Source organism: Malus domestica, chromosome 11 (genome assembly GCF_042453785.1).
Source record: "Malus domestica chromosome 11, GDT2T_hap1".
NCBI classification, from domain to species: domain Eukaryota; kingdom Viridiplantae; phylum Streptophyta; class Magnoliopsida; order Rosales; family Rosaceae; genus Malus; species Malus domestica.
Window position 1 is genome coordinate 40,869,684 of NC_091671.1, and position 103,495 is coordinate 40,973,178.

The window sequence follows — 103,495 nt, forward strand, 5'->3', positions numbered from 1 at the left end:
ATAATATCGATATTTTAGACCATCACCTCACTCCCTCTCTCGCTCTGACTCTCACCTCAATCCCTCTCTCTCGTTCTGACTCTCACCTCACTCCCTCTCTCGCCCAATGTTTCGCTCTGCCGGTAGCGTGTCTCATATCTTTAAAAAACTCAAGTCTACTGTAAGAGGCGTAGGCGGAGGCGGTGCCTAAACACCGAATGTTAAGGTAGAGCTTAACATTTCGGTGTCCCACCCGAAAAATGTCGTTCGAGTCACCTCCCACCCCGACAACTAGGAGATGGCGATGAGACTCGCAGCTGCTGCTCACCCTGTGAGGGTAGACTTCTTTGACCAGCTAGCCCAGTTCAATTTGATGGTTGCAACGGGAGAGTTTGCCATGAAAGTCAACCGAGTATTTGTCAAAGTTAAATAGAGTGGCCTGAACGAAGCTGTGAAAGGCGTTGTGAAAGGTGATGTGTGCTCTTTCAAGACGAATGCCTGTCTGGATTACTTGCTTACGGAATCCCAAACACACTTTCTCGAGATGAAATACATCACAGAAATGATCGAGCGTGTTGCAAAGTATTTCGGGTGTCCTCCTCCTCCCCGTCCTCCAGCATCGTCGTCAAAGGAGGAAGCCAAGTGCAATGGTGGCGGAGCAAAAGTCAATGGTGTCGGAACAAACGAAGACGGAGCAAAAGGCAATGGTGGCGGAGACAGAGGGATCCCCCGGAACCTGTTGATTTTTTTTTACTAAGTATTGACTGTCATTACCCTTACTTGTCCTGTGCTAAAAACCAAAAAAGTTGTTAGACTTGATCGTGGGCGGAGCATAGAGAGAATGACACCAACTGTCATTTTTGGGAAATTTGAATTTATGATGATCTTTTTTTTTTGTATTTATTCTGATCAAGGTAAAATAACTGCAACTATAATAAGACAAATCCACCAACTCACTTTTGATTTCCTTATGCTACAAGAATAGAAATCACAATTTGACAAATAAAAAGTTCATTAAAATTTTGAAGAAGAAGAAAAAAAAACAAAAAAAAAAAAATCTTCCTCGGAATCGCTTTAGGTACAGTAACGTATTCGACATGAATCACCATCACATCTATTTTTCTCATTCCACCAAGCTCGATCGTGAGACACTAAACATTGTAGTTTGGAGAGTGAACAAAAATGTTTACTAATCCACCGCAATCATAATCAAAACAAGGAGTTGGTATTTGTAGACATACTATAACTATTCATGTACACACTAACTATAAAAAAGACGAAACGCGACTGGAGCCCATACAAACTAATAAATTGATCTGTTAATTTTGGGTTTGAAGGAGCGGGTATTCTGACTCAGAAACATCAAACACGCCATTAAGAATTAATTATGACCTTGCTCGATTTCTCTAACTCTTTTGCCCATTGTGCACGTACATTTTCTATGGCTGTAGGATCTTAATGGCAAGGCTGAAAATGAGTGGTCGGATGAGCTCCCATTGAATCCCGAAAACAACATTTGGGACACTGGAGTGATGAATAGGGGAATCTAAGGGTACAACAAAGTGCATCAAAGAATGTAATATTTGATGTAACAGAAAACGTTATAGTGCGAATACAAATTGGTACATATAATTAGCATGGGTATATTTAGCAAAATAAAAAATTGGTACATATAAATAAAAATAAATATAGGTACAAATACAAATTAAACTTTATAAAATATAGGCACAAAAAGAAATTAATATATGGGTACAAATTAAAACTGAAAAGAAAATTAATACGGGTACAAACTAAAAATAAAATATATGATAAAAAATTTAGGTATAAATATAAATATACTAATTGTAACATTTTTAACATTAAATGAATATATTTACAAAATAAAAATATTTTATTATTGAAATAATTAATGATGTTATTAATATAAAGGACCTTGATCAAAAATTAAAAATGAATAAGATTTTAATAAATGAAATAGCAAAAGGAAGGATAGACCTAATTTCTCATAAAAACAATTGTTCTTAAAAAAATAAACATCTTTCTCTCACTAAAGGTCACATCTTTCTCTATTTTTCTCTTTAAAGGTCACATCTTTTCCTGGCTGACTCTCACCCAAGGTTTAAAATATCGATGATATCGAAAATATCGGTAGTCCAAAAATACGGAAATTTCGATGAAAATATCGAGATATTATCGATGTCGATAAAAATTGAATAAAAACCACGAAAATTGTAAGAAAAAGTTGGAAATTTTTATTAAAACTTTGCAGGATGTTTATTTAGTCAATTATCTATCAGTTTATCACAAAAACTTAGAAGGAAATGAATTGCATGATGGATTTAACTAATTTAAGTTGATTATACAACGAGCTGTCAAACATTTTGAGTGTAGAAAATATGTAGTAATTAATGAAAGAAGTATAAACACACCATAATCATTTATATATAATGAATTAGGACAATATTTTACACTTTATACATTGCATGGTAAGATACATGAGTGACTTAGTACCACATAAAGTTCTATCAAGGTCTAAAATATCGATGATATCGGAAATATCAGTAGTTCAAAAACACGGAAATTTCGATGGAAATATCGGGATAATATCGATATTTTAGACCTTGTTCTCACCCAAGTTCTAAAATATCGATGATATCGGAAATATCAGTAGTTCAAAAATACGAAAATTTCGATGGAAATATCGGGATATTATCGATGTCGATAAAAATTGAATAAAAACCACGGAAATTGTAAGAAAAACTTGGAAATTTTTATTGAAACTTTGCAGGATGTTTATTTAGTCAATTATCTATTAGTTTATCACAAAATATTGGAAGGAAATGCATTGCATGATGGATTTAACTGATTTAAGTTGATTATATAACGAGCTGGCAAACATTGTGAGTGTAGAAAATATGTAGTAATTAATGAAAGAAGTTTAAACACACCATAATCATTTCTATATAATGAATTAGTACAATAGTTTACACTTTATACATTGCATGGTAAGATACATGAGTGACTTAGTACCACATAAAGTTCCTATGAAGGTCTAAAATATCGATGATATCAGAAATATCGGTAGTCAAAAAACACATAAATTTTGATGGAAATATTAAGATAATATCCATATTTTAGACCTTGTCTCACCCAAGGTCTAAAATATCGATGATATCGGAAATATCGATAGTCCAAAAATACGGAAATTTCGATGGAAATATCGGGATATTATCGATGTCGATAAAAATTGAATAAAAACCACGAAAATTGTAAGAAAAACTTGGAAATTTTTATTGAAACTTTGCAGGATGTTTATTTAGTCAATTATCTATTAGTTTATCACAAAACATTGGAAAGAAATGCATTGCATGATGGATTTAACTGATTTAAATTGATTATATAGTGAGTTGGCAAACATTGTGAGTGTAGAAAATATGTAGTAATTAATGAAAGAAGTTTAAACACACCATAATCATTTATATATAATGAATTAGTACAATATTTTACACTTTATACATTGCATGATAAGATACATGAGTGACTTAGTACCACATAGAGTTCCTATCAAGGTCTAAAATATCGATGATATCGGAAATATCGGTAGTCCAAAAACACGAAAATTTCGATGAAAATATCGAGATAATATCGATATTTTAGACCATCACCTCACTCCCTCTCTCGCTCTGACTCTCACCTCACTCCCTCTCTCGCCCAATGTTTCGCTCCGCCGGTAGCGTGTCTCATATCTTTAAAAAACTCAAGGCTACTGTAAGAGGCGGAGGCGGAGGTGGTGCCTGAACACCGAATGTTAAGGTAGAGCTTAACATTTTGGTGTCCCACCCGAAAAATGTCGTTCGAGTCACCTCCCACCCCGACAACCAGGGGATGGCGATGAGACTCGCAGCTGCTGCTCACCCTGTGAGGGTAGACTTCTTTGACCAGCTAGCCTAGTTCAATTTGATGGTTGCAACGGGAGAGTTTGCCATGAAAGTCAACCGAGTATTTGTCAAAGTTAAATAGAGTGGCCTGAACGAAGCTGTGAAAGGCGTTGTGAAAGGTGATGTGTGCTATTTCAAGACGAATGCCCGTTTGGATTACTTGCTTGTGGAATCCCAAACACATTTGCTCGAGATGAAATACATCACAGAAATGATCGAGCGTGTTGCAAAGTATTCCGGGTGTCCTCCTCCTCCCCGTCCTCCAGCATCGTCGTCAAAGGAGGAAGCCAAGCGCAATGGTGGCGGATCAAAAGTCAATGGTGGCGGAACAAACGATGGCGGAGCAAAAGGCAATGGTGGCGGAGACGGAGGGATCCGCCGGAACCTGTAGATTTTTTTTACTAAGTATTGACTGTCATTACCCTTACTTGTCCTGTGCTAAAAACCAAAAAAGTTGTTAGACTTGATCGTGGGCGGAGCATAGAGAGAATGACACCAACTGTCATTTTTGGGAAATTTGAATTTATGATGATCTTTTTTTTTTGCCTTTATTCTGATCAAGGTAAAATAACTGCAACTAGAATAAGACAAATCCACCAACTCACTTTTGATTTCCTTATGCTACATGAATAGAAATCACAATTTGACAAATAACAAGTTCATTAAAATTTTGAAGAAGAAGGAAAAAAAAAAAAAAAAAAAAATCTTCCTCGGAATCGCTTAGGTACAGCAACGTATTCGACATGAATCACCATCACATCTATTTTTCTCATTCCACCAAGCTCGATCGTGAGACACTAAACATTGTAGTTTGGAGAGTGAACAAAAATGTTTACTAATCCACCGCAATCATAATCAAAACAAGGAGTTGGTATTTGTAGACATACTATAACTATTCATGTACACACTACCTATAAAAAAGACGAAACACGACTGGAGCCCATACAAACTAATAAATTGATCTGTTAATTTTGGGTTTGAAGGAGCGGGTATTCTGACTTAGAAACATCAAACACGCCATTAAGAATTAATTATGACCTTGCTCGATTTCTCTAACTCTTTTGCCCATTGTGCACGTACATTTTCTATGGCTGTAGGATCTCAATGGCAAGGCTGAAAATGAGTGGCTGTATGAGCTCCCATTGAATCCCAAAAACAACATTTGTGACACTGGAGTGATGAGTAGGGGAATCTAAGGGTACAACAAAGTGCATCAAAGAATGTAATATTTGATGTAACAGAAAACGTTATAGTGCGAATACAAATTGGTACATATAATTAGTATGGGTATATTTAGCAAAATAAAATATTGGTACATATAAATAAAAATAAATATAGGTACAAATACAAATAAAACTTTATAAAATATGGGCACAAAAAGAAATTAATATATGAGTACAAATTAAAATTGAAAAGAAAATTAATACGGGTACAAGTAGTATAACATTTTTGTTTATCGATTTGGACTTAATTGGCTTATTATACTGAACGTAGTAGGGTAATGATATGTCACTTATAAGCTAATGTAGATTGAGCGAAACTAAAGTTTGGTTATAAGGTGTTTGAACTCCGTGCCTTGTGGTTTAGGCCAATGAAATTTGAGCGAAATTGAAATTTGGTTATGAGGTGTTCGAACTCCCCTACCCCCTTAGTATTACATTCTAAGCGTTTATTCTGCTTACCATACCAAAACATTTTTCTTGTTTTGGGTACGTCAAATTTGCTTATTGCTGTTGTTGGCTTCCTTGCTTAGCTTTTGGAACCTAAAATTCCCATATAAGGTTGGAGGGACGGTGAGGATGCGGACGCCATTAGCCGCTGCCAAAGATGAACTTATCGAACCTTCTTGACTCGACATGTTCAGGTAGAGAGAAAGAGTGGTCGGTATTGTATTGTATTGGGTTGGCTCCAAATGTCCCCACCACAAAGTGCCGACCACTTGCATTAAACCTTAAAAGGTTCCAATTCCACGTTTTGTTTTTAACAAAAAAAGAGCATTCATTAGAGAGAGTGTCTCCGATTACAACCAGTTTGCATACAATCAAATATGTATTATTATTTATCTGAATAATACACAGTTATGGACCTTTATTAATCATGTGACGACCCGTAGAAGTTGAACCATTCTTGGACGAACCGAATCATTCATCAACGAACCAACATTCAGCTCAATATCATAGCACGTTTTAGGCGTCTGCTGTAAAGACCAGGTGCCGATGATCAGGCCTGTTAAAGAGGGTCAGCTGCCATTGATAAAAAAAAAAAAAAAAAAACGGACAGGGGTATTTTCATTCAGAACATAATCCAGAGTTAGTTTGTCAGGTCACATCAACCATTCGTGCCATATGCTATTATATATGCAAGAGGCAGATTCTCTGCTCCTTTTTTCCCATACACTTTCATCATTCCCTTATTTATGTGGTCAAGGTTAAGTCACGTCAATATTTTATATTGATTTTTTTATAAAAATAATAAGACAAAGTGGTTTAACCGCGATCACACAAACAGAGGGATGCTGGAAGTGTATGGGAAAAAAAGGAGCAGAGAATCTGCCTCCATATATGCAATGGTTGTGAATTTTTGTATAGAGAAAGATGATCTCTCTACACTATAGCTAGCATCTATATAGACTATATTCCATTCCAAGGCGTGCCAAGAAGAACAAGAAGCTGAAGAAAAATAGCTCACATATCCTCTTCTTTTGTTTTTTTTATTTTTTTTCAAGAGCAACTGAAAGTACCTCTGCAGTCGTTATCATATAAAATTTTAATTCCGACAAGATACGACTAATAGGATTACGTTGCCTTTTTTTTCTCTTCTCAATCCCCAAAAGTATTGATAGTAAAATTGAAACCAAACGGGAAACTAAATGGAAAAAGAAATTTGTTCCAAAATATTCAATCCCACCACAAAGACATGATTGAATTAGATGGTAACCCTAAATCTCAAAATTGATCTGAAGGACTGACAATTTCAATAGATATCAAACTCGCATCGCATAATCACAGTTTCAGTTAAAAACAATTGGGGTACTCGGTACCTCAACGTTTTCATCAAATGATCATCAAATTAAAACTAACGTTGGATTCCAGATATATCCCAGTAGGCGTGTGTAATGTAACCTAGCTATACCTCTATTCGAGCACACAACACACACAAGCATAAATGTTTAAATGATTTAATAAATGTCTTAGGAAACGGCTAATGTCAGTCCATTATTCTCTTATATACTTGATGTGGATGAGAGAATGGCGTATATAAACTATTTTTTCTGAAGTCGATTGTTAGACCATCTATAATCCTTGAGAAAAAGCTTAAAAATTTAAGCTTGAAAACTGCAAACTCCTTCAATGATTACAGCTTAAAATTTTAACTAGAGATTAATAAATAATGATTTTAGCTAAATTTTTTTCTTCGGTAACTTTTATGAAAATAAAATTTCTGTAGAGTATTTTAATTTACGTTTATGAATATTTTAATTTAAAAACATTTAAATTCCAGTAACTAATTAAAAATCATACAAATAATTTTCTTCATAAAAAAAATAAAAAAATATATGTGTTTTAAGGGAGGTTTGAATGTTGAAGAACCACTTGTATTTATAACGCCAACACACTTGATGCTTGCCGTGGGTATCAAAGCTGCCAGATGTAATATTCCCAATAATATGAAATACTCCCGCATGCATGCATTCCATTTTTTTGTTGGGAGATGATGACAACGCACACATTCCCCACCTTTCTGGGATGTGATAATGTTCTTTTATATCTTTAGGGATGTGATAATGCGGCTCCAGTGGATATAATGCATGCAATTGCCATGCAAACTTATGGTCAAATCCCCAACATGATCCGGATCCTTTTGTTGATCATCATGGGAATTTGTAAATGATGTATGTTCATCGTACATCATGCGATCAGTCTTTATGAGGTATTATTGTGTTTAATTTTAAATAAAAAATATTTAAAATGATTTCTGACCGCATGATGTACAATGAACGGACACAACTCACAGATCTCTGGGATCCTCACAAAAAGAATCCGGCAAAGATCCAGATTCGTCAAATCCAAACTATTGCTATCCATAATAATAGTGAATTATTATACCATCACCTAATCCAAACGATTTGATGCAATCCTTGTGGATGCAAATTTCTTTTTCCTTATTCGTGGATAAAATTGCACATACAAAACAAATAACACCTTAGGTCAAGACCAAGAGCCTCACGCACCCACGATGAATGGGGGGGCTTTGGCCGAAGAACCTCTGATGCCAAAGTTAGAATTTGGATAGAAAAGTGTTTGAAGAGTTTTTGGGAGTTTTGCAATAGTGTGGAACTCCCTTTTTTAGAGAAAATGAGGTGATATATATAGGGCATGACCGGTCCCCTTTGGAGAAAAGATGGCCGGCCCTTTAGGGTATTTTTGTGTGAGATGGGTCATTTAATTGGGCAATTAATGGATTAATTAGGTAATAAATCCATTAATTAGCCAATTAACTCAATTTATATGGAATGTTTTGAAGGTTATGGAATAAAGACCTTATGGAGAATATAGGATGAGAATGGATGAAATAATTTTGAATTTGTTACCTATTTTGGGCATTTTTGGCTTGATTGAATAATGATTGTCCACTGCTCGCGCGTAGGAAATCCGGTATGCCTCGAGGGTAATTTTGTCATTTTTACCAAAAATCCACGTATCGCCTTGTGATTATTTTTGGCTCCACAAATGCCCCCACACCTGCTGGCCTGCTCGTAGGAAAGGGTAGCATGTGTAGAGATCTTCTTGCTCTAGGAAATTTAGGACTGCTTCCTATTTTGATGTAGATTCCCTCTTTAATATGAAATTAGATCTTTCTAGGAAAGGGAAATAAATTTCTCTCAAAGCCTATTTAAGTCCACCTTAAGTGGGTTGTTAAATCAACTTTGGAGAACGATTTATTCTACCATACAAGAGAGAGAAAGCTTAGAGGATATTTGTTCCCCCTCATCTAGCAATCTTCTACATCTTGCCCGCGCAAATAACCGTATTTCATTGCTTTCTTTGTTGTCTCCGTGCCGCACTGATGTAAGAAAAATTTCATTTTTCTTGTCTTCTTCTTGAATAGTATTATCGTTGGGTAGCCGTCGGGGTGGTGCGTCGCGTCGGTTGGCAGGGGCCAAGAGTTAGCTTGGCGTGGGCCAAAGAGGTGGTGTGGCAGGGGCCATTGCTTATGCTGCTCGGCTTGATTGAAGCTAATGATTGGCTCGATAGGGGCTGAGGAAGTGGCATGGCATGGGCAACGGTTTGGGCTGCCACGTCTTGGCTGCTCGCTAAAAATGAGAAAACTGCTTGAGTTGGATTTCTCAGTTGCCGCAGATGGAGCAGTCAAGGATGAAGTTGCCAAGATTGGATGAACGAACTGTTAAATGTAAAAGTGGATACTGCCTTTAACCATTTGTTGCCTAGTTGATCTTCAAGCATTCGATATTTTGAGCTATGTGGCATTCTCGCACTAAAGAGCTTACCCAGATGGGTCTCGGGGATTTAGTTTACCCTTTCGCACTGGAAAGCAATTAGTTTACCCTCTCGCACTGGAGAACAATTAGTTTATCCTATCGCTCTGGAGAGAAAACCCATATGGGTGTCGGGGGATTGGTTTACCCTCTCACACTTAAGAGCATGAAAGTCGTTGTCGTGAGTGCAGCTGAGGAAAGCTGGACTACTGGACAATTGAAATAATCCTCAGCCTGCGAGGTCTTGTTTGGCGAACTGCTTGAGACTTTGAACTTCTTATAGAACCCATGTAAGGGTGTAAGCGCATTGAGCTGCTCCCATAATTATTGCGCTATCATTAGGTGTTTCGTTGTGTGCCTTTTTTAGGCTTGGTTGGCGCGAGCCACAAGGCAAGATCGGCACGGCTGGGAGCCGTGGTGTAAGATTGGCACAGTTATGAGCCATAACGATAGATTAATGGCTGCCCGGAGCCATGGAAAAGGCAGGCACGACTGTGAAACTAGAGCAGGGGCTAGCTTGGGCTAGGTTGTGCGCATGAAGAGGAATTGTCTGGAGTGTTGAGAACAAGGTCTGCCCTCGGTTCTTGGTAGTTGGGCTGGTGTGTCATTCTGGTACTCGTCTACCCCCGGCGTGCCATTAGGCTAAGCTGCTGCGTTTGTTGGAACAAAAGTAGTCTTTATATTCGGCAATCTATGTGGGATAGTCTCGTCTGCTCAATCTTGTCATTTAAAGATGACTCGATCTTGTCATTGAAAGATGACTCCCTTAATTGAATTAAGGGAGATGAATGAATTAAGGGAGACTAGGTGGTTACCTAGTAAAGTTGTGTGCGGCGGCGGGGAGAGAGTGTAGCGTTGGAGTGCGCCGGAAGTGAGACGGAGAGTGAAAGAGAGACATAGAAACCGAGGGAGTGCAAGAGAGGGAGAGATGGAGACACTGAAATTGAGTCTGAGATAGAGAGAGATAGAGTGAAGAGGTTAACATAATCGAGAGAAATAGTAGTTACAGAGAACTGAGAAAGAGAGGAGTTTCTGGGAGGAGTTAAATTTTGAGTGAGTGAAATGAATTGAAGGCGCCGAAATACAAACGAGCCCAATTGTGGGAAAAAAAAAATCAAATTTTTACATGTTTGCGCGACGAATATGTTTAAACTTGCGTCGCGCAACCAATTATATTAAAAAAATATTCATTTTTAATATTTGCGCGACAAACATGTATAAAAGCGTCGTCACACATACCTGTAAATTTAATTTATTTTTTGGTTTAAATATGTTGATTCACAAAATCCGGCAGATCTTGGACCAACGTAAATCCAGTCGTGAATCACACAAACGCACAAGAACACAAAGATGTATCGTGGTTTACCCTAATGTTTGGGCTACATCCACACTGATGTTGATTCAATTTCACTGTATGAATGTATGGATTACAATAGATCGGCAAGGGAGCTCTATGTGGATGTAGCCCTTGCCATTTTGCTCTCTGTTTGGCTGAGAGAGTATTGCCCTCTATTGTGTCTCTGGATGTGAGACTCCCTGAATGAGGGTGATGGAAAGTCCATTTTATAGAGTAAGGGTTATTTCCCCTCTTACATGGGTTATGGGCTCAGTAATAAGGCCCAAAGACAAGGCTCAATATAAGGTACCAACAAAATAAATAAATAAATAAATATTTTAAAACTTTAATTATGTTACAAATTTTAAGGAAACTTGTGTTTGTATACAACATTTTTAAATACCATTCAATACATATAATTAAAATACATCACGATTTTTCATTACTCCTCGTTTGAACTAGATGAATAAAGATCATCACTATCGTCAGCTTCAGACTCCCATTCCTCCTCGTCTGTAGGCACATCAACATCGTCGTTCGCGCGCTCAGGTGCATTTTATTATGGCAGATCCCCGAGGTCAATCGTAATGGAATTGATCGGTATTTCGATTTCAGGACCACTAGCTACCTGATACGGTTCGTGTACAATAGTCATATCCCGCAGTGTATCTGCATCAAGTGTCATTGAAGTGTCAAATTGTTGGTCAGCAACGTCACCATGATCGTCATCAGCAGTAGGATCTCGATCCGCAATATCATACACCCCTCTGTGCTCAATCTTTTAAACTACTTTCCATCCCCTCCCAGCCTTAGGGTCATCTATATAGAAAATTTGTTTAGCCATTATTGCCAAAATGTAAGGGTCGTCCTTATACCAACATCTGTTAGTGTTGATCGATAGCAAACCATCATCTTGCTTAAAACCTCCAACCTGATGTGGGTTTGTATCAAACCATCGACACTTAAAGAGGATAACTTTACACCTGTCTTTGTAAAGTAATTGCATAACACTTGTCAGTTTTCCATAGAAATTAATGTCTGTAATGTTGCCCACACCTAGTACATGTACCTCACTATTTTGCGTACAAAGCTTGTCATCACGATCAGCTGCCAAAAACTTGATGCATTTACATGACAACCAGAGTACAATTCTGTGCTTAGGGGCCCAATCGCCAAGCTGTACAATTCTTCACTGTAAACGGGTGAATTAATTTCCTTCATTTTCTTCACCTAAATAAAAGAGAAAAAGATGTCGTGTTAGTTTAACATTTACAATTATGCACAAAACCCAAACACGAACAACATACGTTTTCACAAAACCATCGAGGAAACAATTCACAATGCTTTTTGGCATATAAATATGAAGGATGTTCCCGCTTCATCAACTATTCACGCTCATCTAGGTACGTAATTGTCTCGTCACAATTGTTAAGTACAAACCAATGTGTTACCTCTATGTCCTTTTTGTCAAACGCCTCCCTTCTTATTGGTTAGCTAAATGGTCGTGCAATTTAGGAAAAAGTAGATATTTTTTCACTTCTCACACCACTGTCATTATTGCGTTGTTGTCGGTTGAATGTAGTCTCAACGTCTTGTAGGTACATTGCACAAAATGTAAGGGACTTAAAGCCGACCCATGCCTCCACGATTGATCATTTGGGCTTTGCCCTGTTTCGTACACTCTTTTTTTAATTCACCCAGTAGTCTGCATTAATAAAAAAAAATATCGTATAAAATTAGTGTAATTATACATACATCACAAACTAAAGTATTTATGGCGATTATATACCTTTCAATCGGATACATCCATCGATTGTTGATGGGTCCGGCTAGAAGTGCCGCATCCAGTAAGTGAATCATGACGTGGATCATGCTTGTGAAGAAAGCTAGAGGAAATATTTGCTCAAACTTGCATAGCACTTCAATAATATCGTCGCACAACTGTTTAACATCAGACTTTCGCAAAGTTTTTGCAGTTACTTAAGAAAAAAAATCTCGCCAACAACATAATCGGCTTCACCACGTCTTCGGGCAAGAGGTGTCGAATTCCCACCAGGAGAAGCCGTTGAAGTATGACATGACAATCATGACTCTTAAGGCTGGATAATTTGCCTCCATCCTCGTTTGCGCAACGACCGATGTTTGAAGCATACCCATCTGGAAACTTTACAGCAGATAGAAACTGCAAAAACTCTTTCCTCTTGTCCGGTTTCACCGAAAACGATGCGAGCTTCTTTCTGGCTATGTCTTCGTCCCTCGCCATCCACAAACCTGGCCTAATGCCCATTTTTTCCAGATCTATTCGAGCTTTTATTGTGTCATTTATTTTTCCCTTGATGTCCAGTATAGTTCCGACCAGTGTATTAAACACATTTTTCTCAACATACATTACATCAATGTTGTGTCTCAATTTTAATTTCGACCAGTACGGAAGCTCGAACAACCCCGTCTTGTGTGTCCAGTTTAGATGTGTGTATGGTCTTGTCCTATTTACGAACTTGCTTAATGGAGCAAAATCCAACTGATTCACCTCAGCCAAAATTTCATCGTCCGACCATTCTCTGGGTCTTGGCCGAATCTATGGGTCGTTGAAGAAGGCTGTCTCGTTCTAACGCCACTCGTGGTCCCACGGCAACCACCTACGATGTCGTAGGTAACAAACATTTTCAGCGTGCCAACTAGACGTCGTGTCCTCTTTGCAAACTAGCATGCATAGTAGCCCTTAGTGCTCTACCCATACATCATAACGTACGCTGGAAAATCGATTATAGTCCACATCACGGCTGCTCTCAAAGTAAACATCTTCCAGTAGATTTATCGTACGTAGGAACACCGTTTTCCCATAATTCTTTTAGTTCATCAACCAATGGTTGTAAATACACATAAATACACGTGCCCGGATCTTCGATTATTAACAACGTTATCATCATAAATTCTTTTTTCACGCACTTCCAAGGCGGCAAATTATACGGAATTGCGAAGATTGGCCAAGTGTTGTTGTATTGATTTAAAACCCCAAACAGATTAAACTCGTCCGTCGCAAGTCCCAATCTAACATTCCAGGGCTCACATGCAAATTCAGGGTATATCCGATTAAACTCTTTCCAAGCCTCTCCATCTGTAGGATGTCTCATAACATCGTCATCTACCCGTCTGTCTTTATGTCACCTCATGTCGCTTGCAGTGTGCGTCAACATATACAATCGTTGCAACCTGGGCTTTAATGGGAGATAACGCATAACTTTTTATGGAATCTTCGTTCTTTTATTCTAAGATGTCAATTTAAACCATGACTCATTACATATAGGGCATTTATCCAACGTTTTATTCTCTTGGTAGAACAAAATGCAATTATTTTTACACGTGTGAATTTTTTCATATCCCAATCCAAGACCACTTAGCAGCTTCTTTGCACTTTTATGATCTTTAGGAAGGCAATTGTCCTTTGGAAGCATCCTCTTGAAAACCCCCAAAAAGTAATCAAAACACTGGATCGACATATGAAACTTTGTTTTTCCATGCATCAACTCAACAATAGCCGTAAGCATCGAAAATCCTTCATAATCGGGGTATAATTCTTACTTGGCACTTTTTAATAGTTTTTCGTACTTTTTGAATGCCTCACTGTCCATGGTGGGAGGGACGCCATCTTCTACTTCCACATTCGTATTCGAACTAGCGGTTGGAAAAACATAATTGATAATGTCCATAATTTGATCATTTGGATCCAAAACAGAGTCAACTGTATCCACTGCTCGGGTAATGTGGGAGGATGAAACATTTTGTATTTCTTCTCCATGATGATTCCACGTAGTATAGGTTTCCATCATCCCATTTCTCACTAAATGGTATCGAACAGTTTCAAAATATTCAATCATTAAGTTGTTACACTTTCTATAAGGACACCGAATTTGAGTTGCACTCCGGTTGTTTACAATTGCAAAATCGATGAATTGATTTATTCCATTCAAATAATCATCAGCACATATGTTAGGATTTTGTATCCACTGTTTGTCCATTTCACCTGCAACAAAAAAAAAAAAATTACAAGGGTTGCAACAACTTCAATTATGACATGCCACCTTATGCCTCCGGTATGGGTCCTATCACATTCGAGAATGCACAGTTACGTGCTGTAATTTAAGGTTCCAACACATTAGAGTTCAAGCATGAGAAAAATTCAGCAGCATCTCCTTGCAGTTCTTCAAGTGCACGACGTAGATACAAAAAACTACGAAGCACCCGAAGAACGCAAAGAGATGCTACCACATTTCCCACATTCAAACTCTAATGTGTGAATCGCAAACTACAACATATAAATGTGTATTCTCAAACTGTCCAAAATTTTGGGATAATTGAAGAATTAATTGGACCGCAGTCATGCTTTCGCATCCATTTGCGAAATCCAACTAATTCTCAAACGAGAAACTAAGCTCATATGAACATTGCAAACCATTTTTTGTACATTGATACAAAAATGATTGCATAAAAATATATAAACTCACAACACCAATAAACTACATACAACACAATTTAAATGAATGGAAAATAAATAAGTTAGTTAAGAAATATTATACCTCAAATCTGTTGCAAATTACACCAAGGGAAGGCAGCAGCTACAATTGTTTTGCAGCTTCTACCTTCCTGGAAATGGTGTGAGGTGCATTAAAGGCAACACCTTTGCGCAACGACGCCATCGTCGCACAAAACCTTTCACTCAAAACCTTTCACTTCAGCTTTTTGGGCGCCAAATGAGTACCTTTCCCGGGTTTTTAACCCCTTGAGCGACGAATCGTAGATCGTCGCGCATTTTTTTTTCGCCATTGCGCGACGAAAAAATGTTCGTCGCGTTTTTTTTTTTGGACATTGAGGGACGAAAAAATGTTCATCGTGTTTTTATTTTATTTTATAATATTTACAACATTTTTCCATTCCTTCTTCAAAAAATTTCAACCCACATGCGTATTTAATAAATAATACGATTTGTACCTATTTAATTAATATACATATTTATTAACATGCATTCATTTCATTCATGCTTAATAAAAACATTAAGTACATATTTAATGTCCTCATTTTTCATACTAAAAAAACTTAAAATTCTTTTCTAATTATTACATAAGCAATAAAATTAAAATAAGAAACCCTATTCTGATCATCCGCAAGTAGTTCTGGTTCTTGCTGTAGTGCTGCAACACGTTCATTATCAAACTAGCATTGTTGAAATTTCGACTTGAACACGTTGTTGATAGCCTTCATCAGATTTGGATCATTTTTGGCAATGTCCCAATTCCACTGTCATGCAAATTAATAAATTAAAATCTCATTATTACAATATATTTAACAAACATAATTATTAATTAAATAATGAAATTAACACATACAGCTAACGCATCAATCATCTGCATCTTCAGCTCCTCAGGGATGGCTCTCCAAGACTCCAATTCTATAGTACATTTGGTACGCACCAATACTCATATGTTTGCCAAAAAGCTGCCACGCTTATCTGACTTCACTACCCCTACTATTTCGTCACCAGTGATTCGGTAACGGCTCCTACCATAAGATTTTCGGACCCGTACCTCAACTCTTTTCTTCTTGTCTGTCAACATAAAATATTTTCATAATACTAAAACCTAAATACAAATTTTATACAAAATGCAAAAATTTGAACGCAAACTTTTTCCAGAACCTTCGCCATCCGTTGTCTTTGATGAACGTGCACCATCATCAACCATCGTACAAACACTTAAAGAAAGAACTGATTATAATCGCTCGAAGTTGATTCAGAGCGTTTCTAAAACGAACTATGAAAAATAAGAAGAGCAGATGTGCATAATTATAGGAGACTTTGCGCGACGAAGGCTTTGTCGCGCTAACCCGACACTAAATACGGCATTTACTTCTCTGATTCAGATGCACCAAATTGTTGACCTATTACTAATCGTCCTTGCGCGATGAAAGGTTTGTCGCGCAAGAGTTTGCACAACGACCCTTTGTTGCGCAAACGTTTTAGCGACAAACTTGAGGTAGTAATTATTTTTGAATACATATTATAACTGAAAATTTGTTGGTAATTATAAAATTTACGTAAATACATATATCTATGTTTACATAAACTTTATAATCACCAATAAATTTTTAGTTATAATATGTATTCTTAAAATAATTACTACCTTATATAAATTGATATTATATTCCGTTCAATTAAGACGTTACATAATTACTACCTTAAATAAATTGATATTGTATTTCATTCACTTAATACACTAAATCATTAATACCTTAAATAAATTAGTATTATATTTCATTCAATTAATACCTTAAATAAATTGATAATATACTCCATTCAATTATTTAAATAACCAAACATGAATTAAAACATAATTAAGTCCAAATACATAATTTATAAAAAGTACCTTAAATTTAAATATTGTCATACAAAACATAAAATTAAAACAACTATTTCGATGATCATCCATTATGCTGGACTTCATAACGCCACCTATTGTAACCTCCCTCCAACGCATCATCCATCAACTTCATCAAATGTTCCTTCGGTTCATCATCAAGAGTATAGTTACACTGTCACACATATATGGAATTAATTAATTATAACATATAACACAAAACTTTACAAATTTCATTATTCATCCATCAATAGTGTCACAGCCCGTCCCGGAAGATTATTCTCGATGACGTGGAATGACGAAATTGCCCTCAGACGTTAAATGATGTGTGTGAGTTATTATTGGGTTAAATTGTTTTAGATTGGTGGCCCAATTAGAATTAAGACTTTTCTTAGTGTTAATTGGTGGCTTTTGGACCACACACACCCATCTTTTCTCTCTCATTCTCGTGCTCTCTCTCTCTCGCAAACTCTTTCTCTCTCCCTTCTTCGTACGGACCAACCCAGAAACCCTCTCAAACCTTGTAGATCGAAGGTTTTAAGATCATGATTGTGTTCGTGAGGACCATACGAGTTTAAATGTACCATTTTCAGGTAAGGAAACCCTAAAAAACCCGTGAAAATCCTAGCTCTGATTTGAGGTACTATTCATGTGGACGTAAAATCTTGTGTTTCAGGGAATTTTAAGGACACATGGAGCTTTAAGAGGTCCTCACGAGGCTCGGAGTAGTTCGTTGGAAGAAATTGGACATCGGGATAGCTAGTTTCGAAGTTGGCCGGTTTTCTCGAATTTCTCCGGCAAGAATTCGTGGGTTACAAATCCTAAAACAAGTATAACGTTGTTCTACTCATCTCTAGCTTTACATTGATGCAAATTTCATAGACAATGGTGAAGAAACGAGTGAGAAAATAAGATTTTTTGAAATCCCCAGTTTCCGGTAACGGCGACAGTCGCCGGGGATTTAGGAAGAAGACGATAGAATATTCCGTCAATTCTGACAGAATATTCTGATGCTGTCAGTTAGAGTTAACAGTTACCGTTGGGTTTTAACAGAATATTCCTTGGAATATTCCTAACGGTAGTTAGAGAATCCGTTAGGATTCCCTGTGCTTGGCCGCGCATGTTGCTGTGCACTAGCTGACGTGTGGCAGCCCGTGAGGGGTCAGAAAAATATTCTAAAAATTTGGGGATGATCCTGAGGTTGTGTAGGTCACTGTGGTATATTCAAACACCCCATTTGAGCATTGTATGAGAAGTTATTATCTAGTTTTGTCTATGTGCTTTAAATAACGTTTTTATAGTTAATTCGCATATATGTGAGACTTATCCCGAGGACAAGAGCATTCAAGGGCGACTCGGGGGCTACGACCCTTCGACATACCAATGAGTGGGCTTTTGGTTTTCAGTATATATTTATATACTTGTTATTTTCCCAGAAAAATAAGTTAAAATGATGTATGCCTTGAATGCCATGCGTATGAATTTATATTTCGTATATGAATTGGTATATGATGCATTATATATAATTGTGGTGCTGTGGACGCTCAGGTAAGCTCAGGTGAGTTATGTTTGGTTATGTGAATTATCGATGACGTGATATGTGATTGAATAACGTTGAGCTTATAAAACTGCACCTAGGATGATTGTGATTTAGTCAGAGATATGGCACAGGTCTGTTTATTATGTCACCTCCCGCACCATATGCTCATATTGGAACCAATTTAGGTGCACAGTCTTGTCGTACAAACCTTTATTATGGTTTTGACTCGTAAGTGACTAGCGATTTATCGCCCAGCTATTATGTGAGGGTAGTATTAAGCATGATTATATTACACCCATTATTGTCGTACAGACATTTTCATTTGGTTCTGACTCTTGTGCAGTATATTGCCGTATAGGTCATTGTAGTGACTCCGGCTAAATTGATTTTTAAGCTATGAATTCAGCCGTACAGACTACCACAGGGGTTCCGGCTAGCATGTTATATTTCTATGAAATTATTCTTACCTGAATTGCTTACTCTGTTATATCTTGGCATGGCATACATATGAATATAAGTATGTGAAGTATGATTTGAATTGATATATTTACATATATATTTATGTATATGCTTATATCTTGATTCTGGGAAAAATTATACATGTTTTACAGCGAGGGGTTAGATATGTTGATAAATGAAATGGTTTTGTAAAATATTTGTTTTTGCCCACTCACGTTTTCTGTTTTGTGCCCCTCCATGTTTTAGGTAAGCTTGCTGTCGGTGGCCTTGAGGATTTCGGCAGTTCTGACCTATCAAAATAATTGTAGGACATCTTATGGTACTGTATAATTAGTACTTGTCCTACTGGACTGCACCTGGACTTTCTATGCTCTGATTAGGAGTATTTACTTTTGTATCTTACTCCTAACACTTCTTGTTTAGTAGTGCACTCTAGTAGTTCAGTTTTTAATTATTCATATATTTCTTATCATTATTGCTTCCGCACTGTGCACATGACTACGTCACTCTCACGTGGGGGTGTGTTAAATAGTATACGTACTAATAGTTCATCCATCACCGCCTTCTTTGCATTCTCCGGCACATCTTTCCAAGAATGCCACTCAGTAGTAGGACATTTGCTCCCCATGGCTATAGCAATTGCATGCGCGAACTGAAAATGATGCATTACATTATTTGGGTCGGCATCGGTCACATTATCATCCTTTTTTCTATTCTCCATCTCAGCACAAACAAACTTTTGAAGAGTAAAATTTGTGAATTAAAAAAAGAGCAGAAGGGCATATTTATAGCAAAGATATGGCCTTTGCGCGATGAAGGATTTTGTTGCACAAAGGCCTCACTAAATGCTTTCCCATTCTGTTCATTCACATGCGTTGAGTGCTCTGACTGAAAACTGACTACAACTTGCGCAACGAACCCTTTGTCGCGCAATTGTTCCCTAGTCTCCAATGTGTTGAATGATCTGCCCAAGAAAATGAACAGGGTTTGTGCGACAAAGCATTTGTCGCACGTTTGTGTACTCGCCAAAGAAAAAATTTTCGTGACGAATGAGTTTTCTTTCGTCATGCAAAACTGTTTTGCGCGACTAAGTTCTCCGTCGCTCATAATTCACTACTATTGCGCGACGAAGATATCTTTATCGTTGTGCAAGGTACATTGCGCGAGGGAATTTTCTTTGTCGCGCAATAAGTTTTTTGTACTAGTGTAGAGCCAATAAGTATACTTAATAAAAAATCACTAACGAAATCCAAGATTACAAGTTTTTGTTGATCAGTAGCTATGAAGAACTAAAGGGAGTAGTATTCAATCTCTAACGAACCTTGTCCCCACAATCACAATCATAAAACTTAACAACACATAAAACTCCATCATGATATGAAAAATATGTAAATCTGCATGTATTGTAACACATTCATCATGGGGTCCTCTTCATGGCTGCCAACGCAGCCTTTCCTTATGCTTCGAATTGAAGCCCCTCTTGGTTGCTAATTCGTGTTATGCAGTACGCAGAATTGGATGAAGAATTCCGCAATCGAGTTCAAGAAAATACTCGGCGTTATATTGGTGTATTTGCTGATGGCATCGATGAGCTCATGCCGGAGCCCACAGAGGCATTTACAGATGATGATCATGACATACTGATGACCTAGAGGTCTGATGATGGACCAGAGAATATGGATGGTCCTGATCCACATCAGAAGATGCCTCCTGAAATCAAGCGCTACTTGTGAGTTCAACGCAAAATCCTAATTCCTGTTGTGTTTGTTCGAATGAAATTTCGGTCTAAATGTGTGCATTCACTGAATTGTGTGGTCGGTAACGGATCATATGCATTTAAATCTTAGTTTGACTAGTATCTCATGCCAGAAGTTACAGTGCATAATCAGTCATTGGATATGTATGGTAACACTGATACACTTCCTGTTTCGATTTAAACTTTGTGTTTGGTAGCTCGTTATCCATGACTCGATGGTAAATGAATGTCAATTTTCTCAAAGGAATTAGCTAGCTTGATTTATACCGATTGTATAACAAATAGAACAAAGGGGAACCTTATACTTCAACTCAGGGCATCAAAGTTCTTGAAGTTTCAGGAGGTACTTTATACCGATTTAGTCATAATTATTTAATAACGTGAGGACAGCTGTATTATAATATGGTTATGCATTAATTTTTTCAACAGTAGTGTTTATCATCCTTCTGTGATATATTGAGATGTTGTTCAATTTCAGGCAAAGATGCAAGAGTTGGCTGAAGATGTTCCAAAAGGCCATATTCCAAGGACAATGACTGTTCACTTCAGGGGTGAACTCACAAGAAAGGTAGCATGCTTCTATGTTAATTCTCATAGAGCATTTTAAGCGTAAACTTACAGTTTTGAATTAATCCTTTGCAATGGGGTAGGCAGGGGTTTCCATTTCACATGATTGCAGGAAGTGATGACATCCTGCTTCTACTTAACTGATTATTAACTTTTTTCTTTTGAATTTTCATGTGCCTCTTTCGCAACACCATTAGGTAGCTCCGGGTGATGTTGTGAAACTATCTGGGATTTTTCTTCCTATTCCTTACACTGGTTTCAGAGCAATGCGGGCTGGCTTAGTTGCAGATACTTACTTAGAAGCCATGTCCATCACACATACTAAGAAAAAATATGAAGAGTAAGCCATTATTTCATTTTCAGTTCAATTTGGTCATCTGTTTATACATTTCTTTTATCAGTTCTCGGTCGACAACACCATCTATGCTTCTGTATTGGACTAAATTACTTTCATACAAATCTTTAACTATATATTGTTCCCATTTTTCAACTCTTAACATAGACCCTATCTGGTGCTTGTAGTGCGGTTTTTGCTAAACTTATAGTTCTTTTACCTGCTTTGATAAACCGCTTTAATTCTTACATGATAATAGGTGCTGTGTACTAACTTGTGTTATGCCGTAGTTACGAACTTATAGGAGATGAGGAAGAACAGGTTGCACGTTTGGCTGAGGATGGTAACATTTATGAAAAGCTGGCTCGATCTTTGGCACCTGAAATATATGGGCATGAAGATATAAAAAAAGGCGCTGCTTCTGCTCCTAGTGGGTGCTCCCCACAGGAAACTAAAAGATGGAATGAAGGTAAGTTCTCAACGTTACCAGATACCATGTAACTCAATCATACATGTTGTCAAACTGAATTTTGCTTACCATTTTGAGAATTTTGATTCACAAGATTATGGATATCATTTGGAAGCATCCTCTATAGTGAAGTGGAAGATCAGCAGTCCTCTCTTCTTCCTTCTCTCTCTTGACCTTGCTTCCTGATCTGGCTCTTACTCCTCTTGGTCACTGATTAATGGTTATGTAAATTGAGCTTCAGTTTGCAATTTGTCTCCTTCCATTTTAAGATGGGATTTCCAAGCCAAATGTTTTATTTTTAGGAAAATTTTGGAGCTCATATCATGTCTGTGATACTGATACAGTAGACTGGTCATAGCATGTTTTATCATTTGCATGGTAGGACTACAAAAGCTCATAATATATTCTCCTTCAAAATGCAGATTAGAGGAGATTTACATATTTGTCTGATGGTTGATCCTGGAGTTGCAAAGAGCCAGCTTCTCAAACACATAATTAATGTAGCACCAAGGGGAGTTTATACAACTGGCAAAGGAAGCAGTGGAGTTGGTCTAATTGCTGCTGTTCAGAAAGATCCCGTCACAAATGAAATGGTCCTGGAAGGAGGAGCATTGGTGAGACACATATGCTCCATTCAGTTATATATATTATTTTTTTCATCTATGTTTATTTTCACATGTTATACGAGTGGAAGAGCATATAAAATAGTAACTACGTGTCGAATATATGGATAATACTTAAGATTTCTTAATGTTAAACTTTTATTGAATCATACCAAATGTGTGCCCTTGATGCAGAAGTAATAGCTAGAAAGTAAAGTGGGAAGTAGAACCTAGCCAGTTTTCAGGAGTCAATCCATAACAAATTCCATTTAGAATCCCTAATTAAACCAGATCCCCATAGTTCTCTATTAGGCTATCTATCTGATTATTCTTCTAGTGTTTCTGGGTGTTGAACTGTGGAAGTATAACTCATTTCAGGTGCTAGCGAATATGGGAATATGTGCTATTGATGAATTTGATAAGATGGATGAATTAGATCAGCAGACTGTTAGCATTGCTAAGGCTGGGATCACTACGTCTTTGAATGCAAGAACAGCTGTTCTTGCTGCAGCAAATCCAGCATGGTACAAATCTTTCTACTTTTTAATCTGGTTCATTTAGGGCATTACTCTTTGTTGCTACTCTTCTATATTGCTCTAATTATGTGGTACTTTTTCTACTGCTGGCGGCTAACCTTCTTTGTGAAAAATCTACTCTTACTGTGGTTGTTTTATATATATTCTTGAAGGGGGAGATACGACCTACGTAGAACTCCTGCTGAAAACATTAATCTTCCACCAGCCCTTTTGTCAAGATTTGATCTTTTATGGTTAATCCTGGATCGAGCAGATATAGATAGTGATCTTGAGATGGCTAGGCATGTTGTCTATGTTCACCAGAATAAAGAATCTCCGGCTCTTGGCTTCACTCCACTTGAGCCATCTATTATTCGGTAAATTTCACATCTTTTACCATGGAAAGCTCAGCAGTACTGATTTCAGGATATTCTCTTTTGTTTTAGTCTTTCTATTGATCACTTCTACATACGAACAAATATAAGTCTGTATAGAACTTGTAATTTGTAAAACTACCTAAATCTTTATTTTCAAGTCTGCTGATTGGGGGACTTTCAGATAAGATTCTTTTATTAATTTTTTTCAGGGCGTATATTTCTGCGGTGAGAAGATTGTCTCCTTCAGTCCCGCAGGAACTTGAGGAGTATATTGCTAGTGCCTACTCAAGCATTCGGCAAGAAGAAGCTAAATCGAATGCACCCCACTCCTATACAACTGTGAGAACTCTGGCTCAGCATTCTTCGAATATCGGCTGTAAGTCCTGCTTTTCATATTTTCGTTTATATAAATGCGGTTCCGTAAATATACGCTGTGCATCACAAAAAAATAAGATGGCAAGAAATGACACAGCAATATATGCTGTCCATAAAACATTACAGAGGTGGAGAAATGGAATGGTTTCTAGCCATCTACATTGTCATAGGGTTTGGGGTGCAAGAATGATGTTCTGCCGTCTGCATGTAGCAGAGGGCAAGCCACCCAGTTTAAGAGTGTTTGGACCTAAATGTTGCATATTAACCTGAATCTGGGTAATATCATTAATATGTACGTGTATGTTGTTTGTGCCACCTTTTACCCTTTTGATGGTCTGCCCCAGAAATGCCATCCATAATTAGAGGAAGAAATATGTTGCATGGAAATCTAGTTTTAACAAATGCCATTTACTTTTTTGGGTATTATTGGATGGGTCGCTCAATGGACAAACTGACTTCTTTTGCTTACAGGCAGTAGCAAGACTCTGACATTCTGAAACAGTGGCTCAATCTGATGTGGATGAGGCATTAAGGCTGAAGCATATGTCGAAGTTCTCTTTGTACTCAGATGATCGCCAGAAATCTGGTCTGGATCCTATTGGTGATATCTATTCAATTTTGCGAGATGAGTCTGAGACGACTGGCAAGCTAGGAAGGTTAGTTTTTGCAAAGCATCTTGTGATCGATGTTCAGAGGAATGACTGAATGCCATCTGATGCCAAAATAACTGCACTGCTTATCATGTCAAACAACTAGTACAAAACTTGGAAGTGATAAGAACATAACTATATAAATCAGAGTAGTAGAAATTCAAAATATATCTCTCAAAAAATGAAAATTCTTGGTATTCCTGTCGGAAATTCTATCTATTTCGTCTCAAGCCATGTGGAATGTTTGCTTTGGAACAGGGATACAGTGAAGCCCAACTGAAACAATGTTTGGAGGAATACGCAAACATAAATGTGTGGCAGATTAATCCCCTTTCTTTTGACATCCGATTTATTGATGCCATTTGCAAGATGAGCGCGTGAGAAGCCACTCAACTCGGCTTCTGTTAAAGGTAGTTGGAGCTTTTCTTAGGAGTGTGGCATGGGTTACTTCATCAACCGTAGCAGCAGCGCCATCTGCTAAGATTTGTCCCTTTTTCTGTTACATTTACCGCTCGAACCAAAGATTTATTTAATCTTTTATTCCACTTCGGACTGTTTAGAGCTTAGCTTGAGTAGATTATTCGACATGGCATGCGCCATAGTTGCAGAATTGTATTGGGAGTATGATTAGATCAGTTAGCACTACTGACTACCTGAAATGGATGGAGCTGAATTTGTGCTGCTCGTTTGTATTTTGGTATGGATACTTTATATTGACTCATTGGGTATTGCTAGGGACTCTCAAAAGTGAAGCTCTCAATGTACTCTTCGTCACATCATGTTTTTTTTGTACAATTTCTATGCCAACATTATAAAATAGTGTGCAATAAAAAAGAAGTGGCGGAAAGTCATGTTTTGCCGTTCACGTGCCCATTGATTAATCGTAATGGTTATTAAGTAGGATTACTATTCTCTTGAAGGATTGGGCAACTTTGAAACCATACCAAAGGTGACTGAAATATATAGTTAGAAATTGTTCCAAGTTTTCGATTACAAAATATTGCAAGTTCAAATTCCGATATCGGACTAGGTTTCAAGTTTGAATTTTTGATTATGTCCTCTAGTTGATGAAAAAAAATTCACTTTAATTGAATATTTTTTTTGACAAGCTTCAATTAAATTTAACCCGAATGTTGTCGGTGTATTTCTTCTTTTGATATGGAAAATGCTAACAATCTTTTCACTTATCTTATCATTTTCAACTTTCTCACTTTTATTCATGCAGTTATAACTAATTAAATATTAGCAGAACACACGTGACATAAAGAAAAAATCGGAAGAATAAAATGAGAAGATGAGTGGAAAATTGGAAATGATGGAAGCGTTTACTCTGTTGGTTTTGAAATTTCAATTTGCCTTTGGAAAGGAGAAGAGGAGGAAAAAATAACGGGAATGTAAAAGGAAAAAGGTAAAAACCATAATGATGGTATACGTGGCACTTCCATATAAGGCGCTCCACTTACTAAATTTGAACGCGCGCACACCGAATCGCTTTTAAGTATTTGCCCTTACGCAGAAAAATAAAAAAATAAAAACAAAAACAAAAACGGAAATTAAATTACCCATTTAATTGATTTAATTAAATAAGCTAGATTTCTCAGAATTAATAGGATTCGTCCTCCATGAAATGGCAGAGCAGAGCATCCCTGAATCCTCTGAGATGTTCACTGAAATCCAAACATCCTACAAATTCGACAAAACCCCCCACGAACAAGATTTAGAATCCTAATTTTAAAATCGGAAGCCGGTTGGTCGGACAATTGGACTTGGGACAGGAAGCTCTTCTCCTACCTCGGAAAAACCTAAAACCCAAGTTTCAGGTTTTTCCTGTGTCTGCAAGTCAGCAACTGCAATTTCTGATTCCCTTTAAGGTAATTAAGCTCTTCCTCGGATGTAATTAAGGTAACTGTAATTAAGCTCTAATGATTTTATTAGATAATCCTAGACACATGATTTTCAGGCGCTTATTGCTCCAAACCAAAATGTTGCGAGATTGATGCACATGTGAGACAAGTTTTGAAATTTTTCCTGTTTGTGTCTCAGGTTTCCGGAAAATGCGTTGGGCAGCCTCTTCAGTTGCAGTCAACTCCTCTGCCTCTCTTCTACTTTGTTGAAGCAAATCCAGAGGTTTCTAATTCAATGCACACGTTTATTTATATGTTTTTCTGTTTATCCGGTTCAAACTTGATGCCTAACGATCAACACAATGAATGATATATACGCATTTGAACTCTTGAACACAAAATCTTGATGCAATATGCATTTCTCAATTTGTATCGTTGGTTTCCATTTACGTACTGTCTCGTCTAGTCCTTTTGAATTGCGTATTTAAATGAACGATTCACATTTACCACTTGAAGATCGGAGAGCATGGGAATTGAATAGAGCACGATCTCCTGTTATGGAAGATAATGAAGTCATCCGTTATATGTTTGTTTGTTCGTATAATTGGAACAGTTATAATGAAGCACCCACCTTTAGCTGTTTTTACAGAATTAATTTCACAAAAAGTTAAAAAAGAAAGAGAAAGGAAGCTCTTGAAGTTAGAACTTCTTAGAATTGGAAGAGTTATAGCGGAGCATCCATCGTTAGTTAGTTAGTAGAGAACTGTATAATTCAGAGAAAGTTGTACGGAAACAGCTAATGGGTTGTTGAATGCATTATTATATCTTAACAATTTGGTTTGGCAGTTCAAGCCTTTTCTTTTCTTGCACCTTTTGTCTCTATCCAGGTCTAAACGAAACTTTACAACAAAGAACACAGAAAATATTTGTGATTAACTTGTTTGAGCTCAACCAAGTTAAAGCAGCAGTCTGGCTTGAACACAGTTGGGTTTGAGTCGTTTGACTCAATAGCCTTTTTACCAATTCAGGCGTAGATTGTGCAGTCATGTCATGGTATCTAACTCATCTAAAATGTTGCTTGAACTTTTAGAAAAGTAATGCCTCATATTCGTAGCTGCTTAGCAGTCAAATGAATAAAGGGAAAAAAATGCATGAGACTCCTCTCATTCCGGGGCCTGGGAGGGTTATGTCTAGCATATACGTAGCCTTACCCCTTTTTGTAGAGAGGTTATTTCCGTTTCGAACCCTAGCTTTGGTTCATAATAGAGCAACCTTATCATTTATGCCAAACTTTTCTGTCTTGCTATAGGAAGAATAAAAGGGTTTCCGCATCCCCATTAAGTGTTAGCTTGGTTTGCAATAAGTTGAGTGAAAGGGACAAATATTGCACTCCACGCTTGCATTTCCTTTTTCAGGATTTCTTAGACTACGGGAGTAAATAACAACATTAAAGTTTCTCTAGTTTCCAACAGCTTTTGGGCCTAGTGGCACATCCTCCCCTTGGGAACAACGGTGAAGGTCAGTTCATTAGCTGGTGGTCTACTTAGTCTAAGAAAACAAAAAGAAATTTCTCTAGGTGTTATATGGCTTTTGTAGGCTACTTATATATCATTCACCACTCATGAGGTTTTGTATAGTACAAAATATACAACTTTGGAAACATGGAAATATTATGGAGTAAATTTGTAGCATTTATTCGTAATAACTACCTTCTTTAAAAAGAAAAAAAAGAAAAAAAAAAGCTACCTATGTTCAGATCTGGGTAATTGCTCTGTCTGGCACTCTACTTTCATACCCCTGGTAATAAATCTGTTCGCAAGAGTGTATTTCAATATTCAGTCACATTGATCAGCGGTGTTAATTGATTTTATGGATATGTAGTGCTTCATTTCGTTCTATACTGACTGGGTTCTATGCTTTCACCGTTCAAGAATTTTGCTGATATTTTAGGCAGATATCATTTTATTATATACCTAGGTTGGGAAAGTTTTTCTGGGTTGCTAGCCTTCTGTTCGTTTTTGTGGAATATATTTAGAATCTTTCAGATAGTCCGCAGTTGCGTTCATCTTCATCAACTTTGTTTAATGGTTCTTTTTTAATGTTTCAGGTTGTACTCAAATAATGGATCCTCGGAAGTGTACTTTGTCTGGTGGTGTTACTTCTCTTGCCATGGCACCTTCAAGCATTTTAAATAAGTTGAATGAGAAGGCTCAGTTTGAAAAAGAAGAGAGGGATACAGGTCATGCTATCGAGGCTGGAGTAGATATAGACATTAGAGAGGTTTATTTTTTGATTATGCACTTTCTGTCACTTGGGCCATGTCAGAGGACTTTCGAACAGTTTGGGAATGATCTTCTGGAACATCAGCTTCTACCTAGAAGGTATCATGCTTGGTTTTCAAGGAGCGGAATAGGAAGTGACAATAGTAATGAGGATGCTACCTCTTTCCCATTGAGTTACAGCAACTTGGTTGAAAGGTACATATTTTTCTTAATTTGTCTAATACTTGTAGGAAGAGCTCAATGCCAAGCATAGATTTTATTCTTGTTAGAATTGGTGTTCATGTTATGCAACCAGTGTCCTCTTATTACAGCAGTCAATGTTTGTGTCACACACGTATCAAAACGCACACCTAAGCCTCAAACACGTTCAAAGCAGAACATGACATGCCGACATCCCTCGTTTGGTATTGGTACCCTAACCTTAAAATTTGGCCCTTAATCCATGTCCAGTTGAACAGACAATTGGCATACTGATACGTAAAAGAGGAAATGTATTGGGGCGTGATAGAATATGAAATAGTTGCTCAAACTTTTGACAATAGTGGTAAACACTATGGTATCTGAGCAGAAGAACTGAGCATTAATCTGAATTCTACATGTTGGAAAGAATTTATCCGGGTGCATGGGTTTTCTTATTGCATTCCTTTGATTTCTTTCTATACTTTATAGGTTGGCCTAGTCATTTTATTTCCCATGCTGGGGTTTTAATGATTAGCTTTTGCATGATGTATAGGTATCCTCATATAGAGAGAGATCACTTGGTAAAGCTTCTAAAGAAACTGCTACTGAGTATAGCCACTCCATTGCATGGCAAGGTTGGAAGAAGTGCTCTGAATGCAGCTGATGTCCCTACATTACTGGGAACTGGTTCCTTCTCGCTTCTGGATGGTATGTGATATTTTATGTTTCATATTTTAATATTATATATATCTCTGATTCTCAATTGGTGTTTTTTCTGCATGTGTGTGGATATGTTGGAATATAAAACCATTTCTTTATTGAAATCTTCCGTATTACTAATAAATTACTTGAAAAGTGAGTAATGCATAATTATGACAGTATGATTGTTTAGAGGATGAAATCTCTGTTATAGAAATCTTTGGGCATTTGGAAATTGTCTTTATTTACAGTGGTATATATCCTTCCTCACGATATGTCCTTTTAAGACTCCTCTTAACCTACTGCATCTTTGAAAGTTCTGTCTTTCCTGCTCAAAGGAATGTATGTCATACCTAATAATATGCTGCTTGGTTATCCTACGCATGTAACTGGGTAGGTTTGGCTGAAACACTTTTTTGGGTCTTTTTGTCACTTACGTAGATAAATTGTAGGCTGCTTCGTGACTTTTTCTTTTTAGCTACCACGTATCTTTTCAGGTTTCAGACATGATAGGTTTCTTCAAATGTTACTTATTTCTTCAATTTTCATTTCCTGTTTTTGCAGGTGATAGGAATAAGGAAAATAAGAGAGTTAAGCCCCTGCCAGCTCACCTGCGTTGGCCTTACATGCAGGCTGATCAAGTTCATGGGCTTAATTTAAGGGAAATTGGAGGAGGTTTCACAAAGCATCATCGAGCTCCATCCATTCGCTCTGCGTGTTATGCGATTGCTAAACCATCAACTATGGTGCAGAAGATGAACAACAAAAAGAAGCTACGGGGGCACCGTAATGCTGTTTACTGTGGTATGGCTCACTTCTTAACTAGAATTGAATTAAACAATTTATTTTCTGGGAGTTTGATTTCTAAAGGGCATGCTAAGTTATTAATGTTTGTTTCCATGGAAGTCACAATTGTACGGGATAAGGATACATAATAATAAACACAGATTTTTTTAGACACTATACAAGCATTCTCCTTTTTGTACACAGTGTTAATGTTCACGAGTATTTATAAGGAGTTTTAAGTCAAAGGAATGAAAAGTCAACACTGATATACTTGTAGTTCTAAATTGTTCTCATTTTTGTCTAAAAAAATTAAAATATACATTTTCTGGTTCCATCTACTGATATTAATCTCCAGGTGTTCCATAATACATAATTACATATACATGTTGCACTTTGTATAATGAATTTAGGAATTTGTTTTACTTGAACTTTTTCCGGAAAATATGATCGACTCTTTTATCATGTAGCCATTTTCGATCGGTCTGGGAGATATGTTATCACGGGTGCAGATGATCGGCTTGTGAAGATTTGGTCAATGGAAACTGCACTTTGCTTGGCTAGCTGTCGTGGACATGAAGTGAGTTAAGATTTTTGACTTAATAATTGTGATTTACAAACTCTTTCTTTCTCTCACCCTTTATCCTTCTACTTTTCTTGTTCTATGAATCAAAGGGAGACATTACTGACTTGGCTGTAAGTTCGAACAATGCTTTGGTGGCATCTGCTTCAAATGACTTTTCCATTCGAGTTGTATGTATACCCTACCATTTAACTCAGTTTGGCTTCATTTCCTATGTATCAGCCAGTGAATAGTTATTTTACCTGCAGTGGCGTTTGCCAGATGGATTTCCAATTTCAGTTCTTCAGGGGCATACTGGAGCTGTGACTGCTATTGCATTTAGTCCCAGGCTTAGTGCTGTTTACCAGCTTTTATCGTAAGTCCAATTCTTAGAGTTATTGCTTTCTGATTCTTTCCCCTTTCCTTGGTTTTATCCTGAATCAATAACATTTGTAGGTCATCAGATGATGGGACTTGTCGAATATGGGATGCTAGGTCCTCCCAGTGCCCACTGCGAGTATACATGCCAAAACCTTCAGAGACTTCAACTGGTTAGATAATGTTTCTGACACTGTTGTTATTTGGGTGATCAGACTTATATCAAGCAATGTTTACTTGCAGGGAAGAGCAATGCTTTTGCAATCACTGGATCCTCCTCGAGCAATGGTCCACAGAGCCATCAAATACTTTGTTGTGCTTACAACGCCAATGGAACTGTTTTTGTCACGGGTAGCTCTGACACTTTTGCAAGGGTGTGTTTAACTATTAAACTTTTACATTTGTTCATGTGATTAGTCCACAGCTGCCTTTTGATTTACTTGCATCAGTTGACGTTGCCACATGTGAAGTTGGATATTTTACCAAAGCCAAACTACTTGCAGGTCTGGAATGCTTTAAAATCTAATACTGATAACTCAGAACAACCAATACATGAGATGGATGTACTGGCTGGCCATGAGAATGACGTAAATTATGTTCAGTTCAGGTATGTTTGTCTCAATGTCTTAAAAGTAACTATAGGTCACATTTTTCTGATATTTCTATTTTGCAGGAGAGAAATGAAATTATGCCATTTTGCCAACATTTTGGTTTAATTTTTTATAAAATATTTCCTGTATTGTTTCTCTGAAAGTGTTGAAATTTCCAGAAATTGGCTGAAATTTGGTTAATTTTAAAATCAGTTTTCTCAGTTTTTCTAATGTCCAGTGTATTACAAATCCAAAGCTCACCACATGTGGAACTAGAACACATAAAAAGGGCACCAAACTTTACCAAATTGGTAATTTTAAGGAGAATAGTAAGCTTGGCTGAATAAGCTCACAGCTATACGTGAGAGGTTTTGATAGATGAAACGGAGTTTCCTAATAGAGGCACTGTGACCTATGAGCTGTCACTGGATTCTGTGGCAATGTGGCAATATTTGCTCACAGCCACTGGCTTTGGGTGGCAGTGTCTGACAGTGCATGCTATATTTGCTTAAACCACATAGACCTACATTGCTCCTTAACTTCCACATAAATAATTGAATAAATAAATGTCGTACGAAGGTTCATTTGAAATTTCTTGTTTTCTTTTGTACCATCATTTCCTTTGTTTCTCTCAGATTCTTTCTGACAACAGATTTTAATGCTTTGGTGTTGATTGTTGTTATTAGAAATTTTCTTTTCATTTGCCATATAATCTTTTCTGCTTTCCTATGCAGTGGTTGTGTCATTCCTTCAAAGTCTTCATTTTCTGACTCTGTCAAGGAGGAGACTAATGGGAAGTTCAAAAATTCCTGGTATGTATCTGAAATGATTTTTCATTGATATTTTCTGCAGTGTGCTTATGCTCTGTCTTGTGTAGTATCTGCACGACAGTTCCTTTTTCTGTTGAATGTGCTAAGACAGTCTTTGAATTCTCAGGTTTTGTCACAACAACATAGTTACCTGCTCTCGTGATGGCAGTGCCATTATATGGGTTCCAAGATCACACAAAATCCATGTGAGCTGCTTTGGATGAGTATTTTTATTTACATTTTTGTGGAGTCTACTTTGATGTAAATGAGTACAATACAACTGATTTCTAGCTCTTTTTTTTTTTTTTTTTAAATAATTCTCTCTTCACTTTAGGGGAAAGTTGGACGTTGGACACGTGCATATCATCTAAAAGTTCCACCTCCCCCACTTCCTCCTCAGCCTCCTCGAGGAGGTCCACGTCAGAGATTTCTTCCCACCCCTCGTGGTGTTAACATGATTGTGTGGAGCCTGGATAACCGCTTTGTGCTTGCAGCTATCATGGGTACTTACCATGATTTATACATATATAACACTATTTTTATGGAAATAAAATTTTTCTTGGCATACCTTTACTATATATTTTTTTTAGAAAGCACCTAATTCCAACTACTGTGTGCTCTGGCTTGGGCTACCACATCCATCAAGTTACATACCGTTATGTCTTTTTTTATTTGTTTAATACTCATTATATTTTATTTAATCCCCATTCAAGTACTTGGGTGTACAGACTTCGGTTTTGCTCTTTAATAAGTGTAATGATTATGCAGATTGCAGAATTTGTGTTTGGAATGCTGTTGATGGTAGCTTAGTACATTCTTTAACCGGTCACACTGCATCGGTAAGTAGGGTCTGATATCATAACAAATAGAGTTGATGAACGTAATGCTTATAATCTCTTGATTCAGATACACCATCTAGGTTTTTTCTTAATCCAATTCTTCATCTGTACTGTACCAAGAAATAGTTTTTCAAATGGATTTTATTTTTTCAATCTATTGATCTGGTGGCACTTGTCTGTTAAATTCTTGGCAGTCTTATGTTTTGGATGTGCATCCCTTCAATCCTCGAATTGCTATGAGTGCTGGGTATGATGGGCAAACAATAGTTTGGGATGTGAGTTTCGGTTTAATCCCCTAACTTTTTCAAGTTCTCTTTTCTGTTTCATTGTTCTCCTAATGCTCGTTGTTTCATAAGTTGTTTCTTTTTGTGTTTCTAGATATGGGAGGGCGTGCCTATTAAGATATACGAACTTGGACATATAAAATTGGTTGATGGGAAGTTTTCGGCGTAAGTGAGCTGTACAATAGCTAATTATGTTTAATTTTTTTTTTCATTTTATAGTTAAACTGAAAATTTCAACCTTAATACTCTTTGCGGAGGTTTACATATGTAAGGAGAGACATAAGCTAGTTGCCTTGATACTACCTCATAGCTCTTCAATATCTCACCCCTCTCTTCTTCCCATTTACAGCAAGATGGATTTATGTTTACTACCATCATTTTTGTTTCATGTATATTGATTTAATTAATCACTAAAATGCTTGACCTTTTTCTGCTAATATTTGAGACATTTTCTCTTTGTTACATAGGGATGGTACATCAATAGTACTTTCAGATGACGTTGGCCAAGTATATTTAATAAATACAGGAGAAGGCGAGTCTCAAAAAGATGCTGAATATGATCAGGTATTGTAAGAATTTCTTTTGTAGGTTTGTCCTTTCCCCTATTTGATTCCAATTTGAAGTTATGAAACTCCTCAATGATGGCTGTTTGTATGATTCTTCTACAGTTCTTCCTTGGGGATTATCGCCCCCTTGCACGGGATGAGTTTGGATACCTGATTGATCAGGTTAAATATTCTCACTACCCGCTTGTCACTACTAAGTTGTTCTGTAGCGAATTTTATTCCATGTCTGCAGTTCAACTTGCACGTTAAGAAATTGAATCGATATCATATAACTTTTAATTGTGGAACATATTATCCATGTTGCAGGAGACACAACTTTCCACTTACCGAAGGAATCTTCAAGATCCTCTATGTGATTCAAGTATGTTTCTGGCTCCTACTGGATGGGATTCTTAATTTATTATTAGTATTCACAATATTTTCTCATAATCATACATTGATTGGAAACAATAGGTATGATACCATACCCAGAACCTTATCAGAGTACATACCAGCAACGACGACTTGGTGCTCTGGGCATGGAATGGCGTCCATCATCCATGAAATTTTCTGTTGGTGTGGACATCAATACTGGCCAGGATTATATGATGCCTCCTTTGCCAGATCTGGAAAGAATGATTGAACCACTACCAGATTTTATTGATGCCATGTTGTGGGAACCAGAAAATGAGGTTGTGAGTGAAGATACTGATTCGGAGTATAATGTTACTGATGAAAATTCTAGTGAAGGGGAGAAAGGAAATATTAGCACCAGTTCTTCTAGTGATCCAGACTGCAGCGAAGAAGACGGTGAAGCTGGATGCAGTCATAAGGACAGCCTTCGTCGATCAAGGAGAAAAAGACCAAAGGTAAAAATTATCTCCTTGTCTATAGATTAGATTCTGTACTACTATTTGTTTCTGTTCGACCTCCTTTGACTGAATTATAATGAAATTTAGATTGAGTCTTTCGAGAGGCGTGTCAAGAAAAGGAGAGTGGGTGAGCATGATCGCGTTATATCTGGGATTAACAGAACTAAAATCACAAAAGGTGGCCGGAAAGTTTCGAAGTTGAAGTCTTCTAAAGCAAAGACATTGAGACCCCAGCGAGTGGCAGCACGCAATGCTCGAACTGTGTTTTCTCAGAACCCTGGGACATCCACAGAAGGAGAAGCAGATGACTGGGAAGATGATTCATCAAATAGTGAGTCACTTCAGCAAGAATTCCACACTCAAAGCAGTGATGGGGATTTCCAGATAATGCAACGAAAACATACTAAAGAAGAACCATCTCTACATGAGTTTGGCAATATATCCCAACCTCTTGTAGTTTCTTCGTCTCAGTCAAACGTCAGAAGGATGCCGAAATTGGTTTTTAAGATTAAGAAGCAAGAGGTTCCAAAGGATGTAAAACTCAAAGACAACAATCAGGCTGATTTTGTGTCTCCATCTTCTAGATGTCAAGATGCCACTCCAGATAACCAGATTATTAACAGCCCTGTGGATCCAGATTCCTCTTCGGCCAATTTGGTTGACCTGAACTTTTCAAGAAATCTCTTAGACAACGATTTGACAGATACTGGGCAAACTGAAAAGAATGGGAATTCTTTGGAAGCATCCGCAAGTTACCAGGATAGCAGAGTCAGATTGGGCGAGGTCAAGGTGCGCACACCAAAGCATACAAGATCAGTAGACCCCATACCAATCGATGTAGCCACTGGGTCGCTTGCTAATTTTAATGCACATATAGAAGAGATGAATAATGTCCATCGGTATGTTAATCCCGAGAGTGATTGTGAACAGTTTTGTAATCATTCAAAAAAGGGAAAAGAAAATTATGGAGTTGTCTTGCCTTGCAGGGTTGAGGAACGTACCGGAACACGTGCATTTGAGGATCTGGATGGTCTCAGAAGTAGAGAGCTTTCTCATACCGACGAGGCCCTTGTATCTTCATCATTTGATTCCTCAGCTTTGGGCGAGCACAAACAAAAAGGAATTGAGGGCTCTCTGGAGATACAGGAGCTTGGTAGAAGAAAGCACTCTGGTGAATCAAGGAATAATGCTTCTCTTAAATTTCCCGCAGAAAACTTAACAAGTTCTAGAGATTTAATCCCCGACGATTCTTCGAGCATGGATCCAAATTCAGATTTGGGGGTACTGAAAGTGGGTGAAGGTGCTGGCAGATCAACTTCTTTGAAGTTTGTTTGCAAGCACAGGATTAATTCGGAAGGTTCTGGTGGTAAGGTGGAAGAATATGCAACAAATATCAACGACCATCATGATTCAGGAATGGATCTCCCTGCAGCTGCAACCAATGCAATACGTGGAACAAGAACCTTAAAGATCAAAGAAACTTCATGGAAGGTGGACTCTATGAGCCATAGCCCTAAGTTGAGGTGGGGCCATCAAACAGTGGGGACATCAAAAGATGCAGAAGACTCCTCTGCCAAATTGTGCGAGGAGATTCATCAAAGACCAAGGTCTACGAGAGGTCGTCAGGGGGGTTCATGTACTGATTATGGCCAAAGTTCCTCAACCCGAAGCATGTTAGTTAACCCTGCTGGCAAGTTACCATGGCTGATGTTGTCGAAACATGAGGATGGTTACCGTTACATTCCTCAGCTCGGTGATGAAGTTGTATACCTGAGACAGGTAATTTCTTATATCTTTGATTCATGGTTTCTGGTCCTTTGGTTCTGATTTATGCTTTAGAATTTACTGTTAGATAATTAATATATGGGCTTGTGATTATTAGGGCCATCAAGAGTATCTAAAACTAGTCAATAATTCAGAAGAGGGTCCTTGGGAATCAATTAAGGAAAACATCAAAGTTGCGGAGGTTTGCAAGGTTGAAAGCCTCGAATATGCTTCGCTGCCTGGTTCTGGGGAGAGTTGCTGTAAAATCAAACTTAAATTTGTAGACCCTTCTTCTGCTATCTTTGGAAAAGCGTTGAAGTTGACTTTGCCTGAAATTGATTTTAATGATTTCATTGTTGAGAAAACGTGGTATGATGCTTCTATTAGAAGAAACTGGACCACTAGGGAGGAATGCGCGGTTTGGTGGAGGGATTCAATTTCAGATGGAGGTGGGACTTGGTGGGTAGGTCAAATTATTCGTTGTCAGCCCAAGTCACATGAGTTTCCCGACAGCCCTTGGTTAAGATATGAGGTTCGGTACGAGAATGATGATGAAACCCATTTGCATTGTCCTTGGGAATTGCGAGAACCGTCCATAGTAGATGATCCATCCTCATGCGAACAGCCCCATATTGATTCTGAAAGCAAAGAGAAGCTGCTGCGTAATTTTTATAAATTACAACAGAAGGTTTGTGCAAATATTTTAGTATACCTGTCTTGTTATTTTGTGGGAATTGGAATTTAAAGCTCCAATTATCATTAGGAAAGACGTAAGCATTCTGAAACTGTTTTCTTCATCAAGGATATTAATTAATTATGCCGTGTATGATGCAGGACTTCCAAACAATCCAACAATTGAATCAAGCTGTTCAGAAGGCGGATTTCTGCAACAGGTAACAAATACTATTATCTGGTTTAACCATATTCCTGTGCGAGACCATTTATAGGAACTTTCCAATCCATTTGAGTTCTGATAAGTTTCCTCGAAAGTAGAAAGAATGTGCGGAAAGTCGCAACATAGTTACCTGCTTGTCATCGATCTTGGCAAAAACTAAGATTTTGAGAAAATAACGATGTCTTTGGTTTGTAAATATTTTTGCAGCTTTCCAGTGCAATTGTACCCTGAACTAATCCAGTCGAGGTTAGAGAACGACTATTATAGAAGCTTGGAAGCTGTGAAGCATGATATAACGGTTATGCTGACAAATGCCCAGTATTACTTCAAGAGAAATGAATTGCAAGCGCGGATTAGGCACATCTCAAAGAGGTTTAAGAAGAAACTGTCAAAGTTGTAGAGGTTTTGAGTAAAAGAAGATATAACCGTCTTCCTTACTCCCGTATACAGCTCTCTCTTTTCAATTTTGTATTTTCCGGCCTTAGGCCCGGTTGTTTCATTTTTTGGTAAGGCAGTCCTTCCAAAGGGGGAGTGAAAACCACAGGCCAAAGGAGATAATTTGCTGTATAGACTCCTTCAAGATCACAAGGATGTTTGTCTCATGTGGGGAAGATAAGCATGTCAGATGTTTGGCAAAAGAAAGAATTTTACTATTACAACTTAGAACCACAGAAGAAAAAATAGGAGAATTTTGCTATATTCTTCTCTCAAACAATCCCCCATTTTATATAATTTTTTCTTTGCAATTTATAAATCTAAATTCTTAGTATTTTCTATAGTATTTCAGTGCATCAAATACTCTCACTAGACTTTTCGTTATCTCATGTTTTTAGCATAATATTTTATAATGTTGCACGAAAATTGTGCAAAAAACATGAGATAGCAGAGAATTCACAAAGAATCTTATTTTTAAGAGAGTCTAGACTCTAGTGTTGTCGATTTGTTTAATTGATCTCTATTAATTAATGAAATCCTATTTGTCAACCAAAAGAGGTTGAAAAGACAAATTAGTCTTCTATTACACAAAAAAATAATGGGCAATAATGTATTTTCACAGGTTTAAATTTTACTATTTTTTTATTGAAGCCATCTACAGGTAATGTTAAAATATATTCAATATTAAAAAAAAAAAAAAATAAAACAAAAAACAAAAACCTCCTACTCCCCTCACGTTCTCTCTCCCTCTCTCATTCTCATTTTCTAAAAAATGTGTTTATACATATAAAGTGTATAGGCAAATGCTAGTATAAATTAAACGAACTCCAATTTAATTATTTTTCATAGATAATATTTAAATATAAATAAACGTACAAAGTATCCGCGTTTAAAACGAAAATTTCCGCGAAAACATTACGCTCCCATTATTGCCCTTATCGGTGGCCCTGTTTCTTATCCCCTTCCAATTTCCACCGAACAAAACCCTAAACCCTTCTCTGAAACTCTGAGAGTGTTTGGGGTTGGCAATTGGCATCAATGGCAGGAGGCAAAGCGAAGAAAGAGAAGGCGAGGCCAGCGGGGCACACGCCCTACCAAGGAGGCATATCGTTCCACAAGTCCAAGGGACAGCATATCCTCAAGAACCCCTTGCTCGTCGACTCCATCGTCCAGAAGTCTGGCATCAAATCCACCGATGTCATCCTCGAGATCGGTCCCGGTACTGGTAATCTCACCAAGAAGCTTCTAGAAGCTGGTAAGAGGGTCATCGCCGTCGAGATTGACGCCCGCATGGTCCTCGAGCTGCAGCGCCGCTTCCAGGGCACCCCTCACTCCAACCGCTTGCAGGTACCGCTTTTTTTTTTTTTCCCCGAAAGAAGTTTCATTTACCGAGCATTTTTGTTTCTAATTTGAAAATTCAATATTGGGTAATTGCAATTAGTGTTTGAATGAATATGAATCGATAAAGTTTTAAAATTCTGTTGTGGTTGATATGTTGGTTGTGATGTGTTTTTGGGGATTTGCATCAATTTCTGTTTTCAAATGATAATTTAGAAAGAGGGTTTAATTGTATTTGCCAAGAAGAATATCTCAAATTCTGTTGTGCTTAATTTAAGAAATTATGTTGTATGGTGATACGGAAAAATGTTGATGTATTTTGAGGATTTCGAATCGAATAAAAATAGGGGTTTGTCTGCTGTTGTGCACACAGGTGATTCAAGGAGATGTGCTGAAGACTGAGCTTCCCTATTTTGATATATGTGTGGCAAACATCCCTTATCAAATCTCATCTCCCTTGACCTTCAAGTTATTGAAGCACCAACCGGCCTTCCGATGTGCCATTATAATGTTTCAGAGGGAATTTGCAATGAGACTGGTTGCCCAACCCGGTGACAAACTCTACTGTCGTCTTACTGTCAACACCCAACTATTGTCACGGGTCTCCCACCTCCTCAAAGTTGGAAGGAACAATTTTCGCCCTCCGCCTAAGGTGGATTCTTCTGTGGTGCGAATTGAGCCCAGGAAACCGGCTTTACTAGTGAACCAAAAGGAGTGGGATGGGTTTTTGCGGATCTGTTTCAATAGGAAGAACAAAACCCTTGGCTCAATTTTTAGGCAGAAAAGTGTCATCAATTTGCTCGAGAAGAATTACAAGACCTTGCAGGCGCTTAATCCTGCGACAGCCCAGGAAGAGGATACTAACGATGTAATCGAGTTTATGGATGAGGACATGGAGATGGATGATGATGGAGTCGATGATGGAACGGAGATGGAGGTGGAGGATGGTAATGCGGAAGGGGAGGTATCCGAATTCAAGAAAAAGGTTCTGGATGTGTTGAAGAAGTCTGGTTTTGAAGGCGAAAGGTCCTCCAAGCTCAAATTACAGCAATTTTTAGACCTACTTTCTCAGTTCAACAAGGATGGTATACACTTCTCCTGATCTTAAGATCCAAGGATATATTTCTTGCAAGATTATTATACATTTTACCCAACCCAGTTTTGTTAGGTTGCATCAAGTCTCTCTCTTGTCGGTTGGTTTAGTTTGAGATTATGTGTCGGATGCTTTTAAAATTTTCCTTTCCAATGTATGTGGAAAATGAATCTCAAGTGAGACAATGCTGTCATGGGATTTCACGGTTTTTAATCGATTTTACGAACTACTACAGAATCCATCACTAAACGTATCTTCGTGGCCGCATTGTGAGCCATAAGCTGTTTGCATTGTTGGAGTGATGGAGTAAAACTAAATTGCAAGCTAACATTTCTCTTTTAATTTATGTTAAAGTCTCACTATTTCAAGTAATTGTGTCATGTTGAACGGTTTGCTCAAATGGTCGTCCATGCCAGCCTCCATCCTCCGGCTTCTTTCTTCGTTCGGTGAATGACCCGTTAATGCATTGATTCGAATGTGAAGATTATAAGGTTCCTCCTCTTAGGCAACGGGAAAAAGTAACTGCATCGACTGATTTCAGAAGTTGATAGAGAATCCTATGCCATACTACACAATGCATGTCAAAACACAAACAAACTATAAGATTAACACACTGATTACGGACTAATCGAACACTTTCCCAAATCTTCCATTGTTCTAGACCAATATCCATATCCCAAACCAATTTCCCTACTGAAAAACGTAAGATCACATTCGAATTCTTGCCCTTTTCTCAGAGGTCACAAGTTAAGACCAAGCTAGCACTAGCAGTGAAGACATTACAGGAAAAACTTCACAATAATTGATTGCTCTGCTCTAACGAAACTCATAAGACAGTTTGACTCCATGGATTTCGAAACTTTGACATTTGCAGTCGAATACCAAATCCGCGGCTATTGGGTTTTGCGCGGGTATTCCACTGAATGCAATATACATGCACAAATAATATGGCAGAGAGAGACTTTGTAATTTGAGATTCCATACTTGTTACCTGAGAATAGATAGACGGCGACCGGAAGTCAAGTGTGAAGCTTTTGGTAGGAATGCTGCTATGCAACAAGAAAGAGGAACCCGGAAGCCAACAGAATATTGACTACTCAATGTTTAACTCTTATGGAAGACAACCTTCGATGATAGCAGAACTCCAAATTTAGGCTTATTTCTAGCACAAGAAGAAGAGGAAGAGGATGATAGCAGAAGAAAAGGGAAAATTTGTCTATAAAAACCAAACTTTATATTAACCAAATGCTTCATCGTATATAGTTATTTGGTTTTCCATTCCAACATATTGTTTGCATCACGTCGGACGCTCACACTTAAAAACGGCGAGCTCATATACCATCGTACTCCTCTCTATTGTCTCTAACATTTTTCTTTTAATTTGTTTCTATCATCAATGCGTCTCGTTCTTTCAAGCAGTTGTTCTCTTTGAAACGGTTTGCTCAAATGATCGTCCATGCCAGCTTCCATCCTCCGGCTTCTTTCCTCTCCCGATGCGTGACCTGTCAATGCAATGATGGGAATGTGAAGATTATAAGGCTCCTCCTCTCTCCTTATTTGCCTTGTTGCTTCGAACCCATCCATTTCCGGCATCTGCAGTTTCATCACCAACCAAAAAGCACATCAACTTCATAAGTTTTGGTCCAGAACAAAAGGCAATAGGGAGTTAAATTAAACGAATCGGAAACTATTTCAGCACATTTTTCCTGCTTATGCACTCTTATCCTTATGCCCTTGACTCTCTTTCGATTTATTCAACTCAAATGTCGGAAAAAACAAGAGTAAAAGAGAACGGAGTCTTTTTAACCTCAACTATAACAAGGTGCATAGCAGTGATTAAAGCATTAATTATTAAACGATTGGATTATTAAATAATTCATTACTGATTAACCATGAGGAGTGAAATAGTTACCTCACAATCCATTAGTACATAATCGAATCCATGTTTCCCTTGATTCGCGAGAGCACCGCGAACGAGATCTAGAGCTTCTCTTCCATTTCCACAAAGCTCCACAGTTGCACCCAGCCTTGTCAAGTTAATTTGAGCTAGCTTGCGGTTCAATTCTATGTCATCAGCAACCAAAAATTTCTTTCCAATCAAGGGCCTGTTCGGATTGCTGACATGTTCTTGTGTTTGATCTCTAGGAGGAACTAGAATCTGTGAGTTTCTTGATGTGGAGGAGCCAACATGAGACAGATATTGGTGAGTCAGCGTTGGCGAAAATATTTTCTTGCGAGGTGTCTCATTACCTGAACTACCACCAATATTACTATGGTCTTGCGATACTTCAATTTCATCGTCAGTTGAATGATCAAACTGATAATTATATGATCGATGTTGATGTGATATTGAGGAACTAGCAGGAGCTCTAGACGCTTTTCCAACCTGGTGTGGAAGCTGCTGAATTGTCGCCCTTCTCTTAGGTAATGCACCCCCAAACTCCGGAAGAAGTCTCACCACTTCGTATAGGCGGCTACCATGAAGCGCCTTGTGTTTGATTACATCCTCTGGATCAAACATATCACGATCATTCAAATTGATGCTATGACTTGCTAACCAAACAACCCTGCACCAATTGCAATTCCTAGTACTATTCTGGTGATGATCCGTTTTGAATTCAGTCACAATCTTACATAGTTCTGAAAAGGGTCCAGCTGTGGCATCAACCACTACTAACACAAACCCCGTTGCACCTCGAAGGCTCGTCTTTTTAAAGAGAGAAAGAGGGAGCATGTTGTTGCTGCTGCTGTTGTTTTCAGTTCCACTCCCGTCCATTGCGCTGATCAAAGGCACCTCGTTTACTCTGTTGCTAGAGTTGCATGATGTGGATTTGCTCAAGCAGTCTTGCAAACCCACCTCAGATATTCTTGAAGAGCTATGATGACGAGAATGGTAACCCCCCTTGTGTTTAGTTACTTTCTCTAGAGTTTGAGAAAGTTGTTCCCATTGTTCTGCCACGAATACTTTTATCCCAAGGTTTTCCATGAATTTTTGGGAAATTCTGCGACGCTCTTCATTCTTAATCAACAAGACGACGGATGATCCTGATCCATCAACCTTAGGAGTACTACATGGGGTTCGAATGTTCAACCTGGGGCTTGGCGTGTGAATGCTCAATCCGGGAGTACTCGGAGTGTGAGTGACTAGTATCCCCAAATCACCTGGGCCAAATCCCATTTCAATGTCCACTTCTTTCGTGCTATCCTTGGAGACATTCTCACGTAAAGTTAATAGAACACTAAACCTAAAGCATGTGCCTCTTTCGCCCATCTCCTTGTCCACAATTCCTATCTCTCCATGCATCAAACGTACCTACATATAATGCAGCATTTCAAAAATTATCAACATGCATAAACTAAAATGGCATGTTCCCAAGAAATCATAATTCTAATACGCACGTAATATAAGAACATAAATATACTTCAAAAACTAGATAAGTACATTATTTATTACTGAGCAATCTCCACCGTGTACGACATCAACCAAAGAAACCCAGTGCAGAAGCTATATATAGTCATTTAAGATCCAGCACAAAACAAACTAAATTGCAGTCGAAGTTTCCACAAACCAAAGTAATATGCAGATAAACAAAAAAGGTCGTACCCAGTGCACAAGGCTCCCGCTTTACGCAGGGTCTGGGAGAGGTGAATGTCGGCTAGCCTTACCCCCATTTATGGAGAGGCTGCTCCCAAGTCTCGAACCCGAGACCTACCGCTCCTGGGCGAAGGCACTTGTTATCGTACCAAGTGCGACCTCTATGCAGATAAACAAAAAAAAAAAAAAAAAAAAAAAAAAAAAAAAAAAAGAGAAGAAATAGTCGAAGTTTCTTTTATTGCAAACAATACATACAAGCCTCGACCTCAACTCAACCATCCTAGTCTTACCCATGATTCTGCCAAACAAAGATACTAGTGCGTGGGAAAATATAAACATAAAATTAATGCAATTTTGATTGCTTACCAGAGATTGAACAATGCCAAGTCCTAAGCCAGTGCCTCCTTCTCCAAGAGCCGTTTCTTTAACTTGGACATAGTTTTCAAACACTGATTTTTGCTTTTCCTTTGGAATTCCCTTCCCTGTATCATCCACCTCGAAAACAAATTCCAAGGCATTTGGGTCATGCTTCATTGTTCCCATGTCTGCTTGTGCTTTGTTGTTGTGATTAAACAAGTACAACAGTTGTCTTGCAACACCATTGCCCTTGCCAGAAGCAGCTATTGAGTTCTTAAAGCTGGGTTTTTCGACCCAAGCACGGACTGTGACATGTCCCTCCGAGGTAAATTTGACAGCATTGCTTATTAAGTTACATAATATCTGCTTAAGTCTTCCCCTGTCACCTACCGCACACGGAAACTTAATTAGAGAGCCATCGTGAGGATCCAACACCACATCTATGCCTTTTTTCAAGCCCACAGGATGATACAAGTCAACTACATCTTCAACAAGTTGCGCCACATCGAATTCCTCTTCTTCAAGTTGGATTTTCCCAGCTTCAATCTTACTCGTATCAAGAATAGAGTTCAATATACCAAAGAGATCTCTAGCACAAGTTTCCATCTGCCTTAAATTTGTCTCCAACTCGGAACCTGGGGAAACTTCTTCTTTAGATATCTCAATCAAGCCTGTGATTCCGGCTAGAGCAGCACGAATGTCATGGCTTGCAGTAGCAAATGCAAGGCTTTTATTCATGCTCTTTCTCTCTGCTTGTTGGGTGGCCTCCATTTGCTTGATCAATGTATTACACAAATGCATCTCTCGTCTTCCCGAACTATGCATTACGTAAATATAACTGAAAATGAAGAAGCCCATAATGCCAATCATTACAATGAGGAGGATGAATGCCACCTCGCAGTCCTTGAGAACAAGACTGATTGACCTAATTTGAGGGGAAGTCGGTAGAACATTATAAGCCTGAAACTCAATGAAAGGTTTACAGGTTTTAAATCATGTAGACATTTAATAAATCCATTAACGAATAATTGAGTTTTGAAAGTTAGTTTTATTAAGCTCACCTGTGCATTATGCTCGATATGCTTGATGATGCCGACCAACAAGCATGCAAGTACCAGCACGCAAGTTGCCTGCATTGAGTTTTACTAGTTAAGATAACATATATTTGCAATGAAGTGATAACAGTGAAATTAAGCTCGAAATTAATGTAGAATAATGAGAAGAAAGAATTACCAGCAAGACAAAGAAAACATGCCTCACAAGCACTTTCAATGAGTGGAGTTTCATCGGGTCTTGTTGTTGTCCTTAAGTACAAAGAACTGTATCATCCAAGTTGCCGTGAAAAAAGTTAAAAACTAGATTTTGACATACTTCACCAATATTTAAAGGGAACTTAGTGATATTCTTTTCACTTATATATACGTGACAGACCTTGTGTTTGAATATAGAGAATTTTGAGTTCAATAAACAAACAATGGAAGTATCTCGTTGTATAAAAAAAAGAGGCCCATGAATTAATTTAATGTAACATAAAACAAACAATGTACGTTTATAACTCTTTTTAAAAAAATTAGTGAATGTAAAGACTAACCATACTACCATAGGTTAGTTTTTTTAACAAACCTCACAATGTAGAAGAGAGTGAGTAAAAACGGACTCCTCTTAAAAGACATAACAAAATTAGAGAATTCTTGAAAAAAAATACACAAAATTAGAGAATAAAAGCTCACTTATTTATTAATGTTTTGTTTTTGCTATTAAATATAATCAAAAGTTTAAATCACACATCACTTGTTAACAACTAGATATTATTTCACATTATATTTTGAATAACAACTGCGGCACGCAAAATGCATATTTTATGCATACATGTGGCACACGTTCCATGCATTCATTTGGCGCGAAAGTTCAAAGTGCAAATAAATAAGAATTAGATTAACCAATTACAATACGTGAAAAAAAATTAAAAATTTAGTACGAACATACATAAATAAAAAAATACATGCAACTTTAACGTAAGAGGATTAACAAATTAATAACGACAACAATATTGATGAGGATTTTCTAGGTTTTGATCATTGAGTACAATAAATTGTCATATCATTGTTTGAGTTTTTTTGGTCTGTCGGTGAGATTCTGCAAGACCTATGTATCTCAAATCTAACCGACGAAACATCTTTTTTTTGTTAGTTTTTCTTTCATTCCTTATTTTGCTTGAACTAGAGGAAACGTGATCAACACTGAAATCTAAAAGATAACATACCTCATATATAGATCACGATCATATGCATTATCTAGTGCATTCATTGGGACATAATGCTACACCCCTAAATTCTTTGAAATCAAACAGATGTTCGTCTAAAAATTTGAAAAAACCACAAACAATCCATCAAAAGGGGATGCTTTATTCATAAAACCAATGAATGAATTTTGTAAAATTAGAGGAAAGCTGTCTCTGTGTGTGTGTGTGTGTGTGTGTGTGTGAAAGAGAGAGAGAGAGAGAGAGAGAGAGAGAGAGAGAGAGAGAGAGAGAGAGAGAGAGAGAGAGAGACTTTATATGATATGCAGAAAAACAAGAAAGACGAAATTAAGGTGTGAGAGAGACCTGATGAAGTAGAAGAATACATATATGTGAGCCGCAGAAGGATGATGGGAGACAATATCTTGAACGTACGCCTCTTATTAGCTATTTTGTCCGCTAAATTTGCAGTCACTCAGTTTTGTTCATCTTCTTCTTGGAGTTAGGGCAAAACAATATTATCTTCTGATATGAAGATATCTGAGTACTACTCCTGCTTCTTTGATAAAGATTTTTGTATAATTCAGTATCTTGAAGTAGATTTTGGGTATTAAATACTCAAGGGCATCATTCTCGCACTTCCTTTTTTAGCTTCTTGCTTTCACCACGCCCAAAGATTTCCATCTAGGGTTCTTGCAGAATTGGGGTTTCATATATATGGTACCTTTTTTTCACTTACAACTATCTGATGTCGCGTGGTTTTGGATGCAGGTAGCACACAGAAATATGAGACTAGCAGTAAATCAATAAAACAGAAATTAAACACTTATTAAAAAGATGATCTCTGTCGATCGACATATGGCATAAGGGCAGTGGGGACTATGTTTTGGAACAGCACGTAGGTTCCATGCAGACCATGTATAAAACAGCTTAATTCTGTTGCCAGCAAGGTATTAATAAAAAGACCAAAATAAGAACTTGTTGATTAACTGAAAAACCAGCATATAGTTTAATTCCGCTGCAGTATTGGCTTAAAGGGAGCCAAAAAATCCTCATGACATAATCCTCATTAATTTGTTCTGTAATAAAAGGTTTAAGGCAAGAATTCTTTTCATATGTTTCCTATTATATAAAATATATTTCCTATTTTCTTTAAAAAAATTATATGTCCTATTATATACTATATATTTCCTAGTTCTAACAACCAATACAAAATATATTTGGGGAATTTGCACAAACATTACCTAATTATTATGAGTTTGTGCATTTGCCACCTAAACTAAAAGGTTTGTTCATCAATTACCGTCTAGACTTGGACTTTGGTGCCAATGTACCATATTTGATGATTTCTGTTAAATGTTACGTTAACAAAACCTTCTTCAAAGAGGTGGGATTCAGTTTCAATCTTTTAAATTACCCCTCTTCCTCCCCAACTCCATTTTTCTCTCCTTTCCTCAATCTCTCTATATCGGCCTTCTATAGTATATTTCCTTCCCTTCCCATCTTTCAATTGTTTAAATAAATTTAAAGATTTTATTTAATGTTTTTTTAGATAGAAGTAGACAAAACCGCTCTTAAACTTTATGCATAGTTGGCATAACACAACAGAGGTGACAATTGAGCACCGGAACTTTGTAGGTGGTAATTGAACCAAAAAAAATTGATGAATGAGCACGCCCTTAAAAGTTCATATGGTAGTTGTTGTTGGTATTTAGACAATCTTTCATCATTAATAAAACTTGAATAAAATGATAAAGATTGAAAATCAAAGAAATAGAGTGCAAAGAGCTTTGGAAACAGAGGGCTGATGTTTTTTCTTAAAACAGAGATCTTATCTTTTCATTCAGATATTTCTGATATATATGGCTCAATACATGCTGACTGAAGTAATTGGGTCGACTGATAAAGAGAATGGGTCGACTGATAAAGGCAACAGTCAGCCTTTTTACACAGAATCAGTTTCAGTCAGCCCTTTTACATAGAATCAGTTTCAGTCAAGCATAATCAGTTTAAGTAAAGCATTAACTTTTAACACTCCCTCTTAATGCTTTGCTGCTTCACTCCCAAAAGTTCTCTTAGGTAGATGAATCTGTCCTTTGGTTATGCCTTGGTAAAGATATCAGCAACTTGATCTTCTGTCTTGCAGTAGACCACATCCACTTCCTTGTCTTCCACAGCACCTCTGATGTAGTGATGCTTCAGAGCAATATGCTTTGATTTACCATGACAGACAGGATTCTTGCTCATGGCAATAGCTGACTTATTGTCACAAAGGATATGAGTTGCTGATTCTTGTTTCTCACCAAAATCTTGCATAATTCTTCTCAGCCACACTGCTTGAGAAGTTGCAATTGAAGCCGACACATACTCAGCCTCTGCCGTTGATAGTGCAACTGATTTCTGTTTCTTAGATGCCCAAGAGAATACACCAGTCCCTAATGTAAAAGTATAGCCAGATGTGCTCTTCAAGTCATCCACACTACCTCCCCAGTCACTATCACAGAACCCATACAATTTTGGCTTAACATTCCTTTCATACATAATACCAAAGTCAAGTGTACCTTGTATGTATCTTAGGATTCTCTTTGCAGCTCCATAGTGAATGCAAGTAGGCTTGTGCATAAATCTGGACAACAAGCTTGCAGCATACATAATATCAGGTCTAGTCACTGTCAAATACAACAAACTCCCAACTAGGCTTCTATACACAGATTCATCAGCATCACCACTACCATCTTCTCTTTGAAACTTTTCATTCACAACTAGAGGTGTTGCAACAGGCTTGCAACTAACCATTTTGAACTTTTCTAGAAGTGTTTTTGCATATTTCTTTTGAGTAATAAAGATACCATCATTTGATTGAATAATACTAATTCCCAAAAAATAATGCAACATGCCTAGATCACTCATCTCATATTTCCTCATCATGTCATTCTTGAAATTCAAGATCATATTATGACTACTTCCAGTATAAACCAAATCATCAACATATAAGGAAACAATAAGGATATCTGAAATACCTTCTGTTTTGACATAGAGGGCAGGTTCATTCTCACTTCTTTGAAAACCTCTTTCATTGAAATATGAGTTGATCTCTCCATACCATGCTCTCGGAGCTTGTTTCAGGCCATAAAGTGCCTTCTTAAGCTTATACACCTTGTGCTATTGTCCTTTAAGAACAAATCCTTGAGGTTGATCAACGAACACCTCTTCTTTTAGGACTCCATTTAGGAAAGCCAACTTGACATCAAGTTGGTGTAGAAACCACCCCTTTTGAGCAGCTACGGAAATAAGGCCTCTGATTGTTTCATGCCTAGCTACCGGTGCAAATGTTTCTTGGAAATTAATCCCGGGTTTCTGAGAATAACCCTTTGCTACCAATCTAGCTTTGTTCCTTTGAACGGAACCATCTTGATTGAGCTTAGTCTTATAAATCCACTTCACTCCAATGACGGAGTTGTCACAAAGTTTGTCCACTAGTTCCCATGTCTTGTTTTTCACAATGACATTAATCTCCTCTTGCATTGCAGCCTTCCATGTCTCTTCTTTCACTGCATCATCAAAGTTTTCTGGTTCTTCAACACAGAAATTGCAGCTTTCATAGACTTCATTTAAGCTCCTTAACCGAACCGGTGTTGAACTTGGACTCGAAGGTGTAGGAGAGTGAACTTGAGGACTATTTTCAAGTGATAATTGTGGAATTTCTTCTTCATTTGGTTGATTTTCTTCTTCAATTCTGATTAGTGCAGATTCCTCTCGAATGGTTGCTTGATTCCAATCCTATGAAGATTTCTCACTAAAAAGAACATCTCTACAAACCAGAACTTTCTTCTTTTTTAAATTGTAGAGTCTGTACCCTTTTGTGTATGAAGCATAGCCTACGAAAATGCATCTTTCACTTGACTCATCAAGTTTTTGTCTTAGTTCTTTCGGAACATAAGCAAAGCAGATTGACCCAAACACTCTTAAATGATTCACGGAAGGCTTTCTTCCACTCCATGCCTCAAATGGTGTCTTATTTCCAATTGCCATTGTTGGATGCCTATTCATCAAGTAGACCGCTGTATTAACTGCCTCACCCCACAAATATTGAGGTATTCCCTTGTCATGTAACATTGCTTTAGCCATTTCGACTATGGTTCTATTTTTTCTCTCAGCTACTCCATTTTGTTGTGGAGTGTAGCTGACTGTAAGTTGTCTTTCCAAGCCAATATCTTGACAAAACTTATCAAATTCTGTGGATGTATACTCTCCTCCTCTGTCACTTCTAAGAACTTTGATTAGATACCCAGATTGTCGCTCAACCATAGCTTGAAACTTCTTGAAGATTGAGAACACTTCTGATTTCTGTCTTAGAAAGTATACCCAAGTCATTCTAGAATAATCATCCACGAAGATTAGGAAATACTTGTTTCCCACTTGAGTAGAGGTCTTCATGGGTCCGCAAACATCTGTATGAATCAATTCCAATGGAACTTTTGCTCTCCAAGCTTTACCATGTGGAAATGAATCTCTATGATGCTTCCCAAGTGCACACCCTTCACAGATTTCTTCATTTTCTTAGATACTCGGCAACCCATGCACCATTTCTTTTTCTTGTAGCTTCTTGAGACTTTGAAAATTCAAGTGGCCAAGCCTTTTATGCCATAGCTTTGAATCTTCTTGCACTTCCATCTTGAATGCAGATTGAGTTGCATACTCAATTGTGAGAGGAAAACTTCTACTCTTCCTCATCTAAATCTTAGCCACGAGTTGTTGACGATTCCTCCTATCATATATCTTGCAAGTATTGTCTCCAAAATATAAGTAGTAGCCATGCTCAATGAGTTGTCCAAGACTTAGCAAATTTTGCTTCAAATCAGGAACTAACATGACATCCTTGACGAACATCTTTCCATTCTTCGTATGCACTGCAAAAGTACCTCTTCCCAATGTATCGACTAGTTGCCCATTTCCCATCTTCACTCGGGTTAGGTTTGTAGTGTCAACATTATGGAGAATGTTCTTATTTTCCGTCATATGATTGCTACAGCCGCTGTCCACAAACCAAACTTTAGCTTCTTCTTGGACGGTTGTATCTTGACCAACATAAAACATATTGGTTTCTTCATCTTCTGCTTTGGTGTAGTGAGCTAGCTGATTATCTTTGTAAGTACAATCCCTTTGCATATGCCCGAATCTGCTACACTTGTGGCATTTCACTTTTCCTTTGAACCAACATTCCCCAGAATGAGCTTTGTCACAAATTTTGCACTTCGAAACATACGAACTCTTCTCAACCTTTTTCTTCTCTTCAAAATTACCCTTTCCTTTCCACACTTTGTTTTTGCCTTTCCAATTCTTGTTGGAGTTGGCTTTGCTTTGACTTGAACTAGCTTGAGTTTTTGGATTCACTGTAAGTGTTTGGAAAGCATTTTCTACATCATTGTTGTCATGTCTAGATAGTTTCTGAGCAAAACCTTTGAGAGAACCAATCAATTCTTCAACACTCAAAGTTGACAAATCCTTAGTCTCCTCTATGATTGAAACTATGTTGTCATACTTTCTTGGCAAGCTAATTAGTGACAAATCCTTAGTCTCCTCTATGATTGAAACTATGTTGTCATACTTTCTTGGCAAGCTAATTAGATACTTCTGAACTATTCTCTCATCAGACAAGATTTCACCATAGCTTTTCATTTGATTAATAATCTCAGACAATCTACTCAGGTAATCATCTAACAATTCATCATCTTTCATTCTTATATACTCAAAATCTCTTCTCAAAGATTGGAGTTTGACAGCCTTTACCTTAGTAGAGCCTCTGTAGACTTTCTCCAGCACATCCCAAGCTGATTTGGCACTTGTCTCATTTGAGATTCTCGGAAAAATTTCATCTGAGATAGCATTTTGGATGACCCCAAGAGCTTTTGCATCTTTCTTGATGTTTTCCTTCAGCTCCCTTGTTTGAGTCTCTGTCAAAACCACAATACTTTGAGGTACAACATAGCCATCTTCAATCAAGCTCCACAAATCATGAGATACAAAAATTGTTCTCAACTTTGTCCTCCAGAAGTCGTAGTTCACTCCACTGAAGATAGGAGTTCGAATCTCACCACTGCTACTTGAACCAGCCATGAATTTGAAAAATTTTGATTCTAGGGTTTCACTTAGAATTTTCCCCCTTTTTGAGAATCAAAAAAACTCCCCACTCTTTGATTAGATTGGCTCTGATACCATGTTGGTATTTAGACAATCTTTCATCATTAATAAAACTTGAATAAAATGATAAAGATTGAAAATCAAAGAAACAGAGTGCAGAGAGCTTTGGAAACAGAGGGCTGATGCCTTTTCTTAAAACAGAGATCTTATCTTTTCATTCAGATATTTCTGATATATATGGCTCAATACATAAGCCGACTGAAGTAATTGGGTCGACTGATAAAGAGAATGGGTCGACTGATAAAGGCAACAGTCAGCCCTTTTACACAGAATCAGTTTCAGTCAGCCCTTTTATACAGAATCAGTTTCAGTCAAGCAGAATCAGTTTAAGTGAAGCATTAACTTTTAACAGTTGTGCAAATTGTCCAGTATATTATATAATATGTTTATAAGAATAAAAGTCACAAAAAATTTAGAATGGGAAGAAAAGTTTAACATGTCGATTCTCCCTTTGTATACCACATAGTCGTCTCTCATCAGTAACATATACGTTTTCTAGTTTGGTGCTTCTTGTTCCTCTGAATGGAGGAGAAAACTTTGGACTTTGACATTTTGTTACCTCAAATCTTATTTTCTCGTTGGCATGAGCTCAAATTTCATATTAAAATTCAGATATATTTTGGCCGGAGACTTGTATATGAATTTTAAGTCTCCACTGCATTGGAGAGATTTTGACTCAAATATACTACTTCATTCCATATTTTTCGGTGCGTTGGAGATGACCTTGTAGGTATCTTTAACAAATTAATTGCGGAAGGTCGTTCAAACTTGGAACCTCCTCCAAAACTAGGAAACAATAATGGAGAAATAATTGACTGCGAACGAGTAACATAAAATCAAGTGATACGTACAGCTGAAGTACATGAAATCGGAACCAGTTACAACACCAAATACGCAAATGATAATGATGTGCACGAACTATGATAATGTACAACAGAAATTGTATCTTGTCAATGCCCAACAAATTGTTGATGCATGCTAAAACTGGAGCAGGTATGGAAGGAAATGGATTCAGTTGGAAACCATGATGCCTCCTTCGCCATTTCGTCATCCTTAAGGCTGAGTATCATGGATCTTCGTCAAGTAACCCAAGATTCACTGTTAACCATTTTCAATAGGATCTCTTCTCTTTACCCTTTTCTTCATCATCTCAGCCCACCTTGCAAAGACATTGGAGACTTCAAATTTACCAGAAAACTTCATCTTCTGCGCCAACTCCTCAAGAATATCAGGTTTTCCAGCTCTGGAGAAATCGGCTGCAAACTTATTTAAATCAAGCTGGGGAGGTTTCATTCCTTTCTCAACCATTTCCTCTAGATATTTACAGGCCTCTCCTGATCTTCCCTGACTTATAAGACCTCCAATGAGAACAGTATATGAGTTGTCATCAGGGCAAAACCCCTTCTGAATCATCTCATCCCATACTGCACAACCCATATCATAATTTCTAGTCTGAAAATAAGACTTCATGATCATGTTAAAAGTGTGTATTGATGGCTCAACGCCATTTTGAATCATCTTCTTGTATATCCGCACTGCATCATCCGGCATTCGCTGCTGCGTCGTCATCACTTTAATCAAGGCATTGTATGTCCGCCCATCAGGAGTGCAACCGGTTTCCTTCATCTCCTTCAACAATTCATAAACTGTTTCCATCTTCTTCTGATTTCCAAACCCTGTGATTAAGCACGTGTAAACCGCAACATCTGGCTGGCACCCAGATTCTCGCATTTCATAAAAAGAGTCAACTGCTTCTTTCATCTTTTTTTGCTTGCAGAAATCTTGAATCAGAATACTATAGCTTCTAACGTTGGGAGATGGGCCCTTGGCTTTCATGACCTCAAACAACTTGATAGCATCAGACCTCTTGTGACCCCTCAACAACCCTCCGAGCATTGTATTATACGCAACAATATCAGGCTTAAATCCCTTGTCAACCATCTCATTCCACACCCTCCCTGCTTCCATTAAATTCTTTGAGCTACACCACCCGTTTAGCAGTACGGTATAAGTTTGTAAATTTGGTGTAAACCTCCCCTTCAACTTCTCGAAAAGCAATTGCATTTCTTTTCCCAGCTTTGCCCTTCCAAGAGTATCAAGCAAGCAATTAATAGTATCGATGCCAACTTTGAACTTGTAGGACTTCATCAGTTCAAAAATGCCAACAGCTTTCTTCCTCTCCTTGGCAGCAGCAAAAGCTTTAAAAGCAATCACAAATGTTTTCATTGTCAAAAGCTCCTTCACTCCCATTTCTTCGAGCAGCGACACCATGGTCTCAAACTGCCTGGTCTTTCCTAAAATGCCCATCATCGAATTGTAAGTCCTAGAATCATGCGAAAACCCTGGCTTCTGCCCAGCCCAACAGAAAAACCGAAAGGCGGGTTTTCTAGCGTGCTGGAAGCGTTTCAACACCGCCACAACCAAATCATGGGACAACTGAATCCCGCATTCATCAAGAACCGCTTCCATATTCCGATCTAAGGCAAACAATTCGTCGATCACCTTGCATACCCTGTCGACCTCTTCCGGGTCTGCACTAGAACTAACATGAACACTCCCCCTCCTATCCTCGTCCTCACTATCAGTTTCAGCACCCGAATCCGAACCACCAGCGGTGGCACTAGAAAACCCCCTAAGACCACATTCAATGCCAACCATTGAAGTTGTAAAATTGGGGATTGTAATGGATGTAGTTAGCAATTTTTCTTGTAGAATAAAGAGTGAAGTGGGGTGTGGCAAAAGAAATGGAATTTGACAATGAGAATGATAGAGATAACGACGAGGAGAAGAATGAAGCAAACCAGACAGGGGCAGAGAGCAACCACTAGGAAGGCATACTTGCTCTCGGCGGCGGTGCCGTCTTTCTCGTCCCTGATAGAAAGAGCATAGCTCGGCGGTGAAGCGGCGGCGTAGGTGGACATCTGAGAGTGGTGTTCTTGGGTGCGGTTGAGAGTAGAGTAGGTGGCTTTGGGCGGATGAGGAGGATCTTCTTAGAAAGAGAGTCATTGGGTAGCCATGAACGGACCTTCTAGTAGTTTCTGGTCGATCGAGATTTCAGCAATCGAGAATCGAGATTCAAAGATGGGTGAAGAAAGAGGAAGGAGATGCAGAGTTTGTAGTTGCAGCAGGCCAGTATCAAACGGCTGAACCTAACTGAGCGCAATGGCCAACCACTGGTTGGTATATTGGGCCTGGCCCAATTTTACTTTTCGTTATTGTTATCCCTTACTTTATTCCAACTTTCAATTTGCAACTTGTGCAAATTAAGAATATTATCTGCACTAAGAGGGTGAATGAGTAGCTTACAACGAGTTATTAATAATGTGATTGAAGTCTTGATTGATGAATAAGAGAAAAATCAAGCATTCATAACTATTGATATACTTTGACGCTATGGCAATTAGATTAGACAACATACTTGTAATTGACCATTCGATCAATTTCATGTGCGTCTCTTCATTATTTGTTGATTTTGTTTGGAGATGAGAAATGTGATTTTGTTCAAGAAAATTACTACATTTTGGAGGGGCTTTCATGTGCCTCTCTTCATTATTTTAGTTGTTTTCCATGTATGTGTGTTTCTATGGCTGTTTTAGAAGTAGATTTACCATATTTTGAAAAATGTAAGCCAAGCTAGAGTTATTCTATCTTATATGACTCAATTAGAAAATCTATTGTATGTAATTGTGTCTTATTGGAGTTCTGCATTTGTTTTTTTATTGCCAGCCAATCGATGCTCAAGTTAACTTACCTTGATTTGGTTTATGCTCTATGTGGAACTGAATTTGAGTCTGCTGGACTGCAGTGACAAAGGCGACTAATGGGATGGATATTGTTTTATCTGGTGATGCCTCAGCAAGGTTTAGCTTGCGTGAAGCTGAGAAGTTGCACTTCCTCGGGGAGTAAGTTTCTTGTACTTATTCCTAATGGTGTTTTTAGGTCCATCCTACTGTACGCCTAACTATTTTGCAGTTGTGAATTGGGGATTGTTATGTCAAAATGCAATCCGTTATTTTCCATTTTTAGTTACTGTTAATTTTGACTTTGAAGCTTGTTGTATGGCTACAGGCATCGTATAATTCTATACTGACAGCATTTGTTACTGTATTTCTGTTTTGTGTATGACAGGGATGAAAAGATAAAATTTTAGTCCATTAATGTTTGCATGTAGATGCCCAATTTCATACATGTTTTGCTCAACTGCTCTGGTATGGAAACAGACAGCGCACGGATGCCAAAAGAAGATGACTTGGAGATGCAAATTATGATCCAAGAACTCTGTATTTACCTCCCGCATTCTTAAAGAGTTATCAGGTGGCCAGGTAATTGCTTCTAGATAGATTAGTAGCCTAAAGGGTTTTGAGGCATTAACGATTATGAACACTCTTAATTTAGTGAGATGTTAATATTTCAGAGACAATGGTGGGATTTTAAGTCAAAGCACATGGACAAAGTTCTCTTTTTCAAGGTATGCTCGTCCTTACCAGTAGCTAAGTAATGGCAAATTATGCTACACAAATTCAGGGTCATTATTGCTGGCAAATGAGGAACATCTCATTTTTGTTTGAGCAGATGGGCTAGTTTTATGAACTTTTTGAAATGGATGCACATATTGCAGCAAAAGAACTTGGTCTGCAGTATATGAAGATAATATATCTTGAAATTTTGTCTTGGTGTTGGCTGTTGTGGGTGAGCAGATAACATTTTCTTTCATTTCACATTTTATCTCGATTGTTCTGAGATTTGTTTTGTTAGGATTGCTTTGGATGCACCCATTGTGCTTCCTATTTGTTTTTCTTTAGTTAGTGATTTGTCGTTGCCTAATATTAGGGTGAACAACCCCATTGTGGATTTCCGGAGAAGAACTTCTCAATGAATGTGTAGAAACTTGCTAGGAAGGTTGGTTTTACTCTTGTCACTTTATTTGGAGATATCTTTCTTACTCTTTTTCGTTGAAGTTCAGCATCTATGTGAAGCCTCTTTCACACTATGGAGGGAGATTTATTTAAGCTGCCTTGACTGGCAGGGGTATCGAGTTCTGGTTGTGGAGCAGAAACACCTGAACAGATGGATCTTCGTCGTAAAGAGGATGGCTCTAGAGATAAGGTATGCTCATCTTTTACTTGTGGGTATATATCCTTGAATATTTGTCATCTGATTAATTTGATATTCTATATTATAATTCTTAGCACTGCATGTTGTAATTTGATACCCGGATTGAAGCTATTAATGAAAAAATGGTATTAACTTCTGAATTTACCTTGGTGTATAGGTTATGAAACGTGAAATATGTGCAGTGGTTACAAAAGGAACACTAACTGAGGGAGAGATGGTGTCAGCAAACCCTGATGCTTCTTATCTAATGGCAATGACTGAAAATTCTCAGAATTTGGCAAACCAAACTGCAGAGCGCCCTTTTGGGGTGTGTGTAGTTGATGTTGCTCCCAGCCAGGTCATTCTTGGGCAGGTATGAGTCTAGTCGAACATCATTTTCATCTTGTTCTCTTAGTTTTCATGTAAAAGGTCTGATAGTGTGATCTTCTGGTGCCTGCTGGACTTTGTGGCTGTCTGCATTTCCCTTATTTTTTAGATATTTGAGCATATATATAATCATTGGGGCAAATTGTGACTATGTTATTCCTAATTACCATTTCATAAGAGGCTGATGAAGATGTATCATAAGGTCGTTTTGGTGAATTGCTTGTTACATATGGATCTGTTTTTTACTAGTATTGCTTTCCCAATACCAGTTTGGAGATGATCTAGAGTGCAGTGCCTTGTCTTGTCTCCTGTCTGAGCTGAGGCCTTATCTGCACTTTCTCTGTTTCAGGACTAAGTAGTTTTGCAGCTTTTACAAGAAGTCCTCTGGTGAATGAGTTAGTCCCACTATCGGAATTCTGGGATGTTGAGAGAACTGTTCTAAGCAAGCCATGTAAAGCTATCGGAATTAGTTAGAACATGGCTTGCAAGACCTCATTCCGATAGTGGGACTAACGCACAAGCAACTCTTCAGGGTGAATGAGTTAGTCCCACTATCGGAATTTCTAGGCTTCTGGACATGGAGCGGTTGCTTGTGCGTGTCTGCTCTAGTAGGTAAAGCTAGGAATAACAGTTGATTTTATGCTTATGGAGAACTTACTGATGTATCCAAAGATTGATTTACAGTAACTGAATGTGACTGGATGCAGTAATGCTTGCGGAAGGACTGCTAATAAAGTGGTTTTATATGAGGATGCTGCAAAAAAAAAAGCTTCAGGAATTTATTTCAGCTTTACGTGGTTGTGAACTCATGGCTCAAATCAAACATGCTGTTCTCTTAGAGTTATCTTGGAAAATGTTGAATCTGCACAACTGCATCATCTGCTAACACTGGGTATTGTTTTCTTTTTGCATTTATATATGTATTATTTTAAAAGATATAGGTTGCTTTTTGCGTTTATATTTGTATTATTTCAAAAGATATTGTTTCCCATCTTATATCTTGCCATAAGAAGATTTTCGTGCCTTAAAGATTGTTTTTGGTATGCATGTGCATCTTTCATTGTTAAAGAAATCTTGGCATCTTATTGTTCATTGTTTTACAGGTAAAGGTCTTCCTGATGTTAACTCGGTTCTAAAACATTTCAAGGATGCCTTTGATTGGGTAGAAGCCAATAATTCAGGTCATATAATACCTCATGAAGGAGTCGATATTGAGTACGACTCTGCTTGTGAAAAAGTAAAGGAGATAGAGTCTCATTTAGCAAAACACCTCCAAGAAGAGAAAGTTACTTGGAGATAAATTGGTAAGAACTTCTATGGAAGACAAATTGGCATTTTGATTTCCCAGTAGTACACTTTTAAGTAGAAACTTTACAATCTCACGTAACTTTGGCCTTCTGTTGTCTGTTGCAGATCACTTATGTCACAGTTGGAAAAGATTCTTACCTATTGGAAATGCCGGAAAGTCTGTGCAGCAATATTCCTTCGGATTATGAGTTACATTTGCCTAAAAAGGTAATTAGAAAATCTTTGGAATGGTAAATTAAGTAGCTTTAATGGCTTTATATTAATACGAACATGCCTTCCTTGTGTTCAAACATGCAGGGTTTGTCGAAGTACTGGACACCAGATATCAAGAAGTCATTGACAGAGCTCTCACTAGCTGAACTGATTAGGAGTCCTCGCTAAAAAGCATTTTGCAGAGGTTCATTGGACGTTGGCGAGCATTGTCTTAAATGGAGACAATTGGTCTCTGTGATTGCAGGTATGCAATCTTTTTCCCTCTGCATTGGCTGGTTTCTTCTGATATATGTTAGTCAAACTTCGGTGGATTGACTGGAGTCTGGAGCATATTTTTTCATTCGCATTTTCTTTTAGTAAGTGCATTCTGCTATGCTGTGCAATATAAGAGAACTTACACACACACACACACACACACACACACTCATACCTAAGAGTACTGCTTGATTCCCCAAAAGATGTAGCTAAATATTGGTCCATTTTAAACAGATTTAACTATAGTTGATTTCCGAATCATTTGGGTTTTAACAATTCTAAAAATGTATTTCTAGAAACAAGTCCATGAATTCAGTAATTAGTCTGTTTTATGTTCACTGGTGACATTGACCCCACATGTTGCAGAAATCGATGTTTTAATCAGTCTAGCAATTGCAAGTGATTGTTTTGAAGGACCCTCTTGTCAGCCAGTGGTCATGAGTTCATCGTGTAGTAATGAAGTACCCCGTTATTCTGCATAAAGTTTGGGACATCCTGTTCTTAGAAGTGATTCTTGAGGAAAGGGTACATTTGTATCCAACGACATTGCCATTAGAGGTTCTGGCCATGCGAGCTTTACCCTTCTCACTGGTCCTAACATGGGTGGAAGGTCTACTCTTATTCGCCAAGTTTGCTTGGTTGTGATTTTAGCAACGTAGTCTTCTCTTATTGTCTGAATTTCTTACTTGTATTTATTGCCTTGCAATGTGTGATCATTTTCGCCTTTGTTTCTTCAGCAGTTAGGAGCAGATGTTCCTGCAGAGAGCTTTGAGCTATCTCCTGTTGACCGAATCTTTGTTTGTATGGGTGCTAAAGATAATATCATGGTATACATTTCTGACAGAGCTATCAGAAACTGCAACAATGCTGGTGAGATTACTATTTAGAGCAACTTGGTTCAAACTAATTTAGTGTTACAAATGTATTGTTCTGATTTCCCGTGTTCATAAAAATAGATTGTTTAGGTAGTGTGGGTTGAAAAAATTTCATCTGGTTCTAATCTTGGTTATGATATGCATTTCTCTTGAAAATTCATAAATCATGTCTTCTCAACTTATTTCAATATGTAGTGCCATGACTCATGAGTGTAATGAGTATATCAGTTCACTGGGTTCTGGGTTCTGAAATTCTTTCAAATTATAGACGAAGGTGTTATGATTTAAGAAATTCATTGTGCTAAACATATATTTCAATATTGTTTGTAGTCATCAGCTACTCGAAATTCATTGGTGGCACTGGATGAACTTGGACGTGGAACATCAACTTAGATGATGGACAAGCCATTGCGTAAGAGCCAATCATGCTAGATATTTGTGAATGATTTTGCCTTTACCCAAATCTTGTGTTTTTCATTCGTTTCCTCTTCAACTTTTGTATGTCCTCTTGAACTGGCAGGGAATCAGTTCTTGAACATTTTATCTACAAGGCCCAGTGCCGAGGAATGTTTTCTACCCATTATCACCGACTAGCTGTAGATTATCAAAATAATTCTAAGGTATTTTTCTCATTCTTCTGTGGTTGATCTATATTTTCTTTTGACAAGATTGGTGATAAGATCATCTTGTACGCCGATGCTATAAATTGAACTGTGTCTAATTTATTTCCTTGCTTCTTTGATAGGTTTCACTCTGTCATATGGCATGCCAAGTTGGAAATGGAGATGGAGGTGTGGAAGAAGTTACATTCCTTTACAGGATGAGTCCTGGTGCATGCCCTAAAAGCTATGGTGTGAACATTGCACGGTTAGCTGGTAAGGATCTTTGCCTTGTATTGCTTTCCTTACTAGCATCTTTAACACAAGAAGAGTAATTGAAATGCAATCATTTGGTTGTGAGGCATGATCTCGATCTGAGCCATCATCTCGCTGTCATCTATGGTTTTCTTCAACATGTATACAATCTATATTTAAAGCACCTTGCCCTCAGTTAATATGAGCATGACCCGGAACTTTTTATGAGAACCAGACAAGCTTGCGAGCAATAAACTCTGATGAATCTATGCATTGCTCATTTTAGTCATTAGCAAATTCTAGTTCTTACTACTTGTCTTACCAAGGGTTCTGGGAACGTGCAACTAAAAGGGACAAGTAGATATTTAGAGCCTCAAGCGAGTTGGTTCTAGTTGGGGAGGATTGACCAACTCTTTAGCTTAGAAGCTATATCATCACCAGAATAGGGCAAATTGCTGTCGTCCGTTGTAAATGATTGTTCAAGTGTCGACATATTGGTTCCGAATTTGGACCCAACAAGCTTTGAAGGTTGTTGCTTAATTCGGTATTAGTGTGTAACATTATTATTTATCTTTTATCATAAAAGTGAGTTGTATATGTTGGGTTGATGAGTTGTTGACCCTACTGAGTACTGATCAGTATCCAGGTTGCTGAATTCCTAAACATTAACCTACTTAATGCTTTTAATTATTTATTCTGGGTTAGGTTTGGTGGGTGGTTTCGATTCCTTACTTTCAGGATTTGATTTCGAAACCTTAACCTGAATCTTTAACCAAGCAAAGAAACATTAAAAAAATGAATCGATATTATTTCCTTTTGTATATACGTCAAGACAGATGGGCATGGATCGTATGATGCTCTCTACTGTTTCTGTTTGTTACAAATTAATGGAAGGAAAAACAAAAAAACAATTACAAGTGTGTCAAACCATATGATGTTGTTGAGCTTCTTCATTGTCAGCCAGGTCTTCGCTATCGGTCTCATCTTCAGAGTCAGAGTCTTGCTGTTGATAACGATGATATCGATGATACTGGTGGTGGATGCTGTTTTGGATGGCCGTGATTGTTCGAAATAATATGTACATTGGCAGGATAATCCCGCTAGACCTTAGAATAAGCACCTGAAACGCGGCCAAATCAAGATTACCACCCAACAACATCATATTAACAAGTACATTTTAGCAGGAAGATTTGCACACCAAAATAACAATGTGGTAGGTACTGTGCTGGTAGTAGTACTGGTACTTACAGTTAGAAGCGTGAAGGGGTAATCTTCGTCGGTACCGGTAATCACCACAAAGAGATGCCTCACCAGCAACACCACCGTAAACTGCAATGCAATTCAAACTCATGGTTAATTGACAATTTTTTTTTTATAATTTGCGTGCTCTATGCACCCAAATTTGAATTCTTCTCTCTAGAGTTTAGATTAATTTAAAATGGATCATCGCTAATATAGAAAAAAATGCTCCTTTTAGACTATTATATTGGGTTAGACAACGTGCATAAAGATGTGGAGAAAACAAACTTACAAGGAGAGCGAGAGATCGACAATAAGATGCACTTCTGTCAACCGCAGACGAGCATTGAGACGCAGAGTAGCCATTTTCTATTGCTAATCTTGGGCTTCCTGCGCCCTCCTCTTCCTCTTGCTCTCTTCTCGGAACCTGCACGCTATCTCTGCAACCAAATAAACAATTACATATTAAAAACAAATCAAATCAAATCAAGGACATGCGAATTTAGAAACATTCCAATTAGTGGTCCTAATCACATTCCCATGTTGTTAATACAACCATTAGAATTAAGACCTACTTGCAAAACAGTCTGGCTGCCTCATTCTTTAACTATATATTAACATCAATACGGAAATAAACGTGCATTTGATTAATTATATAGAAAAATGAAAATTGAAGAAATAATTAAATATCGTAACGCAACGAATGCGGATATATATCTAATTCTGGATACTTAAGAAGATATGAGACGTACCTAATTGTTACTGTTGAGTCATCTATATGCGTCTTTTTTGGCGGTGGTGCTGTGTATCCTGGTTGATAGCTCTGCATATATACATATTTTACGGTCAGTCAAACTTCATCGACACCATTTTTTCTCTTCCAATTTAAATTTTGCTATTATTAGCACTTTTAAAAAATTATAGCGCACTTGTTGGTTATAAAAACACAAACGGAAATTGGACCTGATGATATGTAATGATTTTTCCGAATGCCAATAACATCTACTACAACACTCAGGACTACGATATTAATCATGAAACGTTTTATTTAGTTTTGCATCGGAACGAAGGAAGCAAAGAGTAAAACCATAACTAACCCAGACAAAAAGAAAGACTTTGAACATAAACCAAAGTTACGGGAAAAAGACAAATTGTAAACGCCAAGAATCCAGACAAAACCGGGAACGATGTTTTCATACATCGTTTCATCGACTTGAAAAAGAACAAAAAAAGGACAACGGACCCATTACGATTTTTCAAGACTGATGAAATACGTAAACACGAAGCAAAACAGCAAAAACAATTCATTTAATACATAAAACAAAATAAAATACGGAACAAAAAATGAAAAATTCGAAAGAACCCAGAGATACGAAATCTGATCAGCTGAATATTACCTGGAGACATATTTCGCAGGTCGTATTGCCTTTCTCGTTGCACCACCTCTGTATGCAATCTCTGTGTGCAAACTGAGAAAAAGCAAAAGAAAAAAAAAAAGAGAATTTATAAATCGTTTTCAGGATTATTCGGAAACGGAATCAGAAAACCAAAAGACGAAGAGAAAAGAAGAAAGGGTTTTGAGGTGTACCTTGACAGTTCCAGAGCATGCACAGGGAGCTTCCATGATCTTATGGTCGGAGCTTCCGAATTCTTCTTCATGGCAAATCCTGCAGAGCGAAACTGCCGAGCATGAATCCTCCTCCACGTACAGTATCACGTCTCCCATATTTTTCAAAAACTCCCTCAATTCCCGTCTTTCTCTTTCTGTTTCGGTGTCGTCTGTTTTCGAAAAACTTCTCTTTATTTCGAAAAACTTCTCTTCAATTCAAAAAACTCTGTCTCTGTGTGCCCTGGTTTGTGTCCAGTTCTTTTTCTCTACCCGTGTCCGAAAAATTGGACTTTATATAAAAGAAAGGTGACCTGAATTTCCAAAAATACCCCGCACTTATCTATATCTAAATCAAACGTATATTCACTTAATTAACTAGTAATACTGTTATTAGTTGTCTTGCCCTGAGTCCTGACGCGTCATATGTATATATATGGATGCAGGACTTGACCTGCGCGGTCAAAGACACTTCAATTTATACCAAATTTAGAACGTTTAGAAGAAGCATTTGTATAAGAAAAGGGAACAGCTCCTCAATTGAATCTAATAACTCTAAGTGACAGTAATTCAAAACTCTGCATCACCGGAAAATAAGAGCTCGTATTTTCAGTTTGACTCGTTTTGAGTCGGCAGACTTCTTATCAAGTTTTTGGGATGAGTTTGTTTTCATGTTGTGTTTATTGTGTTAATGCTCAAACTTTGTAAGGTAACAAATTAAAATACTAAATGTTTGGTGGGTTTGGAAAATTGTTTGAAATGAAATAGACTCGAAGATTTGAGTGGTTCACTCCTCAAAACTTGGTCAGACTATATTGATTTCAAGACTCAAAATAGCTCTCAACTAATACATGAACTTTTTTTTCTTTTAGATGTCTGACCCCAATACAAGAGGTCTCGCCCCTTTATGTAGGCCCTCAAGAACTCCCCAACCTTGGATTTTCCCAATCTGACATTTAATATGCCACCAATATGTAGACTAGCGTACTGACACATTTTCACCTATTGACTAAGTATTGCCAATGAAGTGATAGGTGCTCAGTCGAAAATGACACTCCTTTCCAAATGATGTGTGCCAAGCGCCTTGCTCGTTCTTGGTTATCCAACCTTGTCTCTCTGACCGCTGGTCCGACCACATTTACGTCTCATCCTAGGCCTATGTCGCTGACTGTGAATCGTCACGTGGCCTGATTGACGTATGAATAGAGTTGTTCCTAGACATTTGTGTCATTAAGTTGTCAGTCTGCCCATGTGCCTCTTGCGGTTGAAAAGCACTTTACATATTCTAGTCAGACTGAGCTCATAGACAATCAGCTTCTTGATCTCCCTAAGACTTTTTGTGGATTCTTTTCCCTGCTTGCACCATTAGGTTAAGCATTGACACCTCTTTTAGTTTTTGGTGTAGTTTTTAAATAAAAAAGTTGTTTGGATTTAGTAAATATGCTTGAAACATGGATCTACTATGTTTATTATCTACATATGTATTTCTACTGTTATATAGTAAAAGATTTAACTAGATAACTGATTCTAAATTCTGATATGAATTATGAAATCCAAAAAAGAAGGGAAAATTAAAAGAAAAATTGCTGATTATTTGATATGTGATGTTTGTAATTTGCATAATTTTGGGGGAGAGAAGGGCAATGCCGTCAGGTTAATTATATAATTTGATTGGGAAACAGTTGCCAAATAGTTAGTAGGGATTCCTAATCCTTTATTCTTTTGCAATTATATTGCACTGGCCACTTAGTATTCGTCTATTATTGGGTTAGGGCACTATTTTCCTTCCCGTCCGTGTCCAATTCGAATTCCTAGTCCTCCTACCCTGTCCCCTCCCCCCTTTGAATTTTGAGCGTGAGATCGTCGATCAACGGTCGAAATCAACTGAACTAACTAAAATTCAAACTTGAATGGTCCCCACTGCAGCTCTATGATTAGACGGCCTAGAAACGCGCTCACCCAAACCCAATGTCCAAAAACGCATGAGCACGGACCCGTGAATGTCATTCGGCGGGGCTGCTTCTTCAAATGCTCCAACTCATATTCGTTTCTTTTTTTTCAAAGAAAAACTAATGAAAATAATTTAAAATTTTTGAATTTTAACGATAAGAATAAAATAAATGGTAAAATAAATAGTATCAGGATTGACTTTTTAGTGTAAAATGTGATTTTTCATTAAAATGAACAGTACCGGTAACTTTTCGTTAAATTCATTTTTTTCAATTCTGTTAGGCTATAAATAGTATCAGGATTGACTTTTTAGTGTAAAATGTGATTTTTCATTAAAATGAACAGTACCGATAACTTTTCGTTAAATTCATTTTTTTCAATTCTGTTAGGCTTTTTGGTTATATTTTTCTTCATTTACAAGGTTAGTTTTATTCAAAATTATGTAAATTGTAAATTAGCAAACATCGACTTTTTAATTAGCAAACAAAATATGTAAATTGTTGTATTAACAACGATAATATACTTTAATTAATGGAAATTAAAGAAAAATAATAATGTGATAGTGAGACATAAGAATGGTGGACTGGTGACATTTGTTCTTATCCCGTCTCGGTCTTATCGTCTCTTCCTCTCTTTTATGTTTTTGGAATTATCTAATCACAGAGCAACCAATGGCATGTAGATATTAGATATTTGGAGTAATGGGAAATAGGGGATCAATACATATCCATATAGTATGGTCTTACAACTTTTTGATGGTTTGAGGCGACTGGTCGGCACTTTGTGGTGGGGACATTTGGAGCCAACCCTCTACAATACAATACCGACCTCTCTCTTTCTCTACCCGAACAAGTCCAGTCCAGAAGGTTCGACAAGTTCGTCTTTGGCAGCGGCTCATGACGTTCATTGAATTGTTAATGAGTACTTATTTAAATTTGTTTAATTTGCTATCATCAAAATATAGAAGTGAGATTGGTAACGGTAATAATGGTGTGAGATCAAATTAAATTAAAGAAGTCTTAATAGATACCTATTAACAATTTAATAAGTTAATTTGTCACTTCTAACGTTCACATCGTCACACTGCAACCTTATATGGGAATTTGAGTTTCCAAAAGCCAAGCAAACAGTAATAAGCAAATTTTACGTAAGAAATAAAAGAAAAATGTTGTGGTATAATAAGACGGAATAAATGCTCAGATGAAACAATAAATAAAATCAGATTTGGTATAAAATTGTGTAGCATGTTATCCTAGATTCATTTATCTACACCACAGCACAAAAGGAGGAATTCAAACACCTTATAACCAAAATCCAATTTTACTCAATCTGCGTTAGCTTATATGTAACAAAATTCTCTTTTTAACAAACGTAATAAATTTGATACGTGTTTAAATCTCCACACTTAAACGACAAATTAAACAATCGATAGTACAACGGAGCACAAGACAGAAGAAAAGAGTTTATTTCCCTAATAAATTTATAAAGCGATACATGAGATTACAAAGGCTATGTTGTACCTAACAAGTAACAACCTTATTTAATTGTTGAACCGAAACGTGGTACCATAAGAAGCAACAGAATATGTCTATTTTAATTTTGGCAAAACAAAGGAAATAAATGGGCGAGGGAAGGCCACTAGGAAAGCCCAATTTTATGTGGCGGGATTGGGCATATATTGGGCCGGGGCATATTCAACTGTTAGAGGTAGGCTGGGAAAGTGTGAGACTTGAGAATACCTACCTTGAGCATCAAGATTGAATGTATTCTGACAAGTTTCCAAAACAATTTCCCCCAAAATTGTAATGGAAGATAGTAACAATAATACTAATATTATGGCTTATATTTGGCGACCACTCGTTGCTGGATGAGGAGATGATGATGGATTGGTCTGGAGAGGTGCTTTAGCTTTTAAGAGATATCCAGCTGCACAAGCAACAGCAACAGCAACAGCAACAGATTTGGACGACTTAAAACGACATGGATTGAAATTGCTGAAGCTATTCATTCCTTCCTTTACTTGACTTGCCTTACGGATCAGGTTGACAAACGTGACGCTTTCCAAGTTACATATTCTCTACACCTGTCCCGAGTCCTACCTCCGTATAGCTGGTCCCTCATCTACTGCTAAAAGTTCTAGTATTAAATTTGGATTTGATGGAATTGAATCTAAATTATTTCATATATAAATATCCCACTGAGTAATTGAAAATGATATGGAGTATGCTTCTAGATTTTTTTAACCGTTAGACATTGATTGATGTACTTGTGATCGAGAATCTAGCTATTAAAAACTCCAAAATATAGGAAATCTTGTAAGTAATTTACCCCAACACAACATTGTAGTAAGAAGTGGCTTATTCTGCAAATCAAAACTACTTGTCATTAGAAAGTGCATCTTTTGCCTTCACACATACTCAGCTTTCTATACTGTTACTATAGAAACAAGTAGAAATTATTTGTTTTTTTGGTACGTGCGACTGTACCAGGGCTTCAGACTAAAAACAAGAGAAACCGAAGAGTAAGCCAAGACGTCCTAAATATCTGTTATGCATGCATATCATAGCATATTCTGGCGGACGGAATGCATGTGAATTATTGGAGGAGAGTAATATACTATACGTATACCTTACCTTATGATTGATTGTAACATTTGTGGTTTGGTGGGCTGAAAAAATTCAAAATTTAATCAGCACTAACTCACGCTTTCCTCAGCAAAGATGTTGACGGAGAGGCACAAGGTAATACTACAATTTGGTCAATAAATATCTAGTTGAAGAATGACTATATATGTCATTTAACACTCTGCCATGTGGCCATGTTAAACTCAGTAACAATGTATTATTGACTTAAGATTCCGTCACACAGTGTTAGTAATAGTCCAAACCGTTTCCTTTGCAAACTGGTTTAATTTGTTATTCTATAGCCACTATAGCTTAAGTTATATAATTTGGACACTATTTACAATCCCAGATGCGATGGACCAGTTGTTTTTACTGTCTGCATATCTAGTTAACGAAATGTAATGTAATCCCATAGCTGAACCAAAAACTAGAAACCATCAAAAACCACGGCACAAGTGAAGTAGCCCCTATATATATTTGCATTCGGGTTTGTGTTATCGATATCTTGAGGCCTCAAAGCTTTCCCAATACCACATACGTGCACCAAAGCTCTTCAGGGCAAAACTCAGCAATTTTTATTGAATGGAGGCCGAAAACATGAATAGCAGAGAGCACAAAATTGTGGTGGCAGTAGACGAGAGCGAAGAGAGCATGCATGCTCTCTCCTGGTGTCTGGGAAACCTCTCCTCTCAAAACGCAAACAACACTCTCGTTCTTCTCTATGTCAAACCGCAGCCAGTCCATTCCACTTTCGACGCTGCAGGTAATTAACGTCCCTTTACAAATTACAACTAACTGCATACTTTTTTGTTTCTATTTATGGACCTGATTAATCAATTTGGAATACTGAAATGGAAATATTGATTTGGAGTTGATGTGCGTGTACTTGATTTTGCAGCATATATGTTTTCGAGCGATGTGGTTGGATCCATGGAAAAATACGGGACTAAGATGGTAAATTCAGTGATGCAAAGAGCTGAAGCCGTTTACAGAAATTTCCAGACCAATGTAATTACCGATTAATTAATTAGACTCTGCTATATGTGTGTGTTCTGCAATTGTTTTAGACTTTAATTTGTGTTTTTCAAATATTTAAAGTTAATTATATGTTGGTTAATTAATTAATTTATGTTCTGCATGCATGTAGGCGCACATTGTGAGAGTAGTAGGGAAGGGAGATCCAAAGAATGTGATATGTAATACGGTTGAGAAACTCAAAGCTGACACTTTGGTCATGGGAAGCCATGGTTATGGTTTCTTTAAGAGGTATATATTATTAATTCATTCACATTAACTAATTATCTGAATTTGTTTATTTTTAATGGATATAAGTAATTACATCTGATATCTTGTTATAATTTTGATATTTTGTTGCAGGACTCTTCTTGGAAGTGTGAGTGATTATTGTGCGAAACACGTAGAGTGCCCCGTGGTGATCGTGAAGAAATCTTGATCAGCGAAAATAATCGATCCACGTCTATGATTATGATCAATTTCTAAATTAACTAAAGCCAAGGAATTGGGGTTTGGGGGTGGGAAGGGAAGGGAAGAGGGATCAGATTTCACATGTACGCATGTGTCAACACTCAACTCAACAGATGAATCATTGAAAAAAAAAAAGGGAAGAGAAGATGAAAATGAATTATAAATAAGAAAAGAATTCTGTAACTTGTACCTGCATGTCCTTAACATGTATGATCATGATTTGTGGTTAATTATGAACTCTATCTCTACGTGCCTTGAGGCCTAGTAGGAAAATTGTTGGTTATTTATTTTATTTTAAATAAAAATATGAAGAGTCATATTCATTAAAGAAGTTATATCTTTTATTAAGGGGTATGTAGAGTTTTATAAATAACGAACTCCTCAAATAGAACAAAGACGTTAACATAGATTCATATGTCTTCTTTTTCTCCCTACTACAGTACTCATATATAATCCTTATTATCTTCCTACTCATCTTGATCATCAATGGGCAATTGATCACTACTTGGCATTCCGTCGTCTACCGTAATCGTGTTTATGGATTAGACACTCTGTGAGATTCAAGGGTTGTATCTTAAAGTTGTAGATAACCATTATAACCGGCACATAGGGAGGCGTCTACGGCTTTAGGACAGTGACAACACGCCTCTCTTGATATCACAAGCTAGATCATTCTTTACCTTTTCCTTTTTATTGTTTTATTTATTAATATATGTGTTTGATGCATTTGGGTATTATCTAATTGATTGAAGTTACATGTGTATTATGATCATAATCATTTATATTATCCTACAAAAAGACCAAAGTGCTGAACAAGAATTGAAGCAAATTTTAAAGAAGCTAATACCTAAATATAAAGGCTGGCCAAGTAAGTAGCTCTTGTAAAGATAGAAAGAGTTTCCTATCGATAAAAGGAAAAACTTTGTGAGGATTTATGGTACAACCCCAACAGAATCGATCAATTGCGACAAGATTCACAATTCCGCTAGCTGAAATGAAGCATGCACCTCAACTTCAACTATAAGTCAATATTGCATGTGCTTGTAAGTTTATGGTACAATCAAAACTATCCTCACAACTATCACGCTCAAATTATATAAATAAAAACCGCATAACTTTATTAAATGTTAAATTCTGGTTATTTCCTTGCCTGCATATGTGTGTGTCAAGTATTTGTGATGTCCACATTTTAGTATATGTGCATGTGTCAAGCGTATTGCTGTGTTTTCTCTGGTGTGTGGTGTGTTCTCTGTGTGTGTCCCTTCCTTTTGTGCTATTTTATTTTTCGCTCAACTGCCTGCGCATTCGAACACGAATTCAGCACATCAACGACGGCATATCTCACTGCCAAAGGTATTATCTGACTGCCTATTTCCATTGATATGTATATGTTACTATATTAACTCCAGTTACACAGAAAACCCGTAATTATTATGCACCATTAGTTCGCCTCATGCTCAATTTACTTCAAATTAATGTGGGTTTAATCGTATTTGTAGTCCAATTATCTAATCTGGGCTTAACATTATAGATTGATATAATCCAATATAACCAGGTACATGAGTTTTGGTAGACATGCATTATAATGTTTTTTGTCAGTTTGCTGAATTGTGTTATTCAAACTAGCTTCACTTGATTCCAAGGTAAAGGGAGTTTATGTAACCCTAATTGTATATAGGAAAATGCTAGAAAGATTGACTATTTAGACTAAAGTTCATAAACCATATGATGTAGTTGTAATTGAAGCCATGCTTGATTGAATTTTAATATTGTATGCATGCTTGAACAATGCAGCAATAGAAGATATGAAAATGAAAAACAAACAATAAATGTTGCTCATAGAAGAGAATTAAAGTATATATCAAAGGAAAATGAAATAAGATACAATTAGATAACCATAATAGCTTTTTCAAACAATGAAACCAAATCAAAACCGTTTAAAACCAAACTGAACTGAACCAAATGGTTTGGTTTTATTTCGATTTTAGCCTCAAAAAACTTACGATTTTGATTTTGATTTCACTCAAAATTGCACCAAATCAAATTGTGCCCATCCCTACCAAAAAATACAAGTACGAGGACGTCACCGATTCACCAAGCAAAACTAATGGAACGTGTGAAATAGATTTACAGCGAAACCCCGCCAATCTACATAATATATTTTAATTAATTAATTAGAGACTGACCGGTTACCAGTTACCAGCTACCAGTTACCACCACAAACTTGTAGAGCGTGCGGAGAATGAATTAGAATTAGGGATCGCAGACTCAATGAACTCTCATCGGAGGCCTTGATCCGATAAGGCTTTTATCGCCGTAGATCCGAACTCGACCGGACCCATTTCATATCGATCCGGCGTCGGCGTCGGCGTCAGCATCACCGTCAGTAGCAGCAGCATGTTTCTGTTCGACTGGTTCTACGGTGTGCTCGCGTCCCTCGGTCTCTGGCAGAAAGAGGCCAAGATCTTGTTCCTCGGCCTCGATAACGCCGGCAAGACCACCTTGCTCCACATGTTGAAAGACGAGGTCGGTTCCTTCCTCCGGGCCCCCTTTTCTTATCTCTGTCAGCTATTCATTTTGTGCTTTAATTTCCTTATCGATTGGCTCCTACTTCAGATTCGAGGAATCAGAAATGTTCTGTTTACTTCAATTTCAATCTTTTGAATTCATTGATTAGATTACATTTTCTTTTCCAAAGTTGAAGACTGAGGATTGAGGAAAAGAATTGGAATTTGGGAGTTGGATTTACAAGAGAAGGGGTTAAATTAACAAGTGTTGGAACTTTGCAATTGGAACTGGGAACTGAGGTCAAGGTTGATCATTTAAACTTAATGGGAAAGCCCCCAAATCAACTCACCAGATACAAGTTTTTTCCAGAACCTCTAGCGTTAAAAGTCCAAATTGAAGCAAGTACACTAATCCGCGGTCGTTTTTATGTGTGTGCAGTTTAGTGATTGCTTTGATTATTAGGATGTTTGCAAATGTATTGTTGTCATGTGTGGTAACAATTTGAGTTTTGTTGCACTCGTTTTCAGAGACTGGTGCAGCACCAGCCCACGCAGTATCCAACATCGGAGGAGTTGAGCATTGGGAAAATCAAGTTCAAGGCGTTTGATTTGGGAGGTCATCAGATTGCTCGCAGAGTTTGGAGGGATTACTATGCAAAGGTTAGATATACATAAAGCTTTATTAACGGCCACACTTTTGCTTTGTTCTCATACCTCTGCGGAGTTCTTTGCCAATGTCTTTTCCTGGACCTAAACCTGCTTGCGAGAGGTTTCACTCTTTCCATAGTTCAGAATTTATGGTTTAATGCATCATTTCTGGTCTGCTTATTCCTGTCCGTTGAGAAAGTCTGGTTTTCTCACTTCTTGAATTTTTTGTTTACTACCTGTATTGGTGTGGTTGCTTTCAAGAATTTATTTTCCCTTTATCTTGGAAGCAATGCGTTGTTGTCGTCCTGTGCTCCTGGTTGCGTGCGTTCTCTGCTTGATACAACTTTTCTGTTTTTTTTTGTGTGTAAATTTATGGTTTAATGTATGAAATATCTGTAAGTGTTTAGTGTTTACGTTGGATCTTCTGTGCACTGCATATGAGTTGTGCCTAACACTATAGAATCTAGTTCCTCTGGCCTTTTATGAATGTTAAGTTTGAATTTATATATTTTTGTCTTATTATCGTCCATTATATGCTGTGTTTGAACTTTCATCAGCAAGGTAAAGGCTCCAACATGAGCTAATCATATCTACATGATTTGGAGTGTTTACAGGTAGATGCTGTGGTGTACCTGGTGGATGCCTATGACAAGGAGCGGTTTGCAGAATCCAAAAAGGAACTAGATGCACTCCTTTCGGATGAAGCCCTAGCCACTGTCCCATTTCTAATTCTAGGGAACAAGATTGACCTACCATCTGCTGCCTCGGAGGATGAGTTGCGATATCACCTTGGGCTGACCAACTTCACCACTGGCAAGGGGAAGGTAAACCTAGCGGACTCAACTGTCCGTCCGCTAGAAGTGTTTATGTGCAGCATTGTACGGAAAATGGGGTACGGCGATGGTTTCAAATGGCTCTCTCAATACATCAAGTAGGAGGATGGTCGACAAGGTGTGCTACTACTTGTCGCGCCTTAAGTTGAAAATTTATTCAGTCTCCCTTGTTGTATTTAGGCTCTTTCTTTGTCTTGGGATTTGTGTAGAAGGAAATATCAATGTCACTACTTTGTTAAATTTTTATTTTAGAGCAAGAAAGTAGTACGTTATATGCTCGTCTATATTTTGTTTTGTAATAACAATAGGGGTGTGCTATCCACACACTCCTTTTTACTTCTCACACACCCCTTGTTAATTTCTGTCTGTTGATCTTCTTCAATTCATCCGATCCGACGGCCGAAAACCAAAATGTGTGGAATAAGTAAAAAGGGATGTGTGGATATCACACCCCTAACAATATAGCTCACAATTTTTTTGAAAAATGTGACCGTAAAAGTACGCAAGATCATTTAAGCAAGCCAAAGAAATAGCAGTTTACTTATATTCCAAGCCAAAGTCATATTACTAATATTCCAAGCCAAAGAAATAGAAAAATCGACCAAAAAAGAAAAAAGAAAAGAGGTATTAGCAGAGATCAAAAGTGATTTTCCATAAAGCTTTGATGGACGAAAACGAGTCGCAATTAAATTAGTCGTAAATAGATTTAGTTAGTTAACAACTTAACAGAGTTATAGACTTATAGTTGAACCGACCCTTGACCTCCTTTACGTAATATTGGTCAACTATATGTCCGTCACGAAGATGGAGCTGGTTAACCAACGTATGAACCTATCCTATCCTTTCTAAGCTAAGCTAAGCTAAGAAGAATCCCACTATATAAAATGTGAGTAAACCCCAGATTTTGTTCAACTCCTCATCAAATCCTAGTTTGCTTTTGAGCCCTTAATAATTACTTCATCATCATGGGCAATTCCATCTCCAACAAGCAATCCCATGCCACCGGAAAAGTCATATTATCCAACGGCTCTGTGCATGAGTTCAATCACCCCATCACCGTCGCTGAGCTCATGCTAGAGAACCCGCAGCAAGTCGTCGTGGAATTCGGCTCTGCGGTCCCCGAAAAAAGGGCAACCCCGTTGCCTGCAGACATGCAGCTCGACCTGAAAAAGGTTTACTTAATGCTGCCAATGAAGCGAGGGAAACCAGTGCCGTTGTCATCCGAAGAAATCCGCTGTGTTCTTTTAAGTGCAAATTTGGTTTTACAATCGAGGTCGCCAAGGTTTTTACCTTTGTTCTCTAGAATATGCCTGGCAGGTGATCCCGGGCAAGCTTTCGTGTTGCCAAACAAGGACAGGGATTATAGTATGGAGAGGACGTCGTCCAAGGTCATGAGCAGGTATGTGCCGGAGTTTGATCTGCCGGAAGATTTGGACTCGAGACCAAACTATTTGAGTAGGCAGCTTTCGGGCAAGGGTACTTGGAAACCGAACTTGGATACCATTAAGGAGAAGAAGGTTGACAAGAAGTCTCATTGGTTATTTTCAACTTTAATTAAGAAGAATGCTGTTGATTATGATTGATGTAATGTGAGATTAATTGTATGTGAACCATATATGTATTAGAGCTTAATCCAAAGAGATATATTAGTGTAAAATTACCTGTTCATCAACTAGCTACTGGTGTTGATTTCGGTTTCGTTTGGGACTTGAATGAATTGGATGTATTTTGATAATATAGGGTTTACTCTTCAATCTTCATACAAAAAACTGCGAGAATATTTATGTTCAATTGTTCCGTGTACAACAAATCATTTTCATTATTTATTAAATTAGATTAGCGACGAGATTTAAGGAATTAATTGAGAGAGAGATGACGATCCTTATAGGGAAGATGAATCAAGAATAATCTAAGATATCTAGCTAAAAATGGAAGGAACAAGATGAAAAATCATAAAACTAGAATCTATGAAAATTAAAACTACTTAATGGGCCTATCAACATTGGGGGAGACTTGGGAAGCAAGAAAGGGGAAAAAGCTCACACGTGGACCGCCCGGGATGCCAATCGGATTGGAGCCCATTGGAATTTGGGGCAAGCAAGCTACTGGTTCGGCTTCAAAACCTAAAACATAAGGTATTTAAATGCAAGGAAGAAGAAGTAGAAGAGCCCATGGCAGTTTCATCTATCCAATCACGACTACAAACTCTTGAGCAATGTGTTGTCATATCTTAAGATATCATAAGAAAACACTCCTAAAATTTTTTCACAGCAATTTGTTTCTTATTGAAGCATTGTCTGACTAATCAAAAAGTAGTTAGACATGAATAATGTATTTCCAAATCGATTGGAAAAAACTGTGAGTTATAAATCATAGTTTTTGTGAAAAATTTAAAATTTTTAGCTTTAAAAATATTTTGCCTCGGAGTTAATGAAAATATTGCAAGACTTTTGGACGTGATCATACCGTTTATTAGGTTCCGGAACTATTTTTTATTGATTTTTAAAGTTGAAAAATAGAAAAGTATCTTTAAATTTAGGTTTTAACTAGTTGATTGCAAGTGTTTAAATGGAAAAATATATCTTGAATAACATGAGTATGATAATTTTTTATTATGGTAAGAGAAATAAAAGAAAATTTAAAAAAAATCTGAAAAAGAAAAAATAAATTGAAAAGGGGGATTGGGGCCTCCAAAGAGATTTGTAGGTGTCCGAAATCTTGAGAATGTCCTAAATTAATTTTAGGAAACATGTGGTGTGAGTAGAATACCTTGGCTTATAAATCATTGATTTCAAGTGTTTAAATGGAAAAATATATCTTGAAGAACATGAATATGATAATTTGTTATTATGGTAAGAGAAATAAAAGAAAAATTTACAAAAATACAAAAATACTAAAAATTAAAAATTAAAAAAAACTGAAAAAGAAAAAAGAAATTGAAAAGGGGGACCTGTAAAGAGATTTGTAAGTGTCCGAAATCTTAGGAATGTCCTAAATTAATTTTAGGAAACATCTGGTGTGAGTAGAATGACTCTAACTTTGGCTTATAAATCGTTGATTTCAAGTGTTTAAATGGAAAAATATATATGTTGATCCTAAAAACTACTAAACCTACGTGATGCGTAGGCCGAGTAATTAGTAAGCTAACCACGTCATTCGGTTGTATGCGGGGCATGCCAACTCGTCGGCCGAGCTCGGCCAAAGAGTAAAATTTGTTGATGTTGCGTTGAGCACACGGCTGACTTCTCGATCTTACGATTGAGGCTGAGGAAGGAACACTCTCGGCCTTCGGGTTCTGGAGCTTGAAGACAAGGTTGTTAGTTCTGCGAAGTTCACAAATCGTCGGTGCCGGATTCGGTCACGGTGATTATGTTCGTGAGAGTATAAGCACGCTGAATCGACACCAGAGTATAGGGACACAAATACTCAAAACAAATGTACGTCTTGATTGTGAAAGTGGTTCGGCCGTCAGAATGTTGAACTCTAAAACCTACTTGCGAATACCCAATCATAAACAACGCGACGTTCGATGTGCCAAGCCCTAGTAACACCTCACTTCGTCGAGCAGGCTGATGAGATGACCTCTGCCAATAAGGATCTGAAAATCCTTCTCGATCGAGACTTAGATAGATAACCAGTCGACCCTGTTGCAGTGCTGTTTATCCAAACTGAAGGTGCTTCATGGTCGGTTGATTCTACGGCAATAGTGCTGTTTATCCAAACTGAAGATGTTCGCCGGTTGCCTCCACAGTGCTGTTTATCCAAACTGAAGGTATGTTGGCGGAAAAAGAAAGTAAAAATCTTAAAGTTGTTGAGAAGTTTCGCGTAGAGCGAGGGTTTGCACAAGGCAGCTTGTGTGTTGAATTTGAGGTCCCTTTTTACGTTGCACAATGCCTTGTATTTATAAGGTTGATATTTGCTTGACACGGCTAGATAATTGTGGAGTCCAATTGCAACTCTAACTTCAGAATGAAATGATCTGTGTGGCTGACTTTTAAATAAAAACCCATCTAGGTTTATCCCATCATGATCAAAGACCTAGCCTACCTAGGCTTCTTATCATAACTCCATCACCATCAAATCCTTGGCTTATCACATCACCACATCATCACCAAAAACCTAGCTTTCATAGGCTTTCATCATCTTTTCCCAAAACTGCTGCATGCATCATGAACTTCAAATTCATTTTTTATTATCACCATGTTTAAATGGATAATATCACATCCTGCATGCTTCATTATCTGATGTCGTGCATATCTGTCAACCAAAACTGATCCAAACCACACGTCCACATGCCAAATATCCACATCAATTTGAATTGTACCGCTTGTTTGGGGATATAATCTGCATCATATTTATCTCGTTTAAGAATATGTCAAGATAATTCATATTAAAAGATTATTATGATAAAACCATAATATTATCCCTTAACAAAAATATCTTCACTTTTTCATTCGACAGTTGAGAACTATGCTTACTCAAAGGCCTTGATTACACGGGCCGATGATGTAAATTTGGATCCAAACAATATCTTAAAGAACATGAATGACACACCCCGACCCGGAATGTCCACTTGGACTCCGAATCAAGTTGTGCTGGCCAACACCTAGAGGGTGATGAAGCTATAAAGTGTAGTGTGGTGGAAAAATGATGTGAATAAATTTAAACCTAAAAGTGCCTAATCAAAAGAGTGCGCGGGTGAGCGGGATTGAACTCATTTTACACGTGATGTCAGAGCATAAGACAACATAGTAAATAGGATGAGGGTTATACTATTAAAGATAACCATCTCCTAAGATTTGCCAGAATCTTCGTTTACACGTAAGCACATCTACTAAACCTGGAGGGGCGAAAAACAAAGTTGAGTGGGTGAGAAAATAAGTTTTGCGAAAACCTTTTCAAAAACATTATATGCCCTCACTGTAAAACCAAGTATAGTTTCCAAAAATATACGTACTACATATAATAAGAAAATACTTACCGTAGCCTGCAAAGTCTCAAGAAATCAATAAGGGATAGTTTTCGCAAATAAGCACAAGGTGACCAATATCACATAATCTCGTAATATGTAAACATAACATAACAAATGCTCATCGACACATGATGACACACGAGTTGGAGTTGCCTAACGCAACCTGTACGACAGGACTGGGTGTAATAAATGCACTATAGTACTACAATCACGTGAAGATTGGCGCCGAAGCGAGGTCACATACGAGTCAGAATTGCCTAATGCAATCTTTACGATAGAACTAACACCTAATTTGGATCCAAGGTGAGTGGCCCTGGGCAGAGTACTAACATTAGGCTGCAACAATGATGAGCAGAGTACATAAATAAAGACGTGCCACAAAGATTCGATAACTCTAATCAACATAGTAATAATCACAACTGTAAATATAACATCATGGTATCTCATGCATACCTATGAACCTATAGGGCTCAACAATTAATCTCCTAAATTCTGTCATTTCTCTACTTCATGTAACTTTAGTCTAAGCTAGGCATACGTAGTAAATTCTTTTTCAAAGTATAACTGGAAACTAGCAAGTATGCATATATTATAAAAAAAATGACTCACTCACAGTTACGCAGTCGAAACGAGGCCTCCAAGCCTTGCATGACCTCGTACGTCCTCGAGATACGTTTCCCCTAAATGTGAAATTACTAATTTAATTAGTTTAATAACACCTATATGAAAACTTAAATAAAATCCTCATAGTTTGCTCAAACCTAGGGTTTAATTATATGAAATTGATCTACTCGACGTTAAAGACCTACACAAATTTACAAAAAACAAAGCCAAGGCCAGACGCGCTCTCACGCGCCACCGCACGTAGGCAAGGCCCTGACGTCCGTCAGGAATATTCCGTTAAATAACTAATAGAGTTTAACGGCGTTACCTGACGTCATTAGAATATTCCGTCAACTTTGATGGAATATTCATTCGTTTTTCTGGTGGTCCTCGCCGGTCGCTGTTGTCTGAGCTAGCCGGAATCTGGAAATTTTCACTGGTTTCTGGGTAAAATTTCAAACCTTCCTATCTTCTTCATTTCTCAACCAATTTTCACAAAATTTATATGGAAATGAAGCTTATGAAGAGAAAAACATTATTGTACCTTTTGGAGGTCCAAAAAATGGATGGAGATGGCCTGAAAATGGCTCAAAAGGTACGATCGAAACTCCAATTTCTCGAAACCTTGTGTTTCGAGGTTGTTTCTCGTTCAAACCTTCACTATAGACCTCGGGGAGTTGAGTGGAGGACTTTAGACTTCCTAAAAACTTGTAACTCGCTCATAACTTATCAGGGAAAAACTGAGCCGAGTCGGACCTTCCGAGTTCGACGTCCAAAACTCGGTCAAACCACGATCCAAGGGTATGGTTATGTTCATGGTGGTGAGACGAGTTCAAAGGTGTGGTTTTAAGGTCACGTTGATGAGGTTTGAGGGTGGTTCATACTGGTTGCAGAGAGAAAGAGAGTTAGGGGAGAAAGAGAAGAGAGAGAGAGAGAGAGAGAGAGAGAGAGAGAGAGAGAAAGTTGCTTTCTGATTGGTAAGGTAAGAGAGGGAAGATATGTGAGTGGTAGAGATGGATTTGATTGGTGAAGGGAACCAGATCCACCAATTAAGGAAGGGATTGGTGTATTTTGTACAATTTTTAATGTACAAAATCTGCCTCCCTACAGTGTTTCAAGCACTGATATTTTTGTATGCGCGTATATAAAAATACCCGTAATTAATGTACTTTAACGAAGCGTAACTTTTTCGTTACAGATCCGATTCGAGTCTAACACACGCTCACGCGTTCGTAGTGACGAGTACTAATTTAGTATGAACCTAGGAAAATGAAACTGAAAGTCGAAAACCACGTCCATGTCAGATTCCACTTTTGTCCTGAAAGGGTAAAATCGTCTAAACGCATCAATGAAAAAGAATTTCCAGTGAAAAGTAGGGACATGTCGTCACATGAATATGTTAATTTGTTGTTATGGTAAGAGAAATGAAAGAAAAATTTACAACAAAAGAAAAAGTAAAAGAAAAAAGAAATTGAAAAGGGGGATTGGGGCCTCCAAATAGATTTGTAAGTGTCCGAAATCTTGGGAATGTCCTAAATTAATTTTAGGAAACATGTGGTGTGAGTAGAATGACTCTAACTTTGGCTTATAACAAATGTTGTAAAAGTCCTTAAAATCGATTATAAACATGTGTAACTCTTAGTTTTTGTGAAAAAATTGAAATTTTTAGTTTTAGGAAATATTTTGCGTGGGAATTAACGAAAATGTTGCAAGAACTTTGGATGTGATTTTATCCTTTACTAGGTCCCGAAACTATCTTTCATTGATTTTTATAGTTGAAAATAGGAAAAATAATGGCGGAGCCCCCAAAGAGATTTGTAGTTGTCCGAAATCTTGGGAGTTACGTCCTAAAATTAATTTTAGGAAACATGTGGTGTGAGTAGAATGACTCTAACTTTGGCTTATAACGATTGTTGTAAAAGTTCTCAAAATCAATTGAAAAACATGGGTTATAACCACAATTTTTGTGAAAAAATTGAAAATTTTAGTTTTGATAAATATTTTGCTGGGAATTAACGAAAATGTTGCAAGACTTTTGGATGTGAGTTTATCTTTTATTAGGTCCTGAAACTATTTTTCATTGATTTTTAAAGTTAAAAATAGAAAAATCATGAAAGCTAATAGTGGGCCCCCGAAGAGATTTGTAGGTATCGAAATCCTGGGAATGTCCTAAATTAATTTTAGGGAACATGTGGTGCGAGTATAATAATTCTAACTTTGCCTTATAACGAATGCTATAAAAGTTCTCAAAATCGATTGAAAAATCGTTGATTATAACTCATAATTTTTGTGAAAAATTAAAATTTACAGCATTAGGAAATATTTTGCATCATAGTGAAGAAATATATTGCAAGATATTTGGACATGATCCTACCGTTTATTAGGTCTCTGAACTATTTTTTTATTGATTTTTAAAGTTGAAAAATAGATTAAAAAATCTTTAAATTTAGGTTTTAAATCATTGATTTCAAGTGTTTAAATATAAATTGTGATAGATTTTGCATGGGAAAATATATTTGAAGAAGATGAATATGATAGTTTGTTGTTATGGTAAGAGAAATAAAAGAAAAATTAACAAAAAATAAAAAATAAACTGAAAAAGAAAAAAAAAATTGAAAAGGAGGGATCAGCACATAGCGACATATGTTGGAGACAGTCGCTAGTATTTTAGCAACAACCCTCAACGAGGCTCGGTAAGAAAGTAACGATCATACTCTTTTCTTTTCTTTTTTATGTGTGAATTGTCGATTTAGTCATTGAATTATCAATTTAGTGAAAATTAGGTCCCTAAACTATTTATTCAAAAAAATCAATCCTTAAATTATAAAAATCTGCCAATTACATTCCTAATATTAGATTCGAATCTATTCTATTCAATTTTCCATCAATTCAAGTAGCATGATTTGCATGTGAAACACTTGAGAGGGTAGGACTTATTTTTTTTCCGAAAGAAATAGTGTATGAAATTAAAGTGTAGATTAGACGTTAGATTCGCAACTTATATGAAAGTTAATGGCTTATAGGCTGAAAAATGACAGTATTACCCTATACAAAGTGTTAGGTCCCTAAGTTGACAAAAATTGCATGAACTAGTTTTGAATATAATACTAGGGATGAAATTAGAAGTTTTCAATGAATTTAGGGACCTATTTTACCGAAAACATAATTTAGGGACCTAATTTTCACTGAGATAATAATTCAATGACTAAATCAAGAATTCACCCTTTTTTTTATTTTTTTTCCTCCTTTTTTTGTTTGTCATTAAATATTTTTTCTTCCAATGTTACTTTATTGAGATTCAAATACCTTTAGGTTTAGATTTAGGTTTATATCCTTGTTTTTGAATTTTTTGACATGGATTATAAGAAAATTTTCAATGAAAATACATTCTGTAGAACATGACGATGATAGTTTGGTGTTGTGGTATGAAAAAACAAAAATTTAACAAAAAAAAAAAACATAAAATAAATACAATTAATGGTTTAAGCGGAGGGAGACGTAGCCCAAACTCACACCTAAGCCAAACTCATGCCTTTGGGAAGGCCCAAGGCGCAACAGAAGCAGCGGAGGCCCATGAGATTTAGGGTGTAGAGGCGTGTGAAAAGTAACACAAACTAAGCTCAAGTGTTTAGGGGCGTGTGAATAATAACACATTGAGTTCGGCACGTTTCAGTGCCCGGTGCATTCAATTTTTTTCCTTCAACACAGCGTGACAAAGAAATGTTTTTTTGTAAGAAGGGGTTACTATGTTAAAAGTTACGATTCCGAAACAGTTTTTATTAATTCTAAAGTTGCAAAATAGAAAAATTAATACAAACTAATATAGGGGCTCGCAAATATATTTCATGAGTCGATAATTTTCTGATTGTCCTAATTTAATATTAAGAAATATGTAATGCGATCATAATGACTCAAATTTTGACTTATAATGAATCTTGTCAAGTTCCCAAAAATGGAAGGAACAAGATGAAAATCATAAAACTAGAATCTATGAAAATTAAATTACTTAATGGGCCTATCAATGGCATTGGGGGAGACTTGGGAAGCAAGCAAGGGTAAAAAAGCTCACTCGTGGACCGCCCGGGATGCCAATCGGATTGGAGCCCATTGGAATTTGGGGCAAGCAAGCTATTGGTTTGGTTTCAAAACCTAAAACATAAGGTATTTACATGCAAGGAAGAAGAAGTAGAAGAGCCCATGGCAGTTTCATCTATCCGATCACTACTGCTCTCCAACTTAAAAGAGTAAATTGGTATTAGCAATCATAAATATTTTGTTTCATATATTAAGCAAAACAAGAAGAGGTTCAATAGGTACAAACTCTTGAGAAATGTGTTGTCATATCAAATAAAAACACTCTTAATCATCACAGGAAGGCGTATCATAAGAAATTATACTGGACAATCTTTATAACGAAAATTGAAGCATGCGTATCATAAGAAATCATACTGGACAATCTTAAAATTACAACGAAAATTGAAGCATCGTCTGACTAATAAAAAAGTAGTTGAACATGAATAATGTATTACTAAATCCAATTGATTGCAAAGAAAAGAAGAAATGAAGGGTAACATTCCACCCCCTTGTGTAATTTATTAGCTTGCAAGCCAAAACTCTTAATTTTAAATATATAGCACGTACTAGGCCATCAATCGAGCCAACATTCCCCGAACGTCCTAAGCTGATTTCTGCCTCTCAAGCTCCTCTACTCGCATTCTTCTACGGAACTCTTCAATAAATTGATCGGCTTTGGCATCCACTCCGCATTGACGACGTTCTTGTGCTGTTGTAGACAATTTTGCCCAAAATTTATCAGCAGATTTCTTCCTCTCGAGTGCCAATGTGTTATGGAATTCTTCTATAAATTTATCCGCTTCTGCGTCTACTCCACATAGACGATGACGTTCCAGTGTTGTAGGAGTACTGACTATAACTGTAGTAGTGTTGGTTATTTTCTTATAAACGTCGTCCAAACCCAAGGCTTCCTCATCAAGATGAAGCCCATCTTCCAAGACATGATGATCATGCAGATCCTCATGAAGCACGTCATCTTGGTCACTTGTATTTGCTGTGGCAATGCTACTTTGTGAACCCTTCATTTCGTCTTGCGACCTGCGCATTAAAAGGCTTGGACTTGGAGCAAATATGAGGGGTTTGCCGTCCTTGCAGCCTCCTTCCGTGCGTGATAGCGAAAGGCTCTTTCGGGTTGACAGATGCTCCTGGTAGCAGTAGTGATTGTATTGACGATAATAGTGGTGGTGCTGGAGGAAAGGGCGAGTACTAGAATCGTATTGGGAATTAAGACGGAGATTTGATGATCGCCTCACAAGGCCAAGGGGCAGTTTTGAGCGAACCACACGCATCAAGTGTTTCCAACCCGTCTTAGTCTTAGCCTTAGGGGATGCAAACTTGTCCGATCTAGGGATTAAGCAAGACATCGATCACACAATACAATAGTGCTACTAGGTTATTCCAATTTCCAATGGCCCTCGGGTTATGCAATAGCTTTTGATTGAATGAGTTTCTAATAACCTAGATTATGGGGGGAAATATAAATGACGATCATCACTGTTTTCGTGAATTAATTTGATATTATGGCTTGAACAGATTTTTTGCCAATAAATTAGATTTAGAATTCATTCTTTGATTCCGTAATGTTCTCCTTAATTACTACATGGTACTTGCCCTTAATAGTCTCTTTACAGTTTATTTGTTTGATTTTGAACAAGTTTAGCACCATCTATCTTAAATTAAGGTAATGAATGATACGAAAAGTGATCTCTCTCTTTCTACGGTAGGAAACTAGGAATAGGACTAGGCGATGATGTATATTGTGCGATAATAATTCACATATATTTCTTGGGATTCTGGAAGCGGAGGAAATGAATTATGAAGTGAATAATTTTAAAAAATGAAATGACATTCATCATAGCGGAAGATTTATGATGTAGATCAAATAACCAAATGGATTGAAGATCAAGTCGGAAACGTGTATCAATGCTACACTTTGCAGATTTGAGCTCATGATCCAACGTTTTGAAGAGAACGACGACATTGCAGTGACTTCTGAAATGTTTAAGGACGTTTTTGGTATTTTGTTATTTGTTTAATTTTTTTCATTTGAACTCCTAGATTTTCTAGGGCTAGGAGACATAATTATAAATAGGACTTTAAAGTGTTTGTTATCTTATCAATAACTTTTTAGGTTTTCTCATACTTTCTAATCCATTATAATTTACTTGTTTTTTCCGGTTTATCGTTTGATTTCATTCTCTTGTCACATTACGTCAACTTTTATAAAGTTTTAACATTGCTATCTATTTGTATAAGCAACATGCATGAAATTCATTATGCACACATATATATAGTCTTCTGATAATATGATTAATTAAGGCTTGTTTGGAGTCATCAGTCATGCCTGCAATGGTGCATGGATGAATTGATTTACTGTGTATATGTGAGGATGTAGAGAATTGTTTTCATATATAAATTAATTGACAAAGACTCGGAGTACTCCCTTTATAGCAGTGTCCACCACTTCTTTTTTGGCATTTCTCTTAAGAGTTGAGAGTTGAGAAAAAGAAAGGAGGCGATGGATGAATAGATATGATTCTTCGAACAGCAGATCTATTTTTACCATAATTGAGAATGGGATTTATCCATGTTTATTCAATTCACTCAACAACTCATTGTGATATGATCATTTTGTTAGCGAATTATAGGATCTGATCCAGAGCAATAATCATGACACAGTTAGGTATACGATCCAATCCCAACTAATAAGCAAGCAATATCATCAAGACCACAGAATAATATGCCTTTTGATTAACTGATCATGATACATGTTGATGCACAAAATCAGTGAGGACTTTGGTACAATAGAAAATGTTAAGTTTGTGACATTCGCTAGATTGCTCCGGTCACTAGTATGGATAAGTATGTAAATAAATAGAGACAGGGAAGCAAACACAAGATGTATGTGGTTCACCCAGATTGGTTACGTCCACGGAGTAGAGAAGTTCTCATTAATTGTGAAGGGTTTACACAAGTACATAGGTTCAAGCTCTCCTTTAATGAGTACTAGTGAATGATTAAGTACAAATGACACTATGAAATATTGTGAGAGAATTATCTCTATTTATAGAAGAGATTTTCTAGTTTCATTTTGACATTGACACGTGTCGTGTTGTGATTTACTTCTTATGTTGACACGTGTCGCACTATGATTGGTTTCTGATGTCGACATGTGTCTCGCTGTAATTGGCCTCCTGGTTGGAGGGAAACTCTTCTGGGTCCTTGACGGTATAACGTTGACCGATGCTCAATAGTTTCAGGATTGGTCAAGTATGGTACAAACAATACATAATTGCATATATACATATGCTGCTTCCAGCCCTCAGGGTAGGTCCAGGGAAGAAATTGACCACATAATACTAACTTGTATCGATCAGTGCAATCCAGCCAATTAATCGACTATATGGACAACCATTATATATATAGTTGCGTTTAGTCCATGATTGTACCTTCATGTTCAGTAAGTTGTGAACAATACAAAAATGTCATATAATTTCTGTTTCGTAGGAACTCACTCGTACAATGAGGAAAATGGTACATACAGGCATCTTTCTTTAATACTTGTGTTTACTGTGCTAAACTCAAAATCCTAAATCCTAAACCCTAAACTGGTGGGCAATCAGAGCGGAAATGGCAGTTGATGAGCTGATATTATACTGTTATATTAGTACCCCACAAATTGTTGAATAAACCTCACATACTTAATACACCTCATATTTACTTTTTCAATTAAAAATTATCTTAATACACCCCACTTCCTTCCCCATAATACCCTCACACCCCACATTCTTAATATACACCTTACATTTTCTATACACACCCCACATTTTTTATACACCCCACATTTCTCAAGTCTTATAACAGTCATTTTTAATTTTGCCGAACTATTTCAAACCATCTAAACTTTAGTTTGCCGAATGATTTCAAATTGAATGATTTGAAAAAATGTTTAGGTTTAATTGAATGTTTTTCAATAACAATAATAATGATTTCAAAGCTTTCGAAACACCGATTTCGTGTTCCATTCGTCAAAAATAATTTTTCTTAATCAACATGTTTGTAGTTTTATTGCTTAGGGTTTTATTCAACAATGGAGGGTGGGGTTTTGAGAGTTGAAGTAGATAAATAATACATTAAAAGTTAATTTTTTTTATTATTTTTTAAACCTAATAAGGTTAAAATTGACATTGCATAGTAGAGTAAATAAGTCATTAATATTAAATTTTAATGTGGGGTGCATTCAACATTTTGTGGAGTGCTAATATAAAAAGCCTATATTTTACCCTAATCTTAGTATTAATTTATTGGTTATTTTGGTAAAATTTTGATACTTTGAATTATATTTCCAATATATGATATTTGACTTCCTCTTGAGCAAAACGTATTTAAACGGATGAATTTTGCAGTGATTCTAATTTGAGGATGTTCATTAGTCCTTCAACGTGTTCGTATCAAAGTTTTAGACTTCTATATCAAGCGGTTTATTACGGCAATGAAATAAAGGAGCAGCGTGCAGTGGTGTCAAAGTGACGCTTTAAGCTTATTTGGGCTTTTTGGCGTCCATGATGATGTCTTTTGTGTTCGAGGCTTTCTACAATTATGTTCAGGACATCTCAAGCTTTAATTCTAGCCGTTTGGGCCTGTTTTGGAGCCCTGAAGATCCAGAAACATGGAATTCTTTGTGGCTGGGCAGATTTTCCAAAGTTAGAATAGGAATATATTTCGTAGTTATCATATTCTATTGTGTTTCCTAGTTGTTAGAAGGCCTTTTCTAGTAGTATAAATAAAGCTATTTAGCCTTTAGGGTTAGGGAGGAAAGACGCACTACTTGGGAGAAATTCAGACTTTTTATCTACAAGGTGTCTCCAATCCTTTTTCTAGTTAATGATATTTTCTTTTGTTTTTATTATGATTGTTCGTAACTAGTCCTTTTGCTAGGGCGAAGCCATGAGCCCTAGTATGAATATGTGATTTTATTAATTTGCTTATGAATGGATGCATGTTTGCTTTGAATTATTAATCACCGCAATTAAACTATCTAATTGTCTTAGTGATTCGCAACCATTAGGGTATTTAGACAAGTAATTTGATGCAATTTCTATCGGAACATCACCCCTGAAATTGGGGAGGACTTCTTGTGATTAGTAATTGTAAATTCATTTAAGACAAACATCTCGCTCTTAAGGGTTGCATGGTTTTTCAAAGGGTTTTCACAAAGCTTAATGAATCTTGCATGTTTATATTTGATCTGAACATCACAGATGAGTTGCATGTTAGATATATGTTTTCACTTGAACATCACAAGGAAAATATGCATTAGGAAAGTCTAACCTTCAAAGCATGTATATGGAAATTCATAAGTAATTGGTAAAATTGCGTAGGATTATTAGTGGTCACGGTGGAACTCTAGTGTTTAAACTATTTTTCAAAACTTTTTTCCTTTGCTTTCTTTACTTTGTTGATCTATTTAATTATTTTTATTTTAAATTCGTTTTTATTATTTTAAATTCTAAAATCAACCTTTTTGAAACTTTGTTCTAAATAATTAGCTAAGGATTAGTTTAAATACAAATTATTCATTTAATCCATGTAGAAAACGACATTTATTGAGCTGTGATACTACGATAACCTTGCACTGTACTCTTGCAAATATTTTTTTTGAAGTGTTTTTATCCCTACTTATGCAAGTGATAAAAATCATATCACCAGTCTTAGAATCACTTGGATTATTCAACTATTAATAATCTAGTGTTATTTGGGACGCTGCACTATACACAATTACACATACTACTTGCATATATGAATATATCTGATATATGCACACAATCAGGCTCAACCTCTTGCCGTCCTATCAAATTTCGCCCGCGTGCGCGCATGGCAGGCAGACTGCAGTGCAGAGGGAGCCGGGAGGGCATGCAACACTATGAGATTTGGCTAATTTATTCATGACTCCGTGGTCTCATAACATCTACGATTTGTGGTCGTAGGCTTGACGTTGTGGGGCGCCACCAACTGGCCAATCAAATTCAATACCAAAAACAACATTCAATTCAATCCCGTGTGTTGACTTGTGATCACCTATATATGTCATTACATATGCATGCATGATATTCAACACTCTTTTCATCTATCAATATCTCATGTTGTTATATATGGTTTAATAAAAAATGAAATGAATAAAAAAATGGTCGCTAGAGGATGATGAAGATATGGGAGTGGAAAAATGCTCGAAATTAAAGGACAAACTGATTAGACCGGGTCCTGTCCAGTTGCATTGCATTGTTGGGCATCTTCCCAAGACAACCACAAAGACAAAAGCTTTTTGTGTGTGATCATATAATATATAAATATGTTACCAGTAAAGAGACTACACACAACACAAGTTGCTGTCCTTTTTTCTTTTCCCCATGACCCAACAACTCTATATTCTAGTATTAATAACGGAGTAAGATTTTCTTATTTTTTGTTCTCTTCTTTTTTTCATTTCCTCCTATCGCACATTATTTTTTGTTTTTATAAAAATATTAATATAAGATGATATTATTTTTTATTTTTATAAAAAAAATGAATATAAAATGTTAATGTGATTTAATCGTAACCATTCAAATAACATAAGAGAAAAAGAGAGAGAGAAATTAGAAGAAGAGAGAATCATACTCCATTGATAACAATGTCAAAGCACGAACAGAACCATATAATACACAGTAGATAATACCTGCATCTTTTCATGTGGCGAATGCACATATCCTTAATTTGTAAATAACGTATTTTGTTTAAATAAACCTAACTATTCAATTTATTAATCTTTATTCGAAGATCACTCTTTCAAAAATCATTCAAACTGAAGAGGTTTGTGGGTAGAGGAAATATTTGTGCCAAGGGAAATGACACATGTCAATACAAAAATCCAGGCAGGGGTGGGCAGAGGAAATCTTAGCATAGCAGATCTGCACTCGTATTATCCAATATAGAGGAAGTCCAAGACGCCCATACCAATACCATGCTATTTTATCCGAAATGAATTTCTGTATTTTTTTTTTTTTAGTTTTAAGAAAACAATAACAATGCTTTCTTTTTCTTATCCATTTTTGGTAACAGAATTTAAGGAATGCTTTTTGATTGCCCTGTTGATACAAATACAAAAGTAAAGTAATGCAAGTGCAACCCCAGTCATATATCATATCATGTAAAGTTACTTGATATTCTCATTAGACCAGTCTTCTAAGCGAAGCTGCCTTCCTGATATTTGCCACTACAAGCATCCCCTTTTCTAGAAAAAAAAATAAAAAAAAAAAAAACAAGATTTTCTCTGTATTGTTAGTTGTTAATGTTTATGCTTTAGAAACAAGTTTAGATAATTGAAGAAGTAATCTGGTAGTGGTAGAATTTGATGTATAGTCCTGGTGGTTAAATGTATGGAAACTTTATAACCAACATACTTGTATTGGAAGCAGTTAGATTATCTAACTTCACCACCCAATACTCTAATAATTTCTCTTTTCTATGTTGGACCCGACATTTCTTGGAAAGGGAATGCCTATCCATGTTTGATCAATCCAATTAACGTCTGCCATGAGTGCCGTCGGATGCCCTACAAAAACCTACTCTTCTCATCTTCTCTGTTTATTCATTTAACTTGCTTTCGAAGTTACTCTTGTTAGACTTTCAAATCGAATGGTAGCTGGTAAATTCAATCATGAAGTTTTGTTATTATTATTATAATAATATCCATTAACATAAAAAGTGAAGAGGCTCACTATTATTTGAGTTACTATGTAATGGTTTAATTTTGTAAATGTGAAATTTATAATCTAGAGACTATGTTTTCTTACATGTTAAATTCATTCAAGTCCAACACATGAGTAACATTTATTTAGTAAAAGGTCCAATAATTTGGGCAAGGCAAATAAAGACTTAGGGGTGGTTTGGGAGTGAGGTGCTTAAAAAAAAAACACCCATAAAAAAAAACTGTGAGGGTTTTAGGTGTTTGGTAAACTGAAAAAAAAAAGGGCTTATTTTGGAAGCTGCTGTGAGAATAAGCTGAAATCAAAGGAAAAAGCTGAAGTTGCTATTTGCAGCTTTGGAAAACTGGCTTTTTTTTCAAAGCATACGGAGCTACAGTGCTTCTTTAATGAAAAGACCCACTATCAGACTGTTTTTTTTTTTTTTCCAAAAACACTTTTACAAAAAAATTTACCAAACACTCTGCTGATTTATTTCACAACCGCTTATTCTCACAGCACATCTGCTTATTCTCATAGCACAGCTGCTTATTCTCACAACAGCTTTTTTTTAAAGCACAACAATACCAAATTAGCCATTAGTAGTCAAATTCTAACATCATAGAATTTTTATTTTGTAAAACAAGAAGTTAACATCTGCCTACAAATCACATTATTATTGTCATTAACTAACATATTACCACCTACTAGACTTCCCAACTATTCTAACAACGTCATTGGATAATGCTACGAATACTAACTTTTAAATCTAAATTTTTAAAATTATATAATATTGTTGATGATTAAATTATTAGTTAAAAATTGATTAACGTGTTTCTTTTTTTATTAGTGACATATCATATGATTGACAAATTTTGTCAAAACATTTAATCTACTTCATTTGAATATCCAATGTTCTAACATGCATCAATGCGCCTGTCTTACATCATCCGTATCATGTATGCCAGTTGCAGTATGGCGAATGGCTATATATACTATATCACTTTTGCCTCTCACAGCGCCCATCCCTTCTAAAACTCACAATTGTTTCGGGCTTGCTGCGCAGTGGGTTGCTTAGCCAATTAATTACAAATTAATTAATGGCTACTTCCATGCCCGCCATTATTAAGCTCTGCAGCCTTCTCCTCCTTTTAGTTTTAGTTTGGGGTGTTTTCGAACAACCCAAAACTTGCGAAGGCGGTGAGTCCTTTGCTTGCAACCCAAAAGATGCGGCGACCAAGGACTTGCCGTTTTGCCGTGCTACATTGCCCGTGCAAGACAGAGTGAGGGACCTTCTCGGAAGGTTGACATTGCAAGAGAAGGTTAAGCTGCTGGTGAACACTGCTCTGCCTGTCCCACGCCTTGGCATCAAGGGCTACGAGTGGTGGTCCGAGGCACTTCACGGAGTTTCCAATGTGGGCCCCGGGACTAAGTTTGGTGGGGTCTTCCCTGGTGCCACTAGCTTCCCTCAAGTCATCACAACCGCTGCTTCCTTCAATGCTTCTTTGTGGGAAGCCATCGGACGGGTGAGTTGGTTTTCTATTTTTAATATTCTTGTTTCGATTAATTTTAGTTCATTCGGTAAGATTGAAAAAATCTTTGAAGAGTAAAAAAAAGGCTTGCGCTTTTGGCTTTTGGGCTGTGTGGCATGCAGCTTTCGGTTCTTTTCTTTTCTTTTTGTTTGTTTTGTTTCTTAAGCATTTTTGTTTCTGTTGGATAGAAATCGAAAAATTAATATCAGAAATATAGATGTTCGATTACCATCACTTTATACGAAGTGTTATGTAAAAATTTGAGATTTCACCAAAAAAATTAATTGGCAATATGAGTTTAACTTATTTAAAATCCTATGCAAGATTATGAGATTCATTCTCAATGGTCCTTTAAGTGTGACGAATTTTCAAACTTAACAAAACTGATTGATTTTACAGTAGAGTCTTAACTTACTTCATGTAGCATTGTATGTTTAGTATTATTTTTTGGTCAACTACCATGTTTGGTATATGCATCTGTTATTAAACCAAAATTCAGAAGGATGCCTCCCTTGTCCTCCTTAATTGTTTTTTGGTAGTGTAGGGGGTGACGCTTGGCACTCGGTGCTGTGTCTTTAGACTATTCTCCCCCCTTCACTGCTTTCTGTTGTTCTCTTCTGGTTGTTGCCTCCTGGTAGGCTTCCTTGTATTTTGGCTCCGGCCATGGTTATGAATTTATCCAGTTTCTCAAAAAAAAAAAAAAAAAAAAATTCAGAACCCAAGATTAGCAATAAAAGAGAGTGACGAATCTCTGGGAAAGCAGTATAGTGACATCCTACATAAGACAAAACAGAGATTACACAGTGTGTGTAACGTATGTCACATATACGCAGAGAATTAGTATTGTTCCACTTTAATTATTTTCTCATAATTATAAAATACGTCTCAACGGTCAAGCTTTTTACTGTAAATTCATTAACGTAAAATGGAGGTTAAAATGAAAGAAAACTTGACAAGATCGTCTGATCACATGATCACTTAAAAACACGCAATAAAGAGTGGTAACTTGTGCATTGAGGCTCATGCATGCGTGAGATCGGATAATATTTAAATGCAAACAATGTTTTTTTGTTGTCCTAATAAATTTTTTCTCGGTTGAGATATGGATATATTAACAAGCGGGGTTACAAAGGTAGGTCAACTGCTTTATACTTTTCAAATTGCCCATGCCATGGTGCAGAAGCTGTAAGGCATAAAATTTATGTTTCATCCAGATCCAGTACTGGTGCTGGTACTCAATTGGATGAGTAATTTTTCTCAACCTAGATCATGACAAGTTTTCCAATGAAAAATCGTAACTAGCGTGCGTCTTCTAGCATGAGTAGGTATATTTATATGTATGATGTATGATGTATGCATGGTGCAGGTCGTGTCAGACGAAGCAAGAGCAATGTACAACGGGGGTGTGGCTGGCCTTACGTATTGGAGCCCAAATGTGAACATACTAAGAGACCCACGGTGGGGCCGCGCACAAGAGACTCCCGGTGAAGACCCAACCGTAGTGGGTAGATATGCTGCCAGCTACGTTAGGGGGTTGCAGGGAGATGACAGTAACCGGTTGAAGGTGGCGGCCTGTTGTAAGCACTTCACCGCTTATGACCTCGACAACTGGAACGGAGTTGATCGTTTTCACTTTAATGCTAGGGTAAGTACGTACGCAATTGCTAACAACATCACGTATGCATTCATGGAGTATTCGTATGTACATAAAGCTTCTTTAACGGGATAAATATTTATAATAAAATTGGTGCATGCGTTCGTTTTTCTTCTTCACGTAATGAGAAAATTAGAGTGAAGGTTTATTATACTTCACTTTTCTCCTTAAATGACCGCCCATTGTTTAGTTAAAGTATTTCATACTTAATTTTGAGTCTCTAGCATGTTTAATTGAAGTTATTTGGTAATCTAATAATTTAGGGTAGCAGTTATATGTGTGTGTATATATATATATATTTATATCTATATGACTCACATGTCATCACTAAGTTGGTGATCCACTCTTGGAAATTTATGGCCATGCGCATGTGACTACGAAATGAGACTTTGGGAGTCTGCTACCACCCTGCACCTGCAGCCACTCATAATACCTATTAACTGCCCAACGACCCGATCCCATTATGAGGAGAAGACAGACTCTCATGGCATACATAAAACGCTATTGTGGTATTCTCATGTCAATCATACAACATATGTCACATCCACCTAAGTTTTTCAGTATAAGACGTTGTGTGATTAGCAAGAACCACCATTGTAGCGTATCACCTCAAACGTTACTCTCCACCACGAGTGCACTTCTATCCTCCCAAAGTATCTTTCTCAAGTTTATGTTTTAACTCTGTCTTTTACATTTGATATGGTTCACTATAGCCTGTATTATATATAAGGATAAATTAGGTTCACATCCTTTTTTTTGCTACTCCATTGATTAAAATCCTATTCATTTTCAATTTTTGATTAAGGTCTTTGGGTATTAATAACATCATTAATTATTTGAATAATAAAATATTTTTATTTTTAAATATATTCCTTTAGTGTTAAAAATGTTACAATTAGTATATTTATATTTATGGCCAAATTTTTTATCATATATTTTTATTTTTAGTTTGTAACTATTTTTAATTTGTACCAATTTTTTTTTTCATTTTTAATTTGTACCCATATATTAGTTTCTTTTTGTGCCCATATTTTTTAAAGTTTTATTTGTGTTTGTACCCATGTGTATACCGTCACGTGACATTGTATATTTAATCAATGATAGAAAAATTACATATGGTATATTTATGTTTTATGCCTAAATTTTGTATCATATATTTATATTTATAGTTTGTACCCACTTTTAATTTGCAACATTTTTTTAAATTTGTAGTATTTTCTTTTTATTTTTATTTTGTACCCACATATTAATTTCTTTTAGTGCCTATATTTAAAAAAAAATCATTTTTACTCATTATTTTTTAATCTTTTATCTGTACCCTAATTTATTTATAATGTACCCATTCTTCTTTATTAATGTACCACTTTGTTATTTGTAAAATGTACCAATTTTTTTAACATTATGGATACATTCTTTTTCCATTTATTATTTCTTATTTTTACATAGTTTTTATCCATTTATTCAATCAAAATGTTTGAATTTTTTTATTGTAACCGTTTCTAATAGTATTATAATGAGGGATTTTAAATTTATAGGATTATAAATCTCATAAAATATCAAAAATTAATGTCAAAACTATAAAAATATAAATATTAATTGTAATATAATGAGGTGTACAAAGTCAAGGGATTTTGATCAAACTTTGAATACCATTAAGGTTTTAGTCAATGAATGTTAAGGATTAGGGACCACATCCAAATTATCCTTATATATAATCAAACTGTCGTACAGTATATAATACTGCTGGTGGATTTGTGCACAATTTCCGCTGAAGCAATTAGGGCATATGTGTTGCACTGCATATGAGTAATGCTACAAGCATTGCATTTTGATTACTATATACATATTTAGTTTAGAGGGATTATCCTTTCATGTATGCAGCACTTTGTAGAAATTTTCATCACGTGCGGGTGAAACACTAGTGTCGAGTGCATGTTTGCGTTGCACTGCATGTTTGAAATTGGTCAATATTATGCATGGCATTTGGAATTGGCAGGTGAGCAAGCAGGACATGGAGGACACGTTCGATGTGCCTTTCAGGATGTGCGTCAAGGAAGGAAAGGTGGCCAGTGTCATGTGTTCTTACAATCAGGTCAATGGTGTCCCAACCTGTGCCGACCCTAATCTCCTAAAAAAAACTGTACGCGGTGCATGGCGCCTCGACGGGTAATTAATCGCCATTACTTAACTAATTAACTAAGCACCCTCATGCCATTTTGATTTAATTGAAATATTCGGTGGCAGCTACATTGTGTCTGATTGCGACTCAGTGGGGGTGTTCTATAATAGCCAACACTACACCTCAACTCCGGAAGAAGCCGCTGCCGCTGCCATTAAAGCAGGTTTGGATTTAGACTGTGGGCCATTCTTGGCCGTGCACTCGGAAGAAGCAGTGAACAAGGGGTTGTTGAAGGAGGTTGACATCAACAATGCATTGGTGAATACTGTGACAGTCCAAATGAGACTCGGGATGTTTGATGGAGACCGCGGGTCCTATGCCAGATTGGGCCCCAAAGACGTATGCAGCCCACCTCATCAGGATCTCGCCCTTGAGGCCGCCGCGCAAGGCATCGTCCTCCTCAAGAATCACGGGCCCTCGCTCCCTTTGTCCACCCGTCGTCACCGTACTGTTGCTGTCATCGGCCCCAATTCTGATGTTACTCTCACTATGATTGGCAACTATGCCGGTAGGCATTGCACTAACAGAAGGGGGAATAATAAATAAAAACATGCGACCACATCACTTGTCCCATTATACGATATCTTAACGTGTAATACAATACTTAAAATTTCTGAATTGTTACAATTTGATTACTGCTAGGTGTGGCATGTGGATACACTACGCCACTACAAGGGCTTGGGAATTTTGCAAGGACAATTCACCAGGCGGGTTGTGCGGACGTCGCTTGTGCCAACGACACGCTATTCCAAGCAGCCATCGACGCATCCCGGGAAGCGGATGCGAGTGTTCTGGTGATGGGGCTTGATCAGTCCATTGAGGCTGAATTCAGAGACCGAGCTGGGCTGCTTTTACCTGGACGACAGCAGGACCTCATATCAAAGGTTGCTGCAGCATCCAAGGGCCCAACTATTCTGGTATTGATGTCTGGTGGGTCAATTGACGTGTCTTTTGCTAACAATGACCCGCGCATCGCTGGAATTGTATGGGCCGGCTACCCGGGCCAGGCTGGTGGAGCAGCCATTGCTCGTGTTTTGTTTGGAGTCACAAACCCAGGTCCCGCCACTAGCCTTTGAATATTTCTGTTTTGTTTTTCGACTTCGGAACTATTATCAACAGTCCAAAAAGATCATCATTCATTTCCTAATGTACGCTTGTTAATCCAAATCTCAGGAGGAAAGCTTCCTATGACGTGGTACCCAGAGGAGTATCTTAACAATTTGGCAATGACATCGATGGACATGAGGTCAAGCCCATCAAAAGGGTACCCTGGAAGAACCTATAGATTCTACAGAGGGCCAGTGTTATACCCGTTTGGGCACGGATTGAGCTACACCAAATTTGTTCTTAGCATAGCAGCCGGTACCGCACCCACTGTGGTTGGAATCCAGCTTGATGGCCGGCATCGCGCCTCTCAAAACACAACCGCAACTATTGATTCGGACAATGTCAAGGCGATCCGAGTAACGCATGCAAAATGCAACGGGGTTTCAGTGGGTTTTGACGTTGACGTGAGAAATGTGGGTAACAGAGACGGGTCTCACACTTTGCTAGTGTTCTCTACCCCTCCAGCACAGGACTGGGCACCTCACAAGCAGCTGGTTACCTTTGAGAAAGTGTATGTTCCGGCCAGGGCTCAACGGCGGTTGCGAATCAACATTCATGTGTGCAAGTCCCTTAGCGTGGTGGACAGGTTTGGAATTCGAAGAATTCCAATGGGACAACACAATCTTCACATCGGTGACCTCATGCACTCTGTCTCCCTCAAACCCGCCAGTTCATTAGGGTTGGGGGTCATCAAATCTTAATTGCAAACGCAACCATTCTTTGCAACGCAGAAGCATGCGCGTGCATACACAACTTATAAGAGGTGAAGAAAGCAATCCAGATACATGTATGTTATTTTTGGTTTCATATTTTAAATTTTATTTATTTTTGGTTGATTACCAATCTTGATATATGTTTCAAGTTGATTGATCATTGAACAATGATTCGTGATGCAAATGTACTTAATTATTAAACTGGAAATTGATTCATGAATTAAGCAAGTAAATGAAAATTAAGTCTCCTAGTTACTTGATATAACATGGATTTGGAGAGTATAATCTTGTCCTTATCTCGTCATTTGATTATTATAAGGATAACATCTTACCGTACTTTAATGGTTGGTTATAAGTTATAACTTATAAGAGAAAATTGTGAGTTGGTTGATTTTTTACAACATCATCCTTTGTTCATTAGACTTAAAAAATAAAAAAAAATCAAAAGGGATCATTGTAGTTCAAAATTTTCAAAAAAAGTTCTATTACAAAGTCCATAAAAAATATTTGTACGTAAATGTGAGATTTTGGATATAGTTTTTTAGCTAACTATATAGTTGACTCACCAATGCATGCAAATGCATATTGCAAAATTCTAAATTCTAGCAGCATTATAGCCTAACCATCACCCGCGCACACAAGCCCCCTTATATGTTCTTACTACGTTCATGTAGGGTGATCAGGCTTAGGCAAACACATCCGTTTTAAGAATGGCAATTTAAAGGTCATCAATTATGCGAAATTTGGATGTGTGCGTAGAACACGATATGGTACATTTTGTGTTATGATATATCTGCAAAACAATGTTGATTTTGTAGAAATTATTAGAGAGACGGGCCGCATACTCACTTCCAACAATACCGATAGTGTCCCAAACTTAGTAATTACTACTGCACAATCTGTCAGATGTGAGGTTTTACCACAAAAGACGGAGGTTTTACCACAAAAAAACCTTGGTGTTAATTAGAGTGAGATAATTATATTTAAATTGCTCTTCTCCTTTTCCTCTAGTCGATGTGGGATTCAACACGTCCCCGCATGTGAGATCTCATTTTTGTGGGTCACACGTGGAGATCCACACATCGGCATCATGTGGAGCCAAGATGACTCGCCCTACACACAAGGCCAAGCGACCCACTATAATTGTGCGAGGCCAAGGGGACCCACCCATCATGTGGCAGTATTGACATGATCCCTAGCTCTAATACCATGTAGAAATTATCAGAGAGATAGGCCGAAGGCCCACTTCCAACAATACCGATATTGTCATCAACTTGGTAATTACTACCTGCACAATCCGTCAGGAATATAATTTTAACAGAAAAAACCTCAATGTTAATTATAATGAAATAATTCTTTTTAAATTGATTTTCTCCTTTCGTTCTAGCCGACCTGAGATTCAACAGATTTGTCCTACTTTGAGAATATATTTCTTACTGCCCTTCGACATATATTATGACACTACAAATAAAGCTATAGGTTATAGCTACCATCTACAAATATAAAAATGCCATTTTTTGAAACTGTATAGCATATCCTCCCGTCCTCCTGTATCACGTTTCATCTGAATTGTCACATGAGCTGTAAGCCTGTAACTTGGAAACCAAAAAACTGAAAATTTAGATATAATATATAAAGTGTATACATTTCCAAGTAGGTATCTAGGTAGCTACAAGTTGGCTTAATATGTAGACCAACTCATCAAAGTGATCCTGCTCCTGTCACTGCGGACAATTACATGTTGCATGTGCTCCTAGCTGATGCCTGATGATGTGCATAATTACGCCCAAAACCCTCCCCGCTGACTGATGACTGATGACTGATGACTGGTGACTGGTGACTGGTGATTGGTGACTGGTGACTGGGCAGTAAATACATGTGCAATTATCTCAGCAGGCCAAGACAAAAACAAACCATAACAGCTGGGGTGGCAATGGATCTCCTTCTGACATACATACATACATACATATATATATAATGCATGGAGTAAGATTTTCCCACTTCTAAATCTCTATTCATTTTCTTCCATTTTCTCTCATTTTTTTTATCTATTTTTCTCTTTTTATAAAAAAAAGTCAATACAAAATATTGACGTACTTTAACCATAAATATTCAAATAAAAAAGGACTAAAAGAGGGGTAAAATAAAAGAAGAGAGATTCCTAATTCGTTATGTATATATATCATGGACATAATGAGGGAGGATAGTACCCAACCATTTGCCAAATTACCAATACCACATCCGCATCCAGCATCGAATGAAGCTAACAGAATGAAGCTCATGAGTTTTAGTGCCCTTGTTGTTTTTCAAAATTTGGCGGCAATGCCTTTGTTATTCGAAATCGCTATAGTATTCTTGTTAGGGGTGTGCTATTCACACACCATATTTTACTTCTCACACACCCCTTGTTAATTTCTATCCGTTGATCTTTTTCAATTCATCCGATCCGACGACAGAAAATTAGAAGAGTATGTGAGAAGTAAAATAGGATGTGTGGATATCACACCCCTTCTTGTTATTACAGGGGCTAGAGAACTTGGGTTCTTATAATTCTCTAACCAATGGCGAATTTAAGATTCGAACTTTGGGACTTTTTATTGTTAAACGTTCAAGTTTTTTACATAGAAATAGAACGCACAGTGTGTAAAACAACTTAAGTTTATTCATTGAGACATTTTATGAAACACTAATTGGTGGGTATTTTATTATCAAGTGAACCATATTGCGCATGTATTATTAGACATCCATATCTACCAAATCTATATGATGAGTGGTATTGAGAGCATTTGTGACGCAGTGGAAAACAAGGGTAACATGATTGACAAGCGTCAAATCCGAAAGTACACTTAGAAATCAAATAGTATTATGGAGTCCATAAAATATAGAGAAAACTTTGAATTTGGTTGATAATAATATGAATAATCATCGCAACTCCAAGCTCTTGTTGATACAAAGCAATAAGTCTTAACTAAGGGAATTTGGTGTTTTAAAGGGCATCCTTGATGTTGTTTGGGTGCGTGCTTCATTTCATGCATGGAAAATTCGTATATCTGTATTCGATATCTAAAGATGGCCGGCGTCTCAATTTTAGATATTACATTCCACCATGTGTTCTTGGGAGGTTGATTGTTGTGGATATTAACTTGTGTTTGGCAATCTTCTATACAAATTAAAGTTTTCGGATAAATTCTCTTCCTCCATAAGCTCGTTTAACTTGGTTGTGAGATTTTTCTGATTCTATGTGTCCTACAAGCTTTTCTTTGTAATTTCTTTTGTATATTAAAAATACAAAAGCTATATATACATCTGACTTTGGAAGGAATTTGTATTCTTTTAGTTGAGTAATATTTAAAGGAGGACTAATTAGCTCTTGCAAAAGCTGATGGTCCATGGATGCAGTGGGGCGGGGTGGGGTGGGCTCAATCGAAAGAAATTCCAAAGGCAAGTCTTTTGATCCATACCCACTTCTGCACATGTTGTTTGTTCCCAGTTATTGGATCAAGCTTTTACCTTTTCTTATTCTACCATCCTTGTATCTAATTATTAAGCTTAATTTAAACCATTTGTGCCATAATCTATATGTTTTGTTTCGGGATCTAATCACCTACTATTGCAACCGTGGAAAACTACCCAATTTTTGAAATGGATTTTTATCACATTTGATTCATGAAATT

General features: G+C 37.1%; 12 protein-coding genes across 13 annotated transcripts; 8 read left to right on the top strand and 4 right to left on the bottom strand.

Annotated features, from left to right (window-relative positions):
• Positions 1-20,986: 20,986 nt before the first annotated feature.
• Positions 20,987-25,664, top strand: LOC103449277 (DNA replication licensing factor MCM7). Its single transcript, XM_070808139.1, is given in 12 exon segments — positions 20,987-21,258; positions 21,394-21,483; positions 21,680-21,822; positions 22,107-22,221; positions 22,223-22,285; positions 22,708-22,899; positions 23,266-23,411; positions 23,576-23,779; positions 23,989-24,130; positions 24,132-24,155; positions 24,626-24,810; positions 25,063-25,664. Coding segments are annotated over 12 exon segments (1,443 nt in total). The 5' UTR covers positions 20,987-21,141; the 3' UTR covers positions 25,085-25,664.
• A 721-nt stretch (positions 25,665-26,385) lies between these two features.
• On the top strand, positions 26,386-38,884 carry LOC103449278 (uncharacterized). Of its 2 annotated transcripts, XM_070808155.1 has the most exons (26): positions 26,386-26,675; positions 26,848-26,931; positions 28,756-29,125; positions 29,664-29,818; positions 30,374-30,613; positions 31,063-31,172; positions 31,268-31,345; positions 31,424-31,530; positions 31,611-31,705; positions 31,776-31,906; positions 32,036-32,139; positions 32,857-32,934; positions 33,059-33,137; positions 33,266-33,434; positions 33,700-33,770; positions 33,965-34,045; positions 34,149-34,219; positions 34,522-34,618; positions 34,723-34,782; positions 34,927-34,981; positions 35,074-35,468; positions 35,559-36,370; positions 36,458-37,250; positions 37,354-37,923; positions 38,070-38,128; positions 38,338-38,884. In XM_070808155.1, exons 3-26 carry the CDS (start codon positions 28,770-28,772, stop codon positions 38,528-38,530), a joined length of 4,959 nt encoding a protein of 1,652 aa, XP_070664256.1. In that variant the 5' UTR covers positions 26,386-26,675; positions 26,848-26,931; positions 28,756-28,769; the 3' UTR covers positions 38,531-38,884. The 2 variants fall into 2 exon arrangements, with proteins under 2 accessions (XP_070664256.1, XP_008386783.3); XM_008388561.4 differs by having other exon boundaries at positions 35,559-37,250.
• Positions 38,885-39,450: 566 nt separating this feature from the next.
• On the top strand, positions 39,451-41,324 carry LOC103449214 (ribosomal RNA small subunit methyltransferase-like). Its single transcript, XM_008388500.4, has 2 exons — positions 39,451-39,912; positions 40,277-41,324. Exons 1-2 carry the CDS (start codon positions 39,604-39,606, stop codon positions 41,003-41,005), a joined length of 1,038 nt encoding a protein of 345 aa, XP_008386722.3. The 5' UTR covers positions 39,451-39,603; the 3' UTR covers positions 41,006-41,324.
• A 1,034-nt stretch (positions 41,325-42,358) lies between these two features.
• Positions 42,359-46,235, bottom strand: LOC103449280 (histidine kinase CKI1-like). The gene is made up of 5 exons (XM_008388562.3): positions 46,182-46,235; positions 46,010-46,078; positions 44,958-45,908; positions 42,909-44,309; positions 42,359-42,589 (listed from the first exon to the last, which is right to left on the bottom strand). The coding sequence occupies exons 1-5, from the start codon at positions 46,233-46,235 to the stop codon at positions 42,359-42,361; spliced, it is 2,706 nt and encodes a 901-aa protein (XP_008386784.3).
• A 3,052-nt stretch (positions 46,236-49,287) lies between these two features.
• Positions 49,288-49,983, bottom strand: LOC139189571 (secreted RxLR effector protein 161-like). The gene has a single exon (XM_070808552.1). It carries the CDS (start codon positions 49,981-49,983, stop codon positions 49,288-49,290), a length of 696 nt encoding a protein of 231 aa, XP_070664653.1.
• Positions 49,984-54,199: 4,216 nt separating this feature from the next.
• On the bottom strand, positions 54,200-56,543 carry LOC103449215 (pentatricopeptide repeat-containing protein At3g62470, mitochondrial-like). Its single transcript, XM_008388501.4, has one exon. It carries the CDS (start codon positions 56,392-56,394, stop codon positions 54,490-54,492), a length of 1,905 nt encoding a protein of 634 aa, XP_008386723.3. The 5' UTR covers positions 56,395-56,543; the 3' UTR covers positions 54,200-54,489.
• Positions 56,544-57,213: 670 nt separating this feature from the next.
• On the top strand, positions 57,214-62,971 carry LOC103449281 (DNA mismatch repair protein MSH6). The gene is given in 23 exon segments (XM_070808553.1): positions 57,214-57,290; positions 57,803-57,856; positions 57,961-58,025; positions 58,415-58,494; positions 58,661-58,855; positions 59,139-59,224; positions 59,416-59,481; positions 59,577-59,628; positions 59,630-59,683; positions 59,686-59,761; positions 59,973-60,147; positions 60,149-60,173; positions 60,283-60,384; positions 60,475-60,532; positions 60,535-60,589; positions 60,591-60,634; positions 61,012-61,316; positions 61,383-61,474; positions 61,476-61,515; positions 61,851-61,910; positions 61,913-61,932; positions 62,041-62,140; positions 62,266-62,971. Coding segments are annotated over 23 exon segments (2,070 nt in total). The 3' UTR covers positions 62,455-62,971.
• Positions 62,972-63,161: 190 nt separating this feature from the next.
• LOC103449217 (uncharacterized) lies at positions 63,162-66,105 on the bottom strand. Its single transcript, XM_008388502.4, has 6 exons — positions 65,202-66,105; positions 65,011-65,082; positions 64,366-64,436; positions 63,906-64,053; positions 63,623-63,703; positions 63,162-63,494 (listed from the first exon to the last, which is right to left on the bottom strand). The coding sequence occupies exons 1-6, from the start codon at positions 65,337-65,339 to the stop codon at positions 63,297-63,299; spliced, it is 708 nt and encodes a 235-aa protein (XP_008386724.1). The 5' UTR covers positions 65,340-66,105; the 3' UTR covers positions 63,162-63,296.
• A 3,891-nt stretch (positions 66,106-69,996) lies between these two features.
• Positions 69,997-71,606, top strand: LOC103449218 (universal stress protein A-like protein). The gene is made up of 4 exons (XM_008388504.4): positions 69,997-70,556; positions 70,692-70,801; positions 70,941-71,059; positions 71,171-71,606. Exons 1-4 carry the CDS (start codon positions 70,376-70,378, stop codon positions 71,244-71,246), a joined length of 486 nt encoding a protein of 161 aa, XP_008386726.1. The 5' UTR covers positions 69,997-70,375; the 3' UTR covers positions 71,247-71,606.
• Positions 71,607-73,314: 1,708 nt separating this feature from the next.
• LOC103449219 (small COPII coat GTPase SAR1B) lies at positions 73,315-75,609 on the top strand. The gene is made up of 3 exons (XM_008388505.4): positions 73,315-73,804; positions 74,314-74,445; positions 75,048-75,609. The coding sequence occupies exons 1-3, from the start codon at positions 73,676-73,678 to the stop codon at positions 75,366-75,368; spliced, it is 582 nt and encodes a 193-aa protein (XP_008386727.1). The 5' UTR covers positions 73,315-73,675; the 3' UTR covers positions 75,369-75,609.
• A 543-nt stretch (positions 75,610-76,152) lies between these two features.
• On the top strand, positions 76,153-76,923 carry LOC103449220 (uncharacterized). Its single transcript, XM_008388506.4, has one exon. It carries the CDS (start codon positions 76,232-76,234, stop codon positions 76,847-76,849), a length of 618 nt encoding a protein of 205 aa, XP_008386728.1. The 5' UTR covers positions 76,153-76,231; the 3' UTR covers positions 76,850-76,923.
• Positions 76,924-93,640: 16,717 nt separating this feature from the next.
• Positions 93,641-100,106, top strand: LOC103449221 (probable beta-D-xylosidase 2). The gene is made up of 6 exons (XM_070808156.1): positions 93,641-94,162; positions 95,535-95,813; positions 97,819-97,988; positions 98,067-98,509; positions 98,644-99,057; positions 99,175-100,106. The coding sequence occupies exons 1-6, from the start codon at positions 93,737-93,739 to the stop codon at positions 99,807-99,809; spliced, it is 2,367 nt and encodes a 788-aa protein (XP_070664257.1). The 5' UTR covers positions 93,641-93,736; the 3' UTR covers positions 99,810-100,106.
• The last annotated feature ends 3,389 nt before the right edge of the window (positions 100,107-103,495 follow it).

Bases quoted from the DNA above. Each gene is read 5' to 3' on its own strand.
- LOC103449278 (XM_008388561.4), top strand. From the start codon at position 28,770: ATGGATCCTCGGAAGTGTACTTTGTCTGGTGGTGTTACTTCTCTTGCC. The intron at 31,907-32,035 runs GTGTGTTTAACT...AACTACTTGCAG, and splicing joins GCTCTGACACTTTTGCAAGG to GTCTGGAATGCTTTAAAATC. The intron at 32,935-33,058 runs GTATGTATCTGA...TTGAATTCTCAG, and splicing joins GGGAAGTTCAAAAATTCCTG to GTTTTGTCACAACAACATAG.
- LOC103449214 (XM_008388500.4), top strand. From the start codon at position 39,604: ATGGCAGGAGGCAAAGCGAAGAAAGAGAAGGCGAGGCCAGCGGGGCAC. The intron at 39,913-40,276 runs GTACCGCTTTTT...TTGTGCACACAG, and splicing joins CTCACTCCAACCGCTTGCAG to GTGATTCAAGGAGATGTGCT.
- LOC103449280 (XM_008388562.3), bottom strand. From the start codon at position 46,235: ATGAAACTCCACTCATTGAAAGTGCTTGTGAGGCATGTTTTCTTTGTC. The intron at 45,909-46,009 runs GTGAGCTTAATA...ATTGAGTTTCAG, and splicing joins ATATCGAGCATAATGCACAG to GCTTATAATGTTCTACCGAC. The intron at 44,310-44,957 runs GTAAGCAATCAA...CATTATATGTAG, and splicing joins TTGGCATTGTTCAATCTCTG to GTACGTTTGATGCATGGAGA.
- LOC139189571 (XM_070808552.1), bottom strand. From the start codon at position 49,983: ATGGTTAGTTGCAAGCCTGTTGCAACACCTCTAGTTGTGAATGAAAAG.
- LOC103449215 (XM_008388501.4), bottom strand. From the start codon at position 56,394: ATGACTCTCTTTCTAAGAAGATCCTCCTCATCCGCCCAAAGCCACCTA.
- LOC103449217 (XM_008388502.4), bottom strand. From the start codon at position 65,339: ATGGGAGACGTGATACTGTACGTGGAGGAGGATTCATGCTCGGCAGTT. The intron at 64,054-64,365 runs GTACGTCTCATA...ATTTGGTTGCAG, and splicing joins GACTCAACAGTAACAATTAG to AGATAGCGTGCAGGTTCCGA. The intron at 63,704-63,905 runs GTAAGTTTGTTT...ATTGCATTGCAG, and splicing joins GTCGATCTCTCGCTCTCCTT to TTTACGGTGGTGTTGCTGGT.
- LOC103449218 (XM_008388504.4), top strand. From the start codon at position 70,376: ATGGAGGCCGAAAACATGAATAGCAGAGAGCACAAAATTGTGGTGGCA. The intron at 70,557-70,691 runs GTAATTAACGTC...TTGATTTTGCAG, and splicing joins TTCCACTTTCGACGCTGCAG to CATATATGTTTTCGAGCGAT. The intron at 70,802-70,940 runs GTAATTACCGAT...GCATGCATGTAG, and splicing joins ACAGAAATTTCCAGACCAAT to GCGCACATTGTGAGAGTAGT.
- LOC103449219 (XM_008388505.4), top strand. From the start codon at position 73,676: ATGTTTCTGTTCGACTGGTTCTACGGTGTGCTCGCGTCCCTCGGTCTC. The intron at 73,805-74,313 runs GTCGGTTCCTTC...ACTCGTTTTCAG, and splicing joins TCCACATGTTGAAAGACGAG to AGACTGGTGCAGCACCAGCC. The intron at 74,446-75,047 runs GTTAGATATACA...GAGTGTTTACAG, and splicing joins GGAGGGATTACTATGCAAAG to GTAGATGCTGTGGTGTACCT.
- LOC103449220 (XM_008388506.4), top strand. From the start codon at position 76,232: ATGGGCAATTCCATCTCCAACAAGCAATCCCATGCCACCGGAAAAGTC.
- LOC103449221 (XM_070808156.1), top strand. From the start codon at position 93,737: ATGGCTACTTCCATGCCCGCCATTATTAAGCTCTGCAGCCTTCTCCTC. The intron at 97,989-98,066 runs GTAATTAATCGC...ATTCGGTGGCAG, and splicing joins GGTGCATGGCGCCTCGACGG to CTACATTGTGTCTGATTGCG. The intron at 99,058-99,174 runs GTCCCGCCACTA...TCCAAATCTCAG, and splicing joins GTTTGGAGTCACAAACCCAG to GAGGAAAGCTTCCTATGACG.